Source organism: Lissotriton vulgaris, chromosome 3_1 (genome assembly GCF_964263255.1).
Source record: "Lissotriton vulgaris chromosome 3_1, aLisVul1.2, whole genome shotgun sequence".
Taxonomy (NCBI): domain Eukaryota; kingdom Metazoa; phylum Chordata; class Amphibia; order Caudata; family Salamandridae; genus Lissotriton; species Lissotriton vulgaris.
The window spans coordinates 1,204,395,934-1,204,540,112 of NC_141689.1; positions in this window are offsets into that span (position 1 = coordinate 1,204,395,934).

Consider the following 144,179-nt stretch of genomic DNA (forward strand, 5'->3'; position numbering starts at 1 on the left):
ATTATCTCAAATGTGTATTTATCATCTCTTTATCATCTCCTGCCTCCATATTGTTTCTGCTTTCCTGACAGACTATGGTATGAATTCCATATACCACAATAACTTCTGAAACAACATGCAAGATATCTACAAAGGAGACGGTGTATATTAATTTTTAGACTCTGCATTGGTACCTACATGTTGCTACTTAAATAAAATAAAACAAAAAAAACAACAAAAAGAACAATCAATAAACATACAATATTTGAAAAGTCTATCATTCTTTTTTCCCCATAGTACGCTCCCCGGACCGCTTCCCGGTGCGCGTATCGGGCGCTCCCCCCGCAAAAAAAGATTTTTTTTTTTTGCCCCGCGGGGCCCTTTTGAAGCCCACACATCAAACCTAGGGGGTCAGGGAGGATCTACTCTGCCCCCGTATGGTCAATTCCCCCTTTGTTTTGGCCACCTCTTGTGTCTCGATCCTACCGAGACACAAGATGGCGGCCGCTCCGGACTGTTTAGAATGTTTACAGACACCGGGGAGCCAATCAGCTTTCCGCGTGCAAGTTGCGTAGCGCGGCTGGAGCGCTCCCCGGTGCGCGTACTGGGGCGCGCTTACAGATATATATATTTTTTTGAACCTAAATTACTCAAAATCCACTATTGCACATATCTTGAGACCTAGCAAAGGCACATCGGGCTACCAGTCACTACAATTTTGCCAAGTTCTATAGAAATCCATTCAGCCGTTCGAGCTAAAAGTGAGTCCAACCGCCCTATGGAAAACTCAATGTTAAAAACACGTTTTGGGACCCCCTTTTTTCTCGGCCCCCACTTCACGAAACCCCCCCCCAAACTTTCAGGGGAAGCTCAGAAACAAAATGTGCCATTTTCCAGAAAATTTCAGCCAATTCAGTCCTTCAAAGCCAACGTTATTCAACATAGAATTTACAGAAATCCCTATTCAAAAAAATCCTAACTATATATGCCTACTGGCAACCGCCAGTAGGTAATACATATATATATATATATATATATATATATATATATATATATATATATATATATATATATATATATATATATATATATATATTCCAACAAAAGTGCCCGCTGCTTAAGGACGCCACTCCACGAAAAATAAGTTCACAGAACCCTTTATTTTCTGAAACCAGCTCAGCTTTCCAATTGTTCATTACCTTCCCTGACGCGTTTCAAAGCAACATGCTTCTTTTTCGAAGGGAAAACACAGTCTGTCAGCCACAGATCAGCACAGCACATCCTCCAGCCTTCAGTTCGTTTTTTTCTTTTTCAATTAACCTCTCCAGAGGCCTCACTTAAACAGGTGTGGAAATTTGTGTGCATTCTGGGGTTTGAAGTTTTTGTGCTGTGCCCAATTCTTCCCCTCCAGTGGGGTCTGTGTAATTTGCTTGCAGATGAAATATTTTAAAACAGTGTTCATTTTCCGGTTATTTTAAGCCCTCCATTGGGCCTCAGAAAGACATGCCAGTTCCTTGTCTTTATTTTATTCCTCGTGCTGCAGACAGGTTAAGCACAGTTCCAAACCTTGCAGACCCATCATTTAATGGCGGTGCATCCTCCACGGTGAGGCTACCGTGTATGAAAATTCCAACAAAAGTGCCCGCTGCTTAAGGACGCCACTCCACGAAAAATAAGTTCACAGAACCCTTTATTTTCTGAAACCAGCTCAGCTTTCCAATTGTTCATTACCTTCCCTGACGCGTTTCAAAGCAACATGCTTCTTTTTCAAAGGGAAAACGCAGTCTGTCAGCCACAGATCAGCACAGCACACCCACCAGCCTTCAGTTCGTTTTTTTCTTTTTCAATTAACCTCTCCAGAGGCCTCACTTAAACAGGTGTGGAAATTTGTGTGCATTCTGGGGTTTGAAGTTTTTGTGCTGTGCCCAATTCTTCCCCTCCAGTGGGGTCTGTGTAATTTGCTTGCAGATGAAATATTTTAAAACAGTGTTCATTTTCCGGTTATTTTAAGCCCTCCATTGGGCCTCAGAAAGACATGCCAGTTCCTTTTCTTTATTTTATTCCTCGTGCTGCAGACAGGTTAAGCACAGTTCCAAACCTTGCAGACCCATCATTTAATGGTGGTGCATCCTCCACGGTGAGGCTACCGTGTATGAAAATTCCAACAAAAGTGCCCGCTGCTTAAGGACGCCACTCCACGAAAAATAAGTTCACAGAACCCTTTATTTTCTGAAACCAGCTCAGCTTTCCAATTGTTCATTACCTTCCCTGACGCGTTTCAAAGCAACATGCTTCTTTTTCAAAGGGAAAACACAGTCTGTCAGCCACAGATCAGCACAGCACACCCTCCAGCCTTCAGTTCGTTTTTTTCTTTTTCAATTAACCTCTCCAGAGGCCTCACTTAAACAGGTGTGGAAATTTGTGTGCATTCTGGGGTTTGAAGTTTTTGTGCTGTGCCCAATTCTTCCCCTCCAGTGGGGTCTGTGTAGTTTGCTTGCAGATGAAATATTTTAAAACAGTGTTCATTTTCCGGTTATTTTAAGCCCTCCATTGGGCCTCAGAAAGACATGCCAGTTCCTTTTCTTTATTTTATTCCTCGTGCTGCAGACAGGTTAAGCACAGTTCCAAACCTTGCAGACCCATCATTTAATGGCGGTGCATCCTCCACGGTGAGGCTACCGTGTATGAAAATTCCAACAAAAGTGCCCGCTGCTTAAGGACGCCACTCCACGAAAAATAAGTTCACAGAACCATTTATTTTCTGAAACCAGCTCAGCTTTCCAATTGTTCATTACCTTCCCTGACGCGTTTCAAAGCAACATGCTTCTTTTTCAAAGGGAAAACACAGTCTGTCAGCCACAGATCAGCACAGCACACCCTCCAGCCTTCAGTTCGTTTTTTTCTTTTTCAATTAACCTCTCCAGAGGCCTCACTTAAACAGGTGTGGAAATTTGTGTGCATTCTGGGGTTTGAAGTTTTTGTGCTGTGCCCAATTCTTCCCCTCCAGTGGGGTCTGTGTAATTTGCTTGCAGATGAAATATTTTAAAACAGTGTTCATTTTCCGGTTATTTTAAGCCCTCCATTGGGCCTCAGAAAGACATACCAGTTCCTTGTCTTTATTTTATTCCTCGTGCTGCAGACAGGTTAAGCACAGTTCCAAACCTTGCAGACCCATCATTTAATGGCGGTGCATCCTCCACGGTGAGGCTACCGTGTATGAAAATTCCAACAAAAGTGCCCGCTGCTTAAGGACGCCACTCCACGAAAAATAAGTTCACAGAACCCTTTATTTTCTGAAACCAGCTCAGCTTTCCAATTGTTCATTACCTTCCCTGACGCGTTTCAAAGCAACATGCTTCTTTTTCAAAGGGAAAACACAGTCTGTCAGCCACAGATCAGCACAGCACACCCTCCAGCCTTCAGTTCGTTTTTTTCTTTTTCAATTAACCTCTCCAAGGCCTCACTTAACAGGTGTGGAAATTTGTGTGCATTCTGGGGTTTGAAGTTTTTGTGCTGTGCCCAATTCTTCCCCTCCAGTGGGGTCTGTGTAATTTGCTTGCAGATGAAATATTTTAAAACAGTGTTCATTTTCCGGTTATTTTAAGCCCTCCATTGGGCCTCAGAAAGACATGCCAGTTCCTTTTCTTTATTTTATTCCTCGTGCTGCAGACAGGTTAAGCACAGTTCCAAACCTTGCATATATATATATATAGATATATATATATATATATATTACCTACTGGCAGTCGCCAGTAGGTATATATAGTTAGGATTTTTTCTCTATGGGCCTTTTGAAAATTCTATGTCTAATAACTTTGGCGTTTGTGGACGGAATCGGCTGAAATGTTCAGTAAAATGGCACATTTTGTTTTTGAGCAGCCCCTGAAAATTTGGGGGGGTTTCGTCAGGGGGGGGGCGAGAAAAAAGGGGATTCCCAAAACGCGTTTTTAACATTGAGTTTTCCATAGGGCGTTTGGCCTCACTTTTAGCTCGAACGGCAAATTTGTAGGGACTGTTAGCCCGATGTGCCTTTGCTGGGTCCCAATATATGTGCTCCAGTGGATTTTGAGAAATTAACGTTTTAAAAAACAGATATATCTGTGACAGCGTCCCGGATAGCGCACCGGTTCGCGAACTTTTCGCGTAACGGAACTTTGCGTAGCGAAGCTGATTGGCTCTCCGGTGTCTGTCAACATTCTAAACAGTCCGGAGCGGCCGCCATCTTGTCTCTCGGTAGGATCGAGAGACAAGAGGAGGAGAAAAACAAAGGAGGAATTTAATGAAAGGGAGCAAGGTAGACCCTTCTTGACCCCCTAGGAATGATGTTGGGGTTATTAAAGGGTCCCGTGGGGCAAACAAAAAAATATTGTTTTTTTGCGGTAGAAGCGCTTTCCGGTTCGCGAACTGGGTAGTGAACCGGGACGTGAAACGGGAATTCGCCATTTTGTGTTTCGATTTAATTAAATTACAAGATGGAGGAAAAACAATGTGAGAAATGGATATAAGGGGGTACGGGAGACGTATCCTGACCCCCTATGTTTTCTGAGGGTGGCTGAGGAGGCTCAAATATGTTGATACTTGTCTTCCAGCAGCTGCGCGTGAGCGTTTTTTTTTTTTTTGCTGCGTGACGTCTGTTAACGTTCGATTCGAAGGAAATCAGGAAGTGTTGACCGCCATTTTGACACTGCGAGTAAATATATTGTTAAAAATAATTGTTATAAATTAATCCGTATTGATAAACATTGTCTGCGCCATCTTGCTTTTTTTCCAATGCCACACTTTTGTCGTGCACGGCAGCCATTTTAGATGCCTTGACCAGACCCACTCTCTGCACGCCGCCGATCGTGACGTCTGTTAACGTTCGATTCGAAGGAAATCAGGAAGTGTTGACCGCCATTTTGACACTACGAGTAAATATATTGTTAAAAATAATTGTTATAAATTAATTCATATTGATAAACATTGTCTGCGCCATCTTGCTTTTTTTCCAATGCCACACTTTTGTCGTGCACGGCAGCCATTTTAGATGCCTTGACCAGACCCACTCTCTGCACGCCGCCGATCCTCAGCATGGCTCCCCATCCTAGCAAGCATCTCCCCCACGCACTGGTCACCCCCGCTCTCTGTCTTATGCATGGGCCATAAACCTCCCCCCATCTGCGCTGCTCTTCCCTGAGAATCACACCCTGTGCCTGCCCGACACCACCCTTTCACCCTATTCACTACCGCACCCTCTGACATTCCTCTTCCTCTGTGTCCGATTGTTCAGGCCGGTCCCAGGCTATCACGTAGCCCTGCGGATGTAGTTTATGGCCTCAACTGTAAAGAATCACCCCTCTTCAAAGGAGTTACAGTAGATCAAGGACCCCACCCGATGAGATCCGTCACACCACACGCGTTCCTACTATCTGATAACCATCCTGTATTGTGATTGGGGAGGGGATTCTCACTGTGAGGGTGTGTGGGACCGAGCCTGAAGCGGAAGATTCCAGGGATACCTTTTTGTACATCAAAGTCTTCACAATTATGTGTCACATTAAAAATATATAGCACTCCAACAAAGTAGTAGGATTATAACACTTTAATAACATAAATATATACAACGCAACAAAAACAGTAAACACGTTAAAAAAATATTTTTAAAACAGAAGCAACAATGGTCAGTAGCGGTCTGCTGTGCGAATAGTCCTAAGGCAGCACAACGTGCTGAGTTCTGGACAGCACCCAGGTGATGTTACCTGGGTGCCGCACTGGTTTTGGTATCCTACAATGCTGCTCTGAAAAACGGCGTGGGGCGCCCCGGGGGGGGGGGCGGCATGAACGGGCCTCCCGAGGTGGAGGCTCGTCTGTTGTAGTGGGGCGCCCCTTTAGCGTTTCACTTGCCATTCAGCGGTTTTCCGCCCGCTTTTGCTGCACTGTGCCTCGTCAGTAGGGGTCTGTTGTGCGAATAGTCCTAAGGCAGCACAACGTGCTGAGTTCTGGACAGCACCCAGGTGATGTCACCTGGGTGCCGCACTGGTTTTGGTATCCTACAATGCTGCTCCGAAAAACGGCGTGGGGCGCCACGGGGGGGGGGGGCGGCGTGAACGGGCCTCCCCAGGTGGAGGCTCGTCTGCTGTAGTGGGGCGCCCCTTTACCGTTTCAGTTGCCATTCTGCCCGCTTTTGCTACACTGTGCCTCATCCGCCATTCAGCTGTTTACCGCCCGCTCCTGCGGCTACAGCGTCTCGCTCACCATGTAGTTGAGTTGCGCCCACTCTTGCGGTGCAGCGATAAGCGGCTGCCACAGGACTCTTAAAATGGCGGCCGGCTCTTCGGATTTGGGCCTGGTCCACTAAAATGGCCCTGGGACACCTTGGAACTCGGACGCTTGTCTGCTAGGGCTTGGGCTCCATTCTCGAAAGTGTCCCCTCAGCCTTGAAGATTCTACAAAAGTCTTGGGGGCCCCCGACTCCCGCAGGCTTCCGGTGGGGAGCGGCTGCCATGATTGCTTGCGGAATGGCCACGATGGAGCTACGAGATGGTGGTGCTCTCATGCTGACGCTAGCTTCAGTCTGAAACATCCAGAAACACTGTAGACTATCAATTTGATGAGTTCTGGTGGAGCCCCAATGTGACCCGGTAGGGAAGAACTTGCCCTCCCCTTTTTTGAGTGATGGTTCTTGTTGCCTGTCCCCTCTGTTGTCATCTAAAGGAACCTTTTTTGATTGCCGAGTGAGAAAGAAAAAGGTGGGTCTTTCATCGTTTGGGAAAAAAAAATGTTTTAATCCAATGAAAAGTGTTATTTTTAGGTCATATGATCAAGCCTTCCAACATTAGGAAACCAAAAGTAAAATGAACCAATGAAAAGTTTTATAAACAAGTCACATGACCTGTTATCCGGCTTTGGGCTATAAAAAGCGTACAAAACCCGTTGGCCCATGAGGCGGCGTCAGTAGCGGACCGATGTGCGAATAGGCCGAAGGCAGCACAACGCGCCGAGATCCGGATGGCACCGAGGTGGTGTCCAGCAAGTTGCACTGGTGTAGCCATCCTACAATGCTGCGCCAAAAGACGGCGTGGGGTGCCCGGGGGGAGGCGGCGCGAACGGCCCTCTTCCGCCTCCCCAGGTGGAGGCACCTCATCTGCAGTGCGGCGCCCCTTAGAGTTTCACACGCCGTCCAGCCGAGTTGCGCCCGCACTTGCTGCTACAGTAGGCCGAAGGCAGCACAACGCGCCGAGATCCGGATGGCACCGAGGTGGTGTCCAGCAAGTTGCCGCACTGGTGTGGCCATCCTACAATGCTGCGCCGATAGACGGCGTGTCCAGCTGAGTTGCGGTCACTCTTGCTGCTACAGTACGCCGAAGGCAGCACAACGCAACAAGATCCGGATGGCACCGAGGTGGTGTCCAGCAAGTTGCCGCACTGGTGTGGCCATCCTACAATGCTGCGCCGAAAGACGGCATGTCCAGCTGAGTTTCTCCCGCTCTTGCGGTACAGTGACTCGAACGCGCCGAGATCCGGATGGCACCGAGGTGGTGTCCAGCAAGTTTCACTGGTGTGGCCATCCTACAAAGCTGCGCCGAAAGACGGCGTGGGGTGCCCAGGGGGGGAAGAGGCAGCGCAAACGGGCCTCTCCCTCCTCCCCAGGTGAAGGCACCTCATCTGCAGTGGGGTGCCTCTTAGCGTTTCACTCGCCTTTGAGCTGAGTTCCGCCCGCTTTTGCGGTACAGTGACTCACCCGCGATCTAGCTGAATTGCGGCTATTCTTGTGGTGCAGCGATAGCCGGCTGCAACAAGACTCTCAAAATGGCGGCCAGCTCTTTGGATTTGGGCCTGGTCCACTAAAATGGCTCTGGGACACCTTAGAACTCGAACGCTTGCCTGCTAGGGCATGGGCCCCATTCACGAAAGCGTCCCCTCTTTTGACTGATTGTTCTTGTTGCCTATTTCTTCTGTTGTCGATAACGGAACATTTTTGGACTGCCGAAAATGGTTCTGGTCCGACCGCTGGTTGGTGGAGACATTTTGACTATATCCTGGACCTGCCCGGCCTCGCCCAAAATGGCGCCGGTATAAATGGGACTCGTAACTCCTTGTTGTGTACTGGTTGCCCAACCTTGATATCACAAGATACGTATGCAGTTTTGAAGCACATGGCTGGCGGGCTCGAGAATTGATTGAACATTTTGACATCCCTATTGATATTAAGTTCTGATGTGTTATTGATTACTGTACTATTGAAAGTTCGAATTAACGTCACCCATGGTACTTGCCCGCAAATGTATATCTAGATAATTTTATTGTAACTGGCCCTGTCGTACTTTAATTATAAAATGTACGTCCGCCGATTCTGCAAATGTTAGACACCTTAGTTCTTGCAATCTAATGGGTCGCCTGTTACGTTCTTCTACAGTGTAAATGTGCCCTCATCATATACGATTCCAGTTTGCTCCGTGGCCGGCCCACGTGGTTATAGGCCCGCATTTGTATACTGACATTTTCACAATAAAGGTTTTTTTAAAAAAACATGCTAGTAGTACCCACATTGGTGAAGTTTTGAATAATAGCCACTGTTTTCGAATCAGTAAAAGGCAAGTGAAATAAAGCAGTCCAATTACATGACTGTTAAAAGGTATAATACGCAGGAATGTAGTAAAGAAAAATGGTCAAGGGCTGTTGTGTTTTCTACTCCTGCAACATAAAGTGATCGATAAGAATCTGATATTCATGCCTATCAGCGACTAAGACAGCAGGCCGAGCCTCTTTTGCTCAACGGCTCCCTCATGGGACGAAGAAACGCCCTTTTTCTCGAAAAAGGAATATTTTACTTGCAGGACAGTTGTAAATTTCCCGGGAAAATACATTAGCCTGGAACATTGTTAGTGATAAACTGTAAATGCATCTGGGTCCTTTGCTTTACAAGTCAGAGTGAGAAAAAAAAAGGTGGGGCTTTCATCATTTGGGAAAAAAAAATGTTCGAGAGCAATAAAAAGCGTTATTTTTAGGTCATATGACCAAGCCTTTCATCATTAGAATAGCAAAAGTAAAATGAACCAATAAAAAGTTTTATTAACAAGTCACATGACTTGTTATGCTTACGTTACGCGCTGCGCTCTGGATCGTTTCCGGGAAGATGCGCCTTGCGCACCGGAGCACTTCCGGGTGCGCTAACGCGGCGCGTCATATGACGCATTACGCGACAACGCAGGTCCAGAATATAGTCAAAATGTCTCCACCAACCAGCGGTCGGAATACAACCCCTTTCAGCAGTCCAAAAAGTTCTGTTAAATGACAAGAGAAGGGACAGGCAACAAGAACAATCAGTCAAAGAGGGGAGGGCAAGTTCTTCTCTACCGGGTCACGTTGGGGCTCCACCGGAACTGATCGAATTGGTAGTCTACAGTGTTTCTGGATGTTTCAGATTGAAGCTGGCGTCAGCATGAGAGCACCCAATTCTAAAACAGTAAATGCTTGGATAACAATCAATCAAATGTAGAGGGAAGCAGGCACGACGGGTTACAACGGGGGCAAAGGCTTACGTTACCTACCCTTCACTATCTGCAAAGAGAGAATACTCCTAAAAGAAAAGAGGAGGTTGGGGGGGAGGGGGGGGGGCAGCGTTCAAAGCACATCAGCGTGCATAAATATTAAAATGTTTTTACCTACCACGTACTTGACATTTTACAGCTTTTGATATTTGCTATTAAAAAACCATTGAAATTCACTGAAAAAAACATAGGTTATAGACCATATATAGTTAGGGATTCGCATTTACAAAACCTTAATTTACTCGCACAAAACCATAGAAATTCGCATATATAGTTAGTTGCAATAACTATATATTGCGCACCCGCAATCCACTGCTGATGATGTCACATATTACATCATTCATGACATGGTCAGTGACATCACTGATGACATCACTGATGACATCTCAAATGACATCACTGATGACATCTCAAATGACATCACTGATGACATCACTGATGACATCTCAAATGACATCACTGATGACATCACTGATGACATCTCATTTGACATTACTGATCACATCACTGATAATATCATTCATGTGATAATACGATGAACCTCTTCAGACTCTAATATAACCTTAGATACAATCAGTGTAAACAGGCACTCACAGATTGTCACTCATCCATGGAGTTACTCATACATCTAGTCAGTCATGAAAAGAATCAATCACTCCTCCATTTCCTCAACTATACAGTTATACACACCTTACTAATTCAAACATATTCTAACACATATTTACTCTCTTATACAATCCCTGATACAAGTTCACAATGATTCATACAGCCACTCTCACATTCACTGGCTCTTATGCACAGTTATTTATATATGTCAACTCTCACATGTACTGTGTTTTACATATGTACTTACTTTGACATATAGCACTGAGATATCCATTCACTCACCAATACACTCATGCACACAGTCAACTGCCCATACAGCTGTTTCCACATGCATGTTTGAACCCATACATCTAGTGAATCAACTGCTCACACATCTATGCACAGAGTCATACACCTCCCAGCCACCCACACACATACTCAGTCTCCCATACAAATACTTGGGCAACCAATCAACAACCCATATAGTTACTCATATAGCTACTGATTAACACATGCAGCAGTTTACAGAACAACAGACATAATGATGCACAAATTAAGACAGTTTAGTCACTAACCCATGCACTCAGTTAGACACATTTAATCACTCTCTCATACAGTCAGTCATGCACCTACTAAATCCTTCATCCAGACACTTATACATCCACTCATTCTTCAATATGTAAAACATATTTAAACTTTACAGAAACACACAGTCACTGGATGATGTCATCAGTGATGTCATCAGTGATGTCATTTGAGATGTCATCAGTGATGTCATCAGTGATGTCACTGACCATGTCATGAATGATGTAATATGTGACATCATCAGCAGTGGATTGCGGGTGCGCGATATATAGTTATTGCAACTAACTATATATGCGAATTTCTATGGTTTTGTGCGAGTAAAGTAAGGTTTTGTAAATGCGAATCCCTAACTATATATGGTCTATAACCTATGGTTTTTTCAGTGAATATATATAAATATAGCAGCACAAATTAAGCGATCCTTAGTTGATAAACGGCAAGCACACGGGTATCCAGTTATGGAATTCTTTATTTCAAACCCCCTTCACCCTCGACAAAAAAAATAAATAAATACATAAATAAAAATATATATATATATATTCACTGAAAAAAACTATAGGTTTCACACCAGTTATAGTTAGCTGGAAATTTTACTGACATAAAGCTATTGGAATTCACACGTTATAGTTAGTTGGACTCACTATAACTTGCGCGCCTGCAATGCACTGCTGATGACGCCACATATTACATCACTCATGACATGGTCAGTGACATCACTCATGACATCACTGATGGCACCATCCTTGTGACAGACTGACAGACCTCCTTTCAGTGTAATGTAACATATGAAACACATATTCAAAAATAGAAACTAACATTTTTAAATAAATGGAGATACCCATACCAGTTACAACAACCAATTCAGTAATTCCACCATCTATAGATATACTAGATACAGCATCTCTTGTCGAGACAGCGCATGCGCTGCCTTGGCAAAACCTAAAAATCATTATAAGCTACAGCTCAGTTATAAAGTGTTGCATATTTTTGGAGCATCTATTTACCCTATATATCTTTACGACCGGCAGCATCTATTGGATGGAGCAATATATTGCTTTTGTAAATCAGCCATCATTACAAAAAATGACAGATGAAAACTTTGTCACCATTGGCTTTTTTCTCCAATAATTTCCAATTTATTTTTATTTCAACAATTATTTTTTTACTTTTCAGAAATATATACCTTTCCAGGATCACATTGGTTATCCTCTTTCCCTGTGGAGGTTTCTTTCTTAGGGATCTGGGGCTGTGCCCCACTAAATTTACCACCTCTATTCTACATTAATATGGAATACTTAGAATTATTTAGAGATATCATCATCTGTGTGTCTAGACTGCTTGTCACTAGCCCCAAGCAAGAATTAGGAAGACAGGCAATAATTCAGCTTCATGCGAATGAGACATACCACACAGGGAATACCTTTGTAACGCCCTTCAATCCCATGGGAGATGTTTGTGATATCCACTGTAGGCCTTTGACGCTGCAGGTGGCCCTGTATCGGGTGCTGGGCTTGCATCTCTGCATGAGGCCAGACATCATAGCAGTAATCCCACCCTTCCGCATTCATCACAGGGCAGGATTGCTGAGAAAGCCTCAATGTGCTAAACCCCAGTGACTAACAAATGGGAAAGGGTGGGGCTGGATGCATTTTAATGCCAAAAAAAAGAAACATACAACAATAATGTAAAACATGCACTGACATCCTTCCGAGACAGTCATTAGTGATGGAATGCTGCTGCCAGTGTAATCCGGTCATGCTTGACTAGCTGTTTGGTTTTGTGCCAAGGCCCAATATACTGAAGCCATCCTGCATCCCTTCACCATGGCACAACCCTGACAATTGAGTTGAGGTAGCACCAGGAGGCACGCAGTGTCACTTGAGCGCTGACCTCGTAATGTTTCTCTCTCGCTTCTCACTATTCATCTCTTCTCGCGTCTCTCTCTCTCTCTCTCTCTCTCTCTCTCTCTCTCTCTCTCTCTTTCATTCTCCATTTGCTCCATCTCCCTTATGCTTCCTGGCTGTCCCTGTTTACAAGAGGTTTGATAATGGGCTAAAAAGTTAAAATAAAGGTAGCATTTGCACCACTATAATTCGTTAGAGGCAATGAGTATTTCGGTATTTATATGGCAACAAAAAGTAAATGTGAAAGGCTTAAAGAGGGAAGAAGTTTGTCTGTGTACAGTATCACACCTTAGGTTTTAAGGCACTTGCAAACGCAGTGCATACGTTGCACATGTTTATAGCATGTTGCATACTTTTTGAAAGCACGCAAAATGACATGGAAAAGCTTGATTTTAAAAAGGGTAAATCCTGTGTGGAAAACTGATGTTAATTCCTTGCACAATTTATTTTTTTTATCCCTTATCTCCAGTGAGCTTCATACATAACTTCTTAAAATGGAATGCTTACTCTTCACTTAAAATAGTTGTGTGGAAATATGTTAGGATATATCAATCCTGCTGAGCTTGGGCCCTCCTTCATGCAGGTGTTACACAGATCTCAATAGCAGATGCTTAAACTACTCACCTATCTTACCCTCTGGAGTTCGCTTCAAATACCATGAAAGAGGATGAGAACACGGGCTCCAACTACTTGACAGGAACTGGGGCAACCTTTTTATATAAATGTAAATAATGCACCTCTGTCCTTTTTATGCAGATGTTACTGTTACTGCTCAAATTAAGCTACCCGGTATTTAATGTATCACCATCTGAAAGATAAAAGGCTGAGTCTGCTTTATCGGAACGCAAACTCCTAATCGCCAGAACACCCCATTTTGATAACCACAAGTGTTCAGCTCACTGAGCTTATTTTCTTACTTTCATGTTAATAAATTACTTAATGTGACTTTTTTGTAGAGTCCAATGTACCACCAAAAAACACAGCGTGTCAGATTCACTTCTGGAGTCACCTGCACTGGTAGAGCATCAGCAGATAGTGTGATTTATGGTGGGAGCGTGCAGGCAGCCGTTACCATTTCTCACGTGACAGAGCTTTTTGGTTGATTGAGAGGCAAGAGGAAGTCCACATTCAAATAAACAACGCTCAGTTTTTACGGCCCATGTATACACTCGATAAGGATCAGGAATCATTAACTATAGTTAAGTAGGTTTATTACAAGTCAATAATCATTCCTGTAAATGCAAAACCCAGGAATATGCTACAAATGTAAAGAATTATGACAAGCACATTAAGGTGTCTGAGTAAATTCTGACTCGATAGCATAAAGCATAAAGTAACGACAGTCAGAATAATACAGATGCCAAGAATTTGGAATTAATAATAATAATAATCCACAATTGTAAAGCGCACAATCACCCGTCAGGGTCTCTAGGCGCTGGGGGCAGTCGGGAACATTAAGTAAGCTATTGCCCAGAGTCACATGGTGCTGGGCTAATCTGCCGCTGGTGCCGGGGATCGAACCGCAATACCCAGATTCCGGAGTCAGTTGCCCTAGCCACGGCGCCACACCTCTTCCCATAATTAGGATTTGCTAGAAATGTGATTTCTGGTTGGCCAAGGCTTGCACCAAAGCCAGGCAGAAACCACCACTCTAGTCAGGGCAATGGAGTTACACCCCAAAGATAACCCCTGCTCACCCCCTTGGTAGCTTGGCACAAGCAGTCAGGTTTATCCTGGAGGCAATGTGTAAAGCGTTTGCGCAACACACTCACTCAGCAGCAACACACTAGGCACACCACAAAAGGAACTCCACACAAGGTTATATAAAAAATTGCCTTTGTATTGTCATAAACACATTAGAAACATAATCACACATTTACACTGTGCCAACTGGCACGGGCAATATTTACAGGGGATTATATACCCATGACAGGGCCAATTGGGCCACTGTCAAAACCATCACAAAGTGAAAAGAGTAGAACTTATAATAAAAGTAGATCACAACCAATATTTACTGGCAAACACTGTATTCAGCATGATCACATTAGGCATGAATCACATTAGCTTCCGGGGAAGAACAAACACGCTTTACTGAACGAATACACCTAGATTACTTGGTTGACGCCTGAACCCGCCCATCACCCGGTGCTGTCCCTGATTGAGCAAACCACTACTGGCCCGCACCTAACTTGAAACCTGATCTGGAAGGGTTGGAATTATCACCAGCTTTACGAACCATTGATTCATTTTCAGCCCTGAAGAGTCACAGGTAAATTGTCCGCTTGACGAAACATTTGTTGGATGGTTGTTTCTTTGATATCATCCTTCTGAAGAAGAAGGTTAAAATAAACTTTAAAAATCTATATATATTTTTATTAGCATTTTTAACCAACATAAACACAGCTGGCACATCACAAGCGATTAACCATACACCTCTACACCCCCAGACCCCCCACCCACCCTCCAGAATGACAATACCATAATCATCAGCATATCAAGATCCAACATCCGCCTACAGTACATCTGTTTGCATAGTCCATTTTGTAGCCATCAGCCCCCTTCGAGTCCAGGGCCCCCGGGCCACCCCTCAACACCCCGGAACACGACCTTATTCTGCAGGACCCTTAGCACATCAATCAGAACCCAACCCCCCATCAAGGCCATGATATCTTCTCCACTTTCCCCAAACTCTTGGAATTTTTGGGGACAGCCTCTAGGATTATGGTGACCCTTTCCCGCTGCCATATACAGTTCCATACCTCGCCTCCCTTCCTCCACCCGGGGTGGTGACAACGCTCCCCACCCCTCGCCACATCCCTCTTCACCACCACCATGGCCAGCATAGCGAAGATCAGGTGTCGGGCCGCTCAAATCCACATTGTTGGTTATTCCGAGCAAGACAAACGTAGGTTCCATAGTAAGCTCTTTCTCTAACACTTCACTCAACTCTCCTAGTATCTGTGTCAAGTAAGTGCGGATAATAGGCCACTCCCATATGATAAGATAGACGTCCCCCTGCTGGTGTCTACATCTAAGGCAACAGGAGTCACTGGCTTGTCCCATGCGGTGTAGCCTGACCCTATCATAGTAAGCCCTGTCTTGTATCTTGTATTGGATGAATCGTAACCGCGATTTTATCGCAACCTCCCTGTGGTGCATTAGGGCTGCTTCCCAGTCTACTGTTTCCATCTCGCTCACATCCTGTTCCCAGGTTGCTCTCAGTTTCCCCAGCCCATCAGGTGTGTTATTATTTAGGGTCTTGTACGTCAGGGATAGGAGCTTGTTAGGTACCTGTTCCTGGAGCAGACGCCCCTCTAACGGGGCGTACTCCGGCAAGGGAGAAAAGAGTGCTGGTTCAGCCCCCCATGCATGGCGCAATTGCACGTATTTGAGGAACTGTGTGGGACGGAGGCCATACTACGTCGCCAGGGTTTGGTAGGATTTAAGCTCCCCTCTTGCCACCAGATCCCCCAATGTTGAAATTCCAATATCATCCCACCCCTTGAAACCTCTGAGTTTGTGGAGCTCCGTCAGCCAGGCGCAGGACCATATGGACGTCTGTTTTGTAGGTTTATGCGCCCATCCCATTATCTTCGTTGCCCTATCCCAGACCTCAATGGTTATTTGTGTGGCCGGGAGTAGTTGTCTCCTTCCAGTGCCCCCGTATAAATAGTGCAAACTAGTACGTCGTGCCATGGTGTCCCTTTTCAAGCGGTATGTAGGGTGGTCAGCCGAGGCATGGAGCCAGTCATTGATTGGCACCAGATGCTCAGCCCAGTAATAAGCCTCTATATCTGGTAGAGAGATCCCTCCATTGAACTGGTTCCTCTGGAGCGTGACAAGAGCTATTCTGGGTTGTTTTCCCAGCCACAGCAGGGAGCGCAGTTCAGTGTGTATCATTTTGAACGTCTGTCTGGGTTGCGGAAAGTTTTCATTTTGTAGGGCATACAGGAAGCGAGGTAGCGTGATCATTTTAAGCATTGCGGCTCTGCCCAATATCGTGAGAGGGAGAGCTTTCCACCTAAGAGCGTCTTCCACAAAGTTTGTGATCCCTCGTGGGATGTTTTTGTGGTAGGACACGGTTCTGTCAATATATGCCCAAGTACGTAAACCCCACCTGAGTAACCTGGAGGGCCATAGGCAGGGGGGCCATGTTACTTCCTTTCATGGGCTATACAGGATTGATTTATGTCAGTTTATCGTATACCCCCAGAATGAGCCACACCGATCCAAGAGTCTGAACAATGCGGGGACTGTAGTGTCCGGTTGGGTGATATAGAGCAGTATATCATCCGCGTACAGCGAGATTTTCTCTTCCTGGGTATCTGTTTGGGATATCCGAAATCCCCGTATCTCCGTCTCCTGCCAAACCGCACAGGCCACTATTTCAATAGTGAGGGCGAAGAGCAGTGGGGACAGGGGGCACCCCTGTCGTGTTCCCCTCCTTATGGGAAAGTCATCAGAGAGGATCGTGTTTACCTTAACCTGGGCTCTGGGGGCAGCATGCAGGAGTCCCACCCACTTCCGAAAGTTAGGGCCACGTCAAACTTTATCAGAGCCGCCTCCAAGAAGGGCCAATGTACCACGTCAAACGCTTTTTCAGCGTCCAGGGAGAGGAACATATGTGAATCATCCCGCCCCTGTACCTCCCTGAGCCAATTATGGGTTCGCCTCAATTTTTGCCTAGTCGCTCTGTCCGGTAGGAATCCAGTCTGGTCCTGATGTACAGGTGTGAAATCACCTGACCCAGGTGGAGAGCCAAGATCATAGCCAGGAGCTTAACCTCCACATTTAGGAGGGAGATTGGACGATAGGACGCGCATGCCTCCAGAGGTCTGCCTTGTTTATAGAAGGGTACGATTGTGGCTATCCGCAGATCAATTGGGAGAATAACCTCTTGAACTGCATCTTTGAACAGTGTTAATAGATGGGCCGTCAGTAAATCGGCTCCTGTTTTTAAAAATTCCGCTGGTAGCCCGTTGGGGCCCGGGGACATTCCCGGCCGTAATCTGGCTATGGCCTCCCTGATTTCAGAGGCTGAGATATCTGCTTCTAGGGCCTCCTTATCCTCGTCCGCTAATATCAAGGTTAGAATAGTGGTCAGGTAGGCCATGATCTCGGCCGACTCACCTAGGTCCCTGGCCTTGTAGAAGTCACTAAAGTATGAAGCAAAAGTCTGTACAATCAGGGCGTCCCCCTTCTGCAGCTGTCCCTGCCTATCTACCACGCCCTCTAGCGACCTGGCGTCCCTTTCTTTACGGCTCAGCCACGCTAGAAGCTTCCCGGACTGATCTCCCACGTCATCCAACCTGTGTAGGGTCGCTAGAGCCTGTGCTTTGGCCTCGTCCGTCACAAGGCTTTTATAATGTTCTTGAACATCAGTCAGTCGCCGAAGCACCTGCGGGTCTCTGTCGGACAGGTACTGCCATTGTAAAGTTAGTATTTGGGATTCCAGGGAGGTAAGTACCGCCTGCGCTTTCCGTTTCTCCCATGAGATTCAATTTTGGGCCCTATCCCGGAGCACTGTTTTATAGGCCTCCCACACTACCACACCTGATTGCACCGAACCTACATTTTCAGCAAAGTACATTTTTGTGTCAGCCCTGAGGCCCCGCATGAGCTTTGTGTTCTGTATGTCCCATGCCGCCGGTCTCCATCCCCCACCTCTTACCCTGGTAGTCCCACCTATCCTGACCAGGAGGGGCGAGTGGTCCAAGATTCCCCTTGCTAGGTATTCGGCTTCAACATCTGCCCCAAAAGCATGTCAGGGGAGGAAGACATAGTCAAGTCTCAAGAGTACCTTATGTGCCCCTGAGTAGTATGAGTAGCTCCTGGCGTCTGGATGTAGCCACCACCAGACGTCTGTCAAACCCAACTTCTCCGTGACCCTAGCCAGCGATGTAGTCGGGGGTCCGTCAGCCCGGTTTCCTGAGAGGTCCATGGGGGTGAACATTACGTCGTTGAAGTCCCCGCCTATGATGTGTGTTGTGTCTGATGTGTCCAACAGGATCTCGGCCAGCCCAGAGAGGATCCTGGCCTGGAGTTTCGGAGGAGCTCAGATCGAGACTACCGTGACCCTCCGGTGCCCCCAAGTCCCTGATACTGCTACATACGTCCGCTGAGGGTCCGTCCAGGTCTAGTTCATCACAAAGGGAGGGGATTTTTTGATCAGGATAGTTACCCCCCGGGAGCCCGTTGTATGTCCCGCATGTGCCAGCACCTTGTAGTGTCCTCTCACCAGAAACCCACATTTCGTACCTTTCAGGTGGGTCTCCTGGAGTAGGGTTATATCAGGGTGTACCCTTTTAACATATGCCATCACCAACCCTCTTTTAACCTTGTCCCCCAGGCCATTCACGTTCCTTGTGAGAACCTTATAGGGGCCCGTTACCAGACCCCCTTCCATGGGGCTATGGTCGGTCAAAGAAGCCATACAGGCATACGGAGCAAATGTACCTCTGGCAGGGGGTGGGCAGTGAGCGCGCCTCTCAGTTTAGCCCCGTGAGCAGTGTGCCAACTAATCATACAAAGAAACTTAAAAACAGATCCCTTGAACCACAAACCAAATGAAACCCCGGCGGCCAGGGGATGCATGGAGGGGTCCACCACCTCCTCCTCCGCCAAGATGAACGCCCGTCTTCATTGCCCGTACCCTGTTCATCGTCGTTGTCCTGCTGAGGCCGTCTGAGGGAACGGAGCGTGCGAACACGCGCCGACAGTCGGGAGTCCAGCGATCCGCCCGTACATCTTTGGCATCTGCCCATGTCCTTCAGGGCATACAGAGTTGCCTCCAGGGTACGGCCCTTTTGCTGCTGCCAGGGTCTCAACAGGCGCTGCAAGTCCATGGGCCGACCTCCCATTCCCCCCATAGGTGCCGCGCTACGTGTCTGAGTCTCTGATCGTCCCAGGATGGGGCGCTCCTCCAGCCATTACCACGCCTCCTCCGGTGTCTGGAAGAAGTAGAAGTTGCCTAGGAACAGGACTTTCAGTCTTGCGTGGAAAATCAACATATATTGTATCTTACGCTCTCTCAATTTCGCTTTCATGGAGTCAAAAGTGCACCTCTGTCTCTGCACTTCCCTACTATAGTCCGGGAAAATCATTATGCAGGTGTTTTCATGACATATTTCCTCCAGCTTCCTAGCCTCTTGTAATATCATGTCCCTGTCCAGGAAATTCAGGAAGCGCACTATCACAGACCGCGGCAGTGCTCCCACAGAGGGTCCGGCCATCAGCGCCCTGTGCGCCATTTCAATTATGAAGCAGGATGAGAACTTGTCCCTCCGGAAGGTGTTCCGCAGCCATAAATGCAGAAACTCTGGCATGTTTGTCCCCTTGATTGCTTCTCGGAAGCCCACGAAGTGGAGGTTATTGCGTCGCGCCCTGTTTTCCGCATCGTCCACCCTTCACAGCAGGTCTTTATGCACAGACTGGAGTTCCTTCATGCCTTTGCGAAGGTCCTGCACTGAGTCTTCAGTCTCGCCCAAGCTTGCTTGTCTCCGTGACTCTTTCAGTGAGATTTCTGAGATCCTGGCGCAGTAACGCTACCTCCGTTCCTACTGCACCAATCTGACCCTCCAAGGCCGTCCTGGATGCTTGTATTGCCTGGAGGAGGGTGTCCGTATCCGATCGTGTGCCCAGATTATCCTCACGCGCGGGGGGTGGGGCGTACGATAACCTTCGCAAATTGGTCCATCTTGCCCTGTCGGGGCGGTCTCGGTTCCCTATCCCTTCCCATGGCAAATCACGGTTCAGGCCCATGCCAGTTTATCGTATACCCCGAGTAGGAGCCACACCGATCCAAGAGTCTGAACAATGCGGGGACTGTAGTGTCCGGTTGGGTGATATAGAGCAGTATATCATCCGCGTACAGCGAGATTTTCTCTTCCTGGGTATCCGTTTGGGATATCCGAAATCCCCGTATCTCCATCTCCTGCCGAACCGCACAACCCACTATTTCAATGGTAAGGGCGAAGAGCAGTGGGGACAGGGGGCACCCTTGCCGTGTCCCCCTCCTTATGGGAATTTCATCAGAGAGGATCCTGTTTACCTTAACCTGGGCTCTAGAGTCAGCATGCAGGAGTCCCACCCACTTACGAAAGTTAGGGCCAACGTCAAACTTTATCAGAGCCTCCTCCAGGAAGGGCCAATGTACCGCGCCAAACTCTTTTTCAGCGTCCAGGGAGAGGAACATATGTGGATCATCCCGCCCCTCTATCTCCCTGAGCCAATTATGGGTTCGCCTCAAGTTTTGCCTAGTCGCTCTGTCCGGTAGGAATCCAGTCTGGTCCTGATGTACCAGGTCTGAAATCACCTGACCCAGGCGGAGAGCCAAGATCGTCGCCAGGAGCTTAACCTCCACATTCAGGAGGGAGATTGGACAATAGGACACGCATCCCTCCGGAGGTCTGCCTTGTTTATATAAGGGTACGATCGTGGCCATCCGCAGAATAACCTCTTGAACTGCATCTTTAAACAGTGTTAATAGATGGGCCGCAGAATAACCTCTTGAACTGCATCTTTAAACAGTGTTAATAGATGGGCCGTCAGTAAATCGGCTCTTTTTTAAAAAATTCTGCTGGTAGCCCGTTGGGGCCCAGGGACTTTCCCGGCCGTAATCTGGCTATGGCCTCCCTGATTTCAGAGTCCGAGATATCTGCTTCTAGGGCCTCCTTATCCTCGTCCGCTAATATCAAGGTTGGAATAGTGGTCAGGTAGGCCATGATCTCTGCCGGCTCACCCAGGTCCCTGGCCTTGTAGTAGTCACTAAAGTATGAAGCAAAAATCTGTACAATCAGTCGTCCCCCTTCTGCAGCTGTCCCTGCCTATCTACCACGCCCTCTATCGACCTGGCATTCCTTTATTTATGGCTCAGCCACGCTAGAAGCATCCAGACTGATCTCCCATGCATCCAACCTGTGTAGGGTCACTAGTGCCTGTGCTTTGGCCTCGTCAGTCACAAGGCTTTTATACTGTTCTTGAACATCAGTCAGTCACCGAAGCACCTGCGGGTCTCTGTCGGACAGGTACTGCCATTGTAAAGTTAGTATTTGGGATTCCAGGGAGGTAAGTACCGCCTGCGCTTTCCGTTTATCACATGAGATTCAATTTTGGGCCCTATCCCGGAGCACTGTTTTATATCCCTCCCACACTACCACACCTGATTGCACCAAACCTACATTTTCAGCAAAGTACACTTTTGTGTCAGCCTTGAGGCCCAGCATGAGCTGTGTGTTCTGTATGTCCCATGCCGCCGGTCTCCATCCCCCACCTCTGACCCCGGTAGTCCCACCTATCCTTACCAGCAGGGGCGAGTGGTCCAAGATTCCCCTTGCTAGGTATTCGGTTTCAACATCTGCCCCAAAAGCATGTTTGGGGAGGAAGACATAGTCAAGTCTCGAGAGTACCTTATGTGCCCCTGAGTAGTATGAGTAGCTCCTGGCATCTGGATGTAGCCACCACCAGACATCTGTCAAACCCAACACCTCCGTGACCCTAGCCAGTGATGTAGTCAGGGGTCCATCAGCCCGGTTTCCTGAGAGGTCCATGAGAGTGAACATTACGGCGTTGAAGTCCCCATCTATGATGTGCGTTGTGCCTGATGTGTCCAACAGGATCTCGGCCAGCCCAGAGAGGCTCCTGGCCTGGAGTTTCGGAGGAGCGTAGATCGAGACTACCGTGACCCTCCGGTGCCCCCAAGTCCCTGATGATGCTACATACGTCCGCTGAGGGTCCGTCCAGGTCCAGTTCATCACAAAAGGAGGGGATTTTTTGATCAGGATAGCTACCCCCCGGGAGCCCGTCATGTATCCCGCATGTGCCAGCACCTTGTAGTGTCCTCTCACCAGAAACCCACATTTCGTACCTTTCAGGTGGGTCTCCTGGAGTAGGGTTTTATCAGGGTGTACCCTTTTAACATATGCCATCATCAACCCTCTTTTAACCTTGTCCCCCAGGCCATTAACGTTCCTTGTGAGAACCTTATAGGGGCCCGTTACCAGACTCCCTTCCATGGGGCTATGGTCGGTCAAAGAAGACATACAGGCGTACGGAGCAAATGTACCTCTGGCAGGGGGTGGGCAGTGAGCGCGCCTCTCAGTTTCACCCCGTGAGCAGTGTGCCAACTAAACATACAAAGAAACTTAAAAACAGATCCCTTGAACCATAAACCAAATAAAACCCCGGCGGCCAGGGGATGCATGGAGGGGTCCATCACCTCCTCCTCCGCCAAGGATGAACGCCTGTCTTCATTGCCTGTACCCTGTTCATCGTCGTTGTCCTGCTGAGGCCGTCTGAGGGAATGGAGCGTACGAACACGCGCCGACAGTCGGGAGTCCAGCGATCTGCCCGTATGTCTTTGGCATCTGCCCATGTCCTTCAGGGCATACAGAGTTGCCTCCAGGGTACGGCCCTTTCGCTGCTGCCAGGGTCTCAACAGGTGCTGCAAGTCCATGGGCCGACCTCCCATTCCCCCCATAGGCGCCGCGCTATGTGTCTGAGTCTCTGATCGTACCAGGATGGGGCGCTCCTCCAGCCATTCCCACGCCTCCTCCGGTGTCTCGAAGAAGTAGAAGTTGCCTAGGAACAGGAGTTTCAGCTTTGCGGGGAAAAGCAACATATATTGTATATTACGCTCTCTCAATTTGGCTTTCATGGAGTCAAAAGTGCGCCTCTGTCTCTGCACTTCCCTACTATAGTCCGGGAAAATCATTATGCAGGTGTTTTCATTACGTATTTCCTCCAGCTTCCTAGCCTCTTGTAATATCAGGTCCCTGTCCAGGAAATTCAGGAAGCGCACTATCACAGACCGCGGCTGTGCTCCCACAGAGGGTCGGGCCATCAGCACCCTGTGCGCCCTTTCAATTATGAAGCAGGATGAGAACTTGTCCTTCTGGAAGGTGTTCCTCAGCTATAAATGCAGAAACTCTGGCATGTTTGTCCCCTTGACTCCTTCTCGGAAGCCCACGAAGTGGAGGTTATTGCGTCGGGCCCTGTTTTCCGCATCGTCCACCCTTCACAGCAGGTCTTTATGCGCAGACTGGAGTTCCTTCATGCCTTTGCGAAGGTCCTGCACTGAGTCTTCATTCTCGCTCAAGCTTGTCTCCGTGACTCTTTCAGTGAGATTTCTGAGATCCTGGCGCAGTAACGCTACCTCCGTTCCTACTGCACCAATCTGACCCTCCAAGGCTGTCCTGGATGCTTGTATTGCCTCAAGGAGGATGTCCGTATCCGATCGTGTGCCCAGATTATCCTCGCGCGCGGGGGCGGGTCGATCTTGCCCTGTCAGGACGGTCTCAGTTCCCTATCCCTTCCCATGGCAAATCACTGTTCAGGCCCAAGTCAGGCGTATCGTCCCTCAGACCCTCTGTATTAGTCCCGGCAGGGGGGCGGGGGAAGAGGATACACCAGACTGCCACTCCTGCCTATCTCACTGTGCACTCCTGGGCCGCTGTAGAACCAAAGAGGGCGGGGAGGGAGCCCCGCCCGGGCAGCTATCCGGATGCCAATGCCCTCACCTACCTCCAGGGCCCACCTTCCTATCCAAGGTCCCGGTCAGTATTCGCCAGCCTCAGACAATCCGTCCATCTCCCTCTCCCGCTCCATCTGGCGCATTCACGCTGTCTCACGCTTCCAAAACCCAGCCACGCTTCTGCTCTGGGGGTTCATGGGGGGAGACTCTCTCCACTCAGAATCCCCCAGACCCCCTTACCACTGGGCCCAGCTCTCCAGGGCCGCCCGCAGTGGCTCCTCAGTGTTCCTTATGCGAATCGCTCTTCTCTTCTCTCACCCCGCCTCTCCACTCAGCCACTCCAGAGGCCAAATCTACACCACCACACAGTTCAATCCCCAGCCTCTGGCCCCCGCAGCCTCTCACCTCCGGCACTTGCGCGGCGCCACTTCGCCGCCTACACACCCACACCAGGGGCCTCAGGTCCAGAGCCATCATCCACCGCCGGGCAGTGCTGCTCCGCTCTGGGCCCGATCCCACTCTGCTCCACTATGTGTCCCGGGTGCCCCGCTGCTTCAGGTCCGGTCTCTCAACATGGTGCCAGGGGCCTGCCTCCTACTCCCCCCACCAGCCAAGCCACTCAGCCCTCACAACGGCCCGTCAGGCCCTTCCTCGACGCAGGGCCTCACCAGCTCCGCTGCGGCTCCTCATCCCGGAGGGGGAGGGGTCTAGCTGCTTCGTCAGGCCCAGGGAAGCCTGGAGGGACAGCACTGCACCCCACCTGATGCAGAAGTTGAGCGTAGGGGGCCCAGTGTCTCGCGCCACTGTCCCGGTGCCTCTCAGCCCCACATTCCGGCGTCCCGGCGCTCAAGCCTGTTCCTCGCCTCCTCCGCCTCATCCCAGCGCCATCTTGGCCTCTACCTCTAGGCAGGGGGTGAAGCCATGTAAAATTACCGAATCAATAAAATTATCGATTGGGTAAAATTACAGAATCTGTATTTTGAGATGCCCTACATCTCAGTATCCAAATACCGGTCTGTAACGGACGAAAATCTGTATTTTCGGCCGTTACCGACCGGTATTTGGATACCTACATCTAGCCCTAAGTGCCATAATAGTCACGGTATGACCCTTCTGTGCCTTCTATAACCATTATGGTCTATTACTGCAATTATTACATACTTCCTCGTGTTCTATTTTATGCAAGCCACCATGATAGTTTGGTCAAGGTTGGTTTTGCTTTTGGCAGTTTTGTATGAGTACAAAGAATGCATAAGAATGAAGTCTTGACTGCCTTATCATCCCCCTTAGCATATCTGCATTACAAATTTACTCTAGTGCCTAGAGAAGATCAAATTCAAAGTGAGGTCACCAGGAAAGGCAAAATAAGGAACCCTAGTCTAGCTGACCACACCACTGACAGAGTCAGCACCTGCGGCCTATATGACCAGAACTCCTTATTTAATGAGAATTGTTGTTACCACAGAATATTCAAGATTATATCAAAATATCATTTTCTTATAATTACCCTGGACAAAATATCTGAATAAATGCAATATTTCCTTCCTTTTTCCAAAAAAGGACTTCTCGAGATGACAGATCTCCTGACTAGTTCTTACACCTCTGTTGAAGTCATAATCATGTCCTCAGAAATGTTTCTAAAAATCATGGATTTGTTGGAGGGTGTAGGGTGCGGCACACGACTTTCACAGGTAGTAAATAGAGGTGTAGTGCTATAGTGGGTAGGCAGGAACACATTGGGAGGGGATAGTTTCTGTTGGGGTGGGAAGGGAGGGTAGAGGGGGTAGGTGTTAAGAATAGTAATAAGGAGGACACTACTTCTGGCCTAAAGCCCTGAGGGTTCGGACGTAATGGAACACCTTCAACAGTGTGGAAAGCTGGCATGAAGGCTGTGTGAGATATATTAAGACTATGGGGATGTGGTGCTCTGATCTGCTGCCGGCCTCTGGGTTGTAGGCTATAAGAGCTGTGTAAAAATGGATGTGCAATAAAGTACAAAGTTAATAAAAAAAAACATCATGGATTTGTTTCACAAAAGTGAACTTACACTTTTTTTGTGAGTTGACAATTGTTCCCTATAATGAGATAGGACTGTCCTATCTTTTTAAGTGGGGAGACTCACACTCGTAAATATACTATTCGTAAAATACCTTTGTAAATAGCAAACAATTTTAAACTTAAACAAAAGTGTTAGTTTACCTTTGTGAATCAGGACCTCAGAGTGTCAACTTATTATAAAACTGTAAGTTACATGTTTCTACTCCAGAGTAAAGCAATTGGCTTACTCATATGTGGTGGTAACGTCCCTCCCTAAACTACTCCCTGACCTGCCTACGCACCTATTACACCTCCCTAATCCCATCCCCTTTAGGAGTATATCTACAGTTTTTCCACATTTACTACTAAAACCTATGCTTATTATTGTGACGACTGTGTCGTCAGGGCAGAGGACTCTGTACACATAACCATAGGTAGCTCTGCACATCATTTGTGAAATGTATTTTGTAGTATGTTTCGTCGTACTACAAAATGTACCACAAACTGTAGTTTGTGAATCAGGCCCAATGTCTGTTACATTTTTCAAGATTTGCTAAAGATGAAATTCTCCAGGCTGCGTGGACTTGTTAAACACTCTTGCTATGCTCAGTGGAATGTTGCAATTTACTCCCTGGCATTTTTAAAATGCACCTGCGGCCAATGCTTCTTCCCATCTTAACATCCTGAAGTCTCTTTAGGACAGTCATGCTTGTTCACTAAGCTCCCTCGCTCTGGCAAATTCATAATTATTTTTGTTTACGCCCCATCACTATCAGACTTCACCAACCACCCCTGCTGTTTCAACACAAACTGCAAGTAGGTTGAAAACACAAAAATAAGGGGAAATTAACTATCTCTTTGAAACATGCAAGAACTGTGGTAGAAATGTTTTTGAGACAACTGTGTTGGTGCCTAAAAGCTGGAAAGATGATGAATCTAGCACAGTAAACCTTTTGATGATGCAATATTTCGAAAGAAAACCATATGCTTTCCTGCACAGCACCTTTTCCCATGTGTTCCCCATAAACACACATTTATTTTTTGGCAATGTTCTCTGTTTAATCAGGGTAATCTACAAACTCTGGTATCTTTAGAATCTCCAGGTTGTTGGAAAAAAAGTATACAGATTTGGGCATGGATACATTTTGCGGGAAACATTTTACGAAGGTTTATTAAGTGTAAACTACTCTAAACATCCAAAACGTGGCTTAGTATTCAGGGAAAAGGCTTAGCAGCGAAGTGGTTAAATGAGTTATCCGAGCATCGTTTGCTGTAGGGTTTTGAAATACATTATTAAAATTAATAGGATAGCATGGATTCAATAAAGTGAAAAATCTTTGTGCACTCTAATATAGGAGATGGGGGTTGGTTTACGATGTCATTGAATAAGCAATGAAAATCGTTGAGAGCAATTATATAAACATACAAAATGTAGGCTGTGGCAGGACCAACATATGGGGCAGAACTGTGGGGTGTTAATGTCTTTATCCAAAGAGGAGAACCTAGCTTCTTGAGATCCTCCATTGTTTGGGTCCTCGCTAGCCTACCTATGCCTCAAACAGGGTATGAACTATATTGGACTTTGATTTATGATCAATATTGCTTTGGTAATTTTACTGTAAGCCCACTGCACCCTCTCTTACATCCATGCTAAGTGGATACACCATAATCTCTTTGACGCCCATATACTAAATGGTATATTAGATCACAGCATGATGTCTTAAATAGGGAGAGTAATAGCGAGGTGCGAACGATTAGCCTGTTTCAAGAGAATAATAAAGTGTATTGTGTAGGAGGAATTTTGTGTTTTGCTAAGCCTTATAAATATGACCAGAGCCTGGGCAGTCACAGAAAGCAGCTGGTGAACCAAGCAAGAGATGTTATTTTTAAGTATCAAATGGGCTGTGCTTTGTTACTTATGTCTTAAGATGGACAAAGGATGTGAACCCTACATAATCAAAATCTCTCCAGAGATGCAGTGGACCCGGTATACATACCATTGCACACCTACACCTCAAAATGATATATTGATATGATAATATTGATGGCGACTGGGACTGCTCGACAGGTAGAAATTCAATTATTATGTGCTTATTTTTTGTGAACAAAAACCCATGGATTGCGTGGGAGATGACTGATGCCACTTTTAAGACCTTTGTCATTGAATACTAAATAATGGTTTATTTTAGAACTACCTTCTATAGATCTCCCAATAGCATTCTCTATTTTTACAACATAGTTAACAACAAGGAAATTGCTGTAAAGAGTTGTTCCACCGCAGTGATTCTAAAAGAAATTTCAAAAGCACAACTTCAAGAACCAGGATGCATAAAAAGGACAACATTGCATGAGCCACACGTGCATTGAATACATTTCCAAGATTTCGTGGCAGAACGTTTACAGCTGGTTTAAGGACATTGAAGCAAATATTTGCTTACCATTCTTTACTTTAAAAACTCAGCATATTATAAAATATTATGACTTCTATGAAAAGAAAGATGCTGGGCTAGAAGCCTGGAAGAAAGTTAATTAAGATATGTCTTCTAATCGCGCAATTTTTCACACATGTGTTGAATCCGAGGATTCATGGGTCTTGTAGTGATGGAGCAGGGGAGAAGACAAAAATGTTTTTTGTACCCCTTGGAAAATTGAAACCTCATAACATTAATATGTATTAATTGTGTGAAGCATGATAACTAATCAACCAAAAGAATACACCAAATAAAAGTACACGTGGGAAAAACTAACTTGCTGACTTGCAAAAATTAGTGTACTAATAATGTGAAGATGTCATGCTAATATAGTGCCATAATATATATTTTTAATACATAAAGGTGTATATATGTGCTTTTATAAATATCTGTATTGCAAAACGAATACATTTGGTAAGTAAACACTGCATATGTTTCGCTTTTGGCTAGGTAACCTCTAACAGGGAAAAATTAGAATGGTGGGAGGTAATCAGAAGGACTAAAATTCTAAATCTAACGTTTTGTTGTGTTTGTTTTCATATAGGTTCCTGGTGAGGCCCGTTCGAAAATGGCTGTGTATGCAAGACTCTGAGAAATATGGCACTGCGCATGCGCGACTGTGCCAGAGATGCTTGAACGGCCTGTGCCCAGAGTAGAGATGTCAAGGTCAGCGTGGCCTAGGACACCGGAGTTGTGCCAAAGCATGTTTGAATTCAAGCACCTGGGAAACTTGCGTGCTGTAACTTCATGATGTATAAAAGATACAAGGATAGGATGACAGATTGCAAATTGGAGAAATTTGACTGTGTGAGAATATGTGAAGATGACATAGAAAAATGCAAAACCGGTTTGGACCAAGAGGACATGAGGTGATCTTCACCACCCCTCTGATGGACCAATGAGAAATGAGTTTGGACCCTAAAAGTTTCAAATTTTATTTAGATAGTTAGGGAAAAGGGTATAAAAGAGCCTGTAAGAAAGAGGGAAAGTTGTTGGTTCCTGAATTGTATGTCGCACCACGACATGCTGTCGGACTGAACAATTTTGGTGCGTAAAGACTCTGAATTATTTTCGGACTTTAAATTTTGATGGGGCAAAGAATTGAATTCAGAGTCCTGATGGGAGGTAGACATTGGGGAGGCTAGAAAGACAGTCAGCTTGGGAACCTGTTTCGTTTGAATCCTGTCCTCATTTGTTGCAGATTGGTAATATAATTTCTAAATTTCTATTTCTTGAATGTACTAATAAATGTTAAAGTTTTGAAATAAAATGCTATTTTCTTTCTTTACTAAATCTATAGAAATGTCTTTAATGAAAGTATATGAGTTATGTGTTCGTTTAAATGAAAGTCATGACAAGGTAAAAAAAGAAAGATTAATGGGAAAATTGTAATTAAGCTGGTCTTAATTTCCATCAACTAACTTCTACTAGCTGGTCCATTGACCAAAACAGTGGGGTGCCTTGATGTTATTTCCTAAAATGCTAGAGAAACCGTTTCTATATGCATATGTATATAATGTATAAAATTTAGATTTAGGTTAAGAGGGTTCTCCGCTGTCCAGCAGCTTGTCTTCTGGTTTTTCACTGATCCTAGGAGCAGTGTGGTATGTGGATGTGCGACTCCTGGTGATATGGGCCCCACCGATGAGTAAAATAGGTCAGCTCCTGGGTTAAGTGGGATGAATTGGGAGAGTTGTTTGAGAGCCGGGCTGGATCAGACTTCTTGGTAGCAGAGGTCTAGTTGCTATAGGTTAGTTTGGATAAGCAATGCACAGTTTTTCAAGTTTAGTGTTTATAAGATATATGTTCAAGATTTATCGCTAAGATCGTATGTTGAAGTTGCATTACGTTATGTGTTGTCAGAATTTTGAAGCTTCTGGGAAGTAGGAAGTTGGTCACTCTGTCTGCAGCCAGAGGAAACTTGTGACAAGTGAAGTCGCACATTAGATTGTCTGATTTCAAAGAGATAACGTCTTCGTGTGTTATCGTTAGGGACATTTTCTGTGCGAAAGTGGTGAACATATAGCAAAGGACACCTGTAAAATCTCGGCTCTAAGAATAGGAGTCAAATGTACTCTGACTAAAACTTAGACCTGGGAGAGTAGCGGAGTTGTTACCTAAGCTTGTTAGAAGGGTAAAGTTGAGAGAAGTGCTGCTTTATCGGCGAAACTAAATTCTGTGGTAGGGAAGAGGTTAGCGCTGTCTACTGCAAATTCAGAATTCTTGTATGTTTGAATAAACGATTACTTTGGTTTTTAGTGAAACAGGCGATGGAAATGTTTTTTGTCGGAACCAACTGATTTAAGTTGTGTAAAATATTGTGCAAATAAATTTTGTATAGGAGGAGTCAGCAGTAGCTGGAGTAGAGCTGACATCAGCAAGAGTCGTGCTGGGATAGGTCCATGTGACTAAGATGTTTGAGAGCTGGTTGGTGCTTTAGAGGAGAACTGCGCAAGCATAGGTCGAAGTGATTGTGATGTGTTCTATTCTGATTGGTGCGTTAGTGTGAATCGCGCTGGGATAGGTCAGCATATCGGAGCAGTTTGAGACAGGGATTTTGGTTGTTTTGAAGGAGGAAAATCTGTGGAAAATGGGATATTATTATGAACAAGATAGAGAAAAGCCTTTATGGTTTAAGAAACTTATTAAAAAAGGATAAGAAAATAGTTACTAGAGAGGGAAAAATACCTCCGAAAACGCCTGAATCATAAATGATGACGAAATATGGCTATCATACTTGTATTTGGCTAGAGAATTGGGCATTTCCAGAAGTAGGTTCAATTAGCTTAGCAGAATTAAGAATTTTAAGAGAAAGGATGATGAGACTTGAACGGAGACCAACACAATTTGAGACATTGACGGAATGAGAAGATGAGATGCATGAGTTGGAAAGAGAGAGATTTGATAATACAAAGGAAAAGCGATGTAATCTGAGAGGTTTGTGGGGAACGACTCATGGGAGTAGAATGGGAAGATGGAGAAATGCAGATATGTGGGAAGGAATGTATCCAATGTGAACAGTTGATGAGACTATAGGGAGAAAGTGTACCGAAAAAAGAAGAAGTGTAGAAATAGTAGAAATAGAGAAAAGAAGTTGTGGGATCAGTGACACCGAAGATGAGGTGCTGGAGGAGATTCTAAATAGAAGACCCCCTCCGTATCAGCCAAATTCTGCAGTAGTGACACCAAATGCACCACCAATAGAGACTAGATTGACAGGAACACCAAAGCCATATTCTGAAGTAAAATGTAGTATAGAGAAACAAGAGTTAAAATCAGTTGAAGATCCTAGTACTTTTGAATTAATGCAATAAACAAATACATTAGCTGAAAAAAATCAAGAACTCACAAAAATATAGAAGCTGTAACTCTATCAATAACTATAGGTCCTGTAAACCCAGTTTTCGAAAATAAAAGAATAAATGAGCCTTCGTTAACTATTCCATTGAATCCAAGTTTGAAAAAAGTAAAGGAAAAGATTTATCCTGACTTAAATGACACCAGAAATATTACTAGAATGACAACACCTTATTTGACTATAAATCAAAGCCCAATATATAGAATTCCTATGGGAGCAGAATCAGCATCTGAGACTTCTGACAGAAGTATAGAAAAAATTGATTTGACAAAAACTCTGATAGGGCCAACGGCAGAAGAATTAAATGACTGGGTTAAAACCTTACAGCAAAAAGATGTGGAACCTAAACTTTTAGATGTGGTAAGATTAAAAATAGATATGGAAGAATTAATTATTGGAAATATTGGAACTGAAAGATTGAAAACATATCAAGATGATGAGCTCATGTTTATGTGTAAAAGCATAACGTGGTGAGCTAAAAATCTATATGACAAATTAGAAGAAACAGCTAATGAATTAGGAATAGAATTTGCAAAAATAAAAATGTTACAGAAACCCTATAGAGTAGATTTCACTGAAAAAGATATCGATAATTTGAATACTTCAGGAAGGCTAACCCAAAAAAAAGAATTGATCATTTTATTGAGAAAATGGGGAGATGTAGAACGATGGAGAAGCAAGTGGATAAAGAAGAGGGAAGACCCCAGTGATAAAAATTTGTTAGCATTCCCTGTTAAAGAAAAGGAATCTGTAGTAACTGAATTTCCAATGAGAGAAATAACAGGAGGAGGTTATGTGCATGTATAATGGACTAGACAAGATATATTTTAATTTACAAATTATTTTCCAAGTGTTGGACCTGGCCCTTTTTGGCAGGTTCACCCCGAAACTTTTTGCTTTTACCTAGCCTGTTCCTGTAACCTGGTGTTAGTGATTTTAGGTCTCTGCGCAGTTTTTCACTGTGGTCCAGTGTAAAGTGCGTGCGCTCTCTGTGTGTGTGGTGAGAGTGACCTGCCCTCCCATAGGAATGCATAGGGAATATGTGTGACCATGGTAGTTCCTGATTTGTGGGGATTGCAGGGTCGAGTTTGGTATGTGCGAACTCGTGAGATTGAATGCTGTGCAATGATGTATGCGGCATGACTGTGTCTACTGTGGAAGTGTCACTTCTAGACATGGGTGTGCGTGTGCAGTGAGTGTGCTGGCACGTGATTGGCTGGAGCTGGCTTGTGAGCCTGGCTCCAGGAGTCTGGATGGGTCTGCCCCGGTGGTGAGTGGTGAGATTAGCATGAGTCATGTGAGGGAGGAGTACACCTGGGACCTGAATAGGGCTGGGCTTGCCCCACACAATGCTGGCTCTGCCCCCTGTGGTGCGACTGATGACCCTTGCCTGACTAGTGAATGGGAGGGGAGGCTGAGCTCATCAAGAGTGCTCACAAACCAGCTGCGCCTGGTTTTGCCCCCACCTTGCACCTTTAGACCAAGGTTTGGACTGTATAAAAAGGGGCTGTGTCCCCTTAAAAAATGTTCTTGTCTTGCTACTTGAATCCTGCCAGGGGCGTGCTGCTGCTTGGGTCCAGGGGAAGGCTTGCCTCCCTGGGCCCTGCCCGGCCCCTGGATACCTGATGGACTTGTCCTGTAGGACTTCTCTAGGACCTGGGTTGCTGGGACCCTTCCTGTTGTGGGATAATTTCTGTGGGCTTGTCTATGCCCCCAGCGCCTTGATAGTGCTGTATTTTGCTTTTCTGGGCAGAGCGCTGTCGTTTTCCCTTGGAGGGAAGCGCTCCTGCCCTTTTGTGTGCCCGCATTAGTATTTTCCGACTCGGGTGCCTACCCCGAAAATGGGCGCTATTTTGGTATTTTAAATAGAGGGAGCCTACCCCTTATGGCGCTTTTTGAGTATGCCCGCCTCGAGGGTGCCTACCCCTCGTTATTGTGCCAAGAAACGTGCTGCCTCCACCACTGCGGCGAAACCGGAAGTTAGGCAAGCCCGGCCGTGATGAGGGCGGGGCCTGCCATTATGCGGAAGTACGGCCGGGAGAGAGAGTAAGCCGGTGGATCTGCACGGGGCTCCCGTAGGGTGGAGAGAGCCTCGCGCCGAACGGGGATGCTGCCCATGGTCGAAATGGAAGCCGGTGCTACTTGGGGAGGCAAGGAGCCTACCCCGCCTCCCCGGATGGCCGCCAGCAGTCCCGGAGCCTTGCGGGCTCCATTTGATGAATTCCCGGTCCTGAGATGGGGGACCGAGTGAAGATGCAGAAGTGAGTTGCACGGCGGGGCTCCCAGGCAGAGGAGAGAGCCCCGCCCGCACCGCCAACCGGAGGAGCCTCCCTCGCAGAGAGTAGCCCGGTGAGTGGAAACGGGCTGGGGGCTCCAGGCGGGTGCGAGTGACAGCACGAGGCACAGTATGTCGGTGGCACGTAGGGTGGCCTCGAATGGCAGTGGGCCGCCCCACCATCTTTCAGAACCCAGTGGGCCTCCTTCCTGGGCCCATATTTGTTAAGAGTCCCTGTGAGGGGCTTGGCGGCCCAGTTGTTTAGTACGAGGCCCCAGAGCTGAAGGGGTATTTCGAGTGTTCAGAGCGCCCCATTGGCAGCGGGCTGCTCCTACCTATAGGGGCATGATTATTTTAGGAGCAAGAGGGCTCCAATGGGCATGTGTGCTTAAAGCCCCGATCGCTCCAACCTTTGGGGCACGTTTGATTTTAGAGTCAGTGTGGCTCTAACTTGGCCTCATTTTTAAGTGCTAGTGTTTGGGGGCCTTGATGACTCCCGAGCCTAGGTGGCTCCAGCGACAGGCGCAGTTTGGTTCCAGGGCTAGTGAGAGCCCTTGTCACAGTTTACTAAGTCTCAGCTGCCCAGTAATTAGTGGGCAGCTGCACCGTTTAGGCGCCATTTAAGTGAAAGTCCTTGTGAGGACGGAGTGGCACAGAGGTGCCAGGCCTTCTACAGCTGCGCAGCACTTAGTGCCAGCTGCAACGTTTAGGCCCTGTTACTGTTCCCAGCTGCCCAGCAATTAGTGGGCAGCTGCAACGTTTAGGTTTGCGCCGGTGGCACACCTCTGACTGGCGCTGCGTGGCAGCGTGCCCTGACATTCTGGACACAGGGCATTTGAGCCCTTCTTGGGATGGCCATGGGGCTGGTATGTGGGTAGGGCGCAAGGCCCTAATGTGATTTTACTATGTTTATAATGGTAATTGCCTAATGTGATTTTTGGGCAATGTGATGTTGCTATGATTATGAGGTTATTTTACCTATGTAGGTTTATGTTAGTGAGAGTTTACTTCACTGTGAGTTACGCCCCTACATGTGAGTTATGCTTAGAGGCAGAGTCTAATGTGTTTAGAGTAGTGAGGAGATGGCCTACTGTATTTTTACTGGTTAGGCCTAAATGGGATTGCTGCATAATGTGCTTTGCCTTTATGCTTGTGTTATAGTTCTAAAGGTGCTTATGCTTAGAAGGCTGCTTTGCCTAGTATGTTATACTAGAGAGGTTATGTGTCCATGCGTGATCTAGGCCTATGGTTATTAGCATTGCATAGTGTGTACCTACCGGTTACCAGTGGTTACTGGTTGTGACCTATAATTGTTATTTTGTGCTACACTTATTCTAAGTTCTTGGGGCCCGATGTAGGAAGGCATTTACCGGTCGGTAACGGCCGAATTCGGCCGTTACCGACCGGTAAATGCCTTTTCCTATGTAGGAGGCATTTATTTACAGATTCGGTATTTTTACTGATTCTGTATTTACCGAATCGGTACAATTACCGAATCAGTAAATACAGACTCGGTAAAAATACCGAATCTGTAAATTCTAATGTAGGTAGCACTGTTGACAGTGCTAGAGGCCTCTAAGAATTCGTTATTTACCACCCAATACAATTGGGTGGTAAATAAGGAATTCCTGTGTACATGCACATCTGTGCATGTACACCTGTGCCATGTGGCACACATACATGCCCTAAGGGCATGTATGTGTGTCACATTGCACATAAGCCAAAAACAGGGGTGCTACAGGGTGTCAAAGTGACACCCTTTTCCCCCTGGCAGGATTCGGTATTTGCCATTGATTCCTATGGACTTCAAGGCCCATAGGAATCAATGCCAAATACCGATTCGTTAATTACCGAATCGGTAAATACCGAATCTTACCGATTCGGTAATCAATTAGGTAAAAATACCTATATCCCAGTGCCAGTTCTTAAATACCAAATCGGTATGATTCGGTATTTAAGAAGTGGTAATCTGAGATTACCTACATCGGGCCCTAGAAGTGCTATTTCTGCTAAGTGTTGATTCTGACAGTGGTCCATGTGGCCCTGTCCTGGTGTAAATAATCCTGTGTGAATATTGCCCGAGCCAGTTGGCACAATGTATATTGTGTGATTACTATCAGATGTGTTGACAATACCAAAGTTATTTATATAACCTTGTGTGGAGTCCCTTTTGTGGTGTGCCTAGGATGTTGTTGCTGTTGTGTGCGTGCACAAATACTTTACACATTGCCTCCGGGATAAGCCTGTCTGCTCGTGCCAAGCTACCAAGGGGGTGAACAGGGGTTATCTTGGCGTGTGACTCCCTTGCCCTGACTAGAATGGTGGTTTCTGCCTGGCTTTGGCATAAGCCTTAGCCGACCAGAAATCCCAGTTCTAACACCAAGATTACGAGAAAAACCTGTAGAACGGTATAGACAAGTAGATGGGTTTGTGAAAGTTTCAAAAGTATTGTGGGAAGATCTAGATGGATTATTTGACATAGTTGTACCTGCAGATTTGTGGACAGAATGTAAAATTACTGTTGATTGGCAAAAAAAGTATATCCAAGAGATGCTAAAAAAAGGTGCACCAGGTCCGGTGGTAATGAGAAAATATGATCAAGTTATAACCTTTTTGAAAAATGAAATTCCTCTAAAGGAAACGGATTGGGTAAAAATCGATAGAACTCTACAAGAACCTAGAGAATCTGTACATGCTTATTATGAGAGATTGCTTTTAGTTTTCAAACAGTATAGTGGATAAGAAGCATTAAAGGATAAGGATGTGAGTCATTTTGTATACAGGTTTGTATTTGGTTTAAGACCAGAGATAGGTTAAATGATAAAACACCACATGATGTGCTGGCAGTCCAGCTCTGTGGATGATGTACTAAGATATGCAAAATACTGTAGTGATGAAATTGATGCCAAAGAGAGAAAGCTTAAAGAAAAAGCTATGTGGGCACAAGTGAAAGTGGCAGAACAACAAGAAGCACAATTAATTAATCAAAATAATAAGATGGGACAGGGAAAAATAAAGGGCAATATAAATAAAGGGAAAGGACAAATGAATGTGAATGAAGCATAAAAGAAATGGCCATGTCATAATTGCGGCAAGATAGGGCATTGGAGGAACGAGTGTAAGTTACCCCAAAGGTTAATCCGGAAAATAAATCATTGAACCCACAGGTGTAGAATAAGGTAAAACTACAGTCATTGCCACAGCAACAGGTAGATACTCAGCAAAGTCAGGTACCAGTGCCACCTCTCCCACAAAGCGTAAATCTCCAGAAGTACAGTGCAGAGACAGGATTCTACGGAGGAGAGCATGTAAAAAGATCTCCGTGTGCAGCTGCAATTCCGCAGTTATGGTTGAGATCGGATGGAAATGAGTCAGATGAGAGCTACTGACGGTGCCTAGGAGAGGAAGTGGAGTGCGTGCTTGGCAGAACTTGGGAGATAAATCAATCTGGTCCTTTCGTGAATGGAAGGGTGAATGGTGTAAATATTACCTTCCTAGTGGATACAGGTGCTACCAGTTCTGCCGTTAGATAAGTAGAAGTTCAAAATTTTCCTCTCTCAAGTGAGCATATCCAAGTTGTAGGTGTAACAAATAAGCAGATTAAAACCCCACTCACTCAACCAGTAGAAGTGGAAATTGGAAATTTTAAAGAAATGCATAGATTTGTGGTAAGTGACAGCAGTCCTGGTAATTTGCTTGGACGCAACATACTCTGTAAAATGAACTGTGCCATTTACTGTTCACCTGATGGCATTGCTTTTCAAACAGCAGATGACGACATGCTGTATGAAAGGACTATTGTCAATTTCACCCTTGAGGCGGAAGCCGGGGGTTCTCTGCGCTCTCTGCGCTCTCTTGTGATTTACTAGAATTGTGCGCCTGTTATTGATCCAAAAATAACGAATTTTTAACAAATGTAAATATTTTAAATCGCAGTTCTTAAATTTAGCCCCTACCTTGGCGTGAGCTTTGCGTCGCCCAAGGCTGCTTCCCGACCTGCCTAGCTGACATAGCGCCGCCGCTATTAGGTGCTAGTCACTTACTTCAGCCACTTTAGTCGCCATCTTGGGCAGGGGAAGGCTGGCGGTCTAGTTGATCGCTCCTCCCGCCCTCCCAGGATACAAAAGGGTGTTTCTCACTCTCCTCGAGGTATTTGTCAATTTCACCCTTGAGGCGGAAGCCGGGGGTTCTCTGCGCTCTCTTGTGATTTACTAGAATTGTGCGCCTGTTATTGATCCAAAAATAACGAATTTTTAACAAATGTAAATATTTTAAATCGCAGTTCTTAAATTTAGCCCCTACCTTGGCGTGAGATTTGCGTCGCCCAAGGCTGCTTCCGGACCTGCCTAGCTGACATAGCGCCGCCGCTATTAGGCGCTAGTCACTTACTTCAGCCACTTTAGTCGCCATCTTGGGCAGGGGAAGGCTGGCGGTCTAGTTGATCGCTCCTCCCACCCTCCTCCCACCCCTGACCATGGATAAAAACAACAGACCCGCCCGTCCGCGCAGCAGGCAGGCGCAGCGGGCGCGCCGGCGGTGCGCCGAAGGCGCGCCAAAGGCAAGCCCGTCTGTGCCCGTCCGTGCCAGGACCGGGCCGAGGGCCAGTCCCCCTGGTCTCCCAGGTCCCCCTGGTCCAGATACACCTGGACCATACACGCCCCATATGCTTAGGCTTCTGCGACCCCCTCAACATCAGTCATGTCTCCTACTTGATCCGCTGTTACTTGCTGTGGACTCTCCACAAATCTGTCCCTGTTGTAAAACATGGATACCCTTTTATCTCAACTCTTCCCCCTCCACCAAGGCCAATTCACCCAAATCTTTCTCACTTGCCCCTATAAATGTCCGTTCGTTCGGGAAACACCGACAGGACATAGCTGACTTGACAGAGGACAACAGTTTAGACATGCTATTTATGACAGAAACCTGGATGGACAGTTCGTCCGAGCCAGATACAGTAATTGCAGTCCCAAAAGGCTTCTCCGTCCACAGACTGGACAGACAACGCAGGAAAGGTGGTGGGATCGCCATCATTGTACGTGACACTTTCACTATCAGAACCAATATGATCCCTCTACCATCCTGTGAAGCTCTGCAATTCTCTATTAAGCTGACTCCCTCCTATAATTTTAAAGGGATCCTTTTGTATCGTCCACTGGGATCAAGGACCGGATTTATCTCTGACCTTAGGTCCATTCTGGAATCGTCAGCTCTTGATAGTTCCCTTACTGTCCTCGGTGATTTTAATTTTCATTTTGATAAAACGGAGGACAAAGACACTGCTGCGCTTTTAGGGGATATGACCACCTTTGGTCTGCCATTACTGGTCAAATCATCCACACATGATGGGGGCCACACACTGGACGGTATTTTCACCAACTCACAAAATCTACATGTCTCTCAAATTCTTCCTGTCACCTGGTCGTACCACCATGTTATCATGGCGTCACTAACTACTCATGACACTGGTGCCTCCATACTTCCCTCTAACCCCCACCAGTCATTCCAGGCGTGGAACGACATTGATAGTTCCAGCCTGGAAATTCTCTTAACCACTTCCGTCCCCTCTCTATCAACCGACCCTAATACCGCCACCACTCAATTCTATGAGTGGGTGGGTTCGGCGGCATCCTCTTTGGTTCCGGTTAAACAACGGTCTCGTAATAGATCTATTCCGTCGGCCCCTTGGTATTCCGCAGCCTTAAGAAAACAAAAACAACAGTGTAGGAATAAGGAGAGGCACTGGCGGAAAGACTACTCAGAAGAGGCTAAAATGAATTATAAAGTAACGGTTGCCAAATATAAAACCATGATTGATGAGGCCAAGAAAAAATTCTTTAGTGATAGAATTGAGATGGCCAAAAATGCCAATAAAGCCCTGTACGAAACCACTAAGCAGTTAGCTGGCTACTCCCCCAATTTGACTCCACCTCCCTCACAACCCCTCTGTGACGCATTAGCTAGCTTCTTCTTTAGAAAAGTCAACAATATTTATTCTGCCTTTGCTAAAAATGCCAATCGTCCCTCTAACATGTCGACCGCCAGCCATACCGGACCTATTCTCTCTCAATTTGCAGAAATTTCCAGTTCTCAGATTGCGGATATAATATCCACCATTAGATCAGGTTCGGCACTTGACCCCTGTCCATTCAAAGTATTACTACCTGTTATTGAAGTGGTTCTTCCTGCTATCACCTCCATCTGCAATGCTATGTTTAGCACAGGCATTTACCCTGATATCTTAAAAAAACCTCTCATTAAACCACTCTTAAAGAAACCACACCTTGATATGGAAGAACCTAAGAGCTACCGGCCTATTGCTAGCCTACCAGTTCTGGCTAAAATAGCAGAAAAATCTCTGAATCAACAGCTCTCTGCCTTTTTAGAGCAACATCAATTACTTGATGAATCCCAGTTTGGCTTCCGCCAATTCCATGGGACGGAGACGGCTCTGATCAAGGCAGCGGATGACATTAGATCCATCCGAGACGCTGGGGGCACAGCAGTCTTGATACTGCTTGATTTATCAGCAGCCTTCGACACGGTCGATCGATCATGCTACATTGATCGACCGTGTCGAAAACATGGGTGTCCAGAGGAATGCCAGCAAACTTCTGGCTTCTTTTCTGGCCGATAGAACCCAGTTGGTCACAATGGGACCCTTTCACTCTTCCACCTTGTCTCTGCCATGTGGAGTACCTCAAGGCTCATCCCTAAATCCGACACTTTTTAACATCTATGTGTCGGACTTAGCCAATGTCATTCGGGCATATGGGATGAGCCTTACCTCCTATGCAGATGACACACAGTTGGTCCTTGCCATTAAGAACAACAGCCATAAAATAGCGGAAGATCTTAAGTCAGGCATGGTAGCAATTGGGAGCTGGATGGCTTCCAATTGTTTAAAGTTAAACTCCGATAAGACGGAAGCAGTCATCTTCGGCCTGCTGACTCCTGAGTGGTCGTCCAACTGGTGGCCATCGTCACTGGGCCCTCCTCCCGAGCCTGTCAGCAAGGTGAGGAATTTGGGTGTCATTTTTGATGATCGCCTCACTTTTCATCCACACGCCAACCAGATCACTTCCTCAGCCTTCTATAAACTGAGACTCATCAAAAAAATCCTCCCCTTCCTTCCAGACACAGCTGGTAAAACCCTGGTCACTTCCCTTGTGTTGTCCACTTTGGATTACTGCAATGCTTTATTTCTCAATGCACAAGAAGGAGTCCTAAATAAATTGCAAATAATACAGAACTCAGCTGCCAGGCTTCTGGGAAAAATTCCCAAATATCAATCTGCCTCGGACACCATCAGAGAGTTACACTGGTTATCCATCAGAAACAGAATAACATTTAAAACTCTCTGTATTGTATATAAGGCCTTGCATAATCTGGGACCAGCTTATCTCGTCCACAATCTGATTCCCTATTGTCCGTCCAGAGCACTACGTTCCTCAAGTCAAATTGATCTTGTGGTTCCTCACACTAAAACTGTTTCATGGGGTGACAGAAGATTTCTGGTGTCAGCTCCAAAGCTGTGGAACACATTGCCCCACTCGATTAAAGCCAGTCCTTCTCTCTGGTCTTTTCGTAAGCAACTTAAGACCTGGCTTTTTAATCATTAGATCCCGCTCCCTCCTTTCCGGTTAAATACTACAGATACTCAGCGCCGAGACGCCCACGGGCCTTTGTTTGCGCTTTAGAAATGTAAAAAAAATAAATAAATAAAATAAATAATAGATTCAGAGCAAAGTGAGTGTTTCCTGTGTTTGACAGAGAGAAAATCCCAAATGAATTAAAAGAGAGTGTCAGAGAGGAAGTGTGGGACTTTCTCGGAGAGGATATAGGTCTAATGAAAGATGTGAGTCCTATAAAGATTTCTGTAAATGAAGGGAGCTATTTATCCGAATATTCCACAGTATAAATTAACACCAGAAATAATTGAAGGAGTAACCCCTGTAATTGATAAAATGATTAAACAAGGAATTCTGAGAGAAATAATGAGTAGCCCATGTAATTCACCTATAATGGGACAGAAACAGCCTAATGGAACATTTAGAATAGTGCAGGATTTAAGAAAGGTAAACAAAATTGTCCCATGATGTCCGATTGTACCAAATCCAGCTGTGATATTGTAGCAGATTGCACATGATGCAGAATGGTATACAGTCATTGATTTGTGTGATGCGTTCTTTACAGTTCCATTTTATCCAGACAGTCAGCCAATTTTCGCATTTAGGTTTGGACAGCGTTTTTTGGCATGGTGCCGAATTCCTCAAGCGTATACTGAGAGTCCGTCCATCTTTAATCAAATGTTGAAGTAATCACTAAAAAGTCTAAAAATGTCTGGAAAGTCTGTTTTGGTTTAGTATATTGATGACCTATTAGTGGCATCAGGAACCAAGGATGCATGTCTTTCTGACATCATTGCATTGCTAAATCATTTGGCAGAAGAAGGACATTAAGTGTCTCCATCAAAATTACAGTTTTGCCAACAAGAAGTACAATATCTAGGTCATACGATTGGAAAAGGGATGAGACAAGTGACCTCAGAAAGAATTAAAATTATCAGAGGAATGAAACCCCCAAAAACACACAAGCAAGTGAGAATGTTTCTAGGAATGGTTGGTTACTGTTGTCAATGGATAAGTGGATTTTCATTAATTGCAAAACCTTTGCAGCGCTTGACAAAAGGAGATGTGAAAGATCTTATAGTGTTGAATGAAAAAGAAATGGAAGCATTTGAGCAGTTGAAAACTAGTCTGTGTGAAGCACCAGCATTAGGCATGCCTGACTTTGAGAACGAATTTGAACTGTATTGCAGTGAAAGAGAAGGGTCTGTATTATCAGTTCTGATACAGAAACATGGCCGAATGAGAAGACCAATTGCTTATTTTTCTGCAGTTTTAGATCCAGTAGCTAAAGCATTGCCTGGATGTTTGAAAGCAGTTGCTGCGTCAAGTGTGAGTTTGGAACAAAGTGAAGGCATAGTGATGGGGTACCCAGTGAATGTGTATGTACCACACTCGGTTGAAATCCTTCTCACTAGGAAAAAACCCAATATTTAACCAATAGTTGTCTGACCAGATATGAAAAGGTAATTCTGGGTGCAGATAATGTGACAGTGGCAAGATGTGTAAATGTGAATCCTTCCACTTTGTTACCTGATACCTTGGATGTGGAAGTCAAATATGAAATTGATCACAGATGTTTGGATGTGCGTGAGTACTGTACCAAACCAAGACCTGACATCAAAGATGAACTTTTAGAAGAGTCTGATCATGTGATGTTTGTGGATGGTTCATGCCTGAGAACTGATGAAGGAAATTTGAGTGCTGCACATGCTGTGTGTACAGTGGCAGATGTCATGGAATCATCTTGTCTGAAGGGAATACGTTCCACTCAGGTAGCTGAACTTATTGCTTTGATTTGAGCATGCAAATAGGGAAGAGACATCCAAATTACCATAGTGACTGATAGTCAGTATGGATTTGGGGTTGTTCATGATTATGGACAACTGTGGTCTCAAAGAGGATATATGACTTCTGCGGGATCGCCTATCAGGAATGCTGAATTTGTGAAAATGCTACTTGAGGCAATTCAGCTGCCCAAAAAGATTGCTGTAGTGGAATGCACAGCTCACAAGATTGGAGATGACTATGTCACTGAAGGCAACAGGTTTGCTGATGCCATTGCTCAGTACTGTGCTAGAAATTAAGCTTCTATCAATTGGGAAAGAGAAAAAGAACATGTTTCAAGTCCTTTAATGCTTACTAACATTGTTAAGACTTGGCAGCAAGTGAGATATTTACAAGAAGGGGCAAGTGATGAGGAAAAAGATACATGGATAAAAGCAGGTTGCAGGCAGAGAGAAGAAGATGAAATTTGGGTATACAGAGATGAAAGACCAGTAATGCCTGATAGCATGATCTCTGACATGGCCCAAATGTACCATGGTCAAGCTCATATAGGTAGATATGCTATGATCAGGTTGTTTAGGCAGACATGGTATAATCCTAAATTCAGGATGATTGCTGAGAGCTTGTGCCAATGATGTTTAGTATATCAACAAATAAATCCAGGATGAAAAACTGTTGTAAGCATGGGAACCATAGGACAGGAGGGAGGTCCTTTCACTAGAATGCAGTTGGACTTTATTGAGATGCTACCATGCAATAGACTAAGATATGTCCTTATAATCATTTGTTAGTTCTCACGGTGGGTGGAAGCTTTCCCAAGACGAAGAATTGATGGAATCACTGTTGCAAAACTTTTTCTAAGAGAAATAATCCCGCGGTTCGGTTTTCCAGTGACTATTGAGTCAGACAGAGGGAGCCATTTTCAGAACAAAATAATACAATTAATATGTGAAGTGCTGGACATTCGTCATAAATTACAGTGTGCTTACAGTCCAGAGGCTTCTGGGGTTGTTGAACAAGTTAATGGAACAATCGAAATAAGACTGGGGAAAATGTGTTTAGCCACAGGACTGAAATGGCCTGATGCTTTACCACTTGTTATGATGACCTTAAGGAGCATTCCTGATAGAAAGACAGGATTGAGTCCTCATGAAATACTGATCAGAAGAGTAATTAGGCAAGCATTTGTACCAGTTGACAAACTATTGACTATAAATGATGATATCATACTGGATTACTGCAAAGGTCTGCCTGACGTGGTGACTTCTGTATTTCACCAGGTTGGGATTGATGCAAGTACAAAAGAAAAACATCCAGCTCACAATCTGAGTCCTGGAGACTGGATTTGGGTAAAAGTGCACAGAAGGAGAAACTGCTTAGTTCCACGTTGGGAAAGACCACAACAAGTTATCCGGGTCAGCACCCCAGCAGTAAAGTGCACTGGAGGGAAGAGATAGGTACAAGCCAGCCATACGATCAGAGTCCCTGAACCTGAAAATCAGCATCTTGAAGAGGCAGAAAGTAGTTCAAACTCTAATTCTGAGGGTGAAACAGACCAAAATCCAGATTCTGAAGCTCGACCTGTATGTTGTCGACATCTGGAAATATCTAACACAAGTTTGGCATCTGAAGGAGAAAATTAAAGAGTTCAAATTCCAGATACTGAAGATCGACCTGAAAGTCGACATCTGGAAAAACCAACTACCAGTTTGGACATTGACAAAGGAGACTGGTAAAGGTAAAAGTTCTGAAAGTCAAGCAGAAAATTGTAAAGACAGGAACGTGAATCCTGAAACTGGTGAAAAGGAAAGAACTCACTATAAGGATGAGATTCCAAGTACCAGCTCTGGAGCAGTTCCTTACTAAATAACTGAATTGCCGAAAGAAGATACAGATTCAGTTCATGAATCGGAAATAATAAAGTTCAGAATAAGTAGAGGGTAAGAAAGGTCTGAAACCGAGTCTGATGACAGTGAAGGAGAAACAAAACTGAGGCGAAGCTCCAGAAAAAGAGCTTGGAGAGTTGAGCGTGGAACAATAGAGCCTGAGAATAAAAGTCAACGAAAAGGAGACAACTGGCCTAAAGCTAATCAAGGACTGAGATTTAAATTATTAAATGTCAACAAAAATAAGGAGGAACAAGTAAATGAAATCACAAGCCAAAGGGATCTAATAAGAGGAAATAAAGAGACTGTGCAAAGGCTAAAAAGAGTAAAAAGACCAAATCAAAAATACAAATCACCTGAATGGGTCTATACAGCGTTACTTACTATTGAGGAAGTAGAAAGTAGCCAAGAAAGACAAGGTACTCTGGGTGAGTGAAAAGGTTGAATATGGATAAACTGTGAAAGATTAAACACAATCTAAAGTGGAAATTGTTGTCAAAATAAAAGAAGTGAGAAATTCTAAAGAAGTTGATATCATAATGACACATATTTTTCATGTGCAGGAAATAAAATAAAAGAATTAGAGAGTGAAAAAGGACCGAAGGACATTTGTTATATTGTGAAAAGAGCTGTGTAAAAAACAAAATTCAACAAAGAAAAGTTTTGAAGTTGAAAATGTCTACTAAGGACATTAATAGATCAAAATGTGCTATTTTTCGTAAATGGGGTAGAATGTCTTTGATGTGTACATCATTATTAATGTTAGAATGACTTATTTTAGCAGTAGTGATTCCTTTTAAACAAGATTTTGAACATGTTATATACAATGATAGTAAAAGTGAGAAGATTCATGATTTAAAGAATAATGTAGAAAACGTTGATAATACTGATTTACACAGAAATAGGTTTATAAATGACTTCTCAAAGAATGCTTTTTCTAAACATTTGAATGAATATGTAAAAATAATGGATGTCAGGGACTGTTATGTCTGCATGCAACTACCGGCATCTGTATCAGAGGGTGTGACTTACCATCACCTTCCTTTGACTTATGGAATAACATGTAGTGCATTAGCTAATCTATTTTACAAAACAGGTAAATTGGAATATTATTATTCTGATTCTGATGACACATTTGCAACATTGCCAATTACACATGTACTGAACTAAATGAATAAGGGTAACGTTTTTGGTGAATATTTCCTTGAAACACAAGAACTAAGTTTGGAATATGTGTTTAGAAATAATTTAACATGTAAAATGCGTAAGGAAGAAATCGTCTTTTTGGACATGGTGGAAGAAAGGAGAATCTGATTTCAAAGAAAAGCAACTGAAAGTAAACAAAAATAAAAAATGTGGAACTTTGAAGATGAAAACCTTGAGAAAAATTATGTAAATGTAGCAATAGGTATAGATATGCTACAACCAGGGAAATTGTGTATTCGCAGAGATAATACGCTGTATGACAATTATTTTGTAGGTGCAAGTGAATGTAAAGACATACATACATTATCAAAGTGGGATGGGGATTTAAAGGTGGAAATGATCCTGTTTTTCCTGAAATTAATTTTTTATGTGGAAACAATGCTTATTATAGATTGCCAGACCACTGGTATGGGTCTTGCTATGTAGGTTTGGTCTTTCCAAAAATATTTCATGTAGATAGGGGAACTAATGGAAATCATGAGATTGGTACCATTAACACGCAGAAAAAGAGAAAGTTTCTTAGAAATAGTAGAGGACATTTTTGGAGCACTGATACCAGCAGTGGTTATATCTTTTAATGCAAATAAAATAAGAAAATTGTGAACGATAGTAGATTGTTTATCAACAGATACTGCAGGAGGATTTTCAATGGTAAATACTGAAATGGTTGCTATGAAAGCTATGGTGATGCAAAATTGACTTGCTCTTGATATATTATTGGCAAAACAAGGAGGAGACTATGGAATTTTAAAGGTACAACACTGCTGCACATATATCCCAGACAAAAGTTAGAACATTCAAAGGTATATTACAAACATTACTGAATTACACAAAGACATTACTCTACAGGAGGTTGATGGTGTTCTGGAGAAACTTGGTAAGAGTTTCCCTGCTATAAAAAAAAGTGGTTTGTAGAAATAGGTAAATCAATAATAGAGAAAGTATTAATTCCGTTCACCGTAATAGTTTTCATAATACGAATGTTGAGACTAGCATGCAAATGTCTTTGAAAATGAAAAACTGAAAAATTAAGAAAAGAAAAAATAGACGAAAACAAAGAAAGTGAACGTGAAATGGGTGAAATAGAGTTAGAAGAATACAACGATAAAATGTATAATACTAAAAGAAGACTGGATATGAAGGATACTAAAGTCTAAAATTAACAAAAATGAAAAGAACCTGAAACAAGTTAATTTGAAATTTAATTAGGTGGTTGTGTGGTGATAAATAACCAAAGGGGGGAATTGATGGAGCAGGGGAGAAGACAAAAGCTTTTTGTGTACCCCTTGCAAAATTGAAACCCTATAACAATAATATGTATTAATTGTGTGAAGCATGATAACTAATCAACCAAAAGCATACGCCAAATAAAAGTAACTTGCTAACTTGCAAAAATGAATGTACTAATAATGTGAAGATGTCATGCTAATATATTGCCATAATATTTTTTTTAATAAATAAAGGTGTGTATATGTGCTTTTATAAGTATCTGTATTGCAAAAGAAATACATTTGGTAAGTAAACACTGCATACGTGTCACTTTTGGCTAGGTAACCGCTAACAGGGAAAAATTCGAATGGTGAGAGGAAAACAGAAGGGCTAAAATTCTAAATCAAATGTTTTGTTGTGTTTGTTTTCCTATTGGTTCCTGTTGAGGCCCGTGCGGCCTAGTTCAAAAATAACTGTTTATGCGAGACTCCGAGATATATCGCTCTGCGCATGCGTGACTGTGCCAGAGATGCTTCAACGGCCTGTGTTCAGAGTAGAGATGTCTAGGTCAGCGTAGCCTAGGAAACCGGAGCTGTGCCAAAGGATGCTTGAATTCAATCACCTAGGAAACTTGTGTGCTGTAACTTCATTATGTATAAAAGATACAAGGACAGGATGACAGATTGCAAATTGGACACATTTGACTGTGTGAGAATATGTGAAGATGACATAGCAAAATGCAAAACCGGTTTGGACAAAGAGGACATGAGGTGATCTTCACCACCCCTCCGATGGACCAATGAGAAATGAGTATGGATCCTAAAAGTTTAAAATTTTAATTAGATAGTTAGGGAAAAAGGGTATAAAAGAGCCTGTACAAAAGAGGGAAAGTTGTTGGTTTCTGAATTTTATGGCGCACCACGAAATGCTGTCGGACTGAACAATTTTGGTGCGGAAAGACTTTGAATTATTTCTGGACTTTACATTTTGATGGGGCAAAGAATTGAATGCGGAGTCCTGATGGGAGGTAGATATTGGGTAGGCTAGAAAGACAGTCAGCTTGGTAACCTGTTTCGTTTTAATCCCGTCCTCGTCTGTTGCAGATTGGTAATATAATTTCTACATTTCTATTTCTTGAATGTACTTATAAATGTTAAAGTTTTGAATTAAAATGCTGTTTTCTTTCTTGACTAAATCTATATAAATGTTTTTAATAAAAGTATACGAGTTATGTGTTCGCTTAAATAAAAGTCAGGAAAAGGTAGAAAAATAAATGTTAATGGGAAAATTGTAATTAAGCTGGTCTTAATTTCCATCAACTAACTTTTTACTAGCTGGTCCATAGACCAAAACAGAGGGGAGCCTTAATGTTATTTCCTAAAATGCTAGAGAAACTGTTTCTATATGCATATGTATATAATGTATACAATTTAGATTTAGGTTAATAGGGTGCTCTGCTGTCCAGCACTCGTCTTCTGGTTTTTCACTGATCCTAGGAGCAATGTGGTGTGTGGATGTGTGACTCACGGTGCTAAGGGCCCCACCAATTCATAAAATAAGTCAGCTCTTGGGTTAAGTGGGATGAATTGGGAGAGTTGTTTGAGAGCCGCGCTGGATCATTAGTTTGGTGATGCTTTGTATGCTTTTGTTTTTTCAGAGCAAAGAAAGTTAAAAATAATCCTCATCTCCACTCGTACTGTAAAACCAGGATACCTGAGGGATCTGTAATTTTTCCTTTCAGCAATCCCCTGGCTATGTCATGCTGAACAAGCATTGAAAAATCCAATGGATATTTGTATAACCTTCATTTTGTTGTCATACTTTTAGCAGCAAACAGCATAGTCCAATAGTAATATCACTTTACTAAAAGGCATAACTTCCTAGAATGCACCCTCTTTAAATTGATTTTTAAAGACGAGAGCGAGCAGACAAACGGTGAAGAACAAAAATTACTCTAGGAATGCCAGAAAGCCGATGCATTCCACTAACTGGAAGCTGGTGCAAGCAAGTGCTTTTAAAAAAGGTAAGAGGTTTCATCACAAGGTGGTCTACATATCAATTTTAAGAAGTAGACCAGAAGAGAGATCGAATTTAACAATAGCAGAAAGGGTAAGTTTTATTTTTCTCATGAAATAATGCAAAGTTCATGAGTTGCTGGAGATCTAGTGGGAGTGTACTCCGGTACTGCAAGACAAACTCAGGCTAATTAAAAATTCAGGTATGGAAAATAAAGAGGTTTTAACATAATTGAGTTGAAGATTTAATTCAGATTTGATAACCGGGAACTATGCTTTTTTTCTTCTTTTTTAATGAGGCGTGAGAAATTACGTGTGAAGAAATGATTTCTCCTAAAGATGAAACTGTTGAGGTCCGGAAAGGATTGAAAGGAAAAGGTATGTTTTATACACAATCTAGGGTAAAATGTTTGTTAGAAGTAAAACAGAAAACATATAAAAGAAAATAGGTGAACTATCAAATGATGTAATTATGAACTAGCATTTAAGGATTAATACAATTTTATGGAATACATCCGTTTTCGAATATATATTAACCAGCAGTTTCTTTTTATGAAATTGACAATATAAAAATGTAGACTAGCTGTACTGGGTTGCATTCATGCATTTAAAAACAGTCCAAGAGGGCCTTTATCCTGGTGTACGACATAGGAGTAAAATCAATTAACATTGTCAACAAATGTAACCCCCAATAACATTCCTTCTGAACCCCCAATAAAAGTCAGACGAAAAGGGGAGCATGGCCTTCGTGGTCTAAATCATAGGAATTCTTGAGAGGGTCCCGAAAGATCGACAGTCACATAAGTAAAATATACAGAATGTACATTTGGCATGCAAAGAAAGCGTGGTATAAAGTAAGGCTACCTGAGAAGGCGAAAAGGTACTTACTCTGAAGAGTAGAGATAGACAGTGTGTAACATATGCATTGACCTGCCCAGTTTTTGAGAGTGGAGGGAAAAGTGCAGCCCCTGAAAGGGTACCTAGTATTGAGGTAGGACCCGATTACCGCATTTTTTTGGCTCTGATGCCAGCTCACATAATTATCCAACTATTGTTCAAGATGGGAGGCGAAGAGGTCCACCTGCAAGGGACTCAAGAGACAGCTAATTAGGTGAACTTAGGGATCCAGCTTCAATTTGCCTGAGTCCCTCAGAGTTCCTGAGTACCAGTCAGCAAGAGAATTTGGAAGCCCAGGAGAAACTCAGCACGAAGAGTGAGGCATCCTGCTATACAACAATCTGAAAAGTACAGCAGGGTATTCAATTTGCTCCCTTCCAACTTGTTGATGTAGTAAACATCTGAGATGTTGTTTATCCAAAGGAAAATGTGCCAGGACCTCTAAGTTGTCAGCATTAGTGAGTGTCCTCTCTTTTGGGACCGCAAATTTCCCAGCGCAAGCTCTCTTGAAACGTCTGCTCTCTGGCTTTTCCTCAGGACTGGACACTGAGATGTTCTGGAATTTAAGTTTCAGTGAGATCATGCAAAATATCAGGATCTCAAAATCAATCTTGAGTGAAAATTCTAATAATCAATTTCATGAAAAATAGCATGCTTTGAATACTAGATCTTGCTCAGCAACCATAGCAGGGCATAGAAACCACTAAAAACCTAGCTGTAGGAACCTGGAGGACTCTTATCATCGTGGGTCTTCTTTGTCTTCATGGACATCGCCTCTCAGAGAGAGTGGTGCCTAAGCAGAGAACATAAATAATTCAAGACCAGTGGCTTTTCATGCATGACACTCAATAGAAGACATGATTTCAAACTCAGATTCTTTTTTATAGACAGACAGAGACACTACATCACCAAGGACATTACTTGGAAATCAGAAGGCATCGTACGAGGGAATAAGAGACTTCATCTTACTAAGGAACCTTATTTTAAAACCATAGATGTTATAAGAGAAATCAGCATCTGCAATCTTCCTAGGCATATACATAAGATTAAACTGATGGACCTTTGTTGTAATTGAGGTATTGATGTAACCAAGGTAATACGTGGCTCTCTCAGCCCAGCCCCAGACCATTTCAGATGTTAAATATTGTTGGAGACTGGGGTGTTAATCCTAGTATATTCAAGAGGTGGTTGTGACAGTGTTTCATTGCACAGTCTAGACCCAAATGAAAGTCACTTTCATAGCATTAGGGAAAGGAGACCAGGTTTGGGTTGAGTGTGGCATTTAGGTAAGATTTGCCTTTAAAGGTGGGCCTTGTGCAATCAGTTCAAAGGGTGCATCCAGGACCCATGTCTAAGACAGTAATAGGTGATCTGGGATTGTAAGGATGAGCCACCCCGTCCTTTCTTAAGAATCCCCCGGACCCCAATGCAGCACCCGTAGCCCATTCAGGCTTACCTTTCCATCTCCAGACCTACGACCTGTCCCGTGGACCCGTTGTCTATGCAGAAAAGAAAACAAAGGTCAAGGCATACAACGGAGAGGCGTGTTCAAAGAAGGAAGGTGGAGCCAGGAACATAGAAGACCAATCAGCAATGAGCATGGAACTGGAGGGACGTACACTCGGACCTGGGGCAGAAGGTGGAGGAAGGCAAAATACGGAAGACTCCAGAAAGGAAGGAGGAGTCTGGACTCAAGGGTTTAAAGGGGGAGAAGGACAAAGACGCCAGGGTAGAGGAAGAAGACGAAAGTCCAGGTTCAGCAGCTGAAAACTGGAGAACAGCGCAAGAGGATGACGAGGCTCCAGAAGGGTGGAGCGAAGAGTGATGGTTGCCCTGGGAAATCTGAAGTGCCTGCCACAAAGGATTAAGGCAGTAGCTTAAGGGAAGTGATAGAAAGGATTCAAGAAGACTGAAATAAAAGTCCATGTAATTAGTTGGAAAAACAAGAGAATAAAGCGACACTGATTTAATTATACCAATGTGTTTATTTTCTCTTTCCCTTCTTTTTGCACAATATCTTTCCATCTTTCCCCACCCCTTTATTAGAGGGTTAGATGCTATGAAGAATTAACGGGTAAAAACTCAAGAAAAGCATTTTTTATGTACACCTGGGTGTGGTGATGGTCTCTGTCATTATTTAACTTAATAGACAGACCATTTTACTTACCTTGACTTCCTTGTGTTCTTTCCTGGTACCCGAGGACAACGCATCACTGGAGACCGGACCTGGGACCTAAGAAAAGGGCAAGAAGAAAAGAGTTTCATTAAGGAATGAAAATTCCTGACAAACGAAGAACACTTATTTGAACCAAGACATATTTTTCTTTGTGTTTTACTCAAATTCCTCTTGTTACATTGACTTCTCAAAATAAAAACGCAAGATACGGCCTTCCAGATTTATTTTCCACCCATCCCTCACCGGGATACTTTATGAATAAGGGGCCACTCTCTACATTTAGGGGGCCATTCTTAAATTGGGTAAAACAGAGATTCAGCAACAAGGTTTACACTTTGGAATTGTCTCCTTATCCATGCAATTTGATGACTAATTAAATTGAAGAATTCTTGAATATCATTTGTTTTCATAGCAGGGTTTGAATTAATAAATCCCTGCCTATGTAGTCAATGCATCTGTGATTCAGCAGTAGCTTGAAACCGAGTGGATGATTCAGACCTCATCACTTGTTGCACACAGTCTTCCCCCTCCTCCATTTGTGACACAGTGTGTCTGTCTACTTGTCAGCAGGCATTTGTCTTCAGGCAAATAAAGGAACATTCTGACTCCAACATTCTCAGGGCATAACCAAGTTGAAAAAAGGGAGAGAAGGAAATAGGGACATTCTGTGTGTGTGTGTGTGTGTGTGTGTGTGTGTGTGTGTGTGTGTGTGTAAATAACATTATATTATATATGAACTAATGTGCAAATACTACAATCTCCTTCTCCAACTAGGAAGGAAAGGAGGGAAACTATAGTTGCTAATTAGGAGAATGGTAAAGCAATCAATCAAGATTTATTTGTCATGGCTAATCAACCAAATTGGTATCTAGGTGCTTCCAGGCCCCATAGGCTCATTCCAACAGCTAGGTCTCGAGGGTCCTTATAGTTCCTGAAGTCAGATGATGGTTTGGAGTTGAGTGGGGAGGCTGTTCCAGGTCTTTGCTGTGTCATAAGAGAAGGAATCTCCTCCCTGTCTGCTTCAGTATATAGGGAGTATGGGTAAGTGATAGGGAGGTGGAGTGTAGTCTTCTTGACGGTTGGTTGAAGTTTAGCCGGTAGTTTATGTAGGCAGGTTCTTGGTTGTGTGAATCCTTGTGTGCATAGGTCAGCAGCATGAATTGACATCTCTTCTGTAGGGGGAGCCAGTGGAGTTGCCTGAGAAGGGGAGTGATGTAAGTTCTTCGGGGAAGGTCAAGGATGAGTCTGGCTGTGGTGTTCTGTATGGTCTGAAGTCTCTTCAGAAGGTGTGTTGTGATTTCTGCATAGAGAGTGTTGCCATAGTCTAGTCGGCTGGTCATCAGGGCCTGAGTCACAGTGCGTCTCGTGTGCAGGAGTAGCCACTTGATGATCTTATGTAGCATGTGTAGAGTGATGCAGCCTGGGAAATAGCATTGATCTGTGGTTTCATGGTGAGCTTGTTGTCTATGAATATTCTGAGGAATCTGGCATGTTTGGAGGTAGTGGGTGCAAGTCCTAGTCTGATGCCACCAGGAGTCACTGCATGTGTTGCTGCTGTTGCTGAAGATCAGTACTTCAGTCTTGCCTGTGTTCAGCTGCAGGCAGTTGTTCTTCATCCAGCTGGGGAAGCTTGTCATGCATCTGTGGAAGTTGCTTCTGGAGGTGGTGGGACTGTTGATGAGTGAGAGGATGAGTTGGGTGTTGTCTGCGTAGCAAATTATGTTGATACCATGTGATCTAAAGATGTTGGCCAGCAGGGTCAGGTATGCATTGAAGTGTGTGGGGCTCAGGGTTGAGCCCTGAGGGACACCACAGGCAGTATCCTTGGGTTTAGAGGTGAAATGTGTGTCATCTGGGTTCTTCTTGCAATCCATCGGAGCCCGCTCCCTTGGATGCTGATGTGAAGGAGTTTTTTGATCAGCTTCTGGTGGGATACATTGTTGAAGGTTTCTTGAGGTCGAGGATGATCAGTGCTGGTGTTTCTCCTCAGTTAAAGAGGGTTTTGATGTTGTTGGTGGCTGCAATTAGGGTGGCCTTGAAGCTGTTATTGCTTTGAAAGCCGAATTAGGAGGTGTCAAGTAGCTCGTTCTGCCCCAGCTGTGTCATGAGTTGCTTGTTGATGATCTTTCCAGTACTTGTGCTGAGAATGAGAGCAGGGAGATCGGTTTGTAGTTTTTGAGTTCACTGGGGTTGGCGGGCCGTTTTTTGAGTAATGGACGTTTTTGAGACTGGATGATCCAGGGGATTCTGAGATTGAAGGTGGGATGTAGGCATTGATCTATGAGAGCTCCTAAATGGATGGATATGTGATGGCAGAGCTGGTGTCATGGGTGGAGAGGGGGTTCCAGGTGGTCAGGCTGTGGATTGTGATGGTTTTGGTGGTGGTGCATCAGTCAAGGAAGAATGTAGGTGTGGGAAGGGGTTTGAAGTTTGTGTATATGGTTGTGATCTTGTCATGGAAGAAGCCGGCGTGGTTGCCCCACAACTTCAGTGAGGCTATGATCTTTTCGCTGGCAGCTGGGTTTGAGAATTCTTTAATGGTCTTGGAAAGTTTCTTGGCAATGCTGGCACTAGTTCTGATGAATGCAGCAAGGGCTGACTTCTTTTTTGCCCTCAGCAGGTGTTGGAAGAGTTTACAGGGGGTGTTTAAGATTACCCTGTCAGAGGTGCCCTTGCTGGTGCACTATCTCCTCTCCATCTGTTTGCTGTTTCGGCTTGCTGTTTTGAGTTCTTGGATGTACCAGTTGTCCTTTTTGAAGGATTTTCTGTGGATGTTGCTCTTGATGGGGGCAATGCTTTTGTTGCAATTGGTGATCCAGGCATTGAAGTTCCTGGGGGTGGGGGGCTGGAGGCGTTGAGGGTTTCCGTCCAGCTGGTCTCTTAAAAAAAATGTCCACATCTTGGAGGTGTCAACGTGGAGGCGTAAGAAGCAAAGTGGAAGATAGAGCGATTGGTTCAAGTGAGTTCTGTGATTTGCCTGTATTTGACACAGTTGCTGGAGGTACAGATGGGGTCCAGCATATGTCCTCTGGTATGTCTGGGATCATGGATGATCTGGGTCAATACGAGGGTGCTCATAATATAGAGGAGGTGTGCAGTGTGTTTGTTGTTGGTGTCATCAATGTGGAAATTAAGGTCACTAAGGAAGATGTAGCGCTTGGAGTTTAAGGCTAGAGGTGCAACGAAGTCTGTGATAGTGTTGCAGAAGCTGGAGCATGGGCCCGGGGTCACAACGGGAGAGTACCTCTGATGGTCGACTTGTCTACATGTGGAGCTCGAAGTTGTGATGTTCCATTGGGTTGGTGGTGATGTCAGTGGTGGTGGTGATGCACTGTATGGTATCTGTGGGTGATGGCTATTCCTCCACCAGGCTGGCTGGTGTGGTTGTGGTGAGTGATTTTATGTCTGTCAGGGACTGCTGTGGCAATGCCAGGGGTGTATGTTGGGTTGAGCGAGGTCTCTGTGAGGAAGACGATATTGGGTGCAAGGGTGGAGATAAGGTCCCAAAATTTGGTGGAATGCTTGCACATCGATAATATCTTGAGGGGTATGGAGTCGGTGTTTTGCTTTAGATGTTGTGTGACGAGAGGTTGGCTTGGTGCTTTGTGGTGTGATGGTCGTCATGCTGGTGCAGGAGAAGGTGCATCCGGCACAGGTGAACATTCCTACCATGGAGAGCACTGTGGCATGAAAGCAGCGTTTGCTAGTTTGTCAGGTGATTCAGAGCATGGAGGGCAGTGTTGTAGTATCTGCAGGTAGGCTGGGGACCACGGGTACTGGAGCTGGGCATGGTCTAGGTGCAGACAGGCACAGACTGGCTTGCTTTTGGTGTGCCTTCAGTATGCCAGCGGCACCTCTGTTGTGCATGTGGCTGTGCAGTGGCCTCCATTAAGTAGGTCCTGGGTGGGGAAAGGGGCTTTTGGAGGTGATGGGTGGGGTTATGCTGGAGGCAGGGAAATCGCACCTGGCTGGAGCCGGTGGCCAATGGGGGCAGCAAAGGGTAAATGAAAGGGGAAACAAGGAGCAAAAGCTGAGAAAATTGGGGAAAAGAACGAGAGAGGCACTAAGGGAAACCTGGGATAATAAAAGCAAAATGCCAAAGAAAAAGGGGGAAAACAGCGAGAGATGCACTAAGAGAAACAAGGAGCAACAGCAAAGAAAATGGTGGAGAAAAGGAGAGACGCACTCAGGAAAGAAACCAGGTAACCAAACCGAGGCAGCAGTTACGCAGAAGCGCGGACAGAGCTGGGCCTGGGACCTGCTTAATGGGGTCATGATGCAGCCTTAATTAAGTAAGTCCTGGGAAGAGGGAGCATTGCAGAGAGGCTAGGCAGGAGGTGGGAAACAGTGGCAGGAGAAAAGAATAGGGGAAACAGGAGCTAAAGCAAAGAAAAACTGCGGAAAGAAGAAGAGAGGAGCACTGAGAGAAACTGTAAAACAAGGAGCAAAAGAAAAAAGAAAAATGTGGCAAACAGTGAGACGGTCTAAGAGAAACTGAGGAAATGAGGGGCGAAAGGCAAGGAAAAATGGAGGGAAAGTGAGAGAGGCACTAAGAGAAACAAGGAGCAGAAGCAAAGAAAATGATGGTGACAAGGAGAGTGGTACAGGAAAGAAACCAGGGTACCAAGCAGAAGCAGCAGTGATGCAGCAGCACAGGGAGAGCTGGGCTTGGGGCCTGGTAAATAGACAGAGTCAGGTATGAGGGAAAATAGAAAAAGTATCTAAGATGTGTGAAGTACTCCAACAATTATGTATAAGATGTGTTTAAAAGGTAAGGAAAAAGGAAAGGCATTCCACTGCATTACAAAATCATGGTGCCAGTGTGGATACTGGATTTATTTTCTGGGCCTGCTCTATGCTGCCATGGATTCATCTTTAGGCTATGCATCCTCTTCATCTGTTGCAGGGAGACTATTCTAGTGCATGCTGCAAATCTTGACATGCCTCATTATTGTCTATTGTCCAACAGTGTCCCATTTCTCAAACCTTTAACTACCTTGTGTTTATCAGAGTTCCTGCATCCCTTGCTGGTTTGTAGTTCCAGTTTTAGAACTTGTACAACATTCCCTACCTCCACCTGACACTCTTGGCACCATAGAGCATGTCATGCTTTTTGTATCTCCTTTGATGTTCACTAACCCTTATCATGAATTTTTACAGTTATCTTAAGCCTTTGTGTTGTTTTGAAGCCACAATGGGGATCCTTTTGGTTTGGCTTGAGCACCGAATGCCTGATCACGGCGCTCTGTTTTAAAATACTGATGTTTAAATTTTAATTTCTGCATGATTACTATTCTATCTTGACTTCCTCTGCTAATTTTAACTCTGTAGCCATCACTGTGGTTTTGATATTGTATTTGTGCGCACCACCCCACGCTTACTTCACTGACCTGATTCTTTCTGCCAGCGCCCCGGTCCACCACAGGTTTTCCCATTTGTGGGGAGGGCGCCGGCATAGATCTGGTGTCCCTGACCTGATTGGACACTGACGGTCATGCGGGGCTACACCCTCAGGCCACACCTTATTTAGGCTTGCTGCCTGCAATAGAGTCTGTTTGGCTTGAGCACCGAATGCCTGATCACGGCACTCTGTTTTAAAATACTGATGTTTAAATTTTAATTTCTGCATGATTACTATGTTATCTTGACTTCCTTTGCTTATTTTAACTCTGTAGCCATAACTGTGGTTTTGATGTAGTATTTGTGCGCACCATCCCGCGCTTACTTCACTGACCTGCTTCTTTATGCCAGCGCCCCGGTCCACCACGGGTTTTCCCGTTTGCTGTGGAGGGCGCCGGCATAGATCTGGTGTCCCTGACCTGATTGGACACTGACGGTCACGCGGGGCTACACCCTCAGGCCACACCTTATTTAGGCTCGATACCTCCCTCTGCGTGCAGCGGTCGCGGGCCGAAGTCACGCCAAAGTTAAGCCCGTCTGCGCCCGTCCGCGCTCAGTTCGCGCCTGGGGCCAGGCGGGCTGTTCCACGCTTCAACTTAGCGGTAGGGAATTTCCTGTAGTCTTATAATACCTTGCTCTCTTTAAGACCACCTTCTAAATCCTGCCAACACACCTTCTCCCCTGATGAATTATCTTCTGTCCTCTGCTGTAGCTGTCATTCTGGGAATACTAGTATGATGCATCCTGGAAAGCGGCGGGTGGCTACTGAGGCGCTCAAGGATTGTACCTTGGAAACAGAAGGTTTCCTCATCAATGCCAGATCTCTGTCTAAAAATAACATTGCTTATAATGACTTTGTTTCATTTAGGAAACCCTCTTGGGTCTTTATCACTGAAACGTGGGCCTCTGACTCTTCAGGCCCCGACCTGGTTGTGGCCAATCCCTCTGGTTACATTTTGACCAGGATGGACAGGACTGGGCGAAGAGGTGGTGGTTTAGGAATCTTACATAAGGCCTCTTCCATATGCCATTCTGATTTTCTCACTACTGCCTCGGACACCTTTGAGGCCCTATATTTTTCTATTAACTCCACCTCCACGGTCTCTCTTTCAGGCATTTTATGCTATAGACCACCGGGTCCTAGAGCCTCTTTCACCCAGGATCTGATGACACTTCTTGAACCCTTCCTTGATAGGCCCAATTTTACTCTTCTAGGAGATTTTAACTTTCATTTAGAGAATACCAGTTCCAAAGACACCTCCTGCCTCGTAGAGTCTCTGGCTGCATGCAGCCTGGTCCAGCTGGTGGGGAGTTCCACTCATTTAGCAGGCTACACGCTTGACGGCATTTTCACAAATGATATTAGAATTAAGACAGAAACCCCGATCTCTCTGGCCTGGTCAGATCATTTTGCAGTGCCCTTCAAGTTCAACATCCCTCACTCCCTTATTTCTGCCCCAGATACCAAGACCTTGGAACTTAGACGAAATTTTAAGCAGATTAGTAACGAAAGCCTGGCTCCTTTTTTGAATGAACTTAGAATTCACTTTAAGAAGGATATAAATCTCGCAGCAACGGACCTGTCCAGTGCTATTTCCAGTGCTGTTGAGATCCTGGCACCCGCTAAGCCTCATTACTGCGCCCGAAAGAGTCCTTCCATGCCTTGGTTCTCAGATCGGCTTAGATGGTTGAGGCAGGGCTGTAGAAAGCAGGAAAGATATTGGCACGCCCATCCAGAGCCCTTCGGGCAGACACAACATAAATGTCTTTTAAAAGCATACAAACTAGCGATTATCGAGGAAAAGAAGGTCTATTATGCCAATTTAACGGCATCTTTAAAATCGCCTAGGGATCTTTTTAAGATCATCGACTCCCTCTCTGTTCCCAAGATCATGGACTCCATAGTGGAATCCCAGGATCTCTGCAATAACATCTCAACCTTCTTCCACACTAAAATCGTTGATATTCATAAATCTCTTGAGCTTCTGAATGCTGAGCTGGATGTCAACGTCCCTCCGCCTTTCGTGCATGAAACTGCCCCTTTTTTTGCAAAACCCGTGCCTATTCTTCTTGATTTTCCTCTGCTTACCCTAGATTGGTTTTACCACCTCCTGGACAGCACTAAATCAGCGTCTCCTCTGGACCCCTCTCCTTTAAAAATCCTGAAGACCTGAAGGGAGGTGATTGTCCCTCCTCTCCTTGAGGTAATGAATATGGCAATTTCTGAGGGAACCTTTCCCCTTACATGGAAATGGGCAGTTGTCAAACCGCTTTTGAAGAAGGCTTCTCTGGAACCTGGGGTTCTGAAAAACTTTCGCCCAATCTCCGTGCTGCCAGCCCCCGCTAAAATCCTGGAGGCTCATCTAAACAACCATCTTACAACCTTTATGGAGGACTTTAACCTTCTGGATAGCTCACAACATGGCTTTCGAAGCGTTCAGAAGCACGGAATCCGCCCTTACTGTTGTGATTAATAATATCCGATCTGAGGTCGATAGAGGACATACCACTCTTCTAGTCCTTCTCGACCTCACGGCAGCCTTCGACACCCTCTCCCCCTCGGTCTTGGTTTCCAGGCTGGGGGAGATAGGGATCAGAGGTTCGGCTCTTAGCCTCTTGGCCTCCTTCCTTCACCAAAGGGAACAAAGAGTCAAGCTGGGCGAGTTCCTCTCTCCTTCCAAGGCCGTGCAGTGTGGGGTCCCCCAGGGTTCTTCTTTAAGTCCCTTACTGTTCAACATCTATGTGACCCCCCTGGCTAGGGTTGTGAGATCCTTTGGGTTTGAGGTGCTGTCATACTCTGACGACACCTAAATTCTGGTCTCCCTCACCCAGTCGGTTGCGGACTCTGCCTCTAAGTTTAGATCTTGCATGGAAGCGGTTTCGCAGTGGATGATCCGAAACACTTTAAAGCTCAATGAAGAAAAAACGGAGGTCCTGATCTTTGGGGGCAGTCAGGACATCTGGTCCAGTGACTGGTGGCCGCCCTCTCTTGGGGACTGCCCTATTCCCTCTCACTCGGCCAGAAATCTGGGGGTCCTGATTGATACTTCACTTTCCTTCGACCTTCAAGTCAGTAGGACTGTTTCAACCTGCTGTGGTGTCATCAGGATCCTCAGAAAGATCGCGGCCTACCTTTCCCCAGCCGCCCGGAAGCAAGCTACAGTGGCTCTGGTCTCTTCGAGGCTGGACTACTGTAACGCCTTGTATGGGGGCATGAATAAGAGTTCGGTTCACCGTCTCCAGGTGGTACAGAACGCCACGGCTAGGATGGCGTTGGATCTTCCTTCGTGCTCCTCAACTTCACTGGCTCGGAAAAACCTTCACTGGCTCCCGGTCCAGTCCAGGATATCTTTCAAGCTGCTCTGCCTTGCTCATGGGGCCCTTTATGGCCCGGGAGCTGAAGGTATTAGATCTCTTCTTCAACCCTACAGTCCCATCAGAGTCCTTCGCTCCTCTTCTAAAAATCTCTTTATGGTCCCGAGATTTGCAAAGGCAAGATGGGGGGGGGGTGGGTAGAGCCTTTTCCACGCTGGCGCCTAAGCTCTGGAATTCCTTTCCTCCAGAGTTGGCCGGTCAATCCTCGCCAGGTCTCTTTCGCAAACAATTAAAAACCTGGCTCTTTTTGAAGGCTTATCCGTAGATTTTGGATTCGGTGCTGTAGGGTTATATGCCTTTCTTTTCCATCTTTTGCCATTGATGTGGCAGGCGCCTTGATGCCCGTGGGCTAAGTTGCGCCTTATTAGACCCCCATTCATTCATTTATTCATTCATTCATTCATTCATTCATTCATTCATCATTTGACACCTGGTTCTCTGCTTTTAAGAAAAATAAAAGAGACACCCAGCTCACGGAATGTGGCGTGGTGTGATATTCCCACATCATATTCATAAGAGCTTGTAAACTCAGCATTCCATTCAAACTTGCTATCTAGAAACACTCCCTTACTCTATGGATTGCTATAATGACCAACTTATTGTCTTTGGGGCTTTAAAAGGAAAAGATTTTTGCTGTGTGATTTTTATTTCATGTAAAAAAAAGGTTTCCATTTCCTGTGAGGTCAATTGGACACCAGGATTAGTGTTAGTTTAGACCATTGTTTGTCAGGAACTTCAACAGCAGATAGTAGTGTTTCTTGTATCTTCTTGACTTTGTCAGTGCTAGCCCAGCTAATATAGTCCCTAACTGTGTGATGAACCTTATTGTGTAATCCAGGCCACAAGTGCGGTTATCATACCCTATTCTTAGTTAGACTTCTACCTAGGTGGCCCTCATGGATCAAATCTACAATGTTAGATCTCAGTGACGTATGTGGAATCAGCTTCTCCTTCCTACATAGTTTATCTCTATGCACATTGAGCTCATTCTGTTCTTCCCAGAATTATTTGACAACATGAACGTATAAGTATTTCCTGGAGCAACCTTCTACCACCAATGTTTGGACGTCTTTTAGTGTTTGATCTTCAGACTTTTCCTTCATCCATTCATCCTTGTCAATACCACTGTGCTGATATTGATTACCTCCTGCTCATCAATGCACCGATCACCCTCAATAAAATCACAGAGTGGGAGATGGGACAGACATTCAGCAACTAAAGCAAGGTAAGAACTCCATAACATAACTGTATCCTTCTAGAATCCATATCCACCCAGCTATCCTGGGTGTGGTGCGATCTGACCCATTGGTGGTAAGGGCAGGTGTGAGGTGATTATGGTCAGTTCAAAGAGTAAATTAGATACCTCCAAAAAACAATATGAAGTATTTCACTGCCCAGAAACAAGCAAGAGTTTCCCTTTCTACCATCAAGTGGTTGTCTTCAGCCCCTTTTGTGCACTCGAAGCAAATGCAACAGTACATTCTGTGCTGTTGACTATTTGGGTAAGTGTCACCCTCAAGCCTCTACTGCTGGTATCAATGGGAGGGATGGTTTTCTCACTGATATCAAAATAGCCTAGCATTGAGTCATTGGCAAATTTCCTTGATCAGGCCAAATATCTTTTGGGATACTTCTCTCCAAAAATAAGTGCTTAAGATAACTTCAAGTGAATTTCTAATTTAGCAAAGATCTTCACACACAGTGTGCATTATTTGGTTAGTTCCAGGAATGATTTAAGTTATTTCTTGACTAAAGATGGTTGATCTGCTATAACTGCCTTGATTAAATCATGAATGAGCTTTATACATTCTTGAGAGATGGTGTGTCCCAAGTAGCTGTCCCCCACTACTACCTCGCACATATATTTTATAAAGGTAAGCCAAGCCATCTTTAACAGTATTGGTACCTTTCTCAGATTCTCATTATACTCTGAAACATTAACACCAAACACAAGAATATAATCTTGAAAAAGATTACTTTGTGAAGATCCTTAAGTAGGTGTTGCATACTACGCTAGAATGTTACTGTCTCAGAAGCAAGCTGAAAGGTATGCAACAGAACCTGTAAATACACAGTGGCATAACAAAAGAGGGGAGGTCTCTAGAATCTGGTTGGAGATCCACCTGATTGAATGAGGAATACCAATAGAGAACACTAAAATAGCTGGCCTTACCTACTAAACTGAGCAATTCATTGATTTTAGTCAAGAGAGTCAATTTGGTCAGCCAGGTCACTTCATAGAGCCACCATTATCAATGCAAAAATAGATTTGGAGTTGGTAAAATGGACCTCAATGCTGTATGGCATCAAAAGCTAAGATCTTCACACCTTTTAGTGAAGGGTTGCGGGTGGCGGCCAGGGAATCCATGCTCCACTTGACAATAGCATTACTGGAGATGCTTGGGTCAAATACTTCTTCCAGTCCTGATGCCCACAGACTATTTAATTGAACCAGTATCACAGAAGGCACCTTATAATATTAGCCAAGATATTAATATAGCCCTGGATCTGATTACTCCTAATAAAGCACATGCATTAGATAAAGTGCCTGGTGGCCTATTCAAGATGTTTAAGGATATATGGTGACTTTATTTTACTTTGTTCTTTAATGCTCTACTAGCTGGTGCTTCCTTGCCTCCTTCTTGGGGGGAGGTGGAGAATATCCCAATCTTCAAGAAGGATTGTTGGTCTTTACCTCACAATTTCAGGCCAATTAGCCTTTTCCATAGTGCTCAGAAATTGTTTGGTCACATAATACTGAACAGGTTGAGTGAATGGATGAATCAGATATTCTGACACCATTGCAAGCTTGTTTTAGAGATGGTGTAGGAATGATCAAGCAATTTTTTTGCGTGCAGATGTTGTATTTAAAGTACGCCTCTCTGAGAAGAGGCAGACTTTATTTAATCTTTGTGGACCTGTGATCCACTTTTGACCACATTCCTAAAGAGTCCTTATGGAGGGTGTTGCTGGAGATGGGGGTCCCGTCTACCTTTTAAAAGTCACTGTTAGACTTCACACTCAGACTTTTGCGCAGGGCAGGTGTGGGACCCAGGGTGAGCTCACAATCCCAATCCTCGTAATTCGTGGAGTGAGGCAAGGGTGTGTGTTGGCCCCAACTCTTTTTCTCCTGTATATTAATGAACTAGTGTCTCAACTGGAGAATTGTGAGGGTGATATTCCATGTTGGGCTAGGGTTAAGATGCCTACCCTCCTATTCGTGGATGATGCCCTGCTGCTATCCAAATCTCCAATGGGTATACAAATGCTTTTGGACTGCTTCAGGGCTTTCGGTGAACCGCTGGGTTGGAAATCAACCTCACAAAATACTAAATATATGGTGTTTACTCCTTGCTCAACATCTCGTCCAAGTCTAAATCTTAATGGTGAAAGTCTGGTGCCTGTACCTGGGGTTCACACTTTAAGAACAATTTAATTGGGCAACCCAAGTCTAGAGACATGGGCTTAAGCTTGAGCAATATTCGGGGTGGTATTTTGAGGGCACAGGGTAACTCTTTTATTCATCCCATCTCCCCAGCGCTCAAGATGTATATGTTTCAGACTGTGAGGCTCCCCTGTGAGGTGAAGATTTGTGGATCCTTTGAACTATTGGAAAATCATTGTGTGAGGCGTCTGTGTAATCTTTCAGCTAGCTATACCCATTGTGGGTAGATTACAGCTTAAAAGAAATTAAGGATGTAGTTGGCCTGTAACCATTGTTGTATTAGCAAAGATATTTGACAGTCCCAGAGCTCACATCTTTTTGTAGAGCCTTGGAAGAGGTACTGAGGCAGGTTGGGACAATAAGATCCCGTGGTTGAGGATGGTCAAAGATCGACTAAGGCAGAGCGGCTTAGAGAATCTTTGGTCTTTACCAGCAGATATCATATCAGTCCCTCAGCAGGAGCTAAAAGATGCTTTATGGCTGCATACTGGTGGTCAAATCTTAAGATCTTGCAATCTACACAGATAACTTGTAACCGTAAATGGCGGCCTGATGCGGGGGGGAAAGGCTCGGCTGAGCCCCGGAACGAAAAGAGTGGTCGGTGGAGGTCATGGTCCTGATGTAAAAGGCTAGTGCATTACCCCGCAGACTGCCGGCAAGCATTGGTAAGGCCTGATGGAATCTCTCACTCAGTGCGGAGCCCACTGGAGGTTGCCCCTGATCTGAACCACTCCCTGGCATGACCACTTCATTGTGCATACTATGCTGCGTTGCCTGCGGAGGTTACGTCTACCCATAACCTGACCAAGCTGGTTTTAGACTGAGGACGGCAATCACAACCAGGCTGCCTACGAGTCTTGATTACTTGGGCTGTGCCTTTTTTCTTTAATTTTCGTACGTATATGCCTGACTGTCCCTAAAGGGCGGCTGATTGTGATTCCCAGAATGTGCCCCCGTACACGGAAAGCCTGTCTCTTCAGTTAAAGCTTAAGATCACTGCGATCTGTTCTTTGATAAGCTAAATTGGATCTGATTTTTACCTCTAACCACTGATCTCAGCCAATGTATACCTGCCTGACCCTAACATGGCGCCCGATCTTGATTCCTAGAATTGCGGCTAATCAAGAATATAACAACGCTTCCACTGAAGTCTCTTCCTGCTATATAGTGCTGGTGGCTGTCCTTTTCTTTGCCTGAATGACTGCCTGTTGAGAAATCCATGGCTCCATCAAATCTTCACTACGATCACTCACCTGTCTCTGGGCTAAAGACTTTTTGGTCTCCTCCCGATCCTCTCTCCTATACGGCGGAATCCAAACCTTATCCAAACACTTATCCAGCAGCATGTTGCATGACCGTAAGATGGCATCTACTTTCTGTTGCAGTGGTATTTACTCCCCTCAAGCTGACCTAGCATCACCGTACAGAAGAATCCCTCACCATTGCTCTGCCCCCATTAAGGAAAGCCCACATAATGTTACCATCATTGAGTGTGAGGAAATCCAAAATTTCCATTCTCAGGGGTCTTACTAATATCAATAAAGAACTTGGCACAGAAGCTGAAATATGAAAAGACATCTTTATTAAACTTAATTAAGTGACGCTACGTCACCCAACTGCCTTAGCAATTGAATGAGGCAGTCTGAGGAATACAGCGAACAGAGGCTTTTTTATATGTTTTAGGGTTAAATGACTCAGCACAAAAGTAAGGGGCAGTCCTAGCTTATGCAAGCATGCAAAAAACCCAACATACCTTCCCACACAATCTGGACAAACCCAGATCGTAAACAGGTCATAAAAAGGAACAGAAACAGATGAGAGGTAGGATAAGGGGTGTGTATGTGCATACCAAAATGTATAATCTCCTGTGCTCTGATCATTATTCTTGATCAGCTACTGGGCAAGGAACTGGTCTAGCAAGGTCAGCTTCAGGCAACAGGGTCAGTTCACTCAGGTCATTCAAAAGTCAGCTAAAGTCATCAGCCTATGTGAGGGCAACCACAAAATGGCTGCTATGCACAAAATGGAACCCATGGTTCAGAACGAAATCTTCAAATACACAGTGAATCCATTGGTGTAACATGATGAAAACACTCATACTTGCTGAACTCACTGTTTAACTTCGCTGTTACCAAATTCGTAACAGAACCACGACCTTTATGACCCAGGTTCAGAATTCACGAAACGTCAGACCCTCCTTTTGCCCTTACATAGGCAATAACCTAAACTCATGTCAATCTGAATCCAGGTCTATATTCATCAGATCATCAAGATGTTGCTGAAGCATAATCCTATTACTTAGCAACTCTCTCGGGACACGTCTCCTTACACATGTAGTAGCACAAAGGCCACATATGGCAGGACAAAATAGTGAATACCTCTATCTGTAGTAGGTGGCATAAGATCACACACCCAACAATTAGTGATGTTCACTACTAACTGGTGTTGATGCAAAAGCTGTACAAAAGAATTGCTTACAAATTCTGATCTTCTAACCTGCTCATGTCCAGGAAAAGGGTGAAAAGGGTGCAAAGAAGCAGTAGTAGGAAAAGACATAGGTTGGGAAGTGGGTGCAGAAGTCAATTGAGTAGAGAAAAACAATCCCACCCATAAATGACAACGTCATGTTTAAAAAGACACTAGAACACACGTTATTAAGAACATATAGACAACTGGAGAAAGTAGTGACCACTATTACAAATGAAATAATAATTTTTCACACCCCTAAGCAAAAAGCAAATCCTAAAATTGTTTAGTAACATTTTTAGGGCTCCTATGCATTTCAGTAATTTTTGTTTGTTCAGGTGAAACAGTGGTGATCCTCATCAATGCTCTGAGGTGAAAAGGGGGTACTCTTCCACAGAAAATAGACTTTATTCTGCTTTTACTAAACAGAATAGTACTTTAAAACAATGCCAGCAAAACAATCAGTCTCCTAACACCTAGTCTATACAATCACACGGAAACCTCTTGTGAAACCAACTATGCCCAGAGTCCGTTCAAAAAGCATCTCTGGCAGGCTTCTATTGTCCATCAAATCTTCTTTTGTTGTTTTCTTCCGCATGGGGCTCTCCATTCAAGCCTTTCATGATCCGTTGGAGTGCCCTCCTGGCAAACACTCATAGCTCATTCAAAAGTCTCAATGTCTCAAGGCAGTGCACCAGTATCTCTCCTTTGCGGCAGGCACTACAGGTAGTGTGCTCTCCATTGATCAAGGGCACAGGTCATCTCGTGCAGACCCGGGACCATTCTCAGGCTCCAACACTCATCATTCAGTGTCAGAGGACGCTCAGGCTGCTCTTTCATGGGCACCAGAATGTAGTGCCTTTTGTCAATCTTGGATCCGCCGGTGCACTGCACTTCCATTGGAGCAAAGGAAAAAGGGGGGTGTGTGGCCAAAAACTCAGGCCAAGGGGCTCAAGGGACTGTACACTGTCAGGGGTTAACCAGCACATGACAGGCGCTCTTTTGCACTGAAATTCTGGTTCTGTGGCAAAACCAGCTCCTCCTTCTTTTCTGATGTTGAACGCCTTCTGATGAAGCAAGTGCGATGCTTCAAACAGTTCATTGTATAATAAGGGGACTGCATACAGGTGGCCTGCGATCTTCAAAGGAGTGGCCACACGCCATGGGACAATTTTGGTCTAGAATACACTGTCATTCTCAAAAAGCAATACAAATATAAAGGCAGTAGGCAAAAACAGTGCCTCTAGGCTTTTCAATTGGGTTTCCGTGTGAGAGCATATCCTCCATCATCTAAGGGGAGATAACTACACGAGAATTCTATCTAAATGGATCTCTTTACACATAGTGGCATCGTCTAATGGGGCAAACACATTTTTTTCTCAATGATTACATATAGGTGTTCCTAAATTCCTTATTTATAACACCTCAAAAGAGAAATCGCATAATACAAGCAGCAGAAAAAAAGGAACTAAAAAACAATTTAGAATAGGCATTGAATTTGTCATATTCCAAAAAAAAAGTAAGGTCTCTCGTATTGAGGTGGAAAACTTATCTTACTATAATATTGAGTCAGTTAACCAGTCCGTCACTACCCTGACAGTTAGACTGGGAAACATCAAAGTAGGCCTAAAGAAAATTCTTTTTAAAAAAACAGTCTGGTCATACAAAAAGGAATTATACATAATATGGGGTTCTCTGGTATATTACTGCAATCTAGAAGTGTGAACCTGAACAATACATCAATAATAATAAAAAAGCTGACTAGTGAAAGAAATATGGAAAAGAGAAATGGGACTAGGTCACAGCTAAAATCCCCAATAACTAGGCATGATACGACATTGGTGAGGGGAGTAGTGACAAAAGAAAAATATATAGGAAGAACAAGAAATTACTTGGGTGATAGTCAAGCACGTGTCACAATACCAAGAGTGTGAGTGATGCACAAAAAAATCACAATAGTTTAAAAATGTAACTCTACCGCTGGCCGCTACACCATATACGGTAACCTCAGCTAATGTTCCAGTTTCTTCTTCAGGGAAAAAATGAAACCTGGTTTCCTTTATGGTACAAAGCCATACACTACTTAGGAAGCAGAACAAAACTGAGTAATGTAATATAGAAATAAGGTCACCATGTACAAGAGTCAAAGATCTATAATTTTATCCTTACGTCCAATCAGGATACATAATTTTAGGGCTGCCTGTTCCTTTAAGGGAAGAGGGAGCAAGTGACACATTTTGATCCTGTATATCTCTTTTATTTTTTTTAATACTATCTATAGCCAAATTTGACATACACTGGTGAAGTGTTGTCTGTGTCGTGTTCACAAAAATGAAAATATCATATTTGTGAAATTTAGCAAATCCACCCAACTGTAGTGTAGCGATACACATCGTCATGTATATCCCTTCACAACACAGGTAAACTTGTAATTATATCAAAAGCAGCAACATAAAACAAAAACATGCATAACACACATGTCAAGCCATCAGATATACTTGCTGTATATCAAGCATCAAGCACAAAAAGCATAGACAAAACAATAACATATGTAAATGAGAGGTGACGCGCAATACCATGTCCCAAAACCCAATATTCGGGCCATTCGGGCCTTCTTAATTTGTCAGGTTTAAAATCCTCACCCTCCTTTTTGACAGCAGATCAACAGGTAGTGGAGATTTGGCTGTCAAATGCAACTTACTGTGTGTCACTTCTGACACACAGGACCAGCAGGAACAATTCATAAAAGGATAAAATGCAAGAATATGTAAAATGCACAAACTTTTCTTTTCAAAGAAATTATTCAAACACACATCTCTTTTCAACCAACCAAACTCACGTGTCTTGTCAGTCTTAAAATCACCCAGAACAATCCATGAACGATCTGTAGGCAGAAGCGAGAAAAACAAATAAAAATACACAACACACAAAAGAGAGACATTTCTCATAACCAAAGAATATCAATTATAACTTTTAATCAGAAGACAAAACATGATACACATTAACAAACACAAAAATAAATTTCCATTACTTAACTGTTACCATCTTGTCAGTCAGCTTGCTCACTTATTCATGTAGCCTTTAAAATTTTAATCCTTTTCTGTCAAATAAAGCAACTAGCAGACATTATTTCTTAGAGCAGAAATACAAATGTCATGATGTTGGGACTTTCAAAGAAACCTTTTTTTATATTGTCCCTTTGGAATTAATTTCTTTAATTTTATTGATGTTCTTGTGGAGAAACCAGAAATCCCACCTTTCAGAGGCCTGTTTAGCAAGGTCATTCTGCATTCCACAGAGACAAGGCTCGAATTTAAAAGGTCACAAATGTCAACATGACAGCCTCTTCCATTGCTTACAGGAAAACTAAAGGTAGCATCTTAGCGCAACTTGAGCAGCCTGTTCTCCTAGCCCACAGTGTCTGCTCATTCTGAGGCTGACTAAGACAGAAGGCCTACTACATTTACTGTGAATGATTCACAGAACCTAATAACACACATACCAGTTTTTAGAACAAATGCTTGTTGCAATGGTACTCATTTCAGCAACCTTAATTGGATCTCACTGGGCCATTTAAAAGTAAACCCAAATGGGGACAACCTGCGAATTTGAATTATACCTAAATGTATGCATTTACTGAGGCCTAATGCACTTTAAAGCTATTTTAAATGGCAAAAATACTGTTTTAAATGGTCTATTTTACCTAAATTCGACTTTAATATTAGGGGCACTTAAAAATAAATATCCTATACTTGTTATACATATTAATCATCCTCAGAATGTTCTTTACAAATTACAGAGATTTTTAATCAGACATATCCCATGTAAATCTTTAGAAAAATGAGTTTTTTACGCCTGCGCTAAGTAAAAGTTCCATATTGCTAATGTCCTCATTATGCAGTGTAACACAACTTAAATTAAATTATAATGCTAGGAGGTCACAGTATGAGCATTAAGCTTCATGAATAGTGAAAAACGAATTTTGTAGCACTTATTTTTAATAATTATTTTTCAAAATGTATTAATTATTTTTAATAAACCCAATCATTTTTTATAATTCCACATAGAAAAGTGAGCTGCATCCCCTGCCTATCATTTTAGACGCATTCATTTATAAGCCTAAGCACAGAAACCTAACTTATAACATGACAAAATGTTTGCGCACTTTAAAAGGACAATTTGTAATTAACAACAGACCCAAGAATATGCTTACAAAATTTTGCTTAATAGACTGAAAACATAAAAAAAAAACACAAACACACATTTGAGCTCATTTCAGACATCAACAGAAAGGGGTCAAATACTCCGGACACACAATACGGCGCGCCATGCATTTTCGTGAATAGCGCCATCGCTATTCACTGACAGAAGCTGCACTAATGGGAAAACCACATAGACATTTAAACACACATTTGACCCACAAATCAATACTCAGGACAGAAATAAAGAACAGCTCACAGACTGTACTTGAACCAAACCATTTGCAAATACTAGTTGTAAGTCATATTTACAAGAAACGCTTCTCAATAGTGTTCCAAAAGACTGCATAAACAGCCCAACAGACTGATGTATGTCCAAGAAGTAGTGAATGCGCTCAATTCACTAGCTTTGGCTAGCAGAACACCAAACAAAATCGTTCTGCATATCTTCATTCATAAAACTGCGCAGAACAAAGGATCCTTGTTTTTGTATTATGTCATATTTTAATTCCCTGGGGATACAAAATCACCAAGGAAGAAATATGTTTTTAAATCTAACCTATTTAGATATTTCCCGCTAGGGGGGGCAGCTAATTTACTTCACATCACACTATGGTACCTTCCAAAAAAAAAAAAAAACATTTTTCCATGTGAGCTTACAAACAGGCATGCCAAAAATACTGCTGAAAACGCAAGTATTAGAATCAAAGTGGTGCTTAAGGTACTTTTCGTACGTGCACCGTTCAACTAAACCAAATGGAGAAATATCTCCTCATTACCTGCCTACACAAATTGCACTTCGCATATCCAAACCTATACAAACAAAAAGTTGGCCAACACAAATTCCAAAGTTCCAAAGCTACATTTCCAAATTTGCTAAGATCAGGCATCTTATAGCTCAATTATCTAGCTTCAAACTTCAAGGGGTTATCTCTACCAATACACTCGCAAATATACGAGACCCTTGGCTATGGTAATTGCAATGACCAAATCAAAAACCAAGAAACCAACCCTTCGGCTTTGGTAATTGCGATAACCAAATCAAAGACCCAAAGAACCAAAGGACTGGGAGCGACCCACTTATACTTAACTCTTACTTTTACTAATCAAAAGGTTATCCAAATTCTAACTGTCAAGTTCTACATGACCTAACGGTCTTTTTAAAATGCTCACGCCAAAAAGGTTCTCAGTCAGGAGTGACATCATGTGGAGGATCAAAATCAGGAAGATCAGAAATATACTGGGCAGCAGAAAAAGAATCTCCAGAATCCCTGTGCACAGAGTACCTTCTTAGTAGAATCCTGTTCTGTCCTCCTCAGTAGATTTCAGTCTCCTGACAAGATCACTCCCACAGAAAGTCACTTCTCTGATGAGCCCTACGTTGGGCGCCATTTGAGGAAATCCAAAATTTTCATTCTCAGGGGTCTTACGAATATCAATAAAGAACTTGGCACAGAAGCTGAAATATGAAAAGACATCTTTTTTAAACTTAATTAAGTGAGGCTACGTCACCCAACTGCCTTAGCAATTGAATGAGGCAGTCTGAGGAATACAGAGAACAGAGGCTTTTTTATATGTGTTAGGGTTAAATGACTCAGCACAAAAGTAAGGGGCAGTCCTAGCTTATGCAAGCATGCAAAAACCCAACATACATTCCCACACAATCTGGACAAACCCAGATCGTAAACAGGTCATAAAAAGGAACAGAAACAGATGAGCGGTAGGATAAGGGGTGTGTATGTGCATACCAAACTTTACAATCTCCTGTGCTCTGATCATTAATCTTGATCAGCTACTGGGCAAGGAACTGGTCTAACAAGGTCAGCTTCAGGCAACAGGGTCAGTTCACTCAGGTCATTCAAAAGTCAGCTAAAGTCATCAGCCTATGTGAGGGCAACCACAAAATGGCTGCTATGCACAAAATGGAACCCATGTTTCAGAACGAAATCTTCAAATACACAGTGAATCCATTGGTGTAACATGATGAAAACACTCATATTTGCTGAACTCACTGTTTACGGTTCGCTGTTACCAAATTCGTAACAGAACCACGACCTTTATGACCCAGGTTCAGAATTCACGAAACCTCAAGTGATTCAAGCTTTTTGTTGTATCCTACATAGAGACTCTGGTAGCCATGTTGGTAGTTTCAAGTCTTCTTTATTGTCTCACGTCAGGATATTAACAAACTTAGTCCAGCCAGCTCTAGGTGGGTACAAGTCATGTACCAGCCATACACCAGCCCCACCAGGAGCAGCCTGCCTAGCTGCTCATCCCATCTCCAACTGTCATTCACACATCCACTCAGGCACCCAGGCATTCCATTCATCACAGGCACACCAACATTCTATTACCATCTCTCACACTGGCTGAGCAGCTAGGAGGACTAGGCTGATTACACATAAGTGCAATACTTAGGATATAACATTATCCCTTTCTTTTACAAACAAAACAACAATAGCAAATAAAGGAATAAAAAACTATACACACGTAAGCAGTAAAATTCATAACTCCGGGATGCAACATATAGAAAAACATCTCAGAAAAATGAACAATACAAAACCAAACAAGATGGAAATAATGCAACATCAATATACATGTGCAACAGTATTCTCCATCCTCCCCCATAAAAATTGTAAAACATTAAGAAGCGTAGTGTTGAGAAACAAGTACAAGAATCAATATGATACTATGCGTAAAACACTGTACTGTAAAATCAAAGGTAAACACACAGCAAGACCTATCCCAAATAGAAGGGAACTTGTACGATATGGGACAGAGACCCATGACCCTGTGTGAGGGGCTAGCACCCAAAACACAAAACCTAGTTGTACAATTGTACTGCGCGCAACTGTAAGTGGGGTGTATACCCGGGTTGTACATTAGTACTGCGCACAACTGACAATGGGATAAGAACCCATCTATTAACCCTGAGTAAAGGTTAAACCAAAAGATTTTGTATGGGAACAGACCCAAGAACCAAACCTCTTATGGAGGTCACTAACTGGGACTCAAACCCAACTCAATTCCATGAAAAGGATCATCTGTGATGAACCTAAACACAAGCCCATCGCACATGTAGGAAAACCCCATGTCAAAAACCTATCCCACACCCAAGGAACAACTGTGATGCCACCCACCAAACACAAAGACGACCACATGGCTTACTCTGCGTAAAACTGTGGCATATTTACCTGTGACATCACTACATGCTAAACAGAAAAATTGAATAATTCCTGAAACAATCCCCTAACACTAGAACTAGTGAACTGTGCCCCACGCCGGTGAGCGATCTCTCACCCAAGTTCTGTTTGAATTAGAATATATACACAAAACTCTTGTGTAAAAATAAAGTCTCAAATATGAAGAATAAATACCAACTTGAGACACTAGATGACACCCTGACCAAGAATTCAACATTTTGCATTCGACTTTGCTTGAACATTTATGCACGAAACTATTCGAGAATCAAAATACATGTTACAAATGGTATAATCGATCAAAATACACGTTACAGATGGTATAATCGAACTCACAAACCACTTCATATCAACAGAAGATACACAGCAAGCTTGCCTCCAAAGCCGTTCGATCCTGGACCAGCGCTTAGTATTCCATTGCGCAAGTAGAAAATTTGAGCAAACTTCATGACTGCTGCAAAATAGTTCTAAAAGCCACATTTGAATGCAGAAATTCTTCGTACCGGGCAGCTGAAATGAACTGTTGAGTTCCTGAAGCTTGTTATGCCATTGAGATTGACGAAAAGGTGAAGACCTCCACGATGCGCGATGACACTCCAACACGAGAAGGAGGCACGTCTGCTGCGTCACTGCAAAGTGGCTCACGGTGCAAACATGCACCTCCAATATTGTTCTGACCATTGGCAGCGCCTGATACGAGTCTGCCTAGCACGTCAGAAAGAAGATGACGCAGATAACTTCGCAGGAGAAACCGCACGCGACCCATCAGCAGAGAGCAGGTAGGCACACAGTCAGTCAGTCAGAATATCTTTATTCGGCTTATTTAAAAGAGAAAAACAAAAGATAAAATACATTTCATACAAAATTTTCCTATTTACACAGAAAACATTAAATGTAGACAACAAGTTTAAAAAATGTAACAAGCAATTAAAAAGTGTTGCGTTTGAACATATACATAAATGATAAAAAACATTTACTATAAAACTAATCTTGACAGACAGCTTTCACCCTTGAAGCGGCTACCAGAAAATTAGCAATGCAAAAAGTAATGTGGGGATTGGGCAGTAATTGTAAAAAGAGCAGAGCCGGTCTCACTTGAGTGAAGCCGGCCTCTTTAAGAATAGGCAACAAATATTTTTTCCTTGGCTCTGAGTACAACCCACAAAACATGACAAAATGCATTGTATCTTGCACTGAAAACTGGTCGCAGCTACAGGGCAGGGCTTGTTCTGGCTTCTGCCAACTATTAAAGGAGCCTAAATAAAAATGTAACAAATTAAATCTGAATTTGGTTAAAAGGAACCTATGGAAGGGGATTGTGACAAAACCAAGATAGGGTGCAAGTGATAACGAGTTAACCAGTAAACAATGATCCCTCACTGCCGGTTTTACCAATTCGCGTTCTTCGCGGCATGCTTCCTTCCTTCCCATGAAGGACTTTTTCACAAAGTCAATGTCTTGGATCCTAATATTCTCGGGGGAGGTAAAAAGCTCCGGGCGGCCTAGGTCTGAAAAAGCCCTGGCCAAATAAGCCAGCCAAGAAATCTTGTTGGATTTATCCAGGGACAGAACGTCGGACATAATCTTGTGATTTAATGGGAGTTCTTCATTCATCCACATTTTTAGCCAAAAAATTAAGGGGGCCATATCCAGTTTATCAGAAAGAAACTGTAGGCCCACTTCTTTATGAATGGAATAGGTTGGGGTCGACTGGGGTACAGAAAGTAGGGTTCTGATAAATCTATTCTCCGCTCTCTGAATAGCTTCCACGTTTACATATCCCCACAATGCGGAACCATATAGTGCAATAGCCACAGATTTACTATTATAGATTTTTAGTATAGCTTCCATAGGCCTAGCCCCTAGCCTACCAGCAAAGCCCAGGAGTGCTGATGATGATCTAATAACAGCCAACCTCTTGGCTCTTACCTGCGGAGCCCATGACCCTTTCTGATCGAACAATACGCCTAAGTAGGGAAATGTAGATACCCTAGAAACCGTGTCCCCCCTGCATGTGAATGTTTTATTTCTCTTTTTGCGACACTCTTGACCTACCACCATTGTGTGTGACTTGGTTACGTTTATCTTAAGATCCAGTTGCTCCATAAACGAACCAAAGGCATTCAAAAGGCGCTGGAGGCCAACACCCATGCGAGCGATCAGCACGGCGTCATCCGCATACAGGAGCGCCGGGATCTTAATCGCTCCTACACGCGGGACGTCGGCTTCCTGCCCACCTAGATGTGCGCCCAGGCCATTGATATAGATGGTGAAGAGCAGGGGGGCTAAAATGCAGCCCTGCGGCACCCCCCTTAATGATCTAAAGAGAGGGGTACTCCTACCCTCGTTCGTTACTCGTACACTTGAAAAGAGTTCTTGGTGCAGGGTGGCTATAAAGGTAACCAATGCCTCATCAATACCCATTTCCAACAAGATGGACCACAACTTTGTCCTATTGACCAGGTCAAAAGCCGAGGAGAGGTCCATGAATGCAAGATACACGGACCCCTCCTTGGCCACAGTGTATTTGGAGATGAGCAAATGTAAGTTGGCGCACTGTTCTATAGTCCCTTTTCTTTCCCTAAAGCCGTATTGGATTTCGGACAACCCGCCACAGCTCTCAACATTCTCCCTCAACCTGGATAAGAGAACTCTACCTAGAATTTTTACAGATGTGTCCAGAAGGGATATAGGCCTATAACAACCTGGATCATCCCGTTGGCCTTTTTTAAAAATAGGGACAATAGTAGAGGTGTCCCATGAGGCAGGTGTAGAATTACCATTGACTGCGTTGAACACGTTTGCCAAAACCTCAGCCCATAGTTTTGGTGAATACATAAAAAAGTCGGCGGGAACACCGTCAGGGCCAGGTGCCTTATGCTTTGTAGTGGCCAAAATGGCTTTTTCCACCTCATGTCGGTTAAAGAGGATGGGGCGGGTGGCTGAGATTGTCAACGGAACATCTTTAGTCGCATCGACCGTATCCCCGTAGACGTTTTTAAAATGAGACAGCCATTTTTCATCAGAGATAACGCAGTCCATAGATTCGGTATTGTCAGCTGAAAAAAAGGGCTGTTTGATAATCTCCCAAAATTTTTTACTATCCTTCAGGACTGCCACCGAAAGGAGACTATCCCATGCTTCTTGTTTGATGATATCCTTTCGTTTTTTTACGGCTAACTTGTAGATCTTCCTGAGTCTGGTAATCTCATCTTTTACCCTAGGAGTGTTTTTTAGGGCTGCCAGCAATGATTTATGTGCTTTTGAGCATGCTGAATCAAACCAGCGCTTATTTCCTGGGGTTCCTTTTTTTGTCTTTGCTAGAAGATCCTGTGACACCTGCCCACATATTACCTCAAATGCCTCTACAACTTCCTGACCCTGGGCACAAGGATTCTTACAAATCTCAACCTGATCCTTAATCTTTAGGAAATTTTCGTCATTAAATTTTTTCCGGTACCACCTTTGCCCATTTCATACGTCTACCTTGGTCAGAAGTCCTCAGGGGGTGGGCGATTACTATCGACGGGGATGGTCCCATATGACCTCCCCACGCCACTTCAAGTTCTACCGGATTATGATCGCTAAAATGTGATTGTACCGTACGGTAAGCAATAACCCGGTTTAAAATACCTAGGGATATGAATATGTAATCTATAATTGTGCCTTGAGGGATGCCAGTGAAAGTTGGCAATCTGGTGCCACCATCTGGTTCATGCAAGTCAAAGTTGGCAAGAAAATCTTCCAGCTCCTCTCCCTCTGTGGTATGTTCGAAATGAGGTCCCTCTAGTCCATCATCCCCTTCATTGCTACTTCTCCTACAGATTAAGTTACAAGGATGAATATTAAAATCACCTAATAAAATATATTCTATGTCAAACTTGGTATTCTGACTGACCAAATTTAAAATGCTATCTAAGTCAGTAATATTAAAACCTCTATAGTCACTATTCCCTGAGTTGTAAAAATTTATATAAATGGTCCTGCTGGTATTATTAATCACTCTTTCTACCATCAGAATGTTGGGAGAATCGGTGCTAATCTGCCTACAGCTTCCCTTTAGATCTAAGGAGAACAAGATTAAAAGGCCTCCCTTGGCCCTCCCCATACGACTGGGAACAGCTGCTTTGGTGAAACTAGTAAACCCATCCCACCAAAGATTGGCAGAGATGTCCCAGGTTTCCTGGAGGGCAATAATGTGGTGGCCTAAAACAAAGCTTGACCATGCCTTATCCTGTCGCTTGCCATTTAGCCCTGCTATGTTCCAACTTATCAGCTTACAGGAGTCTATGGGTGTCTTAGGTTCTGAGTGCCGCACCAATACCCCTTCAGTCTCTCGTGGTGATTGGGTTGCTTCGTTAGGTCCCACTTTTGATAAGCTCTGCAGGTTATCACTGGCGAGACCCTGGGTCGCACAGTGCTCAGACGGATATGGCATGGGGAGATGATCATGTCTAAATGTAGTTTGGTCTTCCTGCCCTGTCTGAGGGATGGGCTCACTGGGATCAAAACCATTAATGCGTAGGCTGTTCTGATCTAGTTGTTGATCTATAGCATCTTTTCCCAGGTTAATGACCTCTATATGTCAGTCACAGTCATTTACGTTGGACAAGACTCCATACCTGTTCCCTGTTCCAAATCCCCAGTCAAAAGGAGTGACCACCTGACCCCATCCGTTTACTGCTGTATTCCACATAGGCTGTGGGGTGTTCGGGCGCATCAAGAACTGTTCATTTCCCGGCCTGGCCATGAACCTGTTTCCCTGGCCTCTATTATCATATTCTGGGGTGCTTGGTCCCCACCTATTTATATTGGGCCAATTTAGCCCCGGTGTTCTGGCCATTGGCCCAATCGGAAAGTTGTGTTGCCCTGTCCCAAGACTAATCATAGGGTGAAAGCGGTCATTGTTAAATCTGGGTCTAGTTTCCCCACCCCAATGAGTAACTCTTGCGTTCCTTCTAGGCCTGGAGATATTAGAAGAGGTCGCAATCTGATTCTCGTTATAGAAGAATTTCAGGGTAAGGGGGATTATGGAACCGCTTCTACGTTGAGGTGGGAAGATGTTAGCAAGAATGTTTGGGAGTACTTCTGCGCTAGCAAAATTTAATACTACGCAGTCCCCTTTAAACTTCTTTGGCTTATTCCCAATCCATGGTACCCTCCTTGTCATAACAATTTCCCCTGCTAGCTGGTCAACTCCCTGGTTTGCCATGTGCATGTTATTGGTGAGCCAATATAGAGCTTTACCTTTTAGTCCTTGAGTGGATTCTTTTTGTCCGTGAGTTAGGACAGGGACGTTCGCCAATACCAGAACTAATGGTGAGGCTTCCATGATAAATTGTGATGAATCATCCCCTAAATTCAATGGTGCTGGCTCAGCTGGTGGTAAAGCGGGGGACTCTCTTGTTACATCCTGGCTGGGCGCAGGTGGTGGTAACTGCCCTACCAGGGTGGGCTGTAATTGGCCTTCCAAGGGGCCTGTGTCAGCGCCCGTGTCCTCCTCCACTATGACTACTGGTTTGATAACATGAGTGACTAGATTCTCCAAATCATTAACCAGCTTACTTTGCGACCCACCCATCTTTTTTACTTCTGCTGTTCATTTGTCTATCTTCCCAATAAGTGGCTTGATGATGGTCTTAATTTTAATATCTATCATATCCGAGATCCTATTAAATAGGTCATCGTCAATGATTTGTCTAAACTCGTCAGCATCTTCGCACTCCACGTTTTTCCCTTTGTGTCTAGGTGGTGAGGTGAGTTTTTTTCCTTCCTGTCTGTTTCCCCCCGCGTTTAGCTTGTGATTTTCTACAAGTTCTCACAGGGCGTGTAACAGGCAACGAGGGTGAGGGAACTTCCGCTGCGATATTTTGCTGTTGCTCGGAGTCAGGCACTGCATTTGTTGACAAGTCAACTAGAAGGTCAGAGTTTTTATCATCGTTGCCAATGTCTTGAGAATTAGTGTCGGATATGTAAGTTGTGGGATCAAGTGGTGATGTGCCAGACATTTGTGCATTAGGGTCAGGGCTCGGTGGGAGCAAGATTGGTGATTGGCTCAAACCAAGGGATTCCCTTCTTTCATTATTTATTTTTTTAACCACTTGGACTAGAAAGGAGTCTAAGGTATTAAGTGGTTCTGAGGTTACAGGGGCCAGTTTTCTAGGCATATTTACAATAAAGTAAAGATGCTATCAGGGGTCAAGGACGGCGCTCAAATGGATAAAATAATGAGGACAGGCCACAGTACTAGCAAAACAGGAGAAGAACAATACCATACAGTGATAAACAGTTTCTTACTCCAATCAATTCAGGGACCTAATACAATTACAAATAAGTGCTGGGGTCCAGATAAAAATAACCTCTCAAAACTGCCTATATTGGGTCCGTATTAACCTCAAGTGGTTCTCCTATAAAACTTAATTATTCAGCAAGGTCCTAATTGAGTTCATATAGGCAAGATCTAGTCCTATTCTGTAACAGTAACCCCTCCTACTAGTCCATGTTCCTGGGCGATTCAGTGAGGGCTCGAAGAGACCCTCTTCAAACTGACCCCCGTCTGGTAACCGGAAGAAGGATGGAGGATACGAGTAAATGGTAGGACCGATCGAACACAGTTCAGTAACAAATAAAAGTCAGTAGACCACAATGTTTTCCTCATGTAGCACAATACCTTAGCTGGTCCACAGTGGGAATGTCAGAGAGATAGCCCAGCCCGGCCTCCTTCGGCCCTGGACGGCCACAGACGGTCCCGCCCTTGTCCCGGGCTTCTCCCGGGACGCTCCCGCGCAGCGGGGATCAACTATCCCTAATAAGGGGATGAGGTGGTTGGGGGCGGGGCAACCAGGGAGAGCGTCCAGGTGCAGGTGATGTCAGCCCAGGGACTCCTGGGAAATGGAGTCCCTGTCCCTCACCTGGCGCTCGCAGCCCTGCTTGGATATTCTCCTCCTGCCCAGCGGTGTGGCCAAGGTCCGAGGCAAAGCTCCTCTTCCTCAACACAGCGCCCAGCAAGACAGGCGATGCGGGACCCGCGCAGCGGGTACCGCGAGGTTCAGAAGCGGCTGCGAGGGTGATAGCAGCAGACGGTACGTTGCAGGGAATGTGCAGGAAAGCTCCCTGATCAGCAGAAAGGGCGGTGTAGGCGTCTCCCAAATTGTCCAAGACAGGCAGCACCTTTAGCTCGGTGGTCGGGGGCGGGGCAACCAGGGAGAGCGTCCAGGTGCAGGTGATGTCAGCCCAGGGACTCCTGGGAAATGGAGTCCCTGTCCCTCACCTGGTGCTCGCAGCCCTGCTTGGATATTCTCCTCCTGCCCAGCGGTGTGGCCAAGGTCCCAGGCAAAGCTCCTCTTCCTCAACACAGCGCCCAGCAAGACAGGCGATGCGGGACCCGCGCAGCGGGTACCGCGAGGTTCAGAAGCGGCGGCGAGGGTGATAGCAGCAGACGGTACGTTGCAGGGAATGTGCAGCAAAGCTCCCTGATCAGCAGAAAGGGTGGTGTAGGCGTCTCCCAAATTGTCCAAGACAGGCAGCACCTTTAGCTCGGTGGTCGGGGAGGGGCAACCAGGGAGAGCGTCCAGGTGCAGGTGATGTCAGCCCAGGGACTCCTGGGAAATGGAGTCCCTGTCCCTCACCTGGCGCTCGCAGCCCTGCTTGGATATTCTCCTCCTGCCCAGCGGTGTGGCCAAGGTCCCAGGCAAAGCTCCTCTTCCTCAACACAGCGCCCAGCAAGACTGGCGATGCGGGACCCGCGCAGCGGGTACCGCGAGGTTCAGAAGCGGCGGCGAGGGTGATAGCAGCAGACGGTACGTTGCAGGGAATGTGCAGCAAAGCTTCCTGATCAGCAGAAAGGGCGGTGTAGGCACACGAGTTTCAAGGCTCGAGCCAGAAAGCAGATAAACTGTCAATTGAACGAAAATGCCACATTATCAAAGTAATAAACTTGACAGTAATGTACTTGGGAGGTTTTCACTTTCAAAATAAATACTCCGTGGCATCATCATTTCCATAACTAGCAGCGCGAAAATTGTTTACTTTTGCTCATGGAGAGAAGCGTGCACTGACACATTTGAAGTTTTAATTGGCAGTTTGAAATGATAGCATAAACGAAGTTACAAAAAGCATTGCAGATCCTTACACATAGTTAGAAATGAGAACTGTCAAAAACAAAACATTTTCTTCACGCTCACACTCAAATTTGCTCGAGCGAAAATAACTTTAAAAGTCAATTTCCCAGCCTCTCAGCCTCTCAGCCTCTCAGCCTCTCATCTGTTTGACATTTTGTAGCTCGGCTGGTAATTAGTCGAGCAAACCATTGCCCAGTTCCTTGTAGATTCATTTACAAACGGACAGAAGGAGAGCAGCACTTTTGATTAAAAAAAAACGTTCTTCTCTTCAAGTGTGCACAGGTAGAGAATACTGATAAAATTGTAAATAGATCAGCGTCAAACAAATATGAGTTAGACATAACTCATAGCTTCCATCATCCATAGCTTGAAATGCTTACAACAGATAAACCGTTTTTCATGGTCATACCAGTATCCACTTTGAAAAATGACCATGTCTGTGCTAAAAAAGGCACGAAGCTTAACGCCAAAGCTCTCCTTGCTTCACAGAGTTAGTCCATAACTCAAATCTTGTTCAGCCACAGGCACTCCTTACTACACAGAGTTAAACATAACTCTAATCTTGATCAACCACAGTTCTCTTGTGCAGTGGATACATCCATACTGCAGGGTAAAAGTCTCTACAATCATACCCAAACTTCAAACAGGCCATACCTGTGGAGAAGTCCATGGAGCAAGTTCAGGCTGGTGGGAGGGCCGTCCGATGGCTTGGACACTGCTGGGGCAGGCTTGCCTGTTGCTCCATTGTCCATCATGTAGTATCGCTTAGTTTTCTTGTGGTTTCGCTGGTTACTGGTTTTCCTTAGTAGTCTCTTGGTTACTGTACTGTGCTTAATCACGCTTGAGTCCAGGTCCGCTCGTCGCCAAATAAATGTTGTATCCTACATAGAGACTCTGGTAGCCATGTTGGTATTTTCAAGTCTTCTTTATTGTCCCACGTCAGGATATTAACAAACTTAGTCCAGCCAGCTCTAGATGGGTACAAGTCATGTACCAGCCATACACCAGCCCCACCAGGAGCAGCCTGCCTAGCTGCTCAGCCCATCTCCAACTGTCATTCACACATCCACTCAGGCACCCAGGCATTCCATTCATCACAGGCACACCAACATTCTATTACCATCTCTCACACTGGCTGAGCAGCTAGGAGGACCTAGGCTGATTACACATAAGTGCAATACTTAGGATATAACACTTTTGCAATTACCTGACATCATAATGGTGCCTGCATATCTGATTCCTGGAAGGTTTGCCACTGAGCGCACAACAACCATCCAGCTAGGCTCTACCTGCTTCCATTCTACATGAGAGCCCCACGAGTCAGGAGGTGAGCTGCGTACTTAGCAGGATAGATTCATGCTGTAGCCCTTACTACACCAAAAAATAGCCATAAAGGTCTCCAACTACTGAGACATCCTGCCTAGACTGACAATGACGATGTTCCATGAATGGATTCTAGAACTGTTATACCACGCAATAAATCATTACCCCTAAATTTACCACCATTGTGTGTACCCTTAACCAGAGCACTCTTTCTCCCCTTGTTGGGGAGGGATCCAGCATTTATACCCAGGAGTCTCAGAGAACCCCCTTAGAGAGTCCCCTGCGTCAAGGGAGCCACACACAGCGGAGCTGTGGGAATGGCGCCCCTTGCCAAAGCACTCCTTCTCCCCTTGTTGGAGAGGGATCCTAAATGTATGCCCTGGAGTTTCAGAGACCCCTCTGAGAGAGTCCACAGCACTAAGGGAACCACACACAGCAGAAGTGTGGGAATTATACCGCTTCCACTGGGATTACAGCACACCGGACATCGGACACTGTTTTTCCTCGTCTCCCGGTTGTGTTTTCCTTCACCCTCCCCCATTTCTTTCCCTTTCTCATTCTTGGTCTACCTTCCCTGCTCCTATCCTGTCTCCCCTGAATCTCTCTCCCCTTGCCAGCTTTTTTCCCTACATCTATGTTTTTAACACATGAACTTTGCTCCAGTAACTTATGCAACTTGTAACTATACTCTGAAACAATGTTCGTCCTCATGTAAAGTGCTCTGATACCTCCGGGTCTAGCCAGTGCTATATAAAACTTTTCAAATAAATAAATAAATAAATAAAATAAATACGTTATCTTACTGTCTCCTTTTTGGAATTTATACATGCTTACATTTTGGAATCTTTTTTAAATGAGGTTAAACCATCTTTTACAAAAACTCCTCATGTTAAATTTTGAATAGGTTTTCGCCGCATCTGTTCGTTTACAGCTGCACGGAGTCACGGAAATTCTGACCCTACTAGATTTTGCCTCTTTTTTCCAGGGGAGGTAAAATTGGTAGAACATGTCATTCTTTTCTGCCAAACCTATCAAGGTTATAGAAAGTATTGAATCCTTTCGGTTTGCCACAATTTGTTGGTCTGAAGCATTATGGAAGCTTTTACAGTTATTAGACTCGACACTAGGCAATGTGTTGTTTTCACTGTTTCAAGCTTCTTGATGTTTATGTGGTGGCTTGGACAGAAGCAGATGCCCAGATGAAGAATTGGGGTTGGTCCCTTTGCTGCTTGTGTTTAATTTTTGATATATGATTTATATTTTGTTTTAGCAGCTGTATATTTATTAATAGTTTAATCCATTTTAAATATATTTACTTTGGTTTGCAAATGAATTCTAATTTTAATTGTAATCGTATGTTGATTTGTTTTAATGCCTTGTATTCTTTTATGGCTAAGTGAGCTGAAAGAAAGCTTTCTTGGACTTTGACATTGATTTAAGTTAAAGGATCCAACCAGATTCATGCATTTAGACCGCAGAGATTGACACATGTTCTAATTCCTTTCCCTTTTGATTTGGTGACAATAACTAAATGGACAAACCACTCAAAAGCTTAAATGGGGTTAATTACACCTTCTACTAAAAGGTTTTTTAAAGTTCCTCCCTTAAATGTTTCCTCATAAGGAATAGCATGGATGAACTTAACGCACCACCAGAGGGATGCTGAGTTTGAGAATTAGTGCATTAGGGACATGTTTAATGCCCAATTATTTCTGGCGTTTACACCTCAGAAGATTGGATCCTTGATGAGTAATGTAACCATTAGCTACCTTGATATGACATTTAAAAATGATAAGCATGAAAGCCATACAAATTAAAGGAATAGGATCTGTGATATTACTACCTGGATTGATGCCAGGTTTGTCCAGTTTCTGTTTATCTCTCGAAATTTATGAACAGCATTTTTGTCAAATAATGTGAATGATGAACAAGAAGCAACTAGAACGTTAACTACATTTTGATCTAAGGTAATCTCACAGCTAGGTATCCATTGCTACTACATCTAAACATTTAATTTCATATTATTTACCAGTGATTTTAGGATTTGTCAGTTATTTTTTAACTTTAGGGAAGTCTGATGCTGTATTCATTTCCTGTATTGTATTTTACAGATAGGATATTCTGTAGAGAGTTTCATTTCTCTGACACATACAACAGTGTCCTCAATGGCTTTCTCTATTTCAATTACAGTTTTAAAGTCAGGGTTTTAAAGTCAGGGTTTTTCCTAGGATTAATGGTGCATCTTACTAGTTGATCTTGTTTGAGAAAATTGCACACTAACCTAAATTCACAGATGTTAGAAAGTCATCTTAACATCAATAAACGTGGTGACTTTTTTGTTTTTTCCTTATGAACAGGCAAATAAATTGTGTCTGTCCAAAACATCATTCACTTTGGGCCAGATGTGCAACGTTTTTTTTACGGTTGCTAACGGGAAATCCACCTGTTTGCTACCACAAAATAGGTTTGTGCACTGTACAAACCCTGTTTTGTGACTTGGTAGCCTATTACCAACTCGCAAAATAGGGTTTGTGACTCGCTATTGGGAAGGAAAGTGCCAAGGGCATCCGATCCTAATAGCAAGTCGCACTTCTAGTTGTTAAGCAACTTGCAAATGGGACTGGCAGCGAATATATTTTTTAAGAGCAGGCAGTGGTCCCAAGGACCACTGCCTACTCTTAAAAAATGAAACAGAAACATTTCATCTTTTGATTTTAAATGCATCCCGTATTCCTTTAAGGAAAATGGGCTGCATTAAAAAAAACTTCTTTCTTGAAAAAGTAGTGACACATACCTAGCCTCTTATGAACCACCATGAAAGTAAGACATCCCGGCAGGAAACACAACTGGGCACCCCCTATAATCGCACCACCCAGACAAATGTCCTAAACTGGTCTCAACTAATGTCCTCTTCTCGGGCGTGTCACAAGGGGGAGCCCTGCTGACACCAGCCTACAGGTGCGACAACATCCCCACAAAATGTCAGATATAACTGATTAGGAATGTAACTCTCCTTGCCTGTCTTCTACCTCTTCTTCCCCCCTGTGTTCTCTGCCTTTTTCTGTCTATCTCTCTCTCTTTTTTCTTTAAATATCATCATGAGGGGTTAGTGAAACAAACGTGATATAATGTCTCAATACACTGCTGTACAAGCTGCGCTTGGTACAACCTATGCTAACCCTGTAACAGAATTGCTAATGTATTCTTGTATAAAAGTAAATAAAACACGTTGAAACCCCAAAAAAAAAAAAAAGAAAACGTAGTCACAAACATGGTGGGCTGCTGACCCCAGTTGGCCACCATACCTGTGAGTGCTGGCCATTCCCAATAGGGTCGCAAATTGAGACCTGCCTCTGTGAACCCTGCTCCCCCGCTCCTCGCTTCCCGCCGCTGCTCCCCTGCAGCCCGCCCCCTTTTTCCTTCGGTGTCCGCGCCGAAGGCGCGCCAAAGGCAAGCCCATCTGCGCCCCGTCCGCGCCTGGACCGCGCCCAGCGCCAGAACCCCTGGACCCCGCAACTGCCACAAGACCAGACTGCACTACGACTCCAGCACCCTCCAAGTACTCAACACCAGATGCAACCACTCCTGCTACCGGGCTACCCCGAAGCACACCCAAGGGCCTTTCACCTGCCGGAACTGCAGCTTCACCAGCATCCGGCCCATGAAACCATCAACCAGAGAACTCAACCACCTCCACTGCATCATCCTCAACACCCGCTCCACCCGCAAGCACGCATCGAACTCTGGGACCTCCTAGACTCAACCACCCCGGATGTTGCCTTCCTGACAGAGACCTGGCTGAACTCCACCTCGGCACCAGACATCGCCATAACCATCCCAGAGGGTTACAAGATCTCCCGCAGGGACTGCACCAACGGAGCGGGAGGAGGCATCGCCATCATCACAAAGACACCCTCAGAGTCTCGACCAACACCGAAGACACCCTCACCACCGCCGAACACATGCACTTCCAGATCCACACCGACCCCAACACGACCCTCAGAGGAACCCCGACCACAGTTCAGCGACACCATCGCCGACCTCATCAGCACCCACGCCCTCGCCTCCACGGACTACATCCTCCTCAGGGACCTGAACTTCCACCTCGAGAACAACAACAATGTCAACTCCACAGTCCTAATCGACAACCTCGCCAACCTCGGACTCAAACAGCTTGTGACGACACCCACCCACGCCACCGGACATACACTGGACACCATCTTCTCCGCAAGTCCCCATGTCTCCTTCAACCACACCACCGAACCCCACTGGACCCGACCACAGATGCGTCCACTTTACTTTCAGGAAACCCACCACGCACCACCACGCCCAACAGTTGCCACACAGCTGCTGGGGCAAAGTCACCATTGACCAACTGACCACCACCCTCGCCCATAGACCACCGGCCGACCCCACCGACCCCAACACCCCCGCCACCAACCTGAAACAGTGGATCAAGAACTGCGCCAACATCCTCGCCCCAACCAAGACCCCCGCAACCAATCACACCAACAAAAAAGCTGCATAGTTCACCGAAGACCTCCGGACCTCCAAGCACACCTGTCGGAAGTTGGAGAAGAAATGGCTCCGCGACCGTGCACCAGACAGCTACACAGCCCACAAGAACGCCACCCGCAAACACCACCAACTCATCAGGACTGCCAAGAGGAATGCCTTCAAATATCGCCTAGACAAGAACGCACACATCTCCAAAGAGCTCTTCAGCATCATGAAAGAACTCTCCAACCCTAGCTCCAACACCAACGACATCCCACCCTCTCAGGACCTGTGCGACTCACTGGCCACCTTCTTTCACCGCAAGATCGCCAACATCCAAAACAGCTTCAACTCCGGCACCCCCACATCCACCGATGAGACAACCAGTCCTGCGACCTCCACCCGCACCAGCCGCCTGACCACATGGACCAACGTCAGCAACGAAGACACCATGTCAGGTGATTCAAGTCACTCTTACCTGCAAGGCTGTGCAATCTTACCTGTAAGGTGCTTGTAGGGTTTTGCAGAGACGCTATGAGCCAAACTCCCTGAAACCTATCCTACCTCTGGTGGTTAGTAGATTTACGCGCCAAGATGCTGGATAGCTAAAAGGGAGAGTGGCCGGATCTGACACTAATGTGAGTTCTTGTAGTCGACCTGCAAAACAACAAGCTCACCTTAGTTTCTTATTCTCAAAAGGGATTGGCACTCTCTCTCACTTTTTCTATACTGTAATTCTCTCAATCTATTTTCAGTTTTAAATGTCCTACCTGCGATCTACTAAGAGAGGCTTCGCGTCCTGGAAGTGGTGTGGTGTGTCGGTACTGGTTAGCAGAGATGTGATGATGAAGGAGATTCAGTTCTGGAGGTGGAATGCCGGAGAATGTAGTCTCACTACAAAGATACAAATGCACAATTATATCAACTCTAAAAGAAAGGTTCTAAATTAGCTCCACTTCTCATTGCACTTACTTTCTTGCTAACTGTTATAACTTTCACCACTTCCACGTTTTCTGATGACTTTGATTTCCTGCTTAAAGAACTAAAAGATATGTACATGCACATACAGCAAACAAGAATGTACATGTAACCTAGACAGAATTCACAATCTGTGTCCCATTATAACAAACCACAAACTATGTCTTCATTGAACATATTAAACACAAGTCTTTCTTTGTTGCATAATTCTCCTCTTGAATTCAGAGAGAATGTTTCCAAAAATTGTTCATTCCAAGTAGGTTGCTAGCGGTGGGCGCCTAAGAAGAAAAGAGTTTGCACTTAGCTTTCTTAATCATGTTGCAGCATTGTCCAGAATCCGTCCTTGAAAGAAGCGCTGCAATCTGCGAGCCCAGAAGGAATCCTGAAGGTTTTCCGGAGATGCGCGATGTTTCCTCATGAAGGGCTGGAAGGCTAAGCGTCTTCCAGAAGCTCGGGTGTGGTTTTTATAGAGGGACCACACCCGAACGTTGAGACGCATGCGTGCCTTCCGACGCTCTGTTTCTCTCCGTGCGCGCAGAGAGAAATGTCAACAAACGCGTCTTTCTGCAACTTAACAGAAGCGGAGCACACGCGTATTACAGAAAGCTAACCAACGCGTGTTTCCGCTTGTCTGCAGAAACGAGGCAGAAACCAATGTAGATGTAAACCAAAGCTTTGGGAAAGCATACCGCTTCAAGTTACCACTTTCCAAAACACAAATTAACCCAAAGCTTACCCCGCCAAGAGTCACAAAAGGATGTCAGTGTTTAAAGTGTAAAATATATACACAAACAATATACCTTAAAGATCATTTACACAACACCATAACACGGAGTGCAGGATGCACGGGACAGGGGTGGGCTTCCTAAATAAAATATAGGTTCTTTTTTTAACATGCATGCTGCAGGTTTTTACTCTTATGAGGATTGCAGAGGCTGTGGTGTGATTTCATGACAGTACCCCCCTCGTAGAATCCCTCCTAACACAGTAGGAACTGGTTTGGGCTTATTAGGATACTTAGTATGAAAGATCTTCAGAATTTTGGGAGCATTTTGCAGATTCACCAAAGGTTCCCAAGTTCTTTCCTCAGGACCGTAACCTTTCCAATCAACTAAGTAATGTAATTTTCCCTTTACTCTTTTGGAATCTAATACAGCTTTAACTTCAAATTCTGGAACTCCGTCAATATCAATAGCTGGAGGGTTTTTAAGGTATCTGGTTCCAGGATTACAGGGTTTAATCAAGGACATGTGAAATACAGGATGAATACGAAATCTAGCTGGTAATGTTAATTTCACACAAACAGGGTTAACCACTTTTTCTATAGGGAAAGGACCTATGAATCTGGGGCGGAAAGTTTTGTGACATTTCAACCTAAGATTCTTAGTTGCCAACCAGACCTTGTCTCCTACTGCATACTGAGGTGTTTCAGAACGATGCTTGTCGGCATACCTCTTTTGGGTTTCTTTGGCTTGTGCTAGATGTTGTTGAGCTTCTTGCTGAATATCAGCTAGGTCTTTTACATAGTCAGAAACCGCTGGAACTAAAGTTGAACCCAGATCTGATCCTAATATTTCCTTAGGATGATAACCAAAGGAGCAGAAAAAGGGGGACATACCAACAGAAGAATGGTCAGCATTATTATATGCGAATTCTGCGGCCCAAAGAACGTCTGACCAATCCTGATCGTGAGTGGCTAACAGGCAACGTAATAGTTGTTCAACAGTTTGATTTGTGCGCTCCGTTAACCCATCAGTTTGCGGATGGTAACTCGTGGAGGTACGAATTTCCATTTTCAAAGCTTTCCCCAAATTACGCCAAAAATGGGAAATAAACTGTGGGCCTCTGTCTGATATTAAGACTGATGGTATCCCATGTAATTTCACTACCTCCTTCATGAAAATTTGGGTTAATTCAGAAGCTGTGGGAAGCTTAAAAAGAGGTATGAAATGAGCATAGCGAGTGAAATGATCCACTACAGTGAGAATCGTAGTGTGACCTGTCTTGGAACGAGGTAATTCTACAATGAAATCAAGCGACACAGTATGCCAAGGCTGTGGTGGTAAAGTTAATGGCAAAAGGAGACCACTAGGAGCATGATGTTCAGGCTTGTTCTGACTGCAAACAGTGCAAGTATCCACGTAATGTTGTATGTCTTTATACAATGAAGGCCACCAAAACTTTCTCTTGATTAACTGATACATTTTAGTAACTCCAGGATGTATTGACAGAGAAGTATCATGATACAACTGCAAAACCTTTTTTTGAAGAGATTCAACAGGTACAAATACTTGATTATTCATGTACAAAACATTTTCTTTCCATTGTAACAAAGGATAGGCTTTATTCCAATCCTCCTTTGATTGAGATTGGAATGCTTCTTTAAGATCTAACACAACATCAGAATCTACAAGACCTACAAGAAAACGTTCAGCAGGAATAATCGGAAGTATGGGCTCTTGTCTTATGTTCATATCATCACTACCTCCAATTCTTGATAAAGCATCCGCTTTATTGTTTTCTTTTCCGGGACGATAGGTGATGATAAAGTCAAAATCGTTAAAAAACAGAGTCCACCTTAACTGTCGAGCAGATAAGGCCTTTACAGATTTAAGTGACTGAAGGTTTCTATGATCTGTGTAAATGGTCACTGGATGTCTGGCCCCTAGCAAGTAGTGTCGCCATTCTTTGAAGACAGCTTTAATGGCTAGCAATTCTCTATCTGCTATGGCATAGTTCTGTTCAGTTGGATTGAGTTTTCTAGAGAAAAAGGCAACTGGATGCATTTGACCAGTGTTAGTGCTTCTTTGGGAAAGTATGCCTCCAATAGCGAATTGGGAAGCATCAGCCTCTACGATAAATGGTTGGGATGGATCTGGGTGTTTTAGAATCGGAGCGGTAGTAAATTGAGTTTTTAATTTCTGAAAAGCTTTATCAGCTTCAACATCCCATTCAAAGCTCACGTTTTTTCTCAGCAATTTAGTGATTGGGGTGATTATTTGTGAGAAATCCTTAATGAATCGCCTATAGAAATTTGCGAATCCCAAAAAGCTTTGGATTTGTTTAACACTGTTTGGGATGGGCCAGTCAATTATGGCTTGTACTTTCTTTTGATCCATCTCTATGCCAGAAGGACTGATAATATAGCCCAAGAAATCCACGGTAGTAACATGGAACAAACTTTTCTCTAGTTTCACAAATAGAGAATTCTGTAAAAGCTGTTTCAAAATGGCTCGTACTTGCTTCACATGCTCAGAAATATTCTTGGAGTAAATGAGAATATCATCAATATAGACGATACAACATACATCAAGAAATTCCCTTAGAACCTCATTTATGAAGAACTGAAATGCTGCTGGAGCGTTGCAGAGTCCGAAGGGCATGACCTGATACTCATAAAGTCCAAACTTCGTGCGGAAAGCTGTTTTCCACTCATCACCCTCTCGGACTCTTACTAGGTGATATGCTCCTCGCAAATCTAGTTTTGTATAGATTGCTGCGTCTTTAATTTGGTCAAGTAAAGTCGGAATTAAGGGCAATGGGTATCTATTCTTGACAGTCACGTTGTTAATTGCGCGATAGTCGATACAAGTGCGCAATTACCCTCCCTTCTTTGGTATAAAAAATAAAGGAGAGGAGACTGGGGACTTAGAGTGTCTAATAAATCCATTTGCAAGATATTCATCCAAATAAGACCTAAGATGTTCGTTTTCCTTCTCTGTAAGGGCATAAATTCTACTGCATGGTAATGTAGCTCCTGGAACTAAGTCAATTTGACAATCATAATCCCTGTGTGGTGGCAAGGTATTGGCTTTAGTCTTATCAAATACATCCAGTAGGTCCTGATAGTCTTCTGGAACCCCTGAAATAGTCAGTACACTCTGAATTTGTTTAGGAAAATTATAGCCCTGAACTATGAGATCGGTACCTGGATATTGCCTAAAACACTTTGCATGACAGTAATCAGATTTGAAGAGAATGGTTCTGTTAACCCAATCTATATAAGGGTTGTGGAGGACTAACCAAGGGATACCCAAGATTAAACCAAACTGAGGGGCATCAATAATATCAAAGGTTATATCTTCACTGTGTTTAGTTGCACATATCATAGTTAGGATCTCAGTGTGATGTTGTATTGGACCTGAAGTTAGTTCTTTTCCATCCACGGCCCTGACTATTTCTGGGGATTTTTTCTCGGTTCTTTGCAAACCTAACTTCTCAAACAATTGGGTGTCAATAAAGTTGCCAGTGGCTCCCGAATCTATTAAAGCATCCACAGACCAAGAGCGGGTGTTGTCTAATTGAGATTGAAGTAGAACTCTCATACAAAGATGACTATGGGAGATAGTAGGAGCATTAGAGGCCAAACTAAGCTGCTTACCCGATAAACTGACCTCCTGGTCTACCGAGCTCACACGTTTTCCGCCTGCGATATCGCGTTGACATCGACTGATTTTGTTTTAGGTTTTGTGGGTCGAGTTGGGCATTCCTTGACAAAGTGCCCAGATTTCCCACAATACATACACTGATTTAATTTTCTTCTCTTCTCTCTTTCGTCTTTGGACAGAGGACCTCTAACTGTCCCAATTTGCATTGGTTCAGTTGTATCTTGCCTAGGCGTGGTTTCATGTTTAGAATTTGTTTTGTCTTTAGATAAAAAGAACTTGAAATCTGTCTTCCCTTTTTCTCCCTTTCTTTCTAGTATGCGGTGATTTAACTTAACTACCAGATCTATAAATTCTTCGCAGTCAGTGGGAGGATCAAGGATCTGGGTAACCATGTCTTTTAAATCGTCCTTCAAACCCCTATAGAACAAAGACACTCGTTTATCTTCTGGCCATTCTGCTTCTATTACTAACCTGTTGAAGGAGGAGATGTAATGTAAAAGATCTGAAGATCCTTGCTTCAAACTTAGTATTTCGTGATCGGCCGACTGCACGAAGACATGTTTGGCAAATAGTTTTTTCATGGTATTTTTAAATCGCCTTAGATCGTATAAAATTGCATCATTCCTTTCTACATAGGGTACAGACCAGAGAGCTGCCTCACCACCCAAATAAGAGAGGATAAAAGCCACCTTCGCCGAATCATCAGGAAATGCAGTGGGTTTAGCTACAAAATGCAGATGGCATTGATTTAAAAATATAGCAAACTTGTTGCAGTCCCCATAGAATCTCTCTGGGGGTGCCAAGGGTACAGAAATAGGGGTAACTACCTGAATTTGAGTGGATGCAGAAGGGGAACTAGATGCGTCTCCTCTATACAAAGTCTGCAGTGGAGGTTGGAAGGTAGCTGGTCTAATAGGAGAAGTCCAAGATGTCTTAGGAGTTTGTAAATTACTTTGTAGTTCAGAAACGTCCCTACGTAGCTCTGCATTCTCGTGTCTAATCTGCGCTAACATAGCTGCAATGTCTTGAAGAGACACCTCACCTGTTTGGTCCATAGCGTCTGGGCAAAACTGTTTTCCGTGGGCTTAGCCTTCTGTCAGGTGATTCAAGTCACTCTTACCTGCAAGGCTGTGCAATCTTACCTGTAAGGTGCTTGTAGGGTTTTGCAGAGACGCTATGAGCCAAACTCCCTGAAACCTATCCTACCTCTGGTGGTTAGTAGATTTACGCGCCAAGATGCTGGATAGCTAAAAGGGAGAGTGGCCGGATCTGACGCTAATGTGAGTTCTTGTAGTCGACCTGCAAAACAACAAGCTCACCTTAGTTTCTTATTCTCAAAAAGGATTGGCACTCTCTCTCACTTTTTCTATACTGTAATTCTCTCAATCTATTTTCAGTTTTAAATGTCCTACCTGCGATCTACTAAGAGAGGCTTCGCGTCCTGGAAGTGGTGTGGTGTGTCGGTACTGGTTAGCAGAGATGTGATGATGAAGGAGATTCAGTTCTGGAGGTGGAATGCCGGAGAATGTAGTCTCACTACAAAGATACAAATGCACAATTATATCAACTCTAAAAGAAAGGTTCTAAATTAGCTCCACTTCTCATTGCACTTACTTTCTTGCTAACTGTTATAACTTTCACCACTTCCACGTTTTCTGATGACTTTGATTTCCTGCTTAAAGAACTAAAAGATATGTACATGCACATACAGCAAACAAGAATGTACATGTAACCTAGACAGAATTCACAATCTGTGTCCCATTATAACAAACCACAAACTATGTCTTCATTGAACATATTAAACACAAGTCTTTCTTTGTTGCATAATTCTCCTCTTGAATTCAGAGAGAATGTTTCCAAAAATTGTTCATTCCAAGTAGGTTGCTAGCGGTGGGCGCCTAAGAAGAAAAGAGTTTGCACTTAGCTTTATTAATCATGTTGCAGCATTGTCCAGAATCCGTCCTTGAAAGAAGCGCTGCAATCTGCGAGCCCAGAAGGAATCCTGAAGGTTTTCCGGAGATGCGCGATGTTTCCTCATGAAGGGCTGGAAGGCTAAGCGTCTTCCAGAAGCTCGGGTGTGGTTTTTATAGAGGGACCACACCCGAACGTTGAGACGCATGCGTGCCTTCCGACGCTCTGTTTCTCTCCGTGCGCGCAGAGAGAAATGTCAACAAACGCGTCTTTCTGCAACTTAACAGAAGCGGAGCACACGCGTATTACAGAAAGCTAACCAACGAGTGTTTCCGCTTGTCTGCAGAAACGAGGCAGAAACCAATGTAGATGTAAACCAAAGCTTTGGGAAAGCATACCGCTTCAAGTTACCACTTTCCAAAACACAAATTAACCCAAAGCTTACCCCGCCAAGAGTCACAAAAGGATGTCAGTGTTTAAAGTGTAAAATATATACACAAACAATATACCTTAAAGATCATTTACACAACACCATAACACGGAGTGCAGGATGCACAGGACAGGGGTGGGTTTCCTAAATAAAATATAGGTTCTTTTTTTAACATGCATGCTGCAGGTTTTTACTCTTATGAGGATTGCAGAGGCTGTGGTGTGATTTCATGACACACCATCAAGACCTTGAACTCCATACACTCTGGATCCCCATCTGACCCATGCCCTCACCACGTCTTCAACAAAGCCAGCGCAATCATCGCACCCCATCTCCGGAAAACAATCAACTCCTCCTTCGAGACAGCAACCTTCCCGGAGAGCTGGAAGCATGCCGAGATCAACGCCCTACTGAAGAAACCGAAGGCGGACCCCAACGACCTCAAGAACTTCCGGCCCATCTCCCTGCTCCCCTTCCCGGGGAAAGTCACGGAGAAGATTGTCAACAGACAACTGTCCCGCTATCTCGAAGACAACAACATCCTGCCCCATCTCAGTCAGGCTTCCGCTGCAACCACAGCACTGAGACCGCCCTCATTGCCGCCACCGACGACATCAGGATCCTGATGAACAAAGGAGAAACAGCCGCCTTCATCCTTCTAGACCTATCAGCAGCCTTCGACACGGTCTGCCACCGCACCCTGACGGCTCGCCTCCATGACGCCGGAATCCAAGAGAAGGTCCTGGCCTGGACCACATTCTTCCTCACCGGCAGAACCCAGAGCGTCCGCCTCCCACCCTTTCGCTCCAAGACCACCGAGATCATCTGCGACGTCCCACAGGGATACTCCCTCAGCCCGACGCTGTTCAACATCTACATGGCACCACTCGCCCACGTCGCGCGACAACATAGCCTCAACATCATCTCCTATGCAGACGACACCCAACTGATCATAGCCCTCACCGGAGACCCCCACACCGTCAAAGCCAACCTCCACAGAGGAATGAAGGCCGTCCCCGAATGGATGAAGCACAGCAGATTGAAGCTGAACTCAGACAAGACGGAGGTCCTCATTCTCGGCTCTACCCCCTCAGCCTGGGATGACTCCTGGTGGCCATCATTGCTAGGAACAGCCCCAGAACCCACCGACCACGCACGCAACCTGGGGATCGTCCTAGACTCCGCCCTCTCCATGACCAAGCAAGTCAACTCAGTTTCCGCATCCTGCTTCAACACCCTCCGAATGCTCCGCAGAATCATCAAATGGATCCCCCCTGGCACTAGAAGAACCGTCACCCACGCCCTCGTCACCAGCAGACTGGACTACGGGAACGCCCTCTACGCTGAAACAACAACCAAGCTCCTGAAGCGTCTGCAACACATCCAGAACGCCACGGCACTACTCATCCTCAACATCCCACGACGCAAACACATCACACCCCACCTGAGAGACCTGCACTGGCTCCCCGTCAACAAGAGGATCACCTTCAAACTCCTCATCCACGCACACAAGTCCCTCCACAACACCGGACCAGCATACCTCAACCACCGACTCAACTTCCACACCCCCACACGCAACCTCCACTCTGCCAACCTCGCCCTCGCCACAGTACCTCGCACCTGAAAATCCACCACTTCTCCTACCTCGCCGCCAAGACCTGGAACACTCTCCCTACCCACCTGAGACAGACCCAGGACCTGCCGGCCTTCAGGAGACTCCTCAAAACCTGGCTCCTCGATCAGTAGCAGCCCCCCCCCCCCCCCCCTCAGCGCCTTGAGACCCCCACAGGTATGTAGCGCACTTTACAAATGATATCGTATTGTATTAATATTAATAAGTCAGGTTGTTTGTGACCACCTTTGGAAATGGCAAACAGTGTCTGAGACACTGATATAAATTCCATTATATGTGTTGCAAATTGAGAGTTGGAAAACTACGCAATTTGTTAATTGCAAAATGGAAGGGTGAGAGATCTGGCCCTTTATTCCTAAAGTTTTCTTCCAATATTAAAAGTGATGGGATAATCTTCGTCTTGCTCTCCTGCACCTGTAATTATTGTTTTTGGTAGGTTTTTATGCCCTTATGTACTACAATATTTAGATTTTGTAGTAGTATGTATTGCTCCATTAGGATTTTTTAACCTCCAATGGCTATCAGGTACAATTCAAATAGCGTAACTGCTTGTTCCAATGTTAAAATGTGCTGTCTGATCTCTTTAAAAAAAAAGGATGTGGAGTGAACTAGTCACAGCCATTTGTAAAAATTCAAATAAAGAATGGAGATACAAGGGAATTACAACAATTTTCCATTCAGCAAGGATGTAGGTTATTTCCTGGAGAAAAATTTACCATCAGTATGTACATACATCCTTCTAAATTCAATTGGAGTAATGACAAAACAATACAGGTAACTGTGTTGATAAAATGATGTGCACATTCTCTATGTGCATTACAAATTTGTACTTGACGCCATAAACTTTTTTCAGTAACATGAAGAGAAGAAAACAAAATGCTGGTAAACGGTGTGTGCTAGGGGTGGGTGAGCTATCGGAGTTGCACTAGGCGGTATTCTGCCGCCTTCCACGAGCAGGCGGAGTTGCTCTACTCACTCATTCCTGACTTTGAGCAGCAACATAAACATGCCGAGAAAGAATTCTGCAGGCACACCTTGGACTTACTAAGAGCTCAGAAGGTTGCACATAATGCACAGCTGCCCTGGGGCCACAAGTTTTAGCACAGAAGGGGTACTGACAGACTCCTGCTAGTGATCTACTGCTTTATAGCACGGTTTGGGTTTTAGAAGTGTCTGCACGCTGTTGTTTTTATTCATTAATCATTCTGCACAACAGGCTGCTAGTGTGACATCTGTAACATTCCTGACAATCCTAACTCCAGGTCGCCGTAGATATACCTAGGTCTGCGGCACAAGGTGCACGGTGGCAGCGGTTGGGCAGTTTCGTCAGTGAGTACCCCGGTGCTTAAAAGGTGCTGAGACTTGAAGGCAGGTAGGGACACATTGAGAGGTAATAATGGGACCCGGTGCACAGCCAGGGGTAGGAGAGCACTCAACTACAGTTGCAAGTGGGCCAGCACACAGAGGGTCGCAGTGGGGCAAACAAATGATGAGCAGGATGTTTGAATTAGTAACATGTTGTTACATTCTGTTATGTATATTTTTCTTTATCTTCTCTATGTGTTTTCCTTTGTATGGATCTGATGCCTGGAATGTATGATGCGTGCCTGCATCTTACATCCTGGGTTCCAGATTCCATACTAACTGTTTTACTGATGATCTTTATGCTGAACTGATGTGCTGTGCTTCAACTCTGAATCTTAAATTAAACTTATGAATCTTATTCATCAATCTGTCTACCCTGGATTTTATATTGGCGACGAGGGACATCTGACGATTTCTGCCACTATTTATGAAGCACAGAAGCAGAAATTTGAAGATTTTTTGAATCCAGCAAATAAAGAAAAGCTTGAAAACGATCCGTTTTACCTTATTCCACAAGACTGTGTTAACCGATCCTACAACGTCTTGTTCCGAGAGATTTACGAGTAAGGAGTCAAAACTTGCGAATTTTAAACAATTTTCTCATTTGCGCCTTGGAAGATTTTGTGAACCCAGCAAAAAAAAAAAAAAAAGAACGTGAAAACGATCAGTTTTTACCTTTGCCTGCAGAGCGGTGTCATGCTGTTTAAGGACGTCTTGCTCCAGCGGATTGGTAATGCAGAAATCGGAAATTATTAATTTTTAAGCCTTTTAGTTGTTTGCGCGTTAAGGGCTCGAGACTTCTTGTGAGTTTGAGACCGGTAACGTCATTGCCTCTGACGGACATCTCTCCACACGTCAGCGGGCAATACTCACTAAATACATATTGCCTTGTCATCACGCAGTGCGTGAGAGCGCCATTTTGTGTCTCCATAGTAACGAACTACATGGAGTTACCGGAGACGCCGAAAAGTTTATGAAGGAGTTCTACTGTGCGCGATGAGATAAAGGTACTGTTACACGCCGGAGGATGATATAAAAAAAAATATATATATAATTATAAGCTCTTTGATATTTTTGACAAATTAACTCAAAATTACAAAAGAAGAAAAGGAAAAGTGGTTCGTGTTCGAACTACACATATTTCACACGCTTTGAATAAACACATGCTTATATTGTAAGTTAAAGGAGATTTTGAACTACAAATTCGTCACGTGACTGCCATCGTGTGGACCTTTTTAAGTATTTTTTTTTTAACTATTTGTTTATGATTTTCTTTAGAGAATTTCTACTGTTTCGTTAATTTCTGCTGTAGTTCATTTTGCTTTATTGTGGTTTGAAGATTTTTTGCGTAAAACATGCAATTTGATCCTCCATCAAAGTTTCTGCAGACTAAAGGAGATCCACCAATTCCTTGGACCAGATGGAAAGAATTTTTTACATACCTTAAAGCTATGGATGGAGAAAGAATGTCAGCGGAGAGAAAGAAAAATATTTTTTTACATTGCCTTGGGTCAGAAGGACAACTAGTTTTTAGAACTTTGCCTCCTGTTAGATCTGGGGGTGGCACTAATGTGTATGATGAGGCTGTACAGAGGATAGAAGGTAGATTTAAACCTGTGACAAGTGTTGCTTTGAATAGGTTTAAATTTTATACTAGAGTGCAAGATGAAAATGAGTGTTTTGATGAATTCCTGACTGCTTTGCGTGCACTTTCTTTACATTGTAATTTCGGTTTGATAACTGATGAGATGATCAGAGACCAAATTGTTGTACATGTAAAGAGTAAAAAATTACAGGAACAGTTGTGGATTTTAGGGGATCCGAGTTTAGAAACGGCTATAAGTACTGCTAAAGCTCTGGATCAATCAGATAAATGGATCAAGTCCCTAGATAAAGTATCTGTTAACACTACCCCTTCTACTATGGCTGAGATACCCGCCACCCCCTCTCAACACAATCCCCAAGGATGGGAAACCGGAAACAGTTCTGAAGTTTTTTGGAGACGGGAGGGAGTGACCCTCCCGGGCCGTATTTATTAAAATATGAAACAAAATTAAAACATTAAAATAAACAGTTTCATATTATGTACAATTTCATTACCACATTGCGATGTTTGGCTAACCTTAACATATCCTCTAGTACAAAGGTTCTCCTAGCCGAACTAACATCCTACCAAACATTTACTTAACTTTTGAAATTGTACATCCTAACGTTTAAGGGCCAACGGCAAGGTCGTAACCGGTGTCAAGATCCCTAACCCAGACATATCCCCCTCACTTGAGAGGGGCGGCACGGAGGCATACCTCAAGTGCAACTACCAATTTCCCTTGACTTGACGGGGGCCCCAATAAAACTCGACGCCACTTAAAGGTCGTACGAGGACTCGTGTGAGGTATCTAGAAGGTAGCGTAGACCCCCCCCCAAACCCCACACAACTTACCACATCTGCCGTCGCAGACGTCCTGGCCCCGGGAAATTCCCCAGGAGGGGGCTGTAACCCCTCCTACTCATGAAGGGGCCTTGACCGCCTTCCCTTTCCTTTCGGCGACCCATCCTTAGAAGGGACCGCCTCCCCGTTGAGGGGCCAATGGCCACCTCCCCCGAGCGCCCCCATCCGAAACACATTTCCGGGTCTATCGCTTCGTTTACGGAAAGACCACGTGGGGCTGACAAATGATGTATCAGCCGAAACTCACCCGGGTCCTTCTTGGGGACCACTCCTAAAGGCGAACAAACAAAGTAAGCCACCGGGGGTACACTAAACGGACCGGCGACTCGACCTCGAGTAACCTCCTTCCGGATCTTTTCCTGTACCACGGTCGTATGCTGCAAGACCGATATCTGATTTTTGCATTTTTCCACACCCTGAAAGTCCCCCACTGGGATGCGGAAACCATATGAAAACCCGTTCCGCAACACCCCAGCAGAAGCACGATCCGGGTATTCACTGAGCCAGGGAATCATTGCCAAGGTATCAATCGGGGTAGGTAAAGGCGCCCCTCGGACTATGTTAGACCTGTTTGGCACCTCCTCTACCCCCGTTATCACCCATTTTGGCTCTGCACGTGGACTCAGGATGGGATGATTGCCCACACCCACTACATTTGTGTTTAAATTTGCACGATCCCTGGGGCCTAGTACATTTACCCCTGTTAAAATTCCAACAAACCCCCTTTTTACCTGTATTACCGGTAGGCCTCGAGTGATTGTCGGTACCCGTACCTGATCGAAAAGGCGTCCCCGCATACTGACGGGAGGATTCGCCCACATTACTCCCTACTAATGGCACTTTCAACATACCAGTATCCTTCATTTTGGACCAGGACACAGAATCATAACAATCCCAAGTTAAGTTTTTATCATGTTCTTTTGCTTTTCTGAAAAGATTATCATAGCAAAACCAATGATTACCCTCGTGTGATACCGAGTACCCCATGATCCGTGACTGATAACTCGGCAATTCGGGTAGCAATTCGGGCCTCCGTTCTCCCAAGATCGATGTGAAAATCCCCCATGCCTTGCCCCAATTGCCAATGTTTTCATTAACCTTAAAGGTGGCCATCTTTGCGCGCCAAACACTCGGATGCATGAGATCCTTCTGACTTTTAACATGCTCCATCTCATAATGATCAGTAAGCAACGAGAAGATGTTTACATATTCCCCTGCCCATATATTTTCTTTAATAGCTAAAGGAACATGCTGACCCAACCTCTCCCTTCGAGAGGGTGCCGACTCTTCCCTCGCAATCGGCAATGGCCGCTTACCTGAACTGGACGCTGTCTCTGCGACTAAAACCGTCCCCTGAGGCTTCTCTACGGCCGCGGCCGGCGTGGGCACCCTCGCTGCTTCACGAGTTTCCCGCAGTTGCTTCATCAACACCCGCGCGTCGACAGCCGTGGCGCCCTCGCTACTTTTACCCAACCACGCTGCTACTTGTGCTGCCAGCTCGGGCGGCATATCTTCCCCGGACACGGGGGTGACCACCACGGGAATCGGATTCCCTTCCTCCGGTGCAGGAGTGGGTGCTTCGAGCGGGACCCTGGGACCCGGGGTATCTCCCCCAGCTGCTCCTCTCCTGGGCCTCTTGCCTTTTCCTCCCGGGGCCGTTCCTTCCAAAGGACGTTTCGGGCCCCCTTCCTCATTTTTATCCATCCGCCTCTTTAGGTCGGTCATCTCCTTCATGAGAACACGCAGCATCTGTTCGGTAGTCATTCGCTTCCCGCCTTCTTCGGCATTCTCCGACAGAGTATCTGCAAAACAAACAAGAACGATTACAACGCTCAAAATTGGCTCTTCGTTCCGTCTCGAGCTCACGTGCAGCGAGGAGGGCAGCTTCAGAGCACAGGAACAAGAGGATGCTTTCTGGTCTTGTTCCTCCTTTTATCCGTCTTCAGGGCGGGCGTACACCCGCCCCTGCCTGCCCCAAGGGCGTGGCCAGCCGCTTCAGTGTCTAGGCCAACCCACTAATTTCGGTTTGATAACTGATGAGATGATCAGAGACCAAATTGTTGTACATGTAAAGAGTAAAAAATTACAGGAACAGTTGTGGATTTTAGGGGATCCGAGTTTAGAAACGGCTATAAGTACTGCTAAAGCTCTGGATCAATCAGATAAATGGATCAAGTCCCTAGATAAAGTATCTGTTAACACTACCCCTTCTACTTCTTCTAGTGAAGTTAGCACGGTAAATGTACGGGAAGCAAAAACTCAAAGTTCTAATAAATATGATAGTAAAGGAAAGCAATTTTATTGTTTCAGATGTGGGAATCCTGATCATATTGCCTCCTTCCCACAATGTCCTGCCATCAACAGACAGTGTAATAAATGTGGACGTACAGGACATTTTTCCAAAATGTGTAAAACTCCTGCCGAACCTTTTAATGTTTATAAAAAACCTCCTTTTAATAGTTCTAAACGTCCTAGTGGGAGTGTTTCTTATGTTGCTGAAGAAGGGAAGGATGATGATTCTTTTGTTAAAGAATCTGGGATTGTTGTTTCTGTACAAACTCCATTTCATATGACACAAACTGATAGTTTATCGTCTCCAAAAAGTTTGGTAAACATTTTAGGCAAAGTTCTTGAGCTCATGGTGGACTCTTGTTCTCCGTGGACTATAATCACTCGTGATTATTGTGTAGAATCATTTGGAGACTTAGTCGATATCAATTCTTTGTGCAAACCTGATATCGTGGCCTATAATTTTGATAAATCAGAAATCAAATTTATAGGTTTTAAGGAGGTTCCCATTTCTATCAAAAATAATTCTGCAGTTATCAAAATGTATGTTGCATGGAAAGGAGTGAATGTCTTAGGATGGAGGGATCAGGCGAAATTGGGGGTTACGTTGAATCCCCGGTTAAAGGATCCGGTATCTGTTCTGGCTGTATCTGATGGGGAGTGTAATATTTTATCCATGTCTAAGGGTATCTCAGACTCTTTTCCTAAGGTTTTTTCTGACAAACTTGGGAAGTTGAATGGTTTTACTCATAGGATTAAAGTCAAACCTAATACTGTCCCTGTTAAACAAAGGTTAAGGGGCGTTCCCATTAGTGTTAGGGAGGAACTCAGGATTTTGTTGGATACTATGGTTAAGGATGGTATCATTGAGGAAGTAGAATCTTCTGAATGGGTTTCGCCTATTGTTTTGGCAATTAAACCTGACAAAACTATTAGGTTATGTGTGGACCTGAGAGCCCTGAACAAGTGTTTGGTCACTGATTGTCACCCGTTACCTAACATTAACGAAATGTTGTGTATGTTGGATGGGGCGTGTGTGTTTTCTACGTTAGATCTCAGGTCTGCATATCATCAGATCGAACTCACGGAAGACTCTAAACAATTCACAGCTTTTATCACCTCTCATGGATTGTTTCAATTTAAAAGAATGCCTTTCGGCTTGGCGTCGGCTGCTTCAGTCTTCCAAAGGGCGATGTACCATATATTTTAGGATTTAGGGGTTTTCATCAAGTGTTTCCAGGACGACATACTTGTTTTTTTAAAAAATGTCTCAGAGCATGATGTTCATCTGAATGAAGTGTGTTCCAGATTGGAGAAGTTTGGTTTAACTATTAAGGCCAGTAAGTGCAAGTTCTTTTGCAAAACAGTGGAATATTTAGGACATTCTCTTTCAGGAGATGGTGTGGTGCCGAAAAAGAACCTTGTGGACGCTATTGTGAAAGCTCCTGCTCCTGATTGTAAGGAAAAACTACTCTCGTTTGCAGGGCTATGTGAGTACTATAGCAAATTTATTCAGAATTTTGCTAGTAAAATGGAGCCTCTTAGGGAGTTAACACGAAATTCTGCTAAGTTCATTTGGACTGAAAAACAGGAACAGGCCTTTAAGCAGATTAAGGAGGAAATTGTTAATGCACCTACACTTAAGTCTTACTGTGTTAATAAGAAATGCATCATTACTGTCGATGCTAGTTTGTATGGCATTGGTGGTGTTTTGAGTCAGTCATCAGGTAAGGATGAATGGTGTGTTGCCTTTTCTTCAAGGACTTTGTCGTCTACAGAGAGAAGATACTCTGTCATTGAAAAGGAACTTCTGGCCTGTATTTGGGCTGTTGAGCATTTCAGGAATTATGTGTGGGGTAATCGGTTTGTGCTAAGAACGGACCATAAGCCTTTGGTTGGGATTTTGTCTCCTGGTGGTGGATGGAAATCTACAGCACGTATAGCTCGTTTGTCTTCACGTCTTCAGGAGTACGACTTTGAAATTGTCTATGTTCCTGGTAAGAGTAATGTCACAGCTGACTTTCTCTCTAGGTGTCCTTGTGAAGATGTTCATAGTTTGGACGATGAGGTTGATGTTGTGGCTTCTATCGGGGATTGTGTTTCTGAGGAATTTATCACTTTAAGTGAAGAAGAATGGCTTGTTGAGTTAAATGAGGATGTTGTTTGTCAACAAGTTTTTGATTTTGTAAGAAAAGGTTGGCCGGCCAATAAGGGTATTTCAGCTGACTTGGCTCCATATTGTCAAGTTTCTTCTGAGATTGAAGAATTCGGGGGTCTGCTGTTTAAAGCTGGAAAGTTAATTCCTCCCCAGTCTTTACAGAGTAAGATTTTGCTTCTCTCCCATCAGAGTCACATTGGCATGTCTTCAATGAAACGCCTAATCAGAGAGAACTTCTGGTGGCCTGGTGTTGACAAGATGGTGGATAGGCTTGTAAGAGATTGTTCGCACTGTGTTAGTAATGACAAAATGCTTCATTTGACTTTTGCTCCTCTTAAGCCTGTCAATTGGCCCAACTTTCCTTGGCAGAAAGTGGCATTCGACATATCTGGCCCTTTCAAATGTTTGCCTTACAACGCTCGGTATGCTCTGGTCCTAGTGGACTACCACTCGAAGTGGCCTGAAGTGAAGTTTGTTAGCACTGCTTCTTCTCAGTCTGTCATTCTTTTTCTTAAAGAAGTTTTCGCAAGAGAAGGGTTTCCTGAAACCTGTGTTACGGACAATGGCGCTCAGCTTATTTCTGCTGATGTTGAGAAGTTTCTTAGTGGTTGTGGTGTTAAGCATTATACTACATCCTTGTATGAACCTAGGGAAAATGGCCAAGTAGAACGTTTTAATCGTGTTCTTAAGGATTGTATTAGTGGTGTGCATGTTTCTGATGATGGCTGGTTGGATGTGGTTAGGAGAAGGTTATGGACATATCGTATTACATCTCACTCTGTTACCGGTGTCAGTCCCTTCAAGCTTCTTAAGGGAAGAGACCCGTCTTCTGATATATGTCCCTGGTGGATTAGAAAACTTGACAAGAATAATTCTGTTGTAGACCTTGTGTGTGTGGCCAAACGTGTTGAAGACAAACAACTTAAAATGAAAACCTTGTTTGATTCCAAAATGAAGACCAGGGTTAATGATTTTGTGGTGGGGGAATGGGTGCGAATAAAAAAGCCTGGTTTTCTTGTTAAGGGTTTTTCTAAGTTTTTCCCTCCCATCAAAGTTGTCAAGGTTTTTAAAAATAGTGTAGTCACGCAGGATGGAAGAGTGTGGAATGTTCGTAGAGTGGCAAGATGTAGTGATGTTGGAAATGTACATAGTTCTTCTACTTCTGTTTCTTGTAATAGCCAATGGAGACCTAATGTTTGTTTCACTAAATGTCCACAGAATTTGGTTCAAGATAATTTATCTGTTGCCTCTAGGGTTAAAGTTTGCAATAGACAAAGGAAAGTTCCCAGCAGATATTTAGATTAATGTATTTTTTATTTTTAGGGGTAAGATGTGTTACATTCTGTTATGTATATTTTTCTTTATCTTCTCTATGTGTTTTCCTTTGTATGGATCTGATGCCTGGAATGTATGATGTGTGCCTGCATCTTACATCCTGGGTTCCAGATTCCATACTAACTGTTTTACTGATGATCTTTATGCTGAACTGATGTGCTGTGCTTCAACTCTGAATCTTAACCACATGGCTGCTAGGCGTTTTCCCGTCCTGCGCTAAAAAAACAAAAAGTCCATAAATCATGACGAGCTGGCCTTGTCATCCGCGCACGGCAGGTAAGCGCCATGACGAGCCCAGCTCGTCATTAGCTTCGAAGGGGTTAAATTAAACTTATGAATCTTATTCATCAATCTGTCTACCCTGGATTTTATACATGTGACTTGAGCATGCACAGAGTTGCTGTGGTTACCCAGGGTGGGCAGGGGAGCACCACAGTCAGGTTAGGGACAGATTAGTAGCAGGGAGACACATGCAGACCGAGGGGAACAGGTGTTGGGCCAGAAGTCAGGAGTGCAAGGTGCAAGCAGCGCAGTCAGTAGTAGGTAGAGACAGTACAGTATTCACTATCAGGAGCAGGACAGTAGAAAGAAGCACAGGCAGGGGCAGTACAGTGAATGGTGGAGGACAGAGCTGGTAATTTAGTCAGAGGTGGAGAGATGTGTAATCTAAGCACAGGAGTGAGTGGCCGGTAATGCAGTGCACGAAGAGGGGCAGTACTATATTTACAACAGGAATAGGGCAGGGGCGGGAGAAGAGACTGGCCAAAGCAGCAATAACCACAATTGCACGCGCAATAACCACCATTGCACGCAGAAGCAGAGCACCGAGACACAGAGGTACTGTGCCTGTAGTCAAAGGTAAAGTAGATAGCATGGGGGCAGTAGTAAAGACATTGGCACAAGCAGGGCAGTAATCACAAGCAGGGGAGCACAATGCTCCACGGCAGGCCCCTAACGTTCCTGTTACCACGGGCCATGTCGGTGGGCTCCTTGGCATTGAAGGGGATGCGCAATGCAGCAAGTGATGAAGACATAGAGCTGCAGAAGGCCCCGTCACTCCCGCTTCTCGTGCTGCATCCACTCCTTCTCCTTGCAGACATCACTGCACATGGAGGGGCAGGGGCTGCAGCGGCCACTGACCGCGGGGCCTCACAGAACACTCACTCAGTCAGCAAAGAGTGAGTCAGCATTGCATCTTGCTGGAGCCCGCCCACTGGTGGAAAACGTTGCCAAGCCTGAAACCAAGCAACAAGCTCAACTCCCTGTGAAAAGGAGCCTAAATCAAGTGTGAGCTACCAAAACACGACCAATAAAATGAGGAACATATAGGTGACAAGTAATATGTGGTGGTGTGAGCCAGTAAGCTCCGCTACACAGCCTAGGCTGGGTTTTTGCCAAACTCTGCCCTTCACACAAAGTGCAGAGTAACAAACACTCTGTGAATTCCACCAGAGGCTTGGAGTTTACTGCCCACCATTAGTGTGTGCATAACTAATTTTCTCAAGGAAAAATAAAATGAATTACTAGAAATAGTAAATAGTACGCGCTAATGAATGGTGGGCACATCACTGATTATCTTACTGCAGATAAAACCACTTTATTAGTGGAATTAAACAGTGAGCATAAGTAATGTATTACTCTCTAAGTAGTGGTAAGCTCATAACCATTTTATAGTTTATTTTTTTTAATGTACGTTAAATCTTGGAGTGAATATCTTCCATGTGCATTTTTTAGTTCACAGAATTAATCCTTCCCACCAACATAGTGGTCTTCGTGCCAGATTTAAAGTAGGTGGATAATTGGTGTAACCATGACGGAGACTAATCCATCTCTGCTGTGGTTGGACCCCTCCAATGAAGTAAGGGACATAGGAGTTTGAACTGAATGTCTGCCCACCTAATTTAGATGGCAGACATACAGGTCCGTTTTCACTGCCCATCACTGCCAGGAAACCTTGCTGTCAAGGGCATGGAAAAAAAGCAAAATGCCTAGCTCACCATTGGAGACAGCTCACATAGCAATGGGGGCAATGATTTTATTAATTTTAATATGTTTTAAAAAGAAATTACCAATAGACATGAATTTGAGAAATCTTTGATACAGTATGCCAAGATATAGTCAAATAAAAGACACAAAATTGATGACGGAATGCAGAACAAATCAAAACATTCACCCACAGTCAAGAGATCTGGGCTACATCCATCATTCTTTTGTTCACCATGCCTCCCCAGTTTAGACCTGGTCATATGCAAATCATTCTTTACCCTGTGCCTCATGAGAAAAGTCCAGCTGAAATTGCCAAACCAGGTCCTCTCAGGACCGGAAACAAGCATCCTAGAACTGGTTTAGAGATTCCACCCCCCATCAGCCAGGATAGCTTGAATCCAGTGGCACAGTGAGCCCGGGACCCACGTCTGGGCATACCCAGTGCACTTAAGGTGAGTAAGAAAAAGACATCCTCAATTGTTCATTTTGCATTTGTCACCCCAAGTGGCACGGGTATGCCCAGACCTGGGTCCCATGCTCTCCCTGCCGCTGGAGTTAAGCTAACCTGGCTGATGAGGAGTGATACCCTGAAACTGGTCCCTGGATGCTTGTTTCTAGTCCGGGGAAGACCTGGCCTGGCAGTTCCGATGGATTGTCCCCATGAGGAACAGGGTCAAGACTGATTCGCATATGGCTGGGTCTGAACTGGAAAGGAATGGGGAGCAAAGAAACAATGAATTTAGGCCCAAATCTCTGTACTGGTGTGAATGTTTGACATTGTGCAGCATTCTGTCCATCAATTTTTCTTTTAGCATTTGTCACCCCAAGTGGGACGGGTATGCCCAGACCTGGGTCCCGTGCTCTCCATGCCACTGAAGTGAACCTAGCCTGGCTGATGAGAGGTGATACCCCGAAACTTGTCCCAGGATGCTTGTTTCAAGTTCATGGAGGACATGGCCGGGCGGTTCGGGCTATGTTGTTCCCATGAGGAACTAGGTCAAGACTGTTTCGCATATGGCTGGGTCTGAACAGGAAAGGCATGGGGAGCAAAGAAACAATTAATTTAGACCCAAATCTCTGTACTGGGGTGAATGTTTCCCATTGTGCAGCATTCTGTCCGTCAAGGGTTCTTTTTGCATATGTCACCCCAAGTGGGACGGGTATGCCCAGACATGGGTCCTATGTTCTCCATGCCACTGGAGTTGAGCTAGCCTGGCTGATGAGGGGTGATATCCCGAAACCAGTCCCAGGATGCTTGTTTCTGAACCAGGGAGGACCTGGCCTGGTAGCTCAGGCTGGACTGTTCCCTTGGGGAACAGGGTCAAGACTGATTTGCATATGGCTGGGTCTTAACTGGAAAGGCATGGGGAGCAAAACAACAATGGATTTAGGCCCAGATCTGTGTACTGGGTGAATGTTTGACATAGTACAGCATTCTGTCCATCAATTGGTTTTTTTGCATAAGATATACTCAAATAATCCCATAGCCCTAATAGAACGTTCACCTCTTCAAAAGTTATTTTTGATTGTATTGCTTCCTTGTACTTAATTCCACACATTTGCATCCTTTTAAGTCCTCTGCTTTTGAGTTACTGAGTCCCATTTCAAATAATTGATGTCAGCTTCTAGTTTTGGTTCATTTTGCAATGAATTTACTAAAAGAGTAGCAGTCCATGAACAATTGTTCACTGATGCTTGACTCTTGATGCCATTAGGAAAAATTCCAATATAATGTATACGTGTCTGTGCCATTACGTAGCAGGATGTCATATCTTCATGAATTCTTTACAATATTTATTTATGAAATGAGACAACAGTTATAAGTCATTAATATCTTTTTGAACAAGGTTATTGTTAACTCATTATAGTACATGTGTGTCTGTTATCTCCCCAGAGACCAAACTCTGTTCAGTTGGGCTACATGCATTATTCCAGGAAACTACCAAATAGCATTTACCATTAGATTAAGAACAAGCAATGGCAAAACAAATAGGTCTGGCTTTAACTGCATGACTTTTGGCTTTGCCAATGCTTCTTTTGTTTTGTCATGGTTTTGCAACATTTTATTGTTGGAGAAGCTCTCAGGTCCTCATAAATCTATTAATAAAAAACATTGGCTAAAAGAAAAAATGTTTGGTCTCATAAATTACAAATTGCCTTAATAGTCCCTGGCACTGAAGAAAACTACAAGAATGTTCACCTTCTGAAAGGGTTGGAAGGTGTCACTCACAGTGAAGTCAGACAGTGGTCCAACTTTGCTGACACACTGCCCCATGCTGTAGGCTGTTGAGGATGGAAATAAAATATAAATGACACATCAGACCAATGTATGAAGTGGGCTGGTGAAGGCCCCTATATGAGAGCATGAACAAACATTATTTTTGTGTGATTACCCTCATTATTTTGTGGACATTTTTTGATACTTTTAGACTATGCACACTGGGGCACTGCTTTTTAATGCTCAGTGTCTGTGCTCTCACCTTGACCCCTAAACCATGTAGAAATTGGCTAATCCTTGATTGTCTTATTTACTTTCTTATAAGGCCACAGTATGTGGAGTACAAAATGCACCTATCGATACAAAGTTAAAATGCCACCAGAGAATTACAGCGCTTATTTTGCCATTCACTGGTGTGATAAAGGAGAACCTGGCTTCAAGACTACCATTAAGGAAATAGCCTTTATCAAGGATAATTTGCCACCCATGCCTTTTCCATCCATGCCTTCACCATGCAGTAAGTACCATTCAAGTGGGTATTTGTACCTTAGCCAGGCAGGAAAGTATTATTTTAAATAACAAAATGATTTATGCTTTCTCTAAAAAAGGGATAAAGGGATGTCAATGTAATTTAGGGCTTTGGCTTTGTAGAGGTATGGGGAGGTACAGATAATTTTAGGGTTTAAGGATGTGTACAGGTAAAGGGAGATAACAGCAATTTTAGGGTAAAAGGAACAAAAGATGTAAAGGGAGGTTATGAAAAAAAATGGGGTTCCCCAAATAAAATGCAAATATATAGTTTAGCGGTATTTCCCCTAATATATATCTTACAAAGTGGTGATGACCACTCTGTAGTTATAGTTAAGATTCCCGGAAATAGGAATTCCTTGCATTTTTGCTTGTCTCCATTTGATGAATCTCCGCAAGATTTTCCAGAACTATAGCTTTATTGCATTTGGCTGATGATGGAAAATTTTTTGATGATTTGTTAAGGGAGTTCAAAGAAAAACAGGGTTCCCAAAACTAGTCCTAGGCAGAGTTCACAGAGTTGCGTTAAGCGCAACTCCATGAACGCACAAAAACACTCCACCACACTACATGGAGTTCAGCTTGGGGGTGGAGTTTGCTGGCCCACCCATTTGCGTTGAAATAGAAATTGGAGTGTGTTCTCGCATTCTGAATTACATGTGAACCGTACCACGAGGTTCACATGGGTGTCCTCGGTTCCATATCACGCGCGAACCATGCCACCCGGTCCACATGGTCACTGCCATCTTCCTATTCTGCTCTCTGTTATGGTGCTTGGCGTAAATTTTAATCTCTCTTTAATCTCTGTAATCCTTCCCCTTGAAAACTTATCAACCCCCATTTTTATTTTTGTATATTAGTGTGTGTCTTTGTGTTTGTGTTTTTTATGTTTTTGGGAATTTTTGTGTGTGTTTTTATTTACTCTTTATTTATTAACTTTATTTCCCCCTACTTCCATTTTTATTTCTTCTTTTCTTTCCCTTTCTTTTTTTTCTAACCCAGTCAGTGCTATGGCAGAAACAGTGCGGCTAAGTTGGTGGCAGCTCCACCACCCAGGTGTGTAGCTCTGGACGATCTTTGGACAGGAGGAGGTAGCAGTACTGTTTATTTGTGCAGCTCCACCTTTCCTCCATGCTGATAGCAGGCGGAAGGTCCGGTAGCTGATACCCTCTGCATGAGCGTTAGCTGCACAGTGGGAGGGGGCGCCAGGGCATGCAGCAAACCAGCCAGGTTCCTGCACACTGTCCAGCAGCTGACACGCCACTGCACAGATATCCTGGACTGCAAACAGCACCTGCTCGACCTGTAGGTGTCGAGATTCCTGGACTTGGCGAGTATTAATTATTTGATGTGTTTGTGTTCTACAATGCAAAAAAAAATATGAATAGCATACTGCTCAAACTCAGAGGTAAGTTACATTTAGTTTATGTTGGAATAATATTGTGTGGTTTTGTTTCTAGTTTCTGCTAAGTCGGTGCTCAGTATTACTTAATCTTACTCATCTTTGCCGTTGATTTGGCTGATTAATTAAGAAGCCATTGCAGGCTGTCCTTCTGTCACTATAGTGATATCAGTGAGTAGCACATTCTCTCTCTGACTTTGTTTATGTAGCTCATACAGTTCCAAGTTATTTTACAGTGATGTGTAGTATGCATCTATGCATTTAAAAAAAGAGACACTGGGGGCTGATTAGGATGGAGGATTTTCCGCATCCTCCGGGCCGGCGGAAGCCACTGCCAGCCTGGAGGATGCGGAAAATCCTCTGCGGACCCACCAAGACCCACCGCCACATTAGGATGGCTGGTGGGTCCTGGTTTCCGTCCACAGCTTTTCCTCCGCGGTTGGCTTACAACCGCGGCGGAAAAGCACTAATATGGTGACGGTGTCTCTCAGACACCGTCAGCCAGATTAGGATGTGCTTGGAAATATGCTTTTCCGTGGCGGCTTTTCCGCCTTGGAAAAGCATGTGTAACTTCACTGCGGGGGCCCATTGCGGGCCCCATAGGTGAAGGGGGGTGGGGGGTGCACATGGGGGGTACCTATGGTACCCCCCTGCATTTGTATGCAGTAAGCCGCAGGCACCGCGCGGTGCCTGCCACTTTCTACATACAAATGCAATGCGTGCATTTTTAACATTGCTGCGGGTGCAGCTTGAAGCTCCACCCGCCGCAATGTTAAAAATAGAGGATGTGACCGCCACCCTGGCGGTCACATCCTAATCTGCACAGAGGGAACGCCGCAGCCCATGCGGACGTTCCCTCCTACTCAGGGGTCGCGGACGGACTCAAGTCCGTCCGCGATCCTAATGACCCCCTAAGTTGGTCCATAAAGGGAGTGGAGAAATGGGAATAGAATCAAAGATCATTGACTTATATGTATTTGTTCCAAATGTAATTTTTTGTAAGGAAATTTACTGACTTTTTCTGGTCTCTACTCTAGTCTCTAGTTCACCTATCTTCTGCTTTGTTAGCAATCTTTCTCTCTCACCAATATATCTTGTGGTACTGTAAGAGTAAGACCAAGAATAACACATGTTGGTTCTCTACTGTCTACCATGAATATTACATGCCCAAGTAAGGTAGTATTATAAACAATATTCACCACGTATGTTTCTTGAGAAAGCTTTCATTGTCCTGCTTGTGCTCTAACAGTTGAGTTCATGCGAGAATGGCTATAGTTATCATGGACCATCCTCCCCTCAATTTAGTGTGCTGCTGTCTTATTCATTTATACAATATTCCAGCAGTTTCCCATGACAGTGTATCATGGCTGGAAAAAAAGTATAAGGTCTTAATCCCAATTAATTTGCCAAACAATACCATATATCTTTTATTGAGCACTATTTCACCCCTGACTTCTTTAACTTTATGAACAAATAAAATGCCCAGTGTGATATTTTTGTTAGAATATACTGCAGTGCTAACTGAACTGAACTGATGTATTACAGTTGTATTTGGGTGTCGTTTCTGGCATCTAAAATTTGTATAATGTTTTATTGTAGCCATCCAGAAAACCAGTGATGCCGGCACCAGTGCCACTGCAGGAAGAGAATCAGTTGGATGGGGAGAAGCAGCAGCAGGGTCGGGCACTGGTAAGTCACATAATTTCCTTCAATTACTATACTCACTAGCTAGGACCAGGGTGCCATCAACACTTTACCATGAACCCCCACCAGCTTTACCAGCTGCAGCAGTGGTTGAGTTATTATGGCCTCTTCTGGCTGCAACTCACCAAAAGCGCACACAATGAGCGTTGATGGCTTGAGGGAAACATGAACGAACTGAAGGTTAAAAGAAAGGAAATAGTATATGAGTGAAATGTTGGATGGGTGGGTGAAAGGGTGCATTGTTGAGTAAAAGGATAGAAGGGTGAAAAGAATGGAATAAATAAAGAGTGGATATTGAATGGATGGCTAATTGACTGGAAACTTTGGTGAAAGACTGGATAAGAGAAAATTAAGCTCAATCATGGTGGCCATGGGTGAATTAGAATGAATGGATGAATGCATATTTGGATTCTTTTTATGGATAAGCAAGGCTGTTTTTCTCACAAGGAGCCTGCTGCTCACCTTCTTTGCTTACTTTGTTTATGTATGGTTATCAAAACTATGATTCAAAGTGGTGGATATTTTTTATTTTTTGTTCCACTCTTTTGACTTGCTGTATTTGTTATGTGAGACAGATGTGTCCAACCCATCATTCACCAACCCCTGTCCCCACTCATGGCATTTTTCCCCCTATGACCCAAGTACATTATGGGTTAATATGTGACTACAGTGCTGGCTCTGAAATGAGTGTCTGCTTCAGTCATTGCGGCATTTACAATGTTTTCAATGCATTTCAAACTGAACACACAAGGTGTGTTGTTTCCCTTTGCCCACTCATTCACCTCTTAGTACTTCAATCTTTTATTTTTTCCTATATTCTTCCATCCCAGACTACCACAATCTATTCTCTGGCATGTGTCACATTAATTTTGTAACCATGTGAAGTGAAGTGATTCCAGAACATATTTCTTGGGTTCCCATAACAGATTTTTTTTACACCTGTTTAGATTTCTCCCTTTCAACTTGTATAGTGACTGAATAAGCCAAAGATGCCAAATGTATGATCAGTTTAGTGGCACCTCTATTCTATATCAAAAAGAAGTCTCTACCATACCTGCCTAATCCCTCTACTTTACCCTGCATTAGAGTAAGACAAGTTTCCTTCCCTTGCTTACGGCCCAGTGAATGAATTTGTTGGAAATATTATGTGGTGGTGGGCGAGGACACTGAGTAAAGTAGGAGTAAGTGCATAATTTGATGTCAAGTTTGACAAATGGGATACACTGTGATTAATGTGACACATACAATCTATGTAGCCTGTTCTTTCCCTGTAGTGCAGTCCATCATTTTCCCCAATGTCTACTTACAACAGACAGGATAATATTAATATCCACATTTCATAAGTGAGGTGTGTGACCTAGTATCTTATTTATGATTCATCTGCCTCTTTGGAGTCAGGGTAGAAAGAGAAATGCACACGGAGAAGAGCAGGGCCATTGTAATTAAAAATAGAAAGTTGTCAACTACATCTGCCCCATCTGTGGACAGTAGCAAAATACTAGGGGTGTCGCGCTACGCAAAGCATCGCTAAACGGTAAAAAATCTCTGCGAGCATGTAAAAGTTCCGCAAATATGCGGAATTGCTTGTTCCGTGTGTTCGCGATGCTTTTGTCCTGTTCGTGAACGCTGTTTGCGTGCTCGGGGAGAAATATCTCACAAACACACAATTTTAAAGCGCGAACAAGCAAAAAATTCTGCGAAACCGCAGATCACCGGATTTTGTGCAATTCTGCGTTCTCAGTGAAACGCGAAATTACCCAAATTCTGCAAATTCCGCGAGTGGAATGGAATTTACCGCCCAGGCCTACAAAATACCCAATGCACTGGCTAGCAATGAGAATGGGTTCATTCATTTAGCACAACACAAAACTTGCACTCCATAGTGCATAATGCCATACTCATTAATAAGAGGTAATTTATTTTTCAACTCGAAGTGTCTGTTTATAGTAACCTTTAATAATATTAATAATAATAATAATAATAATAATAATAATAATAATAATAATAATAATAATAATAATAATAATAATAACAATAATCATCATCATCATCATCATAATAATAATAATAATAATAATAATAATAATAATAATAATAATAATAATAATAATAATAATAATAATAATAATAATAATATAATCTTTATTCGGCAAAGCATACAGCCATAAAAGATGCAATGCATTAAAATTGCAAATTCATTAAAAGGAATAATGCATTTTTTCACAACTCTAAAATAACAGCACAATATGCTCTTCTCTTGCAGGACCACAAAATGATACATGAATCTCAGAGCTAACTGTTTTTTCGGAGTGCCTATTTAAACATATCACAATTCTTTTTATATTTTTGGGGGGGTTTTAAATTAGTTTATTGCATTTGTAAGGTGATACACAGCGTTATTGCGCCTACAACCCAGGGGCCGGCAACAGAGAAGATCGACAATCGCTATCTAGTACACAGCTTAATGGCCGACAACCCGGGGGCCCGGCAGCAAACCTAATTTGACAATAAATCATTATAAAAATACTATAACAATGACATGTACATAAAGAAATATTGAGAATATCAAATGTGTCATTCTTGCATCCTCTTGCCCATAATTAAACGTTTCCCTTAACACCCTTCCCCCTCAAACTCTTTTCTGCCTTCATCTGCCCAAAGTGTGACATACGTTCTACATCTGTGTATCTAGTTTTGTCCAATGGATAGCTAGTACATTTATCCAGTATAACATTTTGCATTTTCCGAATCCACCAGGGTACTTAATAGACTTTGGGTTTCAAATTTCACTACCAACCCACACAGCTCGATCTTCCCCAGAACACCTAGATCAGACAGTTTCTGCCAGACAATTGTCCACACCACCGCCTCCAACCACGCTATATATGTCCCCCAAATATCCACTGGTCGGGATCTGGTGGGCATCAGTTCCCAATATTGTGTCAGTTGGTCCTTGCAATAAGTGACTGAGTGCAGCCAGCCCTTAACTGTAGGTGGTCTAGCTCTTTTCCAGTGAATCGCCACCTGAAGCTTGGCCAATAGTAATAGCATTGACACCAACTTACGATTCTCACTCGGAATCTCCTAGACATGATTTAACAGTGCAACCAGCGGTGTAAGTGCTATCTGAGCATCGGTAATGTCTCTAATGTGCCTGACCACCTCTATCCAATATCGACCAACCGACTGCAGGCCCATGCCAGGTGTATAAATGTAACGTCCTGATGTCCACATCTCCAGCATTTTGTGTCTACCAAAAGGCCCATGCATGCGGTACACTCTATGTAAAAAGTTAAAATGTATTAGCCAAAGCCGATAATTCGGGTGATAGGTACTCTAGCTGAGAGCAGCAATATGTCCATTGCTCCTCAGTGATTTGTGTTCCGATGTCATTTTCCCACTCTGCCCTCGAGGTGTATGCTGCTATGGGGGCTGTCTTTTGCGTGTCATTATATATGCGTGTGATCAGTTTCTTGGTAGAGGGATTAGATAGTATGTTCTCCAAAGCTGGGAGAGTCTGCGGTTCCTGGGGGAATTCGGCGTACCCCGCCTAGCAGGCTGCCCAAAGCTGATAGAATAATAATGTGTCCGATACCATGGGTGTCTTCTCTTTGTACATATCTTGTAGTGTCAAGAATGTGGTCTCTGGAAACTATAGCATTATTGCATTTGGCTGATGATGGAAAGTTTTTTGATGATTTGTTAAGGGAGTTCAAAGAAAAACAGGGTTCCCAAAACTAGTCCTAGGCAGAGTTCACAGAGTTGCGTTAAGCGCAACTCCATGAAGGCACAAAAAAACTCCACCACACTACATGGAGTTCAGCTTGGGGGTGGAGTTTGCTGGCCCACCCATTTGCGTTGAAATAGAAATGTGGAGTGTGTTCTCGCATTCTGAATTACATGTGAACCGTACCACGAGGTTCACATGGGTGTCCTCGGTTCCATATCACGCGCGAACCATGCCACCCGGTCCACATGGTCACTGCCATCTTCCTATTCTGCTCTCTGTTATGGTGCTTGGCGTAAATTTTAATCTCTCTTTAATCTCTGTAATCCTTCCCCTTGAAAACTTATCAACCCCCATTTTTATTTTTGTATATTAGTGTGTGTCTTTGTGTTTGTGTTTTTTATGTTTTTGGGAATTTTTGTGTGTGTTTTTATTTACTCTTTATTTATTAACTTTATTTCCCCCTACTTCCATATTTATTTCTTCTTTTCTTTCCCTTTCTTTTTTTTCTAACCCAGTCAGTGCTATGGCAGAAACAGTGCGGCTAAGTTGGTGGCAGCTCCACCACCCAGGTGTGTAGCTCTGGACGATCTTTGGACAGGAGGGGGTAGCAGTACTGTTTATTTGTGCAGCTCCACCTTTGCTCCATGCTGATAGCAGGCGGAAGGTCCGGTAGCTGATACCCTCTGCATGAGCGTTAGCTGCACAGTGGGAGGGGGCGCCAGGGCATGCAGCAAACCAGCCAGGTTCCTGCACACTGTCCAGCAGCTGACACGCCACTGCACAGATATCCTGGACTGCAAACAGCACCTGCTCGACCTGTAGGTGTCGAGATTCCTGGACTTGGCGAGTATTAATTATTTGATGTGTTTGTGTTCTACAATGCAAAAAAAAATATGAATAGCATACTGCTCAAACTCAGAGGTAAGTTACATTTAGTTTATGTTGGAATAATATTGTGTGGTTTTGTTTCTAGTTTCTGCTAAGTCGATGCGCAGTATTACTTAATCTTACTCATCTTTGCCGTTGATTTGGCTGATTAATTAAGAAGCCATTGCAGGCTGTCCTTCTCTCACTATAGTGATATCAGTGAGTAGCACATTCTCTCTCTGACTTTGTTTATGTAGCTCATACAGTTCCAAGTTATTTTACAGTGATGTGTAGTATGCATCTATGCATTTAAAAAAAGAGACACTTGGGGCTGCTTAGGATGGAGGATTTTCCGCATCCTCCGGGCCGGCGGAAGCCACCGCCAGCCTGGAGGATGCGGAAAATCCTCTGCGGACCCACCAAGACCCACCGCCACATTAGGATGGCTGGTGGGTCCTGGTTTTCCGTCCACAGCTTTTCCTCCGCGGTTGGCTTACAACCGCGGCGGAAAAGCACTAATATGGTGACGGTGTCTCTCAGACACCTTCAGCCAGATTAGGATGTGCTTGGAAACATGCTTTTCCCTGCCGGCTTTTCCGCCTTGGAAAAGCATGTGTAACTTCACTGCGGGGGCCCGTTACGGGCCCCATAGGTGAAGGGGGGTGGGGGGTGCACATGGGGGGTACCTAAGGTACCCCCCTGCATTTGTATGCAGTAAGCGGCAGGCACCGCGCGGTGCCTGCCACTTTCTACATACAAATGCAATGCGTGCATTTTTAACATTGCTGCGGGTGCAGCTTGAAGCTCCACCCGCCGCAATGTTAAAAATAGAGGATGTGACCGCCACCCTGGCGGTCACATCCTAATCTGCACAGAGGGAACGCCGCAGCCCATGCGGACGTTCCCTCCTACTCAGGGGTCGCGGACGGACTCAAGTCCGTCCGCGATCCTAATGACCCCCTAAGTTGGTCCATAAAGGGAGTGGAGAAATGGGAATAGAATCAAAGATCATTGACTTATATGTATTTGTTCTAAATGTAATTTTTTGTAAGGAAATTTACTGACTTTTTCTGGTCTCTACTCTAGTCTCTAGTTCACCTATCTTCTGCTTTGTTAGCAATCTTTCTCTCTCACCAATATATCTTGTGGTACTGTAAGAGTAAGACCAAGAATAACACATGTTGGTTCTCTACTGTCTACCATGAATATTACATGCCCAAGTAAGGTAGTATTATAAACAATATTCACCACGTATGTTTCTTGAGAAAGCTTTCATTGTCCTGCTTGTGCTCTAACAGTTGAGTTCATGCGAGAATGGCTATAGTTATCATGGACCATCCTCCCCTCAATTTAGTGTGCTGCTGTCTTATTCATTTATACAATATTCCAGCAGTTTCCCATGACAGTGTATCATGGCTGGAAAAAAAGTATAAGGTCTTAATCCCAATTAATTTGCCAAACAATACCATATATCTTTTATTGAGCACTATTTCACCCCTGACTTCTTTAACTTTATGAACAAATAAAATGCCCAGTGTGATATTTTTGTTAGAATATACTGCAGTGCTAACTGAACTGAACTGATGTATTACAGTTGTATTTGGGTGTCGTTTCTGGCATCTAAAATATGTATAATGTTTTATTGTAGCCATCCAGAAAACCAGTGATGCCGGCACCAGTGCCACTGCAGGAAGAGAATCAGTTGGATGGGGAGAAGCAGCAGCAGGGTCGGGCACTGGTAAGTCACATAATTTCCTTCAATTACTATACTCACTAGCTAGGACCAGGGTGCCATCAACACTTTACCATGAACCCCCACCAGCTTTACCAGCTGCAGCAGTGGTTGAGTTATTATGGCCTCTTCTGCCTGCAACTCACCAAAAGCGCACACAATGAGCGTTGATGGCTTGAGGGAAACATGAACGAACTGAAGGTTAAAAGAAAGGAAATAGTATATGAGTGAAATGTTGGATGGGTGGGTGAAAGGGTGCATTGTTGAGTAAAAGGATAGAGGGGTGAAAAGAATGGAATAAATAAAGAGTGGATATTGAATGGATGGCTAATTGACTGGAAACTTTGGTGAAAGACTGGATAAGAGAAAATTAAGCTCAATCATGGTGGCCATGGGTGAATTAGAATGAAAGGATGAATGCATATTTGGATTCTTTTTATGGATAAGCAAGGCTGTTTTTCTCACGAGGAGCCTGCTGCTCACCTTCTTTGCTTACTTTGTTTATGTATGGTTATCAAAACTATGATTCAAAGTGGTGGATATTTTTTATTTTTTGTTCCACTCCTTTGACTTGCTGTATTTGTTATGTGAGACAGATGTGTCCAACCCATCATTCACCAACCCCTGTCCCCACTCATGGCATTTTTCCCCCTATGACCCAAGTACATTATGGGTTAATATGTGACTACAGTGCTGGCTCTGAAATGTGTGTCTGCTTCAGTCATTGCGGCATTTACAATGTTTTCAATGCATTTCAAACTGAACACACAAGGTGTGTTGTTTCCCTTTGCCCACTCATTCACCTCTTAGTACTTCAATCTTTTATTTTTTCCTATATTCTTCCATCCCAGACTACCACAATCTATTCTCTGGCATGTGTCACATTAATTTTGTAACCATGTGAAGTGAAGTGATTCCAGAACATATTTCTTGGGTTCCCATAACAGATTTTTTTTACACCTGTTTAGATTTCTCCCTTTCAACTTGTATAGAGACTGTATAAGCCAAAGATGCCAAATTTATGATCAGTTTAGTGGCACCTCTATTCTATATCAAAAAGAAGTCTCTACCATACCTGCCTAATCCCTCTACTCTACCCTACATTAGAGTAAGACAAGTTTCCTTCCCTTGCTTACGGCCCAGTGAATGAATTTGTTGGAAATAATATGTGGTGGTGGGCGAGGACACTGAGTAAAGTGGGAGTAAGTGCATAATTTGATGTCAAGTTTGACAAATGGGATACACTGTGATCAATGTGACACATACAATCTATGTAGCCTGTTCCTTTCCCTGTAGTGCAGTCCATCATTTTCCCCAATGTCTACTTACAACAGACAGGATAATATTAATATCCACATTTCATAAGTGAGGTGTGTGACCTAGTATCTTATTTATGATTCATCTGCCTCTTTGGAGTCAGGGTAGAAAGAGAAATGCACACATAGAAGAGCAGGGCCATTGTAATTAAAAATAGAAAGTTGTCAACTACATCTGCCCCATCTGTGGACAGTAGCAAAATACTAGGGGTGTTGCGCTACACAAAGCATCGCTAAACGGTAAAAAATCTCTGCGAGCATGTAAAAGTTCCGCAAACATGCGGAATTGCTTGTTCCGTGTGTTCGCGATGCTTTTGTCCTGTTCGTGAATGCTGTTTGCGTGCTCGGGGAGAAATATCTCACAAACACACAATTTTAAAGCGCGAACAAGCAAAAAATTCTGCGAAACCGCAGATCACCGAATTTTGTGCAATTCTGCGTTCTCAGTGGAACGCAAAATTACCCAAATTCTGCAAATTCCGCGAGTGGAATGGAATTTACCGCCCAGGCCTACAAAATACCCAATGCACTGGCTAGCAATGAGAATGGGTTCATTCATTTAGCACAACACAAAACTTGTACTCCATAGTGCATAATGCCATACTCATTAATAAGAGGTAATTTATTTTTCAACTCGAAGTGTCTGTTTATAGTAACCTATAATAATATTAATAATAATAATAATAATAATAATAATAATAATAATAATAATAACAATAATCATCATCATCATCATAATAATAAAAATAATAATAATAATAATAATAATAATAATAATACAATCTTTATTCGGCAAAGCATACAGCCATAAAAGATGCAATGCATTAAAATTGCAAATTCATTAAAAGGAATAATGCATTTTTTCACAACTCTAAAATAACAGCACAATATGCTCTTCTCTTGCAAGACCACAAAATGATACATGAATCTCAGAGCTAACTGTTTTTTCGGAGTGCCTATTTAAACATATCACAATTCTTTTTATATTTTTGGGGGGGTTTTAAATTAGTTTATTGCATTTGTAAGGTGATACACAGCGTTATTGCGCCTACAACCCAGGGGCCGGCAACAGAGAAGATCGACAATCGCTATCTAGTACACAGCTTAATGGCCGACAACCCGGGGGCCCGGCAGCAAACCTAATTTGACAATAAATCATTATAAAAATACTATAACAATGACATGTACATAAAGAAATATTGAGAATATCAAATGTGTCATTCTTGCATCCTCTTGCCCATAATTAAACGTTTCCCTTAACACCCTCCCCCCTCAAACTCTTTTCTGCCTTCATCTGCCCAAAGTGTGACATACGTTCTACATCTGTGTATCTAGTTTTGTCCAATGGATAGCTAGTACATTTATCCAGTATAACATTTTGCATTTTCCGAATCCACCAGGGTACTTAATAGACTTTGGGTTTCAAATTTCACTACCAACCCACACAGCTCGATCTTCCCCAGAACACCTAGATCAGACAGTTTCTGCCAGACAATTGTCCACACCACAGCCTCCAACCACGCTATATATGTCCCCCAAATATCCACTGGTCGGGATCTGGTGGGCATCAGTTCCCAATATTGTGTCAGTTGGTCCTTGCAATAAGTGACTGAGTGCAGCCAGCCCTTAACTGTAGGTGGTCTAGCTCTTTTCCAGTGAATCGCCACCTGAAGCTTGGCCAATAGTAATAGCATTGACACCAATTTACGATTCTCACTCGGAATCTCTTAGACATGATTTAACAGTGCAACCAGCGGTGTAAGTGCTATCTGAGCATCGGTAATGTCTCTAATGTGCCTGACCACCTCTATCCAATATCGAGCTATCGGACTGCAGGCCCATGCCAGGTGTATAAATGTAACGTCCTGATGTCCACATCTCCAGCATTTCGTGTCTACCAAAAGGCCCATGCATGCGGTACACTCTATGTAAAAAGTTAAAATGTATTAGCCAAAGCCGATAATTCGGGTGATAGGTACTCTAGCTGAGAGCAGCAATATGTCCATTACTCCTCCGTGATTTGTGTTCCGATGTCATTTTCCCACTCTGCCCTCGAGGTGTATGCTGCTATGGGGGCTGTCTTTTGCGTGTCATTATATATGCGTGTGATCAGTTTCTTGGGAGAGGGATTAGATAGTATGTTCTCCAAAGCTGGGAGAGTCTGCGGTTCCTGGGGGAATTCGGCGTACCACGCCTTGCAGGCTGCCCAAAGCTGATAGAATAATAATGTGTCCGATACCATGGTTGTCTTCTCTTTTTACATATCTTGTAGTGTCAAGAATGTGGCCTCTGGAAATAGATCCCTGCCCGCCACCAACCCGTGCGCTTCCGCCCGCCGAGTAGTGGCCTTATCTGTGAGAGGGGTCAACAGTGGGTTGCCTCTTGATGGCATGGATGGAGCATATAGTTCCTTTATTCCTGCTCGTTTCGCTATTCTACACCATGCCCATCTTGTTACTTCTACTGTGTCAAGTTCCTGCTGTGGCCGCGTATAGGCCTGGTACACTGCCGCATTCAGCGGGACTGGCGCAGCTCTGTCTATCTCTATCGCTACATGCGGTTGGAACGGTGTTGGGTGCTGCCAAAAGTGCCGAAACTGCGCCTGTGCGCTGTACGCATATAGTTCGAAGTCAGGGGCAGCCAGTCCACCCTGCACGAAGGGCAGCATCAGCAGACTCCAGGCAACTCACGGTTGTCTGCCGGCCCATACCAATTCAAGCACGGTCGTCCTGAGTCGTCGGAAAAAGTGCGCAGTAAGCGGTATTGGTATATTAACAAATAAATATAACAATTTGGGAATCAGAATCATTTTGGCGATTGCTATGTGCCCCAACAGTGACAGGGGGAGTTGTTTCCATCTTTGAACCTTAGTGTCAATCCAGTCTATAACTCTCCCATAATTAGCCAACCACAAGTCCTGTGTGGATCTACTTATAATTATGCCTAAATATCTTTTCTCCGACTCTACCCAATCAATAGGGTATTCTGTTGTGAAAGGTTCTGTCTCTTCTGTGAGTGCTAGTATCGTAGATTGGGTCCAGTTAATTTAGATCCCAGTTAGACCCCCGTATCTGATCAGTTCCCTCATTAGAACGTCAAAGTTATCCTTGGGGTTGGTCATATAGATAGTCATGTCATCGGCGTACATGGAGATTAAAAGGCCCCTGGATGTAAATCCTATGCTTCTGTGCATGTGGTGTTGGCAGAGCCTCGCCGCCAGAGGCTCAGTCGTGATGGCGAAGAGCAATGGCGACAGAGGGCATCCCTGTCTCGTACCACGGGTAATGTCAAAAGGGTCCGACACCTGTCCATTGACTCGCACCCTTGCCACTGGTTTGGAATATAAGATTTGAATCTGTTGAATAAAAGCCGGGCTAAGACCCATACGAGCCAACAATTTGAATAGGAATTTCCATTCCAGTGAATCAAAGGCCTTGGTTGCGTCTAATAATGCCGCCAATGCCTGTACATGAGGAGCTAGGTAATGCAAGACTCTAAACAGCGTGCGCAGATTGTGCGATGTCGACCTCCCTGGTATGAATCCAGACTGGTCCGGAAGTGCTCTCTGCGGGAGCATTGGTTGCAACCTATTTTTCAAACCCTTTGCATATATCTTGGCGTCCAGATTGATTAGGGACAAGGGCCTGTAGGAGTCAGGAGAGGCAGGATCCTTGTCAGGTTTCAGCAAAGTTATAATCATGGCTTCTCTCAGAGTAGGGGGTAGTTCGCCAGATTCCATTGCTTCCTGGTATACCTGTATTAAAACGAGGGGCCAGTATATCAGTGTATTCCTTGTAGAAAACAGCCATGAGGCCATCTGCCCCGGGTGCTTTGTCCGATGGCATACTGCTAATTACCTGCCGGATATCCTCAACTGTGATCGGCATGTTCATATATACCCGGGCCCCATTGTTGAACCAAGCTAGAGCCACATGTCTAAATAGTCTGTTATGAATGTCTCAGACAGGCACGTGCTGGACGTGTATAATTGCTGATAATATCTGGATATGGTAGTCAAGATGTCCTGTGGTGTCCTAGCCACCTCTCCGTTATCTAACTTTAATTCGGTTATGTATTCAGCACATCTAGGCACACGCAACAGGCCCGCCATCGTCTTTCCGGCCCTGTTACCCTCTCCATAACGTCGTGCCTGCACATATTTATGTAAGTAGTTAATTTCTCTTTCCGCCTCTTCTAGAAATTCTGTCAATTTTGACCTAATTTTCGCTGTGGTGGAGGGCTAGTTTGAAAGTCTCGCTCCAAGTCTCCTATATCTTTCTCCAATCTACCTAGCGTGTTCCTTATATCCCTTAATACTCCAGCTTTTAATGCTATGCAGTTCCCTCTGATGACCACCTTAAAAGCTTCCCAGGGCGTCCCAGGCGAGTCCACGGAACCCTCATTTAGCGTAAAATATTCTTCTATCTTGTCCCTCAGACCTTCTCTGAAAACCTGATCTAACAGCGCAGTTGAACGGAATCGCCAGGCAAAGGGCTGAATATATTGCTCCAGGATATGCAGTGTCAGTACAGTCGGTGCGTGGTCCGATAGGGTACGAGGGTAATGTGCTACATCAGCCACCCAGGTATAAATATCTTTGATACGAGCCAGTAATCTATTCTTGACCATGAGCTCCTATGATGTGTGACTCAAGTGCCCTCCCTGACTGTGGGATGCAATGCCCTCCATGAATCCACCAGATGAAGGTCTTGAATAATGTCGGATAAGGTCTGCGCGGCCCTGGGGTGATGATCTTGAGTCACTCCCTCCCTATCAAATGTGTGGGATAAAGCTCATTAAAGTCCCCTCCCCATAGGATTACCATTGGTCTCAGCGCTAGTATCTTGTGGTTGAGTGCCTGAAAGAATTCCGGACTGTCCGAGTTCGGGCCATATATATTGACTACCAATGTGGGGGTGTCGTATAGCGTGCCCTGTACAATAACAAATCTGCCCTCACAATCCACTATTGTCTGGTGTGTCTTCCACCGTGGCCCTCTATGCACAAGAATGGCTACCCCTCTGGAGTATGTTGAATAGCCGGACACCTGTATCTCGCCCCATCTATTGTTCCTAACAGTGCCCGTCGCTGTTGTAGTCAGATGTGTTTCTTGGAGAAGGCAGATATCCACCCCATGTCTCATCAGATAGGCCTGGACCAGTCTCACCTTCCTGCGATCATTGAGACCCCTTATGTTCCAGGACATGCATTTGAGTGAATTCATTCTAAGATCCTGTGTATAAGTACCCAAGTTTCAGTCTGTTGCACTGTGTCCAGAAAAATCATCCATCGGAGCCATGGGGACACGTGGTCCCTCCAAAATGTACATTCACACCAGTTGCATATATACCAATACAGTATGAGGCAGAACAAATACGAGGAAGAAAAACAAAACCCCCCCCACCTCCCACACCAACCCCCCAATCATGTTGTGATACACCCTCCCATACCCCTGCGAACTGCAAACAAAAGGTCCACAGTAGTGAACTTGCGGGAATCATCCCAGTGGGGTACATGGATCAGCCAGCCAAACACCCCTGCGCTTTTGGCAGGGTGGCCGGGAGAGCGGTGCTCTGATCCAGACTACCAAATGAAACATTGCAAAATGTACCAAATTGCTTACTCCTACTTCAATCATTAATCTTTAAAGACACAGTACCATCAATTTGCATCCCAAGCTAATCCTCCCCCGGTGACAGCCCGAGCAAAGTTTACGAACATCATACAGTACTTATCTGTGCGCCCGGACATCTGGCTTCCCCTGTTCAGTCATTGTCACTGAGATTGTTGTCGGCACTCCGGTTCTCAGCCGCATCCTGTCTTTTGTGGTCTTTGGCCTGCTGTTTAGCGTACATGAGCACCGCTTTTGCATCAGTGAAGAATGTAGGTTTCCCTGGCCCTTGCACCCTCAGTTTGGCTGGGTATATCAAAGAGTATTTGGCACCGATTTGCTGAAATTATTTTTTGGCCGGGAATGAATTCTCTACGTGCCGCTTGCACCTGGAGTGTAAAGTCCGGATACAGAGCTAAGTGGTTTCCATCGTACTGAATATCCCCTCTCTCCCTTGCCAGACGCAATATAGTGTTGCGGTCTCTGTAATTCAGGATACGGGCAAGTACCAGGCGCGCCGGCGCCCCCGGCCGCGGCCTCGGGCCCAACTTGCGATGTGCTCTTTCCACCAGGAACATGGCTGACAATTGTTGCCCAAATAGGTCCGACATCATTTTTTCTATGTACTTCTCCATGTCTGGTATGTTTGTAGTTTCCGCAATTCCGGTGACACAAATGTTGTTGCGTCGTGACCTAGCTTCCAAATCCTCGTTCTTCTGCTGTGTTGCGTAGAGGATCCTGTCCATGCTCCTTAGCTTCTTATCCGTCTCCGTCTGGCCATCCTCCGTTTCGGTCACTCTGGTTTCGAGTACGCTCACTCGACCTTCCTGCTTGTCCATTCTCCGAGTTATCCCGTCCATTCTTGTAGCCAGAGTGTCCATCTTTGCGTCTATGGCTTGTAGACTGGATTTCAAGTCTTTAAACATTTCACGAATATCTTCAGGTGGTGGTTGAGATGCTGTGGTATCCTCCGATTGGCCCTGCGAGCCATTGTCTGTTTCAGGACCCTTTTTTTCAAAATTGAGCCGTGGTTGTCTAGTGTCAGGCCTCCCCATCCTTGGCGTCGCTCTCCTCCAGGCGCACGGAAGGAGCACGTGCTACTGTCGTGTCCTCTGATGCATCGGTAGACTTGTGCTACAAGCGTGGTAGTATGCCGTGATAGTTAAACAGTGCGCCCCACCAAACCGGTCGTATACACCCTTACCACACTGTGACTCTACGCTCCACCCGTGCCTCGGCGATTTCGTGGGCTTCCAACTCTCCTGTACAGGCTATGTGCCAGCTCTACGTGGCGCCTTGATACCTGCGGGTTATTGTTTTGCGCGTTATAAATTTTTATCAATCAATCAATCAACCGTTTGACAGTGCAGTGTAGTGGTCCAGTCACCCACCTTACCACTATTACACGTCTCGCTGTGGCTGGGTAGTTTTTCTTCTGCCTAGGCTTCACCGCACCTCGTGGTGGTAGCTGTCGCTCGCGTCTGTGCCATTGAAGTATGCACAGCCCATGGCATTCCCAGTTTGCACTCTTCTGTGTGAATTGCACCACTGACCACGTCCACTACACCCTCCAACCACTGGCCTGAGCGAGTGCGTCGGCTCCTTCCCGGTCTATTCTGCCGCTGTGAGGAGGGGTGGGTCCACAGTACGCCAGCACACAGGCAACATTCAGCTGCTATGCATTCGTTGGTGCGATGAGCTTAGTTCTCCGCAAAAAGCCCTCCAGCAGTTGAACCAAGATGGCGGCTCCCTTTCTTTTAAGGCCTCAATGGGGTCCCTACATCCCGCAGGGACCGGGATACCTCTTCACCCTCTCGACGGATTTTATCACAGCAGGCCCGGGTCACTCCTCACCTCGTGCTATTGTAGTGTAGTTCCTATTTTCCCTATAGGCCCTGCGCATTGGAAAAACATAAACAGCAGTGTAGACGTAGGACTGAGGTCTTTTAAGTCTCTACTGACTATGTTAGACTTAATTTAGGTTTGCGCCAGCTAGCTCAGAGGTCACTGGAAACTTTCTTGACTGAAATAGGAAGTGATCAGCTTCCCTGACTCAGACTAGAAGGGATTCAGCTTCTGACAACCACTTAAACATGACAACTTTGCTCCTCAGAATAAGAGTCAATCTCTAGAGTTGTGTGAAACAATAGACAGCTATTTCACTCAGTCAGTTGTGCAGTTTTAAGTTCACAAGGGTGCAGAGAACAGAGACGGGTAATTTCAATAAAATATATTATTTATTGAGCAGTCTTTCTTCTCATGCAAGAGAAATGAATTGCCACAATTACAAGACTTGCAATAATGTAAAGTGCGTAGAGTAAAATGAGTATAACAAAGTAATACTGTAAAAGCATTGATATGGTTTCTTAGCCATAAGATTGTTAAGAGGAATAAAATATATACAATATATATATTCATATATACATTTGCTAATGAGCTCAACTGGTGCTTCTAACTACGCCTACCCCGGTGTACCTGACCTAAGCCTAATACTTGGGAGGGGAGTAAGTAAGTAGCAGTTTAAGTTCAGTTGGTTTTTGCCAAGAGTAAGCATGGGCGAATTTTGCGAATCTGGCGTTCGCGAATTTTGCGGATTTGCAAACTCGCAAACTGCAAAATCCGCGAATTCTCGCAAATTTGCGATTTTTTTTTTGTGTTCGCAAGGATTTCTGCCAGTTCGCGGGGGTTTTGTACCAGTTCGCAATTGCAAACTTACATGTCGGCTCGCAACGGTCGCAATTATGTTGTTTCTACTTCTGGTTCATCATCACAGGTTCCCAGCACCCTCTGTTTCACCACTGCCACCCTCTGTTTCACCCATGCCACCCTCTGGTACATCAATGCCACCCTCTGGTTCATCATCACTGTAGATTATGGGGGGAAAAAGAATGCACACCTGCCCTGCTTTAACTGACATGAATTAATTTGGGGTTGATTTATTAATGTGTCACTGTTTTAAAATTCCAGTCTGGCACCTGCTTCCTTATCTGTAATTTGCTTTCTGTTGCAGTGCAATTTTTTTTTCCAGGACCTCTGTGGCCTACTTGTAGCTATTCTATGAGCCTGCTGTCAGGGTCAGAGCAGGGTCATACAATTGTTGCAACTAGCAACTGAACTCTGGAGGGGCCCCAGTCAGGAAGCACTACATGGAATGGTTACTAATGATTTTAGTTTGAACTTTTTCACCTGCTGAATGCTTTCACTTTTGCAAAACTCGTTTTTATGCAGAACAGCATTACAGCAACTGTAATGCCCCATACAAACTTACTTGTTAAAGTTGATTTCTAATCCAAAAGTCAAAAGGCCTCAAATCCAAAAAAGTGCAGGCAAATGCCAACCTGAGGAGTTATTCTGATAAAAATCATCATTTTCAGAAGGTCTATGCTGCTTGCTAGTAGATTTCCTGTGCAGAATTGCAAATTTTGTAATTTCGCGAGTGCGAGATTGTTGCTGCCCGCCGCACCTACATGTTCGCAATTGCGAACTTACGCCGCACGCCGCAAAATTGTATCACCAAGAAAAAAAAATCCGCTGCGTGCGAATTTGCGGATTTTCAGTAAATTCGCGAGAGTTCGCGGATTGCAAATTTACCGAAAATCCGCAAAATTCGCGAGCGAAACGGATTTTCCGCCCATGCTTAGCCAAGAGTCTGATTCAAGAATTCTCTCTAAGGGTTTAGTCAGCACCGTACCTCTGGAATAGAATGTAGTAGGTCTGGTATCTCCTCTCAGGACCCGATATCCCAGTCACCCGCATGGGTAGGCTGGAAACGCCGGAGCTGGATTTTCTCGGCAGGAGAAAAGACAGCGTCTTTCTCAGCGCGTCAAAGAGGAGGGGCGCCGTCTGTGGGCTTCTCGCATCTGCTGGGCTTTCTGCAAGGGGACAGCTGCTCTGCTCCAGTATTCACCACCACCATGTATTTGCTTAAGGCAACGTTGGTATATTTATACCTGAAAGGTGCCGAGTTTGACGTAGGTGTTGGACATAAGGCGTCAATAAAGATGTCACTAAGAACTGGTCGTTCTTACAGTGCTCGCAGGAGTTCTATTACAAATCAAAACAAAGCAAACAGGGCTTTCCCAGGTTTGCTGGGGGTTTGGTATGTCGAAAGAACTCGGTGTGCTATCTAGGAATCTAAGGAAGTGGCTTCTGCTGTGTCATGGATTGTCATGAACTGCAGAGGCGAGTTACTGAAATATGGCTCTGATTATTATGCCATTATAGAGATATGTATCGATTATAGCCGTATAGGGGCATAAGGTCATGATATTGATCGGGGTCCTAGATAAAACACATCACCCACTCCACGAATTTATGTCCATCAATTACTAAAACTTAAGCAAAAAGACACATGTGTATTCTTACCCACCCCAAAATACATTTTGCATATGAAATGGTGTATACAAAAATACACGAAAAAAAAAAAATATTTTTTATAATATGTACTGTACGCTGTAAGCAGAATAATCATTCAAAAAGGTTTTGCATATGTATCTAGTTGAACGATCTTTTGCGAAATAACACATGAAATGTCTATGAATACATAAAAGAAGGGCGAGACTATTCCATCACATAGAAATACAGTTGCTGCAAAATTGTGCTAGAGGCTGAGGTAATATTTTGTCTCTAGATCTACTAAAAATAGAAGCTCTGTTCTTTACGAATAGTTCTACTTTAAGCAAAGTACTTGTGCCAGAAAAAAGGTAAATATTTTGGAAGTTCGAAAAAAGTAATTTCATCTGCAGGGGAAAAATTAGTTCCAAACGTTTTTTAGTAGCTTTTGTTTATCAAAGCTGAAGGCCGAATTCAGAGTTCATGGGAACGCCGTGTGCCGGATTGTTTTTCGAAAAAGTCATTCTTTCTGTTCGGGGAAAACATCATTTCAGACAGACTCGCAAAAAATTGGTCTACATATTCAGGTGACAGTTCGACCAAGTTCGATAGTGCTGTAACTTGGCAGTTGTGAGAATGATTGCTATTATTATTATTATTATTATTGCATTTATTGAGCGCACAGCTACCCGGAGGTTTCCCGGCGCTTGCCTTGGGAACCCGTCCTGGCTTTTCCCTGTGAGATAGCCCCTAAAGGGCATCCCCAAGGTGAAAGCCAGGCATCCCGCCGCAGGGGGGCCGTTGTGGAGATTAAGCAAGCTTAATGCCCAGAGTTGCAGAGTGAGAACCCATGATTAGAGCAGGCACCGAAGCGAGAATTATCGAGTCCGTGGACATTTGAGCTCAAGACCCTGCCCCGTCGGGAATTGAACCCTGGTCCCGGGTCTGACCTCAGCTTCCGGGTCTGCCTGCTCTACACCGTGAGCCACACTTCTCCACATCGATCTCAGGATCAGCAATGCTCACAGAAGGTCGTACCTGGGTGATGTTGCTCATATTTCTTGCATCACTGCCACCACCTAATCGTAGCGCAGGAGTCTCAACGAATGCCGTCATCAGGATTGGTAACCGCTGGGGACAACACGATGCATGAGCCGTTTCTGGACTTAGCAAAGTATCGACATCCATAGGTACTGCTGATTGTAGTGCAAGACAGGTGTCTAACACGCATTCTTCTCCTCATAGCATACATCGAAGCACAGGTAAGATGCAGGTCTGCCATATAGGTCTGAATGAAAGAAACCAGGTCATATTTAGATCTCTTAGCCGGGCCAATCGAAGGACTCTAGTTATGCGGTCCCGATAGCGCATTGCTAGGATCATTTCTTCCATCCTTGCCGGAGTCATGTCTGTGTTTTGGCTTGCCATATCGGAGCAGAAGGGTCAAAAATAAAATCCCTGCTACGATTCCCAAAATTAGTGGTAAGCCGCCAAAGACCGAAAGGACAAAATTGGGAATAATGTCCAGGACTGCTTTGAAGGGTGTTAACAGTCCCAAAAAAATTGTCTTAAATACATTCGAGATGCCACTGGCATTCGACATATTTAGAATTTGGCTGAGCATTTCTGTGAAATGCACGGGGCAATTTGTTGATAAAAGTGTATGTATCTCTGCCGCCGTCCTTGCAACTTGGAGATCATACGTCTCTTTTGATGATGTGATGGGCACTGTTGTCTGCAAAAGCACAGACTTCATTCTGCTTAAAGTATCAATTCGTAAAGAAGAGACATTCAAAGGAGGCCAAATCGGATTCGCTGAGTCTCCAGGGCCATTTGGATACAATGCTTGCATACAGCAAGTGACCATGGAACTCACGTTTAAGAGATATGCTTTCCCTGGCACCAAGCCACATCAGCTGTGGTCAGTTATTAGAATGTAACTCCCATTTGAAAGTTGTCTAAAGAAAGGCTCTATCTGTGTTGCAGGTGTGACATGCTGGTGGCATGAAAGGTTGTTTGAAGTCCCTTCACAGGCCCCATGTAAATTAATACTCTGGCACAAAAGTATACAGCTCAGTGAATGTCTGCAATTTTCACCACTGAGAAATACTTTTTTGTCCTTGTCACTATAACATGTGTGCGTATAAGGTAATTTCCATGATGACTTAACGTAATTTTTTCCCAACCTTTCATACTGGCCTGCTGGTATATACTCAAGGCAATTTTTAAACTGGAAAGTTGTTATCGGAATTGTGATAATCCCGTGTATTATCCATTCAATGACAGGTCTTTCTGACATTGTCAATGGTATTCTCTCAAGCTTTTGAATGCTCAGAATTGTATAGTCTGCTCCTTTTTGTGCCAAACTGATTTGTTTATCAGTAAGGTTAAAGACAGAAAACAATGACGTTGTGTTGATTAAAAGCCATGGTACATAGCCCGAACGCAGATTTTGTAACGTCCAGCCTAGCTGTACAATAGAACGCAATTGGGACTGGCCATGTTGTAACATTAGCAAATCCTGGTCTGTTATATCAATGGCAGATGATACAATGCTGTCCAGTGAATATATTCTGGAAGACAGAGTCATTAACCCATTGTCTACAACAGAAAGTGATTTTTCCAAATTAATACGGTCAATTTCTCATATTTTTTCTGCTGTTTCAATTTGCATTACTTTCCATGCCTCGTTGTATGCCGCATATACACTTGCCGCTATGAAAAGTTTCTGACGCTGTTTGCGTGGTCCCATTATGAAATCACGCAAGTCAGCACCATCTTTAAGTAAAGTAAGGTGTTGCTTAATTTCTGCCAGTGTGGATGTTTGAAGCCATTCAAGGCACAGTTTCCCTACACTGTATGGGCCCGATTCACAGAATGAACTTAAGGCTCAATCCTAAACTTACTACTATTTTGGTATTCACAGAATGCCCTTACTACTTTTGGCATTCACAGAATGCACTTACTACTTTTGGTATTCACAGAAGGAACTTACTACTTTTGGTATCCACAGAAGTTAGGATTTTGTCTTAAGTTTGTCTTAAGACAAACTTAAGACAGACTTAAGACAGACTTAAGTTAGGATTTTGTCTTAAGTCTGTCTTAAGTCGGTCTTAAGTCTGTCTTAAGTTTGTCTTAAGACAAACTTAAGACAAAATCCTAACTTCTGTGAATACCAAAAGTAGTAAGTTCATTCTGTGAATGCCAAAAGTAGTAAGTGCATTCTGTGAATACCAAAATAGTAGTAAGTTTAGGATTGAGTCTTAAGTTGATTCTGTGAATCGGGCCCTATGTTGTTACTATCCCTGGATGTTGTCTCTGGGAGTATCTAGGGTCTGGTCTGGTCATTTTTAACCCCTGTATTTTATTCAGGAATCTATCTTGACAGTTATTAGTGTCTATTGGCCAGATTAACCACTTTTTCCAATTAGGATGTGTTCTGCTATCATGTAAAATTTGGGTTACGTCCATATCAATATCTGTGGTTGTATTATCAGGTATTGGTTAAGGAATAGACGGTTTGTTTAAGTCTTCTATCTTGGCTAGGCCAAGGCAAGTAGTCTGTTGAATTGTGTCATTCAAGAATATTATTTGTTCTGGGATCATGCAGGCTCGAAATAATGCTTCTAGGCTTTGTACCTGCCAATCTTTAGTACCCCAGATAGTTTTTGTTTCAATGTTATTTTTCCAGAAATCAAAACCAAATGTAATCATTTTTTCATAAAATGCTTCCGAATATATCAATTTAGTATTTGTCAGCATGGTTTTTGTCCCTGTTTTATCTAACAGTTTGTAATAAAATGTTTCAGCATCACTTGTGTTAAACCCAGAGAAGTATTGGAATTTCTCATAGAATGTTTTTGAACTGCTTTTGGGTGGTGTAGCACAATGTTCCCATTGGTTATATTTAAAAACATTTCTAGGTTGAGCAGATTTATGTAAATAGTGGTCTGCGTAATGTGTAAAACAGTACATTTGCTCATAATTAGATGAACCTTGTAAATAATCGTGATCTGTAAATTTTGCTGATAACACTAAATCCGACATCATATTATTTATACTTTCAAAATCCCAATCATCAGAGAATGTGCTTGGTTTTACAAAGTCACTTAATGAAACCTTAAATTGGTGAGGATATTTCAAGATCTCTACCGGTCCATATATTTCGTAGTCTGTTTTGTGCCATACTACCCCACAGGGTATTGGAATGGCTGTGACATTCACTGATGAAAGTTCTCTTTTCTCGAAGTGTGATGATTTGTGTGGCCTCAGAACTAAGTTGATGTTCTGACTTGCTGTGTCCATTGTACTGTATTTTCCTTCAATGAATCTTCCCAAACAAAGTACCATGACGAGCCAAAGAAGGAGGAAAAATACACCTAGTCCAAACCAAAATTCTAACCATGGAGAAATAAGATATGTTTGTTTGAGTTGATAAAAGAGTTCTGTTGCTTTGTTTTTAAAAGTCTTTGTTGCTGGCTGTTCTTCTAGTTCACTTGGATCTTCAGAAAAGTTATCGAAATTGATGAAGTAGCCAGATGCAGTTCTGTCAATTGTTGGGATTATCTTTCCACTTTGTCTTTCATCCGGACATTCTGATGCTACATCGTTTTAGACTGGTGTTTCTTGACGAAGGGTTTCAATTTGAGTTTCAAGAGGCACAAGTTCCATGGCATTGTTGCATAGTCCTTTTTTGTTCACTGCAGTTTTATCAAATGTGATTAGTCTTTCAGTTTGAACCTCTTGGATTGTAGCAAATTTGGGTATTCTGTTACTTCTTGGGAGTCCACTAGGCCTACTGTTTATTATAGGCCACATGATTGTGGTTTTACCAGGTCGATGGATACAACTCGGTTCTCCTTTTTACCAGCAAGGGGCGGTAGTACTACTGATCTTGTTTCGTTGATTGCTAAGACAGGTACTGCTTTTCTGTAAGAAGGCCCAAATTCCTTCTTCACCGCTATTCTTTCTCTGACCAGATCCCCCATCTTTGGAATCCAGACAGGTCTTGCTGGGACAGGTGGTGTGTCTTCAGTGGTTGTTGGCTGTTGCTTTAACTTTACGTTGCTCAGGGCTTTTCTTGTTTCATTTAAGTCCTGTAAAACAGCCAAGCGATCTTTGATGTCAAAGTCTTTATTCTTATCTTCTACCACTGAAGCTAGACTATCTAGATCCTGAATATACATTCTAGTTCTGAACAATAGTTCATACGGGCTGAAACCTTTTAGAGAATTTCTTGGCAAGTTGTTAAGACTACGTTGGACACTTATTAAATGCTGGATCCACCCATCACCTGAACCTAATACCTTTGCCGTTATAGATTGCTTCATGTCTCGGTTTTTTCTTTCCACTACCCCGTTTCCCTCAGGATGGAAGGGACAAGAGAATCGCAATCCAATGCCCATGCTGGTCATGGCCTCCTTACAAGCTCCAGAGCTAAAAGCAGGGCCCTGGTCAGAATGAAACATGGCAATTGCGTATGTGCCGATAAAGACTTGCAAATCTTTTATAACGGTTCTGGCATCAGCCGAGCGCTGGGGCCACATCTTTAAAGTGAGTATAGTCTAAAAAGGAAATTAATAGGATGCTGGACTTTACTTATAGATAGCTTCATGCTACCTATAAGCCTGGCCATGGCATTACTCGGCTAGATTCACTCCGGCGATCTATGTCGCAGTCTGGGCAGTTCTTTACAAATTTGTAATGGTGCAGGCTCATTCCCGGCCACCAATACTCTGATTGTAATTCAGTCAGAGATTCCTTTATCTGTTTGTGCCTTGGACCTTTACCCATGTGTGCATCTGCTATTAATAACTTTCTCCGATTCGTGTTTGGAATTACTCTATCCCCCACTCCAGGGATTCGAGCAAAAGGAACGGAGTTTGCATCTATTATGTATTTGTAATTGAGTGGATAGTTCACGGTGTAGCGCTACACAGCTGCCTATTAAAGACGTTTTTACTGCCAGCATGGTTTCCCGTCTATTTTGGGATAACCTCTCAAAAGGCTATGACATCCTGTTAGCAGAAAAAGATTGGCCACCAGAATTTGTCAGGGAGTGCCCTCTTGGTGAAGAAATGATTATGCCTGCCTTCTCAAATCACATTCTGATTCACACTTCAAACAGTAAAACAGTGGAAATACCACACAAAAAGCTTCACACTGGGTTAGAAAATAGAATGTAATTTTATAAATAAAAGAAGACCAAAATGGCAAAACTCCAAATTGTAGATCTTGAGATATTAATTTTTAATGGATACATTGAAAAATAGCTTAGAAGCAATAAGTGGCTATCTATTTGGGATATCTGGTCATGCTGGACAGGAACAAAGTCAAAAGTTCAGGCTAACCACAATGGAGTGTGGGTTAGATACAGGGGACAGGTTTGACCCACTGCAAAAGTACCTTGTTGCTCCGTTGGAGAGATGCAGGGTACAGACGAACTGATCCGTCAATGGTGGTCCACAGAGTGACTGCAATTAGACGGTTTTCTCCACAAAACAGTGGCAATTCATTGGTTTCGAGTGCAAAGGGCTGGTTCCGAAGGTGATACTTCGATTCTGCTCCAGCAGATGATGCATTGGTTCTGAGGATGATGTACTGGTTCTATTCCAGGACCAACTACCGTCCTATTTCCTTGTTGCCTCACCTGGCCAAATTACTTGAAGCCCATGTGGTCAGAAGTCTATCTTCCTTTTTGAAGTGGTCCGAATATCTAGACCCCCATCAAGCAGGATTCCGTCCAGCCCATTCCAGAGTTAGTTATACTGACTGTATTGGACACCCTTTGGGGGAAGCTGATATGGGCTATCCGCAGGCCTGGTGCTGCTGGACCTCTCCACAGCATTTGACACGGTCTCCCATAATATTCTGGTCGACCAAGGAAGGAGGTATCCAAGCCTCAGCCCGTGAGTGGATACACTCCTTTTTAGGAAACCGATCTCAGGCAGTCCGCTTAGGCCAGTTCACAAAATCCAAGATGAGTACTATGTGCAGTGTTCCACGGGACTCCTCACTTTCCCCTCATTTATTCAACCTATACCTTTTTCTCTGATTCATGCCCTGAAAGAAAGGAAAGTTTGCACTTTTAATTACGCAGATGATTTCCCACTTGTGTTTTCCAATAGTAACTCTCCTGAATCCATCCATGAATTTCAGACTACGATGCTGTTCATCTGCTACTGGATGAACAGCAATCATCTGAAGTTAAATCCAGACAAGACAGAAGTGATTCTAACAGGAGGCCCATTGAACCCTAGGGTTCCCCTTTTCTGGCCGAAAGAGCTGGGACAGTCCCCTACCCACTCGGTCTCTGCCAAAACACTAGGGGCCTCATTTATGAGAAATGACGCATCGCTGCGTGAAATCAGCGATGCGTCACTTCTCAGTGCGCACTCCTTGCGACATTCCTGATACGTCATATTTAATGTATGACGCATCATGTCGCAAGGAGTTACAGATACGTCAGAATTTCTGACGTATCTGTAAGCGCAAAAGTGACGCATTGCTGGAGTGTGTCACAAAAGTGACGCAACTCCAGCAATGCGTCCTTTCACATGGGGCAAGCCCTATGTGAAAGGGCCTGCATCAGTCTTACGCCTGCTGTGAGGCAGGCGCAAGATTTTGACGCAACAGCGTCTAAAAGTGACGCAGTGAAATCTCATAGATTTTACTGTGTCACTTCTACGACCCTTCCTTGCGTCAATACGCCCCCCTTGCATACATTATACCTGGCGCAGGGGTTTACAAAGTGACGCATCTACCTAGATGCGTCACTTTGCAAATATGGCGCAACAAGGTGCATTTTTTAGGCCACTGGTGCGTCACAAAAAGTGACGCACCGGCGGCGTAAAAGTGACGCACAGCCTCATAAATGTGGCCCCAGGGGTCATAATTAATAGTGACCTCACAATGAAGACTCAAATTGGCTCTGTGATCTCAATGCGTTTTTTCCAGCTGAGAAAAATAAGGAAAACTAGTAGGTTCCTTACACAGAAAGCAAAAATACAGACAGTCCTTGGTACGGTGATATCCCATATAGAATACGCCAATTCCCTATATTTTGGCAATCCAGCTTATCTGACCCACTGTCTTCAATTTGTACAGAATCAGGCAGCAAGACTGATTCTTCAGGAAAATAGGTGTCAACATGTCACTCCCCTTATGAGGAAGCTGAATTGGCTCCCCATAATTCAGAGATGCGCCTTCATGGTGGGATGCATTATCTTTAAATCACTGAATGGTAGGAGCCCCTAATTCGTTGACAAACGTATTGAAAGGTACACTCCGACTTTCAATTTATGATCTGCCCATATGCATTTTCTGACTTCACCTTCTTTCAAACTGAAGCGTTTTGGTGGAACAAGGTTTGCCAAACTAGGCCCCAGATATTGGAATTCCCTGCCTTTAGAAATCAGATCCTGCACAGACCTCATAAGTTTTAAAAGGCTCCTAACTACATGGGGCCATATTATCAAGAACAGGCGATAAAATTATCGCCGCTTTATCGGCAGGAAACTGCAGCTAAAGCGACGATAATGGCCTTGATAATATGTCCTTGTGAATTCCCATAGCAGCCCACGTTCTGGTGTTAACCTGGACTGCTATGGGAATTCACAAGGGCATATTATCAAGCCCATTATCGCCGCTTTAGTGGCAGTTTCCTGCCGATAAAGCGGCGATAATTTTATCGCCTGTTCTTGATAATATGCCCCATGGTTATTTAGACAGGCATACAAGTAACATCCCAGGACTAAAGCACCCCTTAGAGTAGCACCATGAAACCAATCTGGTATACATGCGCTTTACAAACAATTTATAACATAACCTAACAGAACATCAGCGAAGATGTGTTGTTTCTGCTCTCGCAGCAGAGGATGCATCGGTGAAGCAAACACCTTAGGCACTTCCAATAGTCCAGGTGTAGGAGCAGGGTGGTTGGAAGTCTTTTGCACCCCTGAGACTTCAGATCAGGAGGCCAGTCAGCTATCCCTTAGAGTCATTCTGGGTTCTGGGGACAGGGGACAGGTGAGGCAGGTCCAGTCCTTCTCACTCAGACAAAGAGGGCAGCAGGTCAGCCCAGCAAGAACGCAGTTCTTCCAGAGCAGCAGTCCCACAGAGAGGCAATCCTTCAGCAGCACTGCAGTCCTTTTTGCCAGGGTATCCTCAGGTCCAGAAGTGTACTGAAGTGGTAGTGTCTGAGGTCCAGTTCTTATACCCAATGGTGCCTGTGAAGTGGGAAAGATATCAAAAAAGCTTTGAAGTGCACAGAGGTCCTCCCTTCTTACCCTGACTCCAGACTCACAACATGGGGGTATTCAACTGTTTGTGTGGGAACAGGACACAACCTATTCAGGTGTACCTGTAAGGCTGTGCCCAGCTTCTCCCTCCCATCCTACCAGGATGACCTATCAAGGGCCATCAAGTTCCACTTAAGTCCTCTTTGTGTGTGGTTGTCTAGGTAGAATACAAAAAGGCCAGCTGTTACCCAATCAAGATGTGCAATCAGAGACAGGCTACAGGCACCCAGGGCTAAGAGGAGGAAAATGCTAGCTTTCTTAAAGTGGCATTTTCAAAGTAGTAATAGGAAATCCAACTTTGCCATCAAGGAGGATTAATAATTACTAGTCCATTGGTACTAAACATGATAGATCTACTCATTCTTAATTCAGAATTACAGAATATTAAATGTAATAAGGGATCCCTAATGTTATCTTTTGAGAGGGGTATGCTTCACATTAGTGAAATACTAATTGGGTAGTTTTTCACTACCAGGGCATATGCAAATGTCCTACCTTTTATCTATACAGCACCTTGCACTATGGTCTACCTAGGTCCTATCTATACGCAATAAAGAGAAGAGAGGGTCAGAGGAGAAAATGTTTGGGACCAGCAAGGGTTGGCTCCCCATTCAATTAACAAAACACACAAGAGCGCCCTTGTGTCTAAACTAATAAACAAAAGAAGGTGCAACCCATCCAGCAATACTCTCTTGAGACCTTGGGGGAGTCCCTTTATTAGGACAAAATCCCTCACCCACCATAGGCGGCATGCTTTATCATTGGGATTCTCCTCGTGATTGGAAAACCTAATCCCGCCATGGGCTACAACCCCCTCACTAAGAGGTAGGAGCTCTGGGATGTTTTATTCCTATTTTTAGGATATACTAAATCTTGCAATGAGAAGTACTAAACTCAGTTAGGTGAGTTTAATATTAATGTGAACAAAATGTGAAAAAAGAAAAGATAGAAAAATAAGGTATACAACACCAGTGATCCTTATGTCTTCATGGATGATTCGTAATTTATGGAAAGATAACTGCACCTTAACCTGGCATGCAGCTCAGGGAGGGGGCACCACTCTCGCAGTCGGTACTCTGGTTGCTTTGTGCTACAACCTGATCCAGTTAAGGTGCAGGTATCTATTCATAAATTAAGAGTACAACCAGTGATTGATGCATTAAGAAATAAGGATCACTGGTGTTACTCTGCCCCCTTGTGTTTAAAAAACATATTTTTCTTTGGATTCGGATGAGTACCGGGTCCCAAGACGGCTGCCACCTCTTCCTGGTGGGACCAGGTCATGGTGCAAGCGACAGTACCGGCTGATGGAAGCTGGCCCAGACTGTGGTGCAGGGCAGGGCAGTGTGTCATGTGACTTATGAGTGGTGCCCCCAAACAACGGGGAAGTCATAGGTGTCAAGGTGAGTGTGCAGCAACATCATTGGTGAGACCAGGGTGGTAAAGGGAAATGAGGCAACGCAGAGTGCAGTGCCTACAGGTCACGGTGCAAGC